This window comes from Mus caroli, unplaced genomic scaffold, assembly GCF_978045245.1.
Source record: "Mus caroli unplaced genomic scaffold, Mus_caroli_1 scaffold_2, whole genome shotgun sequence".
Lineage (NCBI taxonomy): Eukaryota > Metazoa > Chordata > Mammalia > Rodentia > Muridae > Mus > Mus caroli.
Window position 1 is genome coordinate 29,640,595 of NW_028227257.1, and position 144,179 is coordinate 29,784,773.

Consider the following 144,179-nt stretch of genomic DNA (forward strand, 5'->3'; position numbering starts at 1 on the left):
TCTAGCAAAAGCAGGCTGTCAGAGTTATTGGAACTGGAATGGACTCTCAACCAGACTGTTAGCCCTCTGGTGGCCTGGACTGTGGCCCTTGGCCTATGAGTCTCCCTGTGTTGATCCCCTGGGAAGGGAAGGCTCTGCCAAGTTTTAGGAAGCATGCATTAAATTATTCTTCAATGTAGTTTTGTGCATGAGCATCAGTAGGGGCTGGGTTTGCCTTAATGCACAAAGGGAACTGAGAGGTTGCAGAGTCATAACAGAACTCTCTGGTGACCTCCATTTCTAGACAGAGCATTAGAGTGTGGGGCCTCTCTTTGGAAGAAAGAGATCAGAAACTCTAGGGTGAGTAACCTTACAACTTAGGAATAGTGTAGATTTAAGTTTGTCAAGTTGTGAAATCTGTGTTTTTATTTAATTTCTATACATATATGATCATGCATAGTTAGGTAACATTGGTCAAGATTATATTTTCCCTGTCTGATTTTTTTCTAAGTCTTCTGTTTGGAACTTAAGTGTATTTCTGTGCTTTTGTCCTTGCCTTGTCCTCTTCATCTTTTTCTTTTCTTGCAAAATCATACAAATTCATGATTGAAGTACATTTGTGAATAATTATAGATACCATATTGTAGCAATGTGTGTTCTACATCCTCATAATAGTATTGAGAATTCTGAGTGTTTACATTTGGCTTAGCAAATACATTTTCTGTATAATATTGTTAGGAATTTTCTTCAGATTGTATTCAGTTTATGATACAAATTCAACATATGCACAGTCTTAATATTGATGTGTCACATTTCTATGATTAAATTTTTTAAAGAAGCTTTTGTTTATTTTTTTAGTATATGCATTACAGGAAACAAAACACAGGGAAGCAAGAACAAAGTCACCCAGTCACAAGCAGCTCAGCTCAATGTGTCATCCTAGATCCTGCAAGCCTATGGTTAATTTATTTCATGCATTCATTCATTTAATTACTTAGTTAATCTTTGAAAGATGTAGTATATTGGATAAAAAATACTATGTGATTGAGCAAATCACTCAGTACATATTCTTCTTAGGACTGACCTGAGTTCAGATCTTACCATCCAAGTTGGGAGGGTCATGAACACTCACTACTCAAGATCCAGGGGATCTACAACCCTCTTCTCTGATGACTTATCAATATATAAACATGGGAGATGTTTATATATCTCTGTGTGGTATATCTCACACAGATATACCAGTTATCCTTAGAGAAATGCTCTTCTTTACCATAGAGCATGAGATACTTTTTGAGCTCCTAAGTGTGTTCTAGAACATTGAAACATCAGAATGCTTCAAGCCAATCTCTCCAGTTTTGTTGGAACAGCCATCCTTTTCTAACTCATCAAAGGAGAGAACTGAGACGCAGGCAGAGTGCAAAGGGGAAGTGCTGGCCCAGTGATTTCTTGGACTTTGATTATATTCTTGTATTTCTTACTTAAGGGTCCATGATATATTTGTAAGTATTACATTGGATATTGTTTGTTTTAGTGGTGCCAATCTGGTTGAATAACTTTATTAATTATAACCTCATTATTTTTTTCTGAAAAATAATGTATTTGTTATGAGTTCATGTTGAAAAGTGAAAGCATGGGCTGGCGAGATGGCTCAGCAGGTAAGAGCACTTACTGCTCTTCTGAAGGTCCTGAGTTCAAATCCCAGTAACCACATGGTGGCTCACAACCACCCATAATGAGATCTGAAGTCAGTTACAGTGTACCTATGTATAATAATAAATAAAAGCTTTATAAAAAAGTGAAAGTATGGTGCTAGCATCACTGTGTGTGATGGGTATGTTTATGCATGTGAATGAATACATCCATGAGGAAAAGGCTAATGACAAGAATTTACACTAGAGCTACTGTGACATGCAGGTTTAAGCGGTCTGATATAGGTGTTGGGAACTGAACTCTGTCCTCTAAAGGGCAATGTTTGCATTTACTCAATGAGCCATGTATCCAACCCCATCAACTCATTACTTTTGTCTTCCAAAACTACCTGCCCATGGTGTTGCTATACAAGGTAGGTTGAGTCCCCTCACTGATATGAGATTGATGATTGATATCATCAACCAAGAAAATCCCACATAGATTAGTCTAAAGCCCAATCTTATGAATGCATATTCTCAATTGAGGTTTTCTTCTCACAATTGCCTCTAGCTCATATCAAGCAGAGAAATATTATTTACCATGAGCCATCAGACACACATACACACACACACACACTTAAGTAAGGTAGTGTAAACTGGCATTTCATTTTTAATGCCTTATGTCAATCAAATGCCACTAAATATATGTTAAAATTTGTTCTTATGCTTGCATTAGAAATGAATTATTTTATTTAATTATTCATAATAAAAGACAATGATCAAGATGTATTCTCCCAGGAATGCAAAAATTGATAGATGAAGCTGTATGATTGTCAAAACTACTTAGAATACATTTCTTTTCTACAGATAAAATTACTGAGGACACAGTAACCACCTTATGTAGCATCCAAAGTGCATGTAAGTTTGCTGTGTATATAATAAATTGGCTGCCACAATATATCTTCTCCAAACTAACTGTATAAAGAAATGGACATTGAAATAAATCTCTGTAATATCTACTGAAACAAAAGAGAAATGCCATCTTGCAAGTTATAAATTCTGTACTGAGCTCATATATGAGAACCGAGGGAACACTAGCAGCAAAGCCCAGGCTCTGAACAACATGAACAAACTGCTTTTAAAGGGGAACCAATGGCTCTTCAGTTCTCTTTGGTAGGCAAGCCAGTGCCCAGTCCCACTCTAGTACCACTGTGCCTATAAGAATTTGATTCAGCAGATAGCAAGGTCTTCCTGCCTTGAAATTAAAAACCTGTAATATCTGACAAAAAATATCAACTTAAACCTCATATCTCAGGATGGGAGCCATTCTGAGCAGCAACACATTGTATGAACCATCTCCAAAGATACTTTTAAATAGGGAAAAGGTTTTATATACTTACACTTCTGCCTTAGAAACCATGTTTATAGATGATATGCTTTAAATTGCTTATCAAATAAGGTATTCAAGCTGCTCTTCCATTCATTTTTATACAAGGACATATATTGCTAGCAATCAAACTTGGTATTGGTTTTAAAAACACTAAATTTTTTACACCGTTAAAAGCTAGTTTTGACTTCTAAACCTTATGGTTGTGCTCTCTGTCTTCACTCTTTAAAAAGGTATTTTATTGAGAAAAGCACCTGGGAAGCAAGGGCGCAGGGTCGGCTGACACTCGCCAGCTACCCACAACACCCACCACAGGATCTTAAGACTTCTGGTGAGTGGAACACAGCTTCTGCTCCAATCAAATTGCGCGCGGGACCTGAGACTGCACTAGTTAGGGAGTAGGGCCACAGGCCTCATCCGGCCGGATCAGCACCTGGGTAGCTAGAGCACAGGGTCGGCTGACACCCGCCAGCTACCCACGACCCCCGCCACAGGATTTTGAGACTGCTGGTGAGTGGAACACAGCTTCTGCTCCAGTCCAGTCACGCGGGACCTGAGACTGCTCTGGTTGGGGAGAGAGAAATCCGGCCTACATAGGGCCACAAGCCTCTTCCGGTCAGAAAAGCACCTGGGTAGCGAGGGCGCAGGGTCGGCTGACACTCGCCAGCTACTCACAACACCCGCCACAGGATCTTAAGACTTCTGGTGAGTGGAACACAGCTTCTGCTCCAAACCAATTGCACGCGGGACCTGAGACTGCATTAGTTAGGGAAGCAGAAACTGGCCAGAGTAGGGCCACAGGCCTCATCCTGCCGGATCAGCACCTGGGTAGCTAGAGCGCAGGGTCGGCTGACACCTGCCAGCTACCCACGACCCCCGCCACAGGATTTTGAGACTTCTGGTGAGTGGAACACAGCTTCTGCTCCAATCTTTAAACAGTGACAACGACAACAACTAACCCCAGAGATTACCAGATGGCGAAAGGTAAACGTAATAATCTTACTAACAGAAACCAAGACCACTCACCATCATCAGAACCCAGCACTCCCACTTCGCCCAGTCCAGGGCACCCCAACACACCGGAAAAGATAGACACGGATCTAAAAGCATATCTCCTGATGATGGTAGAGGACTTCAAGAAGGACTTTAATAACACACTTAAAGAAATACAAAGGAACACTGGTAAACAGGTAGAAGACAATAAAGAGGAAGCACAAAAATTTTTTAAAGAATTGCAGGAGAACACTGCTAAAGAGTTACAAATCCTTAACGAAAAACAGGATAACCTAATCAAACAGGTAGAAGTCCTTAATGAAAAACAGGAAAACACATCCAAACAGATGATGGAAATGAACAAAACCATACTGGACCTAAAAAGGGAAGTAGACTCAATAAAGAAAACCCAAAATGAGGCAACACTGGAGATAGAAACCCTAGGAAAGAAATCTGGAACCATAGATACCAGCATCAGCAACAGAATACAAGAGATGGAAGAGAGAATCTCAGGTGCAGAAGATTCCATAGAGAACATCGGCACAACAATCAAGGAAAATGTAAAATGCAAAAAGATCCTAACTCAAAACATCCAAGAAATACAGGACACAATGAGAAGACCAAACCTACGGATAATAGGAGTGGATGAGAATGAAGATTTTCAACTCAAAGGACCAGCAAACATCTTCAACAAAATTATAGAAGAAAACTTCCCAAATCTAAAGAAAGAGATGCCCATGAACATACAAGAAGCCTATAGAACTCCAAATAGACTGGACCAGAAAAGAAATACCTCCCGACACATAATAATCAGAACAATAAATGCTCTAAATAAAGATAGAATACTAAAAGCAGTAAGAGAAAAAGGCCAAGTAACATATAAAGGCAAGCCTATCAGAATTACACCAGATTTTTCACCAGAGACTATGAAAGCCAGAAGATCCTGGACGGATCTTATACAGACACTAAAAGAACACAAATTCCAGCCCAGGCTACTATACCCAGCCAAACTCTCAATTAACATAGATGGAGAAACCAAAGTATTCCACGACAAAACCAAATTCACACATTATCTCTCCACGAATCCAGCCCTTCAAAGGATAATAACAGAAAAAACCCAATACAAGGACAGGAACCACGCCCTAGAAACAACAAGAAGGTAATCCCTCAACAAACCTAAAAGAAGACAGCCACAAGAACAAAATGCCAACTTTAACAACAATAATAACAGGAAACAACAATTACTTTTCCTTAATATCTCTTAATATCAATGGACTCAACTCCCCGATAAAAAGACATAGACTAACAAACTGGCTACACAAACAAGACCCAACATTTTGCTGCTTACAGGAAACTCATCTCAGAGAAAAGGATAGACACTACCTCAGAATGAAAGGCTGGAAAACAATTTTCCAAGCAAATGGCAGGAAGAAACAAGCTGGAGTAGCCATTCTAATATCTGATAAGATTGACTTCCAACCCAAAGTCATTAAAAAAGACAGGGAGGGACACTTCATACTCATCAAAGGTAAAATCCTCCAAGAGGAACTATCAATCCTGAATATCTATGCTCCAAATACAAAGGCAGCCACATTCATTAAAGAAACTTTAGTAAATCTCAAAGCACACATTGCACCTCATACAATAATAGTGGGAGACTTCAACACACCACTTTCACCAATGGACAGATCATGGAAACAGAAACTAAACAGGGACACAGAGAAACTAAGAGAAATTATGAATCAAATGGATCTGGCAGATATCTACAGAACATTCTATCCTAAAACAAAAGGATATACCTTCTTCTCAGCACCTCATGGTACCTTCTCCAAAATTGACCACATAATTGGTCACAAAACAGGCCTCAACAGATACAAAAATATTGAAATTGTCCCATGCATCCTATCAGATCACCATGGACTAAGGCTGATCTTCAATAACAAAATAAATAATAGAAAGCCAACCTTCACGTGGAAGCTGAACAACACTCTTCTCAATGATACCTTGGTCAAGGAAGGAATAAAGAAAGAAATTAAGGACTTTTTAGAGTTCAATGAAAATGAAGCCACAACATACCCAAACTTATGGGACGCAATGAAAGCATTTCTAAGAGGAAAACTCATAGCTCTGAGTGCCTCCAAAAGGAAACTAGAGAGAGCACACATTAGCAGCTTGACAACATACCTAAAAGCACTAGAACAAAAGGAAGCAAATTCACCCAAGAGGAGTAGACGGCAGGAAATAATCAAACTCAGGGGCGAAATCAACCAAGTGGAAACAAGAAAAACTATTCAAAGAATCAACCAATCAAGGAGCTGGTTCTTTGAGAAAATCAACAAAATAGATAAACCCTTAGCCAGACTCACTAGAGGGCACAGGGAAAGCATCCTAATTAACAAAATCAGAAATGAAAAAGGAGACATCTCTTCCGGTCAGAAAAGCACCGGGACAGCTGGGGCACAGGGTCGACTGACACTGGCCAGCTACCCACAACACCCGCCACAGGATCTTAAGACTTCTGGTGAGTGGAGCACAGCTTCTGCTCTAATCCAATTGCGAGGGACCTGAGACTGCATTAGTTAGGGAAGCAGAAACCGGCCTGAGTAGGGCCACAGGCCTCATCCGGCCAGATCAGCGCCGGGGTAGCGGGAGCACAGGGTTGCCTGACACCCGCCAGCTACCCACGACCCCCGCCTCAGGATTTTGGGACTGCTGGTGAGTGGAACACAGCTTCTGCTCCAGTCCAATCACGCGGGACCTGAGACTGCTCTGGTTGGGGAGAGAGAAATCCGGCCTACATAGGGCCACAACCCTCTTCCGGTCAGAAAAGCACCAGGACAGCTGGGGCGCAGGGTCGACTGACACTCGACAGCTACCCACAACACCCGCCACAGGATCTTAAGACTTCTGGTGAGTGGAGCACAGCTTCTGCTCCAATCCAATTGCGCGGGACCTGAGACTGCATTAGTTAGGGAAGCAGAAACCGGCCTGAGTAGGGCCACAGGCCTCATCCAGCCAGATCAGCGCCGGGGTAGCTGGAGCACAGGGTTGCCTGACACCCGCCAGCTACCCACGACCCCCGCCGCAGGATTTTGGGACTGCTGGTGAGTGGAACACAGCTTCTGCTCCAATCTTTAAACAGTGACAACGATAACAACTAACCCCAGAGATTACCAGATGGCGAAAGGTAAACGTAATAATCTTACTAACAGAAACCAAGACCACTCACCATCATCAGAACCCAGCACCCCCACTTCGCCCAGTCCAGGGCACCCCAACACACCGGAAAAGATAGACACGGATTTAAAAGCATATCTCCTGATGATGATAGAGGACTTCAAGAAGGACTTTAATAACACACTTAAAGAAATGCAGGGGAACACTGCTAAACAGGCAGAAGACAATAAAGAGGAAGCACAAAAATCCCTTAAAGAATTGCAGGAGAACACTGCTAAAGAGTTACAAATCCTTAAAGAAAAACAGGATAACATAATCAAACAGGTAGAAGTCCTTACAGAAAAACAGGAAAACACATCCAAACAGATGATGGAAATGAACAAAACCATACTAGACCTAAAAAGGGAAGTAGACACAATAAAGAAAACCCAAAATGAGGCAACACTGGAGATAGAAACCCTAGGAAAGAAATCTGGAACCATAGATACCAGCATCAGCAACAGAATACAAGAGATGGAAGAGAGAATCTCAGGTGCAGAAGATTCCATAGAGAACATCGGCACAACAATCAAGGAAAATGTAAAATGCAAAAAGATCCTAACTCAAAACATCCAAGAAATACAGGACACAATGAGAAGACCAAACCTACGGATAATAGGAGTGGATGAGAATGAAGATTTTCAACTCAAAGGACCAGCAAACATCTTCAACAAAATTATAGAAGAAAACTTCCCAAATCTAAAGAAAGAGATGCCCATGAACATACAAGAAGCCTACAGAACTCCAAATAGACTGGACCAGAAAAGAAATACCTCCTGACACATTATAATCAGAACAACAAATGCTCTAAATAAAGATAGAATACTAAAAGCAGTAAGAGAAAAAGGCCAAGTAACATATAAAGGCAAGCCTATCAGAATTACACCAGATTTTTCACCAGAGACTATGAAAGCCAGAAGATCCTGGACGGATCTTATACAGACACTAAAAGAACACAAATTCCAGCCCAGGCTACTATACCCAGCCAAACTCTCAATTAACATAGATGGAGAAACCAAAGTATTCCACGACAAAACCAAATTCACACATTATCTCTCCACGAATCCAGCCCTTCAAAGGATAATAACAGAAAAAACCCAATACAAGGACAGGAACCACGCCCTAGAAACAACAAGAAGGTAATCCCTCAACAAACCTAAAAGAAGACAGCCACAAGAACAAAATGCCAACTTTAACAACAATAATAACAGGAAACAACAATTACTTTTCCTTAATATCTCTTAATATCAATGGACTCAACTCCCCGATAAAAAGACATAGACTAACAAACTGGCTACACAAACAAGACCCAACATTTTGCTGCTTACAGGAAACTCATCTCAGAGAAAAGGATAGACACTACCTCAGAATGAAAGGCTGGAAAACAATTTTCCAAGCAAATGGCAGGAAGAAACAAGCTGGAGTAGCCATTCTAATATCTGATAAGATTGACTTCCAACCCAAAGTCATTAAAAAAGACAGGGAGGGACACTTCATACTCATCAAAGGTAAAATCCTCCAAGAGGAACTATCAATCCTGAATATCTATGCTCCAAATACAAAGGCAGCCACATTCATTAAAGAAACTTTAGTAAATCTCAAAGCACACATTGCACCTCATACAATAATAGTGGGAGACTTCAACACACCACTTTCACCAATGGACAGATCATGGAAACAGAAACTAAACAGGGACACAGAGAAACTAAGAGAAATTATGAATCAAATGGATCTGGCAGATATCTACAGAACATTCTATCCTAAAACAAAAGGATATACCTTCTTCTCAGCACCTCATGGTACCTTCTCCAAAATTGACCACATAATTGGTCACAAAACAGGCCTCAACAGATACAAAAATATTGAAATTGTCCCATGCATCCTATCAGATCACCATGGACTAAGGCTGATCTTCAATAACAAAATAAATAATAGAAAGCCAACCTTCACGTGGAAACTGAACAACACTCTTCTCAATGATACCTTGGTCAAGGAAGGAATAAAGAAAGAAATTAAGGACTTTTTAGAGTTCAATGAAAATGAAGCCACAACATACCCAAACTTATGGGACGCAATGAAAGCATTTCTAAGAGGAAAACTCATAGCTCTGAGTGCCTCCAAAAGGAAACTAGAGAGAGCACACATTAGCAGCTTGACAACATACCTAAAAGCACTAGAACAAAAGGAAGCAAATTCACCCAAGAGGAGTAGACGGCAGGAAATAATCAAACTCAGGGGCGAAATCAACCAAGTGGAAACAAGAAAAACTATTCAAAGAATCAACCAATCAAGGAGCTGGTTCTTTGAGAAAATCAACAAAATAGATAAACCCTTAGCCAGACTCACTAGAGGGCACAGGGAAAGCATCCTAATTAACAAAATCAGAAATGAAAAAGGAGACATCTCTTCCGGTCAGAAAAGCACCGGGACAGCTGGGGCACAGGGTCGACTGACACTGGCCAGCTACCCACAACACCCGCCACAGGATCTTAAGACTTCTGGTGAGTGGAGCACAGCTTCTGCTCTAATCCAATTGCGAGGGACCTGAGACTGCATTAGTTAGGGAAGCAGAAACCGGCCTGAGTAGGGCCACAGGCCTCATCCGGCCAGATCAGCGCCGGGGTAGCGGGAGCACAGGGTTGCCTGACACCCGCCAGCTACCCACGACCCCCGCCTCAGGATTTTGGGACTGCTGGTGAGTGGAACACAGCTTCTGCTCCAGTCCAATCACGCGGGACCTGAGACTGCTCTGGTTGGGGAGAGAGAAATCCGGCCTACATAGGGCCACAACCCTCTTCCGGTCAGAAAAGCACCAGGACAGCTGGGGCGCAGGGTCGACTGACACTCGACAGCTACCCACAACACCCGCCACAGGATCTTAAGACTTCTGGTGAGTGGAGCACAGCTTCTGCTCCAATCCAATTGCGCGGGACCTGAGACTGCATTAGTTAGGGAAGCAGAAACCGGCCTGAGTAGGGCCACAGGCCTCATCCAGCCAGATCAGCGCCGGGGTAGCTGGAGCACAGGGTTGCCTGACACCCGCCAGCTACCCACGACCCCCGCCGCAGGATTTTGGGACTGCTGGTGAGTGGAACACAGCTTCTGCTCCAATCTTTAAACAGTGACAACGATAACAACTAACCCCAGAGATTACCAGATGGCGAAAGGTAAACGTAATAATCTTACTAACAGAAACCAAGACCACTCACCATCATCAGAACCCAGCACCCCCACTTCGCCCAGTCCAGGGCACCCCAACACACCGGAAAAGCTAGACACGGATTTAAAAGCATATCTCCTGATGATGATAGAGGACTTCAAGAAGGACTTTAATAACACACTTAAAGAAATGCAGGGGAACACTGCTAAACAGGCAGAAGACAATAAAGAGGAAGCACAAAAATCCCTTAAAGAATTGCAGGAGAACACTGCTAAAGAGTTACAAATCCTTAAAGAAAAACAGGATAACATAATCAAACAGGTAGAAGTCCTTACAGAAAAACAGGAAAACACATCCAAACAGATGATGGAAATGAACAAAACCATACTAGACCTAAAAAGGGAAGTAGACACAATAAAGAAAACCCAAAATGAGGCAACACTGGAGATAGAAACCCTAGGAAAGAAATCTGGAACCATAGATACCAGCATCAGCAACAGAATACAAGAGATGGAAGAGAGAATCTCAGGTGCAGAAGATTCCATAGAGAACATCGGCACAACAATCAAGGAAAATGTAAAATGCAAAAAGATCCTAACTCAAAACATCCAAGAAATACAGGACACAATGAGAAGACCAAACCTACGGATAATAGGAGTGGATGAGAATGAAGATTTTCAACTCAAAGGACCAGCAAACATCTTCAACAAAATTATAGAAGAAAACTTCCCAAATCTAAAGAAAGAGATGCCCATGAATATACAAGAAGCCTACAGAACTCCAAATAGACTGGACCAGAAAAGAAATACCTCCTGACACATTATAATCAGAACAACAAATGCTCTAAATAAAGATAGAATACTAAAAGCAGTAAGAGAAAAAGGCCAAGTAACATATAAAGGCAAGCCTATCAGAATTACACCAGATTTTTCACCAGAGACTATGAAAGCCAGAAGATCCTGGACGGATCTTATACAGACACTAAAAGAACACAAATTCCAGCCCAGGCTACTATACCCAGCCAAACTCTCAATTAACATAGATGGAGAAACCAAAGTATTCCACGACAAAACCAAATTCACACATTATCTCTCCACGAATCCAGCCCTTCAAAGGATAATAACAGAAAAAACCCAATACAAGGACAGGAACCACGCCCTAGAAACAACAAGAAGGTAATCCCTCAACAAACCTAAAAGAAGACAGCCACAAGAACAAAATGCCAACTTTAACAACAATAATAACAGGAAACAACAATTACTTTTCCTTAATATCTCTTAATATCAATGGACTCAACTCCCCGATAAAAAGACATAGACTAACAAACTGGCTACACAAACAAGACCCAACATTTTGCTGCTTACAGGAAACTCATCTCAGAGAAAAGGATAGACACTACCTCAGAATGAAAGGCTGGAAAACAATTTTCCAAGCAAATGGCAGGAAGAAACAAGCTGGAGTAGCCATTCTAATATCTGATAAGATTGACTTCCAACCCAAAGTCATTAAAAAAGACAGGGAGGGACACTTCATACTCATCAAAGGTAAAATCCTCCAAGAGGAACTATCAATCCTGAATATCTATGCTCCAAATACAAAGGCAGCCACATTCATTAAAGAAACTTTAGTAAATCTCAAAGCACACATTGCACCTCATACAATAATAGTGGGAGACTTCAACACACCACTTTCACCAATGGACAGATCATGGAAACAGAAACTAAACAGGGACACAGTGAAACTAACAGAAATTATGAAACAAATGGATCTGGCAGATATCTACAGAACATTCTATCCTAAAACAAAAGGATATACCTTCTTCTCAGCACCTCATGGTACCTTCTCCAAAATTGACCACATAATTGGTCACAAAGCAGGCCTCAACAGATACAAAAATATTGAAATTGTTCCATGCATCCTATCAGATCACCATGGACTAAGGCTGATCTTCAATAACAAAATAAATAATAGAAAGCCAACCTTCACGTGGAAACTGAACAACACTCTTCTCAATGATACCTTGGTCAAGGAAGGAATAAAGAAAGAAATTAAGGACTTTTTAGAGTTCAATGAAAATGAAGCCACAACATACCCAAACTTATGGGACGCAATGAAAGCATTTCTAAGAGGAAAACTCATAGCTCTGAGTGCCTCCAAAAGGAAACTAGAGAGAGCACACATTAGCAGCTTGACAACATACCTAAAAGCACTAGAACAAAAGGAAGCAAATTCACCCAAGAGGAGTAGACGGCAGGAAATAATCAAACTCAGGGGTGAAATCAACCAAGTGGAAACAAGAAAAACTATTCAAAGAATCAACCAATCAAGGAGCTGGTTCTTTGAGAAAATCAACAAGATAGATAAACCCTTAGCCAGACTCACTAGAGGGCACAGGGAAAGCATCCTAATTAACAAAATCAGAAATGAAAAAGGAGACATAACAACAGATCCTGAAGACATCCAAAACACCATCAGATCCTTCTACCAAAGGCTATACTCAACAAAACTGGAGAACCTGGATGAAATGGAGAAGTTCCTAGACAGATACCAGGTACCAAAGTTGAATCAAGATCAGGTTAATGATCTAAACAGCCCTATATCCCCCAAAGAAATAGAAGCAGTCATTAATAGTCTCCCAACTAAAAAAAGCCCAGGACCAGATGGGTTTAGTGCAGAGTTCTATCAGACCTTCAAAGAAGATCTAATCCCAGTTCTTCACAAACTATTCCACAAAATAGAAACAGAAGGTACTCTACCCAACTCATTCTATGAAGCCACAATTACTCTGATACCTAAACCACAAAAAGACCCAACAAAGATAGAAAACTTCAGACCAATATCCCTTATGAATATTGATGCAAAAATCCTCAATAAAGTTCTTGCTAACCGAATCCAAGAACACATCAAAACAATCATCCATCCTGACCAAGTAGGTTTCATCCCAGGGATGCAGGGATGGTTCAATATACAGAAATCCATCAACGTAATCCATTATATAAACAAACTCAAAGACAAAAACCACATGGTCATCTCGTTAGATGCGGAAAAAGCATTTGACAAGATCCAACACCCATTCATGATAAAAGTCTTGGAAAGATCAGGAATTCAAGGCCCATACCTAAACATGATAAAAGCAATCTACAGCAAACCAGTAGCCAACATCAAAGTAAATGGTGAGAAGCTTGAAGCAATCCCTCTAAAATCAGGGACTAGACAAGGCTGCCCACTTTCTCCATACCTATTCAACATTGTACTTGAAGTCCTAGCCAGAGCAATTCGACAACAAAAGGAGATCAAAGGGATACAAATTGGAAAAGATGAAGTCAAAATATCACTCTTTGCAGATGATATGATAGTATATATAAGTGACCCTAAAAATTCCACCAGAGAACTCCTAAGCCTGATAAACAGCTTCGGTGAAGTAGCTGGATATAAAATTAACTCAAACAAATCAATGGCCTTTCTCTACACAAAGAATAAACAGGCTGAGAAAGAAATTAGGGAAACAACACCCTTCTCAATAGTCACAAATAATATTAAATATCTTGGCGTGACTCTAACTAAGGAAGTGAAAGATCTGTATAATAAGAACTTCAAGTCTCTGAAGAAAGAAATTATAGAAGATCTCAGAAGATGGAAAGATCTCCCATGCTCATGGATTGGCAGGATCAACATTGTAAAAATGGCTATCTTGCCAAAAGCAATCTACAGATTCAATGCAATCCCCATCAAAATTCCAAATCAATTCTTCAACGAATTAGAAAGTGCAATCTGCAAATTCATCTGGAATAACAAAAAACCTAGGATAGCAAAAACTCTTCTCAAGGATAAAAGAACCTCTGGTGGAATCACCATGCCGGACCTAAAGCTCTACTACAGAGCAATTGTGATAAAAACTGCATGGTACTGGTATAGTGACAGACAAATAGACCAATGGAATAGAATTGAAGACCCAGAAATGAACCCACACACCTACGGTCACTTGATCTTCGACAAGGGAGCTAAAAACATCCAGTGGAAGAAAGACAGCATTTTCAACAAATGGTGCTGGCACAACTGGTTGTTAACATGTAGAAGAATGCGAATCGATCCATTCCTATCTCCTTGTACTAAGGTCAAGTCTAAGTGGATCAAGGAACTTCACATAAAACCAGAGACACTGAAACTTATAGAGGAGAAAGTGGGGAAAAGCCTTGAAGATATGGGCACAGGGGAAAAATTCCTGAATAGAACAGTAATGGCTTGTGCTGTAAGATCGAGAATTGACAAGTGGGACCTCATGAAACTACAAAGCTTCTGCAAGGCTAAAGACACCATCAATAAGACAAAAAAAACACCAACAGATTGGGAAAGGATCTTCACCTATCCTAAATCAGATAAGGGACTAATATCCAATATATATAAAGAACTCAAGAAGGTGGACTCCAGAAAGTCAAATAACCCCATTAAAAAATGGGGCTCAGAACTGAACAAAGAATTCTCACCTGAGGAATACCGAATGGCAGAGAAGCACCTGAAAAAATGTTCAACATCCTTAATCATCAGGGAAATGCAAATCAAAACAACCCTGAGATTCCACCTCACACCAGTCAGAATGGCTAAGATCAAAAATTCAGGTGACAGCAGATGCTGGCGAGGATGTGGAGAAAGAGGAACACTCCTCCATTGTTGGTGGGATTGCAAGCTTGTACAACCACTCTGGAAATCAGTCTGGTGGTTCCTCAGAAAATTGGACATAGTACTACCGGAGGATCCAGCAATACCTCTCCTGGGCATATATCCAGAAGATGTCCCAACTGGTAAAAAGGACACATGCTCCACTATGTTCATAGCAGCCCTATTTATAATAGCCAGAAGCTGGAAAGAACCCAGATGTCCCTCAACAGAGGAATGGATACAGAAATTATGGTACATTTACACAATGGAGTACTACTCAGCTATTAAAAAGAATGAATTTATGAAATTCCTAGCCAAATGGATGGACCTGGAGGGCATCATCTTGAGTGAAGTAACACAATCACAAAAGAACTCACACAATATGTATTCACTGATAAGTGGATATTAGCCCAAAACTTACGATACCCAAGATATAAGATACAATTTGCTAAACGCATGAAACTCAAGAAGAATGAAGACCAAAGTGTGGACACTGTGCACCTTCTTAGAATTGGGAACAAAATACCCAGGGAAGGAGTTACAGAGACAAAGTTCGTAGCTGTGATGAAAGGATGGACCATTTAGAGACTGCCGTATCCAGGGATCCATCCCATAATCAGCTTCTAAACGCTGACACCATTGCATACACTAGCAAGATTTTGCTGAAAGGACCCAAATATAGCTGTCTCTTGTGAGACGATGCCGGGGCCTAGCAAACACAGGAGTGGATGTTCACAGTCAGCTATTGGATGTATCACAGGGCTCCCAATGGAGAAGCTAGAGAAAGTACCCAAGGAGCTAAAGGGATCTGCAACCCTATTGTTGGAACAACATGATGTACTAACCAGAACCCCGGAGCTCTTGTGTCTAGCTGCATATGTATCGAAAGATGACCTAGTCGGCCATCAATGGAAAGAGAGGCCCATTGGACTTGCAAACTTTATATGCCCCAATATAGGGGAATGCCAGGGCCAAAAGAGTGGGAATGGGTGGGTAGGGAAGTGGGGGGCGCTATGGGAGACTTTTGGGATAGCATTGGATATGTAATTGAGGAAAATATGTAATAAAAATATTAAAAATTAAAAAAAAGGTATTTTATTTTGATAGTGCAACAACACACAATTAAGAGATTTGAAATTTATTTGAAGAAAAACTTTTGAGATTTACAGAAAATTAAACATATTTTAGAAGCAGCTTTCAAAACTGCTTAAACTTATAAGACTATGACACATCTTAATATTTGTCAAATATTTGATTATAATGTCTTTATTAGTATATGATCCTGATAAATAGGTAAATAAGGAGCACAACTAACCACAACAGAATGAAGAATTCATATCTTATGATGTAATAATGTGACCTGAGGCAGTCAGAAAAAGAGCATAGTATAGTTTCTCAACCTATACATTGTAACACTTTGTAGGTCAAAAGACATTTTTACTATGATTGCCTGCAAATTGGATGTTCATTTTATAATTGGGGTCACCAAGACATTAAAAAATGGTGCTATCACTGGCTTAATAATATGTCTCTTTTTATTTAAAATCTATTCAGGTTAACAGAGAGTGATGTAAACATAAATGTCCACGATTGCCTCATAACTGTCATCCCCATGCCTCTGCTTCCTTCCTCAAATCCTACCTGTGTTTACTCAGCATCTGATGGAAGCTGATACAGAGCAGATACAGAGACACAAAGTCAACCATTAGACAGACTTGGGAGAGCCTTGTAGACAGTTGAGATAAAGATTGAAGAGCCAGAATGTTCAAGTACTCCACAAGAAGACCTACAGAGTCAAGTAACCTGGGCCCTTGGGGGCTCTCAGAGACTGAACCACCATGTAAAGAGCATGCATAGGCTGGACCTTGACCCTGGCACATATAACCACATGTTCAACTTGGTCTTCATGTGGTTTCCCTAACAAATGGAGCAGCAGCTGTGTCTGACTCTGTAGCCTGGCTTTGGATCCCTCTCTGTTATCTGGGGAGACTAATCTAGTCTCAGTTGGCAAGGATGTGTCTCATCCTGATGCAAATTGATGTGCCAGAGTGGGTTGGTACCCATGGGGGCCCATCAAAGTGGAAAGTGGGAAGGGTATATAAGGGGGTATCAGAAAGAGAGGAGGTTTGTAGGCCTATGATCACTTTGTAAGGTGAATAAACAGACAGACAGACAGACAGACAGACAGACACTTTAAATTCAGCATGTGGAGTTTTTAAAATATAAGCAAATGTACATAGATTTAAATTTGTGCCTGTGAAGAAAATAAGTTCATTGCAATCAATTCCTAAAAATAAAGTCTCTGAATAAATAAATGTATTTCTGATGTGGAAACTACAACTTGAACTTTGCCAGTTTTCACCTTGTCACAAGTTTGAGATAGAAAGCAGGCATTTACAACTTAGAATACTTTTGCGAGAGCTTTTAAAACAATCAAAAGGGAATGAATGATTTATTGTATATATAGGGAAAGGAGATAAAATATTGACTAGGTTTATCTATACCAAACTTCATTGTTAATTTAGACACAATAATTATGTTTTTTAACTTTGAATGAACCAGTTGAACTAGTGACAGAAAATGAATGTTTAGCAAGCTAGATAAGTTCTTTTAATGGAAACACATGCACAAAGCTCTATTGTAAACTCCCCCCCCCCCCCAGGCCCCACTCTCTCCAACCCCAGTTGCTCCAACCCTGCTCACTCCAGCCCAAAAGATTGATTGATTGATATATAAGTACACTGTAGCTGTTTTCAGACACACCAGGAGAGGGCAACAGATCTCATTACAGATGGTTGTGAGCCACCATATAGTTGCTGGGATTTGAATTCAGGACCTCTGGAAAAGCAGTCAGTGCTCTTAAACTTTACCTGGAGTAAACTTCTTTTTCATTTATCTGTGAACTTTTAGTGAATGCCTGTTTTAAAAAGTATGCTTGGAAAAGTCACGTGGTCTATTCTCCTAAAAAAAGGTACAAAAATCTAGAAACAATGACATTACACAAGGGCAGGAGAGAGCAGAACACAGCAAGAAAATTAGAAACTAAGGCATAACAAAGTAAAGAGAGCACAAGAGAGAGAAGAGAGACAAAGAAACTTCAGAGACAGCAGAAAGAAAATTGAGGCTTCTTATTATCGTGAGACAGAACATGATTTTTTTTCTTAATAGCAAGGCAGGTTTAGTCTTACTAAAGAGGACACAGCTGTTTCTTACAGACATGGGTTTAATTCATTTAGCAATAAAACTATAAAGGTTTTTTCTTTAATTATGCAATAAAGGTTGAAGCTTATTTTACATCTAAGATGAATGAGTTCTTTCTACACTGGTGCTTGGGCTTTTGTTCCATATGTGTAAGTATGCAAGAATAGGTGTGTCTGTGTGAGTACATAAGCTGATTACACAGATTGTTAGGACCAACAAATAAGTATGTGATAATGAGTGAGTACGCATGAATGCATCTATGCTTATGCATATTTACTTGTGTAAAAGATTTTCCTTCTGCAGAGTGATTCTCTTCTTCTGCTTCAATAAAAATTATTGCTCCAGACCTCCTTCCACCTGGGAAGTGAGAGGCAAGGCTTTAGGTCAAGAGAAAAAGGAGTCCTAGCAATTAATCTATTACTTACTCCCTTGCTGTGAATCAACAGATATTAATTGCTCAAGTCAGCATTTTTAACATCAGACTAAGAAAGAAATTTTATAGATTTTTTTTTGAGAAGCCAACATCTTCAGCATTCAGCATAGTTAAAAAGTTTAAAGCCCAGAGATCATCAGGTTTCTGAACTACATCCAACTCTGTGTCACACTCTAACCCATTCCAGGCTGGGTAGGCTCCTGGAAGTTTTGTTTTACTGTAAACTGTTAAGCATAATTAAGAAAAGCCTGTTAAAAATTTAGTCACTTTATAAATGATCAAATTCTTTAATATGTTTAGAACTAAATTGTAGTCATGGTAAATATAATATAGTCAATTTTAGGAATAGGCCTTATGTAGCATTCTGTTTCATAAACAAATATCTAAAAACAGGCAAGGATTATTTAACTCAGATGTGGTTTGTAGATTCTTGCCTTCAAACCTATTAGATATGCACTGAATATGGCATTTAAGATGCTTAAACTTACTATGACAGATAAAGATCCTCAGATCTTTAGTAATGACTTCCAAAATATCCAAGAAGATAATAGACACAGCAACAAAGGACTCCAGTTTATTGTATTAATGCTAACCATGGGGAAAGACTGCCCCAATACCTCACTCACTCCTCCGGCATGGCCTAAACCATGGACATCCAAATGCAAGAGAGTGGACTGCCCCATTTTGCCTAGACAATTTGATGTCAGTCCTTCCCATGCTTCAGACCCTCTCACTGAAACACAGGGAGAGTGCACATGGAAAAAACTTACCCAGTGATTTCTTGGATTTTTTTTCTTTGAAAAATGATGGACCTTCACCAATTTTTGTATTCAGAAAGTTTACAATATTATGAGTTCCTTGAGTTTTTTGGTTTGAAGGATTTTCTATGGAGAAACAGTTTTGCATTTCTTTTCTTTGTCTTAGAGAATCACTTATTCTCATTCCTTGGCATATCTATGCTTTTCAGGTGTTGCTATCATCATTGTTTTGTTTTTTTATTTAAATGATTGATATTATCAATACTTTGCTTTTGTTTTTTTAAGAAATTGTATAGTCATATATTACTGTTCCTGTGACCTACTAAACTTCAGATGTCAGTCAACATGATATATCCTAGAGTTAATTGAAGGATCATTAAGTATTACCATGCCCAGATAAAGAAAGATGAGTGGTAGGTCTATGAGAGATTGTGTTGATTGATGATTCTTGTGGGAAGGCTCATCCACTGAGGTGGCAATATCCTTAAGCAAGGGGGCTTGGGTTGCATAAGCAAGCAAGCTGAGCATGAGATCGTGAACACACAAGAGCAATATGTCAATAAACCATGTTTCCTCATGGGTATTGCCTTGAATTTTTAGTTTGAGTTTCTAACCTAAGTTCTCATAGTGTTTGATTGTCATCTGGCAGTATCAGGCAAATAAACACATTTATTACCTGAGTTGCTTTTAGTTAGCATTTTTTTCAGCAACAGAGAAGGTAGTTATAAGAAAAAAATAGGACTGCAAAAGTGAGTTCGTGGTTGCAAAGAACCTGGGAGTATTGACTTTGGAAGAATGTGGATATCAAGACTTTACATGACCAAAGGCATAGAAAGCTGTCCACAGAGCTTAATGAGACAGTTTTGGAGGACCTGGAAAATCAGAATATTGAGGGTAATTCAGAGAGTGGATGTCAAGGAAATCACATTATCATTTCAATAGATTAATGGAAAGCATTTGACAACATCCAACATGGCTTAGTGATAAATGTCCTTGTCAATGTACAGATAAAGGAAATATTCAAGGTAATAGGAGTGTACAGGAGAAATACTGCCAACACCATCCTTAACAGAAGCAATCAAGATGAAGGAAGACATGTATCACAGGTGTCCATTATATCCAGTAATTTATAATGCAGTTTGCTCTAAATATCAACTGGAGGAATGAGGCAAGAGAAGGATATTAAAGGAATGCAAATATGGAAATAAGAAGTTTGAAAATAGCAATGGAAATTCCAAAAGTTCCATAGGAAATTTCTAGAGATAATAAGCTAATTCAGGCATGAGGTTGGATACAGAATTATCCTGAACAAATATATAGCTTTTCTATACAACAAATGTACAAAAGATGATAAACACAATACTACTTGTAATACCATCAAAGAAAATTAATACTTAAACCTAAACAAGGAAGTGAAGGGCATCTACAATGACAAAACATCAGATACTCACAAATTGGTGGGTTTAGTAATACGAAAAAGATCATTTTACATAAAAGTATTTATTGGAACCTTAACTATTATTTCACATCATTCAGAAATAGAAAGTTACATCCTAAAACTTACATGGAATAACCAAAGACCCCGGATAGGCAAACAATCCTGAAACAAATGAACAGTTCTGGAGAAATTAATGTTCTGTATTTCAACATATATTACAGACCAATAGTAGAAAAAAAAACCTGTACTGGCACAAAAACAGACATGAAAAACAGTGGAAGTAGAACACCCAAACATGAGTACATGTAACCTCAGCTATTTAACACCTGATCAAGATGTTAAAAATACATGGGCAATGATGGCGCACACTTTTAATCCCAGCACTTGGGAGGCAGAGGCAGGAGGATTTCTGAGTTCCAGGCCAGCCTGATCTACAAAGTGAGTTCCAGGACAGCCAGGGCTACACAGAGAAACCCTGTTTCTAAAAAACAAAACAGAAAAACAAAAAACCCCACACACCTACAAAAATACTTCTTAGAAGATGATATCATATATATTAAATTCCTTGTGTGTGTATAGAAAATATCATTTTCATCTATCTAATATATATACATATATATTAGAATATTCAGCAATCTACTGTGTATCTCATAATACAGCTTGATGTGCTATGGGTATGTATATACATTGGATGCTGCTTCTCCTTGTTCCAATTACTTATCCACTTAGCACTACATCTGGAAGAATTCACCCTTAGGGAATTACCTAGACATAATGTAATAATGTAATAATATAATGTAATAACATAAGTGCAAAGTGATTAATTTCAAAATAACTGGGATGGAGAGATAGCTTAGTGGATAAGAGCATTGACTGCTCTTCCACAGGTCCTGAGTTCAAATCCCAGCAACCACATGGTGGCTCACAACCATCCATAATGAGATATGATGCCCTCTTCTGGTGTGTCAGAAGACAGCTTCAGTGTTCTTATGTATAATAATAAGTAAATCTTTGGGCTGGAGCAAGCAGGGACTGAGCATGCGGGGTTGACCGGAGCCAGCAGAGGTCCTAAAATTCAATTCTCAAAAACCACATGAAGGCTCACAACCATTTGTACAGCTACAGTGTACTCACATACAGAAAATAAATAAGTAAATCTTTTAAAAATAAAATAACCATAATGATGGTGTGTGTGTGTGTGTGTGTGTGTGTGTGTGTGTGTGTGTGTGTAGTGTGATTATGGGTTTGCAGTCCATGACAGATATGTGGGAAGTAGAAGAAAACTTTGTGGTTATACTTTTGGCCTCATTATATGGTGGTCAAGGTCAGGTTGACAGCAATCCACACCATAGTCATTTATTTTCCCAATGAAGCATCTCATGTGCAATCACATAAGATTAATAAGAACATTAATTCAGTAAAATATTATCTTCTACTCACATAGTCATCTTGCCAAGCATATTGTCATATAAGGAAAGAAGGATCACAGGAAAATTTAATAAAAAATATTATTTGCAAATGAAAATAATATACTGCCACCCCTCCACACACAAATATACACTTTTTTTGGACGTTTGAGACAGGGTTTCTCTATTCATCCCTGGCTGTCCTGCATCTCTCTTTGAGACCTGACTGATCTCAAACTCACAAAGGTCCACCTACCTCTGCCCCCTGAGTGCCTGGATTGAAAACATGTACCACTGTGACCTGCTCCCATCCATTTCTGTTGTTGTTATTTTTGGATTGTCTTAGTTTATTCTGAGGACTAAACACTTGTTCATAACTCTTTCTCAGATTTAAAAAAAATGATGCCAGAGAATTATCTCACTAGTCAAAGTTGATTGTTGCTAAGCCTGATGACCCTAGTTCAATCTCTAGGAGACCCATATTACTACATTTTTCTATTATTTCTACATTCTACACCTGGACTGTGGCACACGCGCATGTGCATGCACACACACACACACACACACACACACACACACACACACACACATGATTTTTAAATGAAAACGGGCCAATGAGGTCACTTGCTGAAAAACTTCCCCACCTGGGTTTGGTCTCTAGAACTCATATAGAGGAATTAATAATTGACACTTGCAAGTTGCCCTCCGAGTGAGAAATGCACACTCTGGCACAAGACTATACACATAGAACCTTTTAAAAAGTTAAAATTAACAAAGCAAAGAAAATAATCAAAACATTAAGAACATATGAAATGACTTATCAATTGAAATACATTGTAGAATATTGAAAAGAGTTATTGTTAATCAAAACAAAGACTGTTCCCACTTATTTAACATGTACAGCGATCACAGTCTTTATAAATATATTTTACAGTTCATGCATGCAGAAATAGATTAATATTGCTTTGAGATCCTATATAAAGTCTGTAACAGAGATTTCCTTACTTTGATGTAACACACCTACGTAGTATTTCCAATAATATATATTAAATACTCTGATTCATAATAGTCTTTGTTCTGCTAGTATAGACTGAAAAAGTGTTTATTAGAATATTATATGGGAACACAGAGTTTGGATCAATCTGATCTGTACTACAATAAAATAAACACACAGTAGGCTCCATAACATAGCTTCTCAACTTGTGGGTTGTGGACCCTCTTGTGGTCCAAAGGACAATTTCACAGGGGTGCATACCAAATATCCTGATATTTACATTACAATTTATAACAGTAACAATCTTACAGCTATGAAGTAGCAACAAAACAATTTTATAGTGAGAGGCTTCAGAACATGAGAAACTGTATTAAGGGTCAAAGCAATGGAGAAGTTGAAAACTACTGTTCTAAGACTAACTCTATAACACTTTGAATGCGAAATGTCCTCTCAAATTTTATGTGTTAGGTATTAGATCCCAAGCTGATGATGCTACTTTGCAGTTGTAGTACCTTTAAGAAATGGAGCCTCCTTGGAGAAAATGAATTACCGTGGAGTACTTGAAGTTTTATAGATGTTGATAATGTCTATTTTCTATGATTACTGGCCTCAGACTCGATTCTGGAGCTGTCCTCTCAATGCTGCCTTTCCTACCCATAATGTATATTTACCCTGGAGTTATAAGCTAGAAAATAACTTTCACTTCTTACATTACCTGTTGTCAGGTATTTATTTGTTGTCAAGAGGCAGTAACTAAAACAACTGCCTCATATTCCCTTTGGGGACAGAAGTATATTCTTGTATGACTAACTTTTAAATTTAAATGATCAGTTTCCTGGAAGTCTCTCACTATTGCAAATCAGTGCCACATGCTATTTTACACCCAACCATTTAGCCTTATGCTTCCCATGGACCTGTAGTTACAGGTATTGTGAGCTTCCATGTGGGTGCTGAGCACCAGTCCTCAAGCTTCTTGAGTTATTTCTTCAGCCCTTCTTTTCTACACTGTTTTCTGTCTAAGGGAATCTGGATCACTAAGGGATCAGACTCCTATTCATCATTAAGTAGTAGAATCTCCTGAATGTGTGAGAATTGGCCTCAGGAAGGGATGAACTCTCCATCTGTATAACTAATATGGGTTTGATGCTTAACCCTGCAACTATATAGACACAACCAACAAAATTTACTCAGCAGGATCTATTCATATAACTTTGCACAGTGATTCCTAAAATTGTATATAGAAAATTGACAAGGTTGAAGGTTTGAATAGGGAACTTGGAAAGAAATGGATGGGTAATGAGGAAGAAGGAACTTAGAAAAATTATATTTAAATTGAAAATGAATAAAAATAAAATGAAAATTAGAAGGCTTGGTCAGGGGTTATTAAGTTGCCAGTCACAACTGCTTTGGTGGTAGAATAACCCTTTCACAGTGTTATCATATCACATACTCTGCATAGCATATATTTATATAACAATTGATAACAGCAGGAAAATTACACTTATGAAGTAGCAATGAAATGTTTTATGGCTAGTGGTCAGAAAAACATGAGACATTGTATTCAAGGGTTGCAGCATTAGGAAGGTTGAGATTCTCTGGCTTAGAGAATTTCTAAGTATTTAAGGTCATTGGGTGCTGCCCCCGATGATGTAGGTTCTATTGCCAGTATTCATATGTTGGCTAACAAGTGGGTGTAACTACAGTTCTACGTTTATCTGATGTCTTCTTCAGGTACTGAGCACAGACACAAACAGGCAATCACCAAGTACATGAACATTATTAGAAAGAACAATAATGTCAAAGCCTGCAGGAACACAGCAGCCAAGGCTAGCTGAAATGAACTCTTTTTTTTTTGTTTTGTTTTGTCCTGCTTGTAAGCAAGTGTGGCCTTTTTCTGAACCGACATGCTCAGAGGCAGAAACAGCTATATTCTTTGGTTAGAACATCGCAGAGTAGCTGTTCATCTAACTACATCATCCACAGAGCTGATAAGTGATTTTTCCTTAATGTTTTATCTATTTGTGTCCTCTGTCCTTTTTGGTCTTGAGAATTGAGGCATTGATACATGTATCTTTTTAAATAAAACATCATGACTAACAACATTAGCTACTTAGCCATCAACTTTCACAGTATCATTTACTTGGTTTTCAGCTAAGAACATACAGTACAAGATGAACATAACAGAAGTATTTCTTTTATTTTTATTTTATTCATTTATTTATTATATATACAGCATTCTAACTGCATATATGCCTGGAGGACAGAAGAGGGCACCACATCCCATTTCAGATGGTTGTGATCCACCACATGGTTGCTGGGAATTGAACTCAGGACCTCTAGCAGAGCAGCCAGTGCTCTTAACTTCTAAGCCACCTCTTATATATTTTTTCAACAAAAGTATTTCTATGCAATATTTTTATATTTTACATGACTTTCTGCATGACTTTGAGCTGAGAATGTCCACACATATCTCTGTTTTTTTCATTTTGATCATGATCAGAAGTGGACTTGATAATTCAGCATGCTTAGGAATCTTTGGAAATGATCCTATCTCCTATTCTCTCCTAGCTTGCTACAAATAAGAAATGTTTCTCAGCTCTTCTGTATTAGCACAAGTGATGGCTATTCTTCATGGTAACTTAAATATATCTGGAATTAACTAAAGCCCATGCAGGTGGGCACACCTGTAAGGGGTTTATTTTAATAAAATTGTATCAATCTGGTTATTCTGAGGTGGGAAGATCCACCTTTAATTTGGTCTACTCCTGATAGTGGTCTAAATACAAACCATGGAAGAAAGAAGCTCTTGTTCTTTTTCAGTTTACCCAAGCTCGCTCTCTTTAATAAGCTCATTCCTTGAATGGCATTAGAGCAAAGTTCTGAGAATTCCTGCTTATATAGCTGAGACATCCAGCCTTGAGGAATGAACAGCTACTTGGGGCTTGGTTAAGTGAGGGAATGCAACATGGGCAATTTTTAGAGGTCAGGTATGAATGACTCTGAATTGCAAATCTCTGCAGAACTGGAACTAGTCTGTTTCTGGGATGGAAGCTAGGGCAGGTAAGAACTGTGCTGTGTGTCTTTAGCACCATGACTCATCAAGGAAGGTCCTCAATCATGACCTCACAATATACCCATCAGCCTGAAGGGATAGAGAGCTCTTCTAGCCTCCAAGTGGTAGGTTTGCTCCACCATTCATGTAGGAGCATGTGGAACTCTGTAAAACCATTGCCACGATCTGTGAGGAGTGTCTATGCGAGCTCCATTTAGCTCAGAAGACTTGACAAAGTGAGCTACGGTCTGCTTTCTAGAGATATGGAGGAGTAGGGAGGGAACAAGAGGCCAGATACAGTATCCAGCTGCTACCCAAGTAGTCTTTGCAACTCCCTGAGTCAGGACACTGTCCTCTGAATGAGTTTGTTCTACAAACGGAGCTTCCTACAGCATGGGGAGCAGTGCCTGTGGCTAAAGACATATTCCTCATTTGCAACCACTGTGCAATGTGCTTTGAACATAGCTGTGCAAGGCAGTTTGACAAACTCAGGTGAAAATTTTCTGGCATCTTCAAGAGGTACTGCACATACATTCAATGATAAAGTTTAGGATCCAATTGGAGATAATCTTGTTGCTCACAGTCTGGATGATCTCTGGTTAGACTTGGTGTGACTAATACAACAATCAGTTTAGGTGAATCTGCAAGTAGATGCAGAAAACCCGGAAAACTCAGTCAGTAACCCCAATGCTGTAAAGAGTTCAAGTTGTAGAAAAATAAACTACTGTAATAATTTTCTGTACAGTGCATCCTTTATTCCACAGTTTATATTCAAACCAGGCCTGTGTTCAGAAAACTTAGGACACTTCATTCTTAAGGCCAGAAATGAAGAGACACCTGTAACCTCCCTCAGCCTGAAACCTGTTTGCTCATGGGTGGAGCTTGCTGCTCAATCGTTCTGCCATGCCCACAGCTCGAACCTGCCGCTTTGCTGTTCCGAAGCCATTACGCGTTCACCTGCAACCTTACTCCTAGAATATTTGGCGGGAATCGGGCCCCTCCCTCTCCTTCATAACAGAGTGTGGGAATAGAAAAATTGAATCTTGAGCAGAGCCTTGTCTTGGTTCAGTCTTTTTCTCGCCGCCTAGCCCTCTTCTCTTCCAGGTTTCCAAAATGCCTTTCCAGGCTAGAACCCAAACATGTGATCCGCTGGCCGGACACAACAGACACCAAAGAATAAACAGACACAGAGAGGGGGCTTTTACTGAGAGCTACCCATCTATAAATAAGAATGAAACTAACCTGACATGTCTACTAGATCTTCTTCCCCTGCCCTTGAAGAGCATCCTTGGGAGGGTTCTAAGCTCCTATTTTTACTTTCACAGTTAATGTGGTACAATGAATAGGAATGACCACTATAGACTCATATGATTTAATGCTTAGTCCATAAGGAGTGGCATTACTATGAGATGTGGCCTTGTTGGAAGAATCATGTCATTGTGGTGTCAGGCTTTGCAATCTTTTATGCTTAAAATAAGCCTAGTCTTGTAGTCTCCTCCTGCTTGTGGATTAAGTCGTAGAACTCTCAGTCCTTTGTCCAGAACCCTATCTACCTACATGTTGCTATGCTTTTTGAAGTCATGATAATAGACTAAACCTCTGAAGTAGTAAGCCATCCCCAATTATATGTTTTCCTTTGTAAGAGTCCCTTGGTTATTGTGTCTCTTCACAGTAATAAAATCCTAACTAAGAGAGTAGTAGAAGGATCCACTTTCTTTTTTTTTTGTGTGTGTGTTTATTGTTAAAACTTTTTTTTTTCGTATTTTCCTCAATTACATTTCCAATGCTATCCCATACCCCCCCTTCCCTACCCACCCATTCCCATTCTTTTGGCCCTGGCATTCCCCTGTATTGGGGCATATAAAGTTTGCAAGTCCAATGGGCCTCTCTTTCCAGTGATCGCCGACTAGGCCATCTTTCGATACATATGCAGCTAGAGACAAGAGCTCTGGGGTACTGGTTAGTTCATCACGTTGTTCCCCCTATAGGGTTGCAGATCCCTTTAACTCCTTGGGTACTTTCTCTAGCTTCTCCATTGGGAGCCCTGTGATGCATCCAATAGCTGACTGTGATCATCCACTCCTGTGTTTGCTAGGCCCCGGCATAGTCTCACAAGAGACAGCTATATCTGGGTCCTTTCAGCAAAATCTTGCTAGTGTATGCAATGGTGTCAGCATTTGGAAGCTGATTATGGGATGGATCCCTGGATATGGCAGTCTCTAGATGGTCCATCCTTTCATCACAGCTCCAAACATTGTCTCTGTAACTCCTTCCATGGGTGTTTTGTTCCCAATTCTAAGAAGGGGCATAGTGTCCACACTTTGGTCTTCATCTTCTTGAGTTTCATGCGTTTAGCAAATTGTATCTTATATCTTGGGTATCCTAAGTTTTGGGCTAATATCCACTTATCAGTGAATACATATTGTGTGAGTTCCTTTGTGATTGTGTTACCTCACTCAAGATGATGCCCTCCAGGTCCATCCATTTGGCTAGGAATTTCATAAATTCATTCTTTTTAATAGCTGAGTAGGATCCACTTTCATTTTAGCTGCTTTACTGATGGGTACCTGGAAACCTATATCCTCTCCCTATTCACTAGTGATACAGAAGACAGGGTTTGTATGAATCCGCCAATCCTCGATATTTGACTCAGGAATACCTGTGACCTTACTGAATTCCCCTTGACTTTTTTGTCTTTCTAATTTTAGGCTGTCTGCTCAATCACCATCCAGTAAAATTTCTGAAAAGTAGATATTCAAACTCATACTCTAAAGCAATCAGTAACCTTATAATGACTTTTGGTTATGGAGAACTTTGGCTGTCTTGTGGGATAAACTTCCAATATTTCCTTGAAATTTTCCCATAACCCTGTTCTCCCAATTTATAATGTTAATCACTGTTACATTTCTCACACTAGCTAAGAGGCAAGCATGATAACACCCAAGCTAAATTCTGCTTCCTAGAGACGGATGTCTTTAAGTCGGGCAGATTGAATTAGAAAAGGATTAGTATACTTTACCATTTGGTACCTTAGCTTAAGTACCTATAAGTCAGAAAATATAGGATGCAGAAAGAACAAAACATATAATATGCCGGGCAGTGGTGGCACATGTCTTTAATCCCAGCACTTGGGAGGCAGAGGCAGGTGAATTTCTGAGTTTGAGGCCAGCCTGGTTTACAGAGTGAGTTCCAGGAGAGCCAGGGCTACACAGAGAAACCCTGTCTCGAAAAACCAACCAACCAACCAACCAAACAAACAACCAACCAACCAAACAAACAAACAACAAACAAACAAAAACCATATAATATACTGGAGATAAAAATAATACTAGAATGTTCTTTTTCTGTAGAATATTTATGTCACAACAGTTAGAAAATGAAAACAAAAACATTAGTTTTCACTGATTCTCCATCATATCACATGAACACTTACTCAACTATGTCCATAGAAAATTTACTCATACTAGCCAGAAACTAGAAATAACCTAGATGTCCCTCAACTGAAGAACAGGATGTAGAAAATGTAGCATATTTACACAATGGAGTTTTTACTCACATTAATTTTTAATGACATTAAAAAATTTGAAGTCAAAAGCATGGAACTAGGAAAAAAATTATCCTGAGTGAGATCACCCAGACACAACAAGACAAACATGATTTTTACTCGCTTTTGAGTGAATATTAGCTGTTAACTAAAAAGTAATCATTCTAAAATCAATACACTCAAAGAAGCTAAGGGCAAGAGTGTCTATAAGGAGTCGGGGTAGTGTTGCATGAATTTCCCAGATATGCAGAAATAGAGTAGATTTTGAAGTAAGACTGGGGGAAGGTGGGAATGGGAACACTTAAGGGAAGGAGGGACAGACGGCAAGAGTACAGGGAAAGATAAATGGAATTAGTGGTCATTTGAGGGTCAATGTGGAAAGCTAGTGCAGTAGACATTTCATCGAGCATAAGGTGACTCTACTGAGGAGTCCAGCAATGGAGGGTATGGAATCTGAATCAGCCATCTTCTGTAACCAGGCAAGCTTTCCTATGGTGAAAATGGGACACTAACCCAGCCACAAAATCTTTAATCTACAATCTGAAATTCCAGAAAGATTTTCTGTAATGTGGTGGCACAGAGCTTGTTGAAGTAGACAACAAATAGGTTTTGCCTAGTGCTACTGTAACTTATGCTGTGTTAGGTTCATATCCCGGGGAAGCCTGCTTTTTTCTGAAAAGGAATAGAAAAGCATTGGATCTTTGAGAGAGTGGAGGGTAGGAATGGGAGGAGTGGAGAGAGAGTATGTTGTGTAGGAATATATTTTATAAAAGAAGAATGTTTTTTTTTTTTTTAAGGAAGAGGGTTAACAGTGTGTATACACTTGTTCCATGGTGTGTATGTAGCAGGACAACTTACAGGTGTCTATTTGTGATGGTTATTATATGCTTAGTCCAGGGAGTGGCACTATTTGGAGTGTGGCTCTGTTGGAGTAGGTGTGGCCTTGTTAGAGTAGATGTGTCACTGTGGGTGTGGGCTTTAAGACCCTCATTCTAGTTGCCTGGAAGCCAATATTCCAATGAAGCTTTCTGATGAAGATGTAGAACTCTCAGTTCCTCATATACTATGCCTGCCTAGATTCTGCAATGTTCCTGCCTTGATGATAATGGACTGAAACTTGGAACCTGTAAACTAGCCCTAATTAAATGTTGTCCTTATAAGAGTTGCCAGAAGCTCAGAATACCCAAGATACAACTTGCAGAACACATGAAACTCAAGAAGAAGGAAGACCAAAGTATGGATACTTTGATCTTTATTAGAAGGGTGAACAAAATACCCATGAAAGGAGTTACCGAACAAAGGTCCAGGAGACTGAAGGAATTACCATCCAGAGACTGCCCCACCTGGGGATCCATCTCATAATCAACCACCAAACCCAGACACTATTGCAGATGCCAACAAGAGCTTGCTGACAGGAGCCTGATATAGCTGTCTCCTGAGAGGCTCTGCCAGTACCTGGATAATACAGAAGTGAATGCTCACAGCTATCCATTGGGTGGAGCACAGGGTCCCTAATGAAGGAACTAGAGAAAGTACCCATGGAGCTGAAGGGGTTTGCAGGCCCCTAGGAGGGACAACAATATGAACTAATCAGTACCCGCAGAGCTCCCTGGGACTAAACCACCAATCAAAGAAAACACGCTGAGAGACTCATGGCTCTAGCTGCATATATAGCAGAGGATGGCCTAGTTGGTCATCAATGGGAGGAGAGACCCTTGGTCCTATGAAGGTTCTATGCCACAGTATGCCAAGAAGCAGGACTGGGTAAGTTGGGGAGCAGAGGGAGGGCGAGGGGATAGGGGCTTTTCAGAGGGGAAACTAGGAAAGGGGATAACATTTGAAATGTAAATAAAGAAAACATCTAATAAAAAACATTAAAAAATAAAGAGTTGCCTTGGTCATAGTTTCTGTTTATAGCAGTAAAACCCTAACTAAGACACTACTATATACTTCCTTTATGTGATTTTTTTCATTTTTCTTTTAAATTTAATTTTATTTTTAATTCACTTTTTACACTCCATATTACATCCCCTGCCCCCCCCCCATCCACCTGACTGCTCCACATCCCATACGTCCTTCCCTATGTGATCTTTAGAGCATAACTTTAATCCCAAAATTTGGGAAACAGAAGGATTTCTGAATTCAAGGCCGCTTGATATTTAGACATATTTTTTTTTAAGACAACATGGGCTATCCAGAAAAGCCTTGTCTTGAAAACAAAACAAAATGAAACAAAACAAAAGAACAAAACAAAGCAAAAATAAATAAATAATAAATAAATAAATGCAAGGAAGCATAAGGTGGGGAAACTGGCTTAGCAGTGAAATTCAATTTGTTCTACTGTATCTTAGTTTATTTAGGGGTAGTCTGTAATGGTGCTGAAGGCATGTCAGCATGACAAGGAAACAATCTGATCAGTTTCAACCACAAAAAAGTAAACACAAATGGCCGTGAATGTGGTAAGGCTATAGACACTGAAATCCCATCTCCAGTGAAATCCCATCCCCCACTAAGACTCCTCCTAGTAGACCTTCTGTAAGCATTTCTAAGAAAGCAACCAATATGACGCATGCATTTAAATATATCATTACATCTGGGAGATTTTTTTTTTTTTTAGTCAACTACATTCTGACCCACCATACTATAACTTATGATCAATGGTTTCAGTCTAACCTCAAAGATCCCCATATTTTGTAATAGCAGCAATAGTGTTCAAATGGCCAAAGTCTCTACTGACATTAAAAACAGTCTGTTGTCTGTGATACCTTATAAAATCAAGAAACAAATTAAATTGCACAGGATATATTCCTATAAATGTAACTTCTATTCTTCTGTAATAATAGTCTCAGAGGCTTACTGCCTTAGTCTGGTAATCTAGGCTTAGTCCTGGAAACTTCTACCCTGTGTACAGTCTAATCTAGGCCTATAATGATTTCAACCTCTGAGACTTTCCTAATAAAATCGCCCCTCCTTTCCTCTTTCTTACCTCTTGATGACTGCTTCAACTTGGCTCTTCAGATTCAAACTCCTCTCCAAGCTGAGTGATTCAATCTGGTTTCTCTTATCTTCTCCTGAATTACTCTGGATATAGGATCAACTTAAAACAAATCAGTATCCTTCCTCTACATAAAGAATAAATAGGCTGAGAAAGAAACAAAGAAACAACATACCTCACAGTAGTCACCAATAATATAAAATATCTTGGTGTAACTCTAGCTAAGCAGCTGAAAATCTGTATGATAAGGACTTCAAGTCTTTCAACAAAGAAATCAAAAAAGACCTCAGAAAATGAAAAGATCTCCCATGCTCATGGATTGATGGGATTAACATAGTAAAAATAGCCATCCTACCAAAAGTAATCTATAGATTCAATTCAATCCCCATCAAAATTCCAACACAATTCTTCATAGACATGGAAAGAGCAATTCTCAACTTCATATTGAAAAACAAAAAACCGGGATAGCCAAATCAATTCTCAACAATAAAAGAACTTCTGGGGGAATCACCGTCTGTGACCTCAAGCTGTACTACAGGGCAATAGTAATAAAAACTGCATGGTCAATCAATGGAAGAGAATTGAAGACCCAGAAAAAAAACCCCACACACTTATGGACACTTGATCTTTGACAAAGAAGCCAAAAACACACAGTGGAAAGAAGAAAGCATCTTCAACAAATGGTGTTGGTCTAACTGGCATTCTGCATTCAGAATAATGCAAATTGATCCATCCATATTTATCTCCTTACTCCAAGTCCAAGTGGATCAAGGACCTCAACATAAAATCAGATACATAGAATCTAATAGAAGAGAAAGTGGGAAATAGCCTCAAATTCATTGGCACAGTAGAAAATTTCCTGAACAGAACAAATGGCTAAGGATCTAAGGTCAACAATTGACAAATGTGACCTTATGAAACTAAAAAGTTTCTGTAAGGCAAAGGACACTGTTAATTAGGAGAAAATGAGAACTTACAGATTCAAGAAAGATTAGTTGGATTAGTGAAGACTAATCCAACATCTGATAGAGGACTAATACACAAAATATACAAATAACTCAAGAAGTTAACCTCCAAAAAACCCAAATAACCCAGTTAAAATATGGGGTACAGAGCTAAACAGGGAATTCACAACAGAGTTATCTCAAATGTCCAAGAAGCACTGAAAGAAACATTCAAAGTCTTTAGTCATCAGGGAAATGCAAATCAAAACGACCATGAGATTGCACCTTACACCAATCAGAATGGCTAAGATCAAAAACTCAAGTGAAGAAACATGCTGGTGAGGATGTGGAGAAAGAGAAACACCCAACCATTGCTGGTGGGATTGCAAACAGGTACAACCACCCTGGATATTGATCTGGTGGTTCCTCAGAAAATTGGAAATAGTTCTACCTAAAGAACAATTTATACTACTTCCAGTAATATACTCAAAAGTTGCTCTAGCTTACCACAAGGACATGTGCTCCACTACATTTATAGCAGCCTTGTTTGCAATAGGCAGAAGCTGAAAACAACCCAGATGTCCCTCAACTGAAGAATGGATACAGAAAATGTGGTTCATTTACACAATAGAATACTATTCAGTTATTAAAAGTGAAGACATCATAAATTTTACAGCCAAATGGCTGTAACTAGAAAATATCATCCTGAGTGAGGTAACATAGACCCAAAATGACATCATATGTACTCAATGATAAGTGGATATTAGCTGAAAAGTTCAGAATACCTGTGATGCAAGTCACAGACTGTATGAAGCTTAACAAGAATGAAGGCACAAGTGTAGATATTTCAAACCCATTTAGAAGCTGGAATAAAATAATCATGGGAGGCAGAGAGAGGGAGGGGTCTGGGTAGGAGAGGGAAGGGGCAAGGAGGGAGGGAAAAAGGTGGACAGGATCATGTAAGGGGGAGACAGGAGAGATGCCCAAAGGTCCAGGAGAATGAATTGAAATATAATGCAGTGGGAGGTAGGGTGTGTGTGTGTGGGAAACCTCTAGAAAGTCCCAGAGATCTGGGGTGTGAAAGGCTACCAGGATTCAAGGGGATGTCATTAGCATAAATGCCCTACAGTGGGGAGATGGAACCTGAAGAGACTACCTCCAGTAGATAGACATTGTCCCGAGTTGAGGGATGGGGCCACCCACCCATCTTCATAAGTTTTAACCTAGAATTGTTTCTGTCTAAAGAAAATGAACAGAGATTGGAGAAAAGGCCACCCAGTGACCAGGCCACCTTTGATCCACCCCATGCCTGCAGACCAAACCCAGAACCTATAACTGATGCCATATTGTGCTTGCAGACAGGAGCCTGGCATGGCTGTCCTCTGAGAGTCTCTACAAGAAACTGACTTGAGTCAAATGCAGATACTTACAGATCACCATTGGAATGAGGTTGGGGAACCATGTGGAAGAGTTAGGGAAAGGACTGAAGGAGCTGAGGGGGATTGCAACCCCACAGGAAGAATGACAGTGTCAACTAGCCTGGACTCCTCAGAACTCCTAGAGACTGAGCCAAAAACCAAAGAGAGCAGGGCTGCTCAGGGGCCCAGGGCACATGTGTAGCAAAGGACTGTTTTGTCTGGCCTCAGTGTGAGAGGATGTGCTTAATCCTGTGGAAACTTGATGCCCCAGGGAAGAGAGGTGTTGGTGGGGGTGAGTTTGGGGTGGGTGGTTGTGAAGGCACACTCTCTGAGGGGGTGGGGGAAGGAGGATGGGGTCAAGAATTCAGGGAAAGGGGACAAATAAGGGAAGAACTTTTGGAATGTAAATAAATAAAATAATTTAATAAAAAGGAAAAGGAAAGAAAAGAAAAGAAAAGAAAAGAAAAAATAGTGAATACAATTTTGATTGGTTTCCTTAATTTAAGACAGGTTTTCATCTAGTACCCCAGCTGTCTTGATTCACTAAGTACACTATAATGAGTAACACACATTGACTCTTTAAGTAGTAGTATATATTTAATCCTGTGTCTTTGGAGCATCATTCCTAGCATGATAGTCTACTACAGAAGAGGGGGCTTCCAAGTGAATTGATATTGGTCTGGTTAGAAGTAAAGGAGAATGTTCTTAGCAGGGTGAGTTCTTCTTGGCAGTCTTGGCTGGTCAATCTTGGGATCATTCCTACTATAGAAGGCGAGTTTCAACACGTGAGGTAAACTGAGAATGGGCATAGAGACAGCAATTAATCACTCAGTCAACATTTCTCTGAGGGAAAAACATATTAATTCTCTGGTGCCAACAAAATGCTCTCTGGGGCCAGCTAAAACGGATTGATCACCATGGAACTGGAGTCACACATGGATGTGTGTCCTGTGGATACTGGGCCTCAAATCTGGGACCTCTAAAAGAGCAGCCAGTACTCTTAACCACCGAGACCCTTCTCCAGCCCCTTGACATCCTATTTGAATGTGCTGATAGCAACTATTTTTTTTAAATCTTCCTTGAACCACTTAGAAAGAAGAATAATGACTTCTAGTACAAATTAACACACATATTCTAATAAAGTTGGAAAATGAGAACCTCTTTTCTTGGCTGTAGCTCTTCCTTCCTGCTTGCTCCTTTTCATTAAAACACTCTTCATAAGACAAAACAAGAGAACAAGGTCTCTGCTGAGATTTTTTTTAAAAGACTTCTTTTGTCAATACAATTAATATAAATCTCTTTACCTTAGTCTCAGGTAGACTCTTTAGACAAGGGCATAAAGCACCCATCTTCTTCACCAAAAACAGTCTCTAGGCCAGATACTGAAGTTCTTCTTCACTGAAACGTCTTGGGCCAGGTCTGCACAGTTCAAGTCACTCTCAGCAGCAGAGTCTTCCAAATACCTCCTAGGACAGCCCAGGAAGCCTCATAGAAACATCCCTCTGCTTGCAGCTACTCTGTGTCCCCCCAGCACACTCCCACCCAGCTACATAACAGAGGTAAGCACGATTTCTGAATTCTTTTACATTGTTAAAATAAATAAATAAAATGTACCTGCTGTCTCCTAAGTATCAAGGAGCTGGGGTTACGGGCTGATGATTCATAGGATAATCAAAAGGGATCCTGGAATAAATAACCAAATTCATACATAATAATAATAATAATAATAATAATAATAATAATAATAATAAACCTGGGCTTTTGATCTGCATATGATGAGCTAGCAGGAAGTGATTGCAGTATTTTTTAAATGTTTTTGTTTTGTTTTGTTTTTCTGTAATGAGAGCTGAGCTATCTGGATATCTCTGGAAAGGAAACACAGCTCTTCAAGAATTTTTTTCTAACATTCTAATGTCTGAGGTTAGAAAGCCCAAGAATTGCTTAGAGAGGCGACACAGCTCTGTTAAAACGTTTTCCTAGCAGTTATCCAGAGAAGGCTATGTGAAGAGTGAACACAACAGATTTTTTTTCCCTTTCTGATTTTGATAACCCAAGAGTTACTTTTAGAATTTTTCTAACAATATTTTTTGAATTGGTTGGAAAAGCCACGAATTTTTTAGATCGGTTTTTCTGACTTTGGTCAGAAAACTGAGGAGCTATTCAGAGAGCGTTTAGAATTTTTACCAGCAGAGAGAGCTGTCTCAACCACAGAGGTTTTAGAATAGAAAGTAAAATCTGTCTAGAGCAGAGCAGAGCAGAGCACACAGACACAGAGAAAGCAGTCTGGGAAGGTATCTCATCTGGAATGCTATCTCAGCGGAACATAAGTCAGCAGCTTGGACCCATGATTTGAGTTCAAGTTGCTTGTTTCCCTGTTGCTCTCGAACACCCCTTCTCTTAGGAATCCAGACCTAGGTGAGGTTGGTCCTCTGCATTAGTGTTCTCTGTTCTTTCTATACATTGATACATTTTTGTATCTATATATTTTGATACATTTATTGGTTAGATCACAGATAATGATTAACAGGCAGCATTGGCTCCTTAGCCATCTACTTTTACAGCGTCATTTACTTGATGGTTAGCTAAGATTTTGTAATAGAAGATGGATATTCTAGAGGCATTTCTGTCCATCACTTTTATCATTTACATGTTTCTGCATGACTTTGAGCTATATGCCCTTAAAAATCTCTGCTTTTACCTTGTGATCAAGTTCAGAAGAGGATTTAACATAGCATGCATAGGGGTAGGCAAACCTATATGTGAACTTATCAACATTCCCTAAGTAAAGTCTCAATGATTCCAAAAGGAAGAAGTGGAAGTGCCTACTGAGTGTTGTGACTGGAGCTTTGGAAAGCTCCAAATTTGCAATGTGGCCCACAGTGGAGAGAAGCAGGTAACTTAGCAACAGCAAATTGGAGTTGTGGGTCTTCCCCTGACCAGCGTGGGGGGAAAAGACCGGCAAGCAATTGGAAGACAGACACAGGTTGTACTGAAATGCAAATTTCTACAGACCCGGAAAAGGACTGGCCTCTGCTGGCAACCTGTGCCTGGAATTATTCCGCTGTGTCCCTTCAGCACACTCTAATCCTATGGGTGGTGTGTATGTCACTCCAGATTCACTAGCCAATCAGGACATCCAGCCGGATCTGCCACTCAAAAGTGAAGGCGGCCTCTTCCGGGTGCGATCTTGCAAGTTCCTCTTTTAAGGCTGGCAGTCGTGAATGTTTCTGCTTGATGTGTTCTGTGTACCGCTCCTGGGTGCGGGGACCTCAGGCAAGCCCAGAAGTTCCGACATGGTAAGTGCCAGGCGGTCTCCCACAAAGGGGAGGAGCAGGCGGCTGAGCCAAGGGGGCTGGAGTGCTGGGTCGTCCCTGGGCTCAGTAGTAAACAGCAGCCTGACAGAAGCTGTGACTTGTGAGGTTCCCTGTGGTCCTTTTCTCTCTGTGGACCGGGTGGTGGGATCTGAATCATCTCACTAGGGTGGCTGCATCTACACAAAGCATTTGGGGAAAGGGCTTCTGTGTAGAAATACCCTTGGCAGGATGCCAAACTCGGAGAGCCCTAGTTTCTATAGTTTCTTCAGTAAGTTCTGCCCTTAGCATTTGGGCATTTTAGAGGTAGGTATAAGACCCATTTCGAGTTAATTTTGTGGATCCTGTAAAAGGCATCTCGTGTGTCGGATAGCACTAAAATATTAAAGCTGTGATGTAGAAGAGTAAAATTGATGTAAAGGATGTACTAATGCTTGTAGTGACGGCAAGTCGAATGTAGGTGAGGGAGGACTGCCCCTAAAACTCCACACAGGTATGTGCTATGCTAAAAAGGCCAATTGGAGAATAGGATGCTAGAATACATGTGGTAGTTTACCAGGATTGTCCAGACATTTGTCCACAAACCATAGGGTAGGAGACAACTCTGGTTTACAATCATGAACTAGCCCCATCCTGACTTCAAAGAGCAGGCCTCTAACAAGTGGCTCCAAGGGGCAATATAGGGCCACAACCAACTTTAAGGCCTGGTGTGCCATAAAGGTCTGGTTTTCTTCTTGAGAAAAGCATCGTTTTGCCACATGGGCAAGACTACATCTGGTGACAACTCTTTGAAAAGGAAAAACACTGTTTTGGTGAGGACTGGCCTGGTCAAGCAAGGCATAGAACAGCTCCTTCTCAGTCTCCAGAGCCAGTAACAGCCTGGGGCTTAGGCTTAGGGGCTTCCCCTAAGGCCCTGGTGTACTGAGAATAAAATAGAGCTCCTTCTCTAAAGCAAGGGCGGTGCTTGGGAGAGCGGGTGGTGGTCTGGGGCCAGGGCCTTCAGGGATGGCTTGCTTCAGATCCTGAGATCCCAACTCTTCCTACCACGTGCGGCTATGGTTATCAGTCCCGAGGCCAGTGTGGGCTTGGTCAGGAATGTTTTTGAGAGGTTCTCTCTTCCTGTTTTTCCAGCTTTCTTTTATTAGATCCTTCCTGTGGTTTTCTCACTGTATAGTAGTTTGTGCTGACTTCATAGAAGTCTCCTATCTTGTTCCATTTTCCCCTGTAAGAAGTATACAGGATGCTGTTCTTCAGAAGCTTGTGTCACATAAGACAGCCTATTTAAGACACCCCCATTACAGCTTTGATACTTCCTTCCATTTTATTTTATTCATTTATTTATTTATTTTTCCAGGCAGGGTTTCTCTGTGTAGCCCTGGCTGTCTTGGAACTCACTCTGTAGACCAGGCTGGCCTTGAACTCAGAAATCTGTCTGCCTCTGCCTCTGCCTCCCAAGGACTGAGATTAAAGGCGTTTGCCACCACTGCTTTCTTCTACTTTTCCAACCTTCTCATCTCCCGGCACCTCAAACTCAGGACCCCATCACCAAAGAGTGGCCTGCTGTTTCAGTGCACTGGTATACTTAAACACAATTCTGGTTATATCTTTTCTGTGTAAATCTCCCATCTGTGGGACTTGCAGTCTCCAGTTCATATTTAAATTGTTTAAAATATCACCTGGGGCCTGAACCTAAGAGAGACTTACATGAAACAGCATATGTGGAATGTAAAATCTGTTCTTGGCTGTCTCTTCTCTAAGCATTAGCCAGAGCTGAATGCATGCTGTCATTAAAGAGATTTTTCTTAATTAATCTTGTAATCACTTACAGAGCAATTTCTCCTGGGGAAGGTGTAAAAATTCTAGGAGAGCTGCATCTTCTTTGACTCAGGCACCATTGATCCCAGTCTCATGCTCCCCAGGCAATGACCTTGCTTTCCTATGGATTTTCATCTCCTGTAGCTTACCCTTCCCTTCTGCTGTGTAGTTAAGACTTGCTATGAACACCTGATCCTGCCTCTGCTGCCCTGTGCCTGGAAGACTGTCCTGCTGCTCCTTTCAGGCTGGGCTCCAACTGGTCAATGAGAAGAGATATAGACCAGTGAATGGGTGTCCTCCAACCTCCCTGGATTTGGGTGAGGGGATTACATATAGAGAGAGATCTGTGTAAACATTGAGTTCTCTGATCAACTTTGAAGCTGGTGTAATCACAGCAGAGAAAAGGAGGGGAAGAAGGAAGGTGAGGGCCTTTCTGCTTTGACAGTAGTTGACAATAGCAGTGAGTAGTCAGGTAGTCAGTTTTAGACAATCAGTAAAAGTCCCAACTGGGCATCTAGGAGGCTCCCAGAGCAGGGCAATCACGAATCTGGATGAGGAACTGACCTTATTTCTAGAAACCAAACTTCTGTATTTAAACTAGTTCAAGTAACACAAGATGTAGACAAACTGACGTGGCTGTGCCTAACAGGAATGTTATTTTTCCCTGGCTTAAAATACACAATGTGAGTGAAAGATATGAGTAATACTTGATGGGCTCTAGGACATATGTTTAGTCCTTGAAGAATACTGGACCATAAACCATGTTTTAACTTTTAAAAATAACCTTTGAGAGTACAATTAAATCATCCTTCTCCTTTCTCCCCACTGTTAAGTCTGAAACCCTGGGACAAATGGCTGAAGATCCTATTTAACAAATCAAAGCAAACCTGCCTGTCAGGTTCTCTCAGCAGACCTCAGTCCCTACCTGATCCTGACATGGTTTGCAAACCTAGGCCTGTAGCCTGGGGGTTAGGCTGCCCTTCTTCCAGCTGCCATTCCTCCTGTAATCCAACCATGTTGGTTGCCTGCTCTTGTCAGATGTAAATCTACCACTTACCATCCTGATCTCTTGGCCTGGCTCTTGCTTCTCCCCTCCTTCCTCTTTCCACATTTGTCCCCTCTGGACTCTCCCAGATGTTCCTGGTTCTGCCTATGCTAAGCAGTCATGTCCTTTCTTTTTTATTTATTTGGTTTTTTATTCACTTCCCATCAACTGCTTCTTGCTTTAAAATTGATGATCATGTTTTAATTGTTGTTACTGTTTGAATTTACTGAAGTTTGGCTGCAGGACTACCCAACTATGAGTAGAGATGGCTGCACTGGACATTATGTGTGTCATGAACTATGCAAACAAAGAACTCTAGTGTCTTGGAAGAGGAAAATAAGTGCTTTGGGCGTCTAGAAAAACATCTATTAAATATGGTCTTCCCAGATTAGGACTCTGTCTGCACCTAGGATGGAAGGGTCATTTGCTCTCTGATCCCCAGAAGAGGAGGCCCAGCTGGGTTTTCTAAGCTAATGAGGGACCCTGGCAGGCTTAGCAATCAGGATCACCAGTGGATTGCAGATTCTTTACAGGAGTCTCCTCAGATACATCTGCAGCAAGCTGTGAGGAAGACCATAAGCCATGCCATGGTTATTGTGGTGGCCACTGTCCCCAAGCCAGGAGAACATGCCTGCTGAGCTCTCAGAGTTTGATCTGCTGTGACTGAGATGAACTGTGAGTCAGACTGTGGTTCTATTGGTCAATGTGGTGATCTGAGCCTAAGCCCTTGTCCTATTCCCCTTCCTAAGTGTGGATTTCCTGGGAGGGGGAGGCTTAAGAGCACTGGCAGTGTAAAGCTGTCCAGTGTGTTGACAAAGGCAGTTGTTTGCTGTGCATACAGTAGGGAGACAGACTGGGAAACGAGGTCTGGTTTCCAAAAGTACTGACCCTTGCATTCCACACTCAGTGTTCTGTGACAAATTTTATAAGAAGTTTAGAAATTGATAGAAAGGAGGTGATAGGGATGATCCTTCAGCAATATTTGTTTAGAATCCTGTTACCTTTCCACTACAGCCAGCCACAATGGCATGATTCAGAGAAATTCAATTCCAGGGTACAAAAGGAATTTCTAAGTTGCAGAATTTCTTAGGTGTGCATGGTGATGGGTAGGTGAATTAGACAGATTGCACATGTTGTGACAGAATCCATGTGATAAGAAGCAGACATTAAGATGGTCTTCAACATTGTTTTGTGTGTAGGCTTCAGTGGGGCTGGGTCTGCATGAAACCACAAGGTGTCATGAGGCGCTGCAGAGTCATAGCCCACCTTTCTGATAACCCCATTTACAGAGACAGCTCCAGAGCATGGGGCGAAAATATAGCAGCTTAGGGAACTATTTGAGTAGTTTTTATAAGAACATGATGTCCGTGTTTGTTTCATTTGTACACCCATACAATCACAGGTAACATTGATCAAGTTCACATTTTTCCTGGTGTATTTTTTTACGCTTATGTTTTTGGCTTTTTCTCTCCATCCTCGAAGTTTGTCACAAATATTATACATAATTTGGATTATTGCTTCTTTGTTGTAAGGACAGAAGTCACAGTATCCTAGTGTGCGTATTATTTCTTTATATTCCTATTGAGAATTCCGAGTTTTCTCATGACATACAGCTTTGGAATCAATGGTCCTGTTAATATAATTTTAGGAATTTTTTTTCTCTCTCTTTTTTTTAATTACTATTGTTTTTATTTATTAACAGTCCAGTCATTGCCCCTGTCTCCTGGCCCCACCTCCCACAATTCCTCATCTCATTCCTCCTCTCTCCTGTCTTTGAGAGGATTCTTCCCCCACCCCCACCCCTGCCACCCCCCCCCCCCAGACCTCAAGTCTCTAGAGGATTAGGCCCTTCTTCTCCCACTGAGACCAGACCAGGCAGTCTTCAGGGTTCAGGGGCCTCAGACCAGCTCATGCTGCCTGGTTGGTGGTTCGGTGTCTGGGAGCTCCCAGGGGTCTAGGTTAGTTGAGACTGCTGGTCTTCCTATGGGGTTGCCCTCCTCCTCAGCTTGTTTCAGCCTTCTTCTAATTCAACAATAGGGGTCCAATGGTTGGGTTGTATCTGCATCTGTCTCAGTCAGCTGCTGGTTGGGCCTCTCAGAGGACTAGGCTCCTGTCTCTCTAAGCCCACCATAGCGTCATTAATAGTGTCAGGCCTTAGTGACTTTCCAGGAGATGGATCCCAAGTTGAACCAGTAACTGGACTGTCTTTTCCTCAGTCTCTTCTCCATTTTTGTCCCTGCAGTTCTTTTAGAGAGTAACAATTCTGGGTCAGAAATTTTGACTGTTGGTTGGCAACCCCATCCCTCCACTTGAAACCCTGTCTATCTACTGGAGGTGGACTTTTCCCACTGTTGGGCATTTCATCTAATGTCACTCTTCTTGAGTCCTGAGAGTCTCTAGCCTCCGAGGTCTCTGGTACTTTCTAGATGGTCCCCCACCTCTCACCTCTCAAGGCTGCATATTTCCATTCATTTTACTGGTCCTTTGGTCTTCTTTCCTGTCACCTCCTACCCCCATACCTTATCCTGTTCCCCTTTTCTCCTCCCTGTACCCTTTCCCACCCAGATCCACCCCACCTCCGTGATTATTTTTGCCCCTTCTAAGTGAGATTGAAGCATCCTCACTTGAACTTTTCTGCTTGTAAAATTTCTTTTTTTTTTAAGATTTATTCATTACTATATCTAAGTACACTATAGCTGTCTTCCGATTCACCAGAAGAGGGTGTCAGATCTCCTTGCAGATGTTTGTGAGCCACCATGTGGTTGCTGGGATTTGAACTCAGGACCTTCGGAAGAGCAGACAGTACTATTAAGTTCTGTAGCTTATATCCTAGGTATTTTGTACTTTTTGGCTAATATCCACTCATTAGTGAATACATAACATGCATGTCCTTTTAGGTCTGGGATACCTCACTCATGGTGATATTTCCTTTCTTTCTTTCTTTCTTTCTTTCTTTCTTTTTTTTTTTTTTTTTTTTTTTTTTTTTTTTTTTTTGAGACAGGGTTTCTCTGTGTAGCCCTGGGTGTCCTGGAACTCACTCTGTAGACCAGGCTGGCCTTGAACTCAGAAATCCGCCTGCCTCTGCCTCCTCCCAAGTGCTGGGATTAAAGGTGTGTGCCACCACCGCCCAGCTGTGGTGATATTTTCTAATTCCATTCATTTGCCTGCAAAACTCATAAGGTCCTCATTCTTAATAGATGAGTAGCATTCCCTAGTGTAAATGAACTATGTTTTCTGTATCCATTCTTTGGGTGAGGGACATCTTGGGTGTTTCCAGCTTCTGGCTATTATAAATAAGACTGCTATGAACATGATGGAGCACATCTCCTTGTGGTATGGTAGAACATCTTTTGGGTATGTATCCAAGAATGGGTTTTCAGGTATATCGATTTCCAATTTTCTGAGGAACCTCCCGATTGAGTTCCAGAGTGGTTGTACCAGTTTGCAATTCCACCAGCAATGGAGGAGTGTTCCTTTCTCCATATCCGTGACAGCATGTGCTGTCACCAGAGGTTTTAATCTTAGCCATCCTGAATGATGTAAGGTAATCTCAGGGTTATTTTGATTTACATTTCCCTGATGACTAAAGACTTTGAACATTTCTTTTAGTGCTTCTTGACCATTTGAGATTCCTTTGTTGTGAAGTCTCTGTTTAGCTGTGTACCCCATTTTTAAATTGGGTTGCTTGGTTATTTAGAAGTTAGTTTTTTGAGTTTTTTATATATTTTGGATATTAGCCTTCTATTAGATGTGGGGTTAGTGAAGTTTTTTTTTTTTTTTTTCCCAATCTGTGTGTTGGTGATTTGTCCTATTGACACTGTCTTTTGCCTTAAAGAATCTTTTCACAATTGCTCTGTAGTACAGCTTGAGGTCAGGCATGATGATTCCACCAGAGGTTCTTTTATTGTTGAGAATAGTTTTTGCTATCCTAGGTTTTTTGTTATTCCAGATGAATTTGCAAATTGCCCTTTCTAACTCTGTGAAGAATTGAGTTGGGATTTTGATGGGGATTGCATTGAATCTGTAGATTGCTTTTGGCAAGATAGCCATTTTTACTATATTAATCCTGCCAATCCATGAGAATGGGAGATCTTTCCATCTTCTGAGATCTTCGATTTCTTTCTTCAGAGACTTGAAGTTCTTATCTTATCAGATCTTTCACTTCCTTAGAGTCACACCAAGGTATTTTATATTGTTTGTGACTATTGTGAAGGGTGTTATTTCCCTAATTTCTTTTTTGGCCTGTTTATCCTTTGTGTAGTGAAAGGCTACTGATTTGTTTGAGTCAATTTTATATCCAGCTACAGCACTGCATGGTCCTGGTACAGTGACAGACAGGTCAATCAATGGAATAGAATTGAAGACCCAGAAATGGACCCACACACCTATGGTCACTTGCTCTTTGACAAGGGAGCTAAAGCCATCCAGTGGAAAAAAGACAACATTTTCAACAAATGGTGCTGGCAGAACTGGCGGTTATCATGTAGAAGAATTCAAATTGATCCATTCCTATCTCCTTGTACAAAGCTCAAGTCTAAGTGGGTCAAAGAACTTCACATAAAACCTGAGACCCTGAAACTTATAGAGGAGAAAGTGGGGAAAAGCCTCAAAGATATGGGCATAGGGGAAAAATTCCTGAACAGAACAGCAATGGCTTGTGCTGTAAAATTAAGAGTCGACAAATGGGACCTCATAAAATTGCAAAGCTTCTTCTGTAAGGCAAAAGACATTGTCAGTAAGACAAAATGGCAACTATCTGACTGAGAAAAGATCTTTGAAAATTGCTTTTTCCTAAATCTGTAAAGAATTGAGCTGGAATTTAATGGGGATTGCATTGAATCTGTAGATTGCTTTCAGCAAGACGGCCATTTTTACTATATTAATCCCGTCAACCATGAGCATGGGAGATCTTTCCATACTCTGAGATCTTCTTTGATTTCTTTCTTCATAGTCTTGAAGTTCTTGTCATACAGATGTTTCACTTGCTTCATTAGAGACGCACTAAGGTATTTTATATTATTTGTAACTATTGTGAATGGTGTCATTTCCCTAATTTCTTTCGCAGCTTGTTTATCCTTTGAGTAGAGGAAGGCTACTAATTTGCTTGAGTTAATTTTATATCTATTGAGTTAATTTTATAACACTTTACTGAAGTTGTTTATCAGGTTTTGGTGTTCTCTGATGGAATTTTTGAAGTCACTTAAGTATACTGTCATATTATCTGTAAATAGTGATATTTTCTTCCTTTCCAATTTGTATCTGTTTGACCTCCTTTTGTTGTCCGATTGCTCTGGCTAGGACTTTGAGTACTATATTGAATAGGCCGGGAGAAACTAGGCAGCCTTGTGTAGTCCCTGATTTTAGTGAGATTGCTTCAAGTTTCTCTCCATTTAGTTTGATGTTGGCTACTGGTTTCCAGTATATTGCTTTTATTATGTTTAGGTATGGGCCTTGAATTCCTGATCTTTTCAAGACTTTCTATGAAGGGGTGTTGAATTTTGTCAAGTGCTGTCTCAGTATCTAACGAGTTGATCATATGTTTTTTGTTTTGAGTTTATGTGCATAGTGGATTGTGAGACCGTGAAAGGCAGCTTGCTTTGGTTGAGCAAGGCTTTCTCCAGAGACCCAGTAGAAAACTCTACAAGGGATGGAAAGTGAGCCACATTCCCAGAGACAGGTGCCTGACACCACAGAGCCCCCAACTCCCTAATTCTGTGACTATCGGTCATGCAGACAAAGCCCCAAGCTCCTGGCATTCTAGCTAGAGTCTACCCTCACAGTTACCTGACAGTAGCCATTTATGCTCCTCCCCACAGCTACCCTGCAACTACAAAATAGCTCAGTCCACTATAAAAGTGACTGCTTGGCCCCTTCCCTCTCTCTTTAGCTCTCACCTTTCTTACTCTCATCTCTAGCTCCCTTTTCCCCCCTCCCTTACCCTTTCTCTCCACATGGTCATTGCAGGCCTCTCTTTCCTTCTCTATTTCTCTGTGCCTTTCTACAATAAAGCTCTAAAACCATAGACCATCTCTGTTCATCAACGCCCGCTATGCTTGAATGATGGAATAGGCTTTCCCCTAAAGAGCTGTGTCTAACCTCCCACTGGAAGGCCTTTCTGCACTCCAGCCATAGACAGAACCAAGGACTCTTGCCCACGTGGAAACCACACAGTGCCCCTTTTCTTTCTGCCCTCTCCTCTCTTCCTGCCCTCTCCTCTCTTCAGCTCTCGGGATGACTGAGCTGCCCCATGGGCCTCCACTTTGTTCTCAGCTCTTCTACGATGTCCAGCAGCATCTGGGATGCTCGAGACTAAGAACCTGTTATCTCTGGCCTCCATGAGGCCCAGAGACCTTGGACTGCCCCTTGTCCACCCCAGGCGGGCTATGGTCCATGGCTTCCCACAGCCAACCACCCACTGGGCTGAGTGGAGAGCGTGCAGCCCACCAAGAGCACTGGAACTCTGACAGGGTATCCCCAGGGATTCCAGTTACTTCCAGTGTTGGGGCGGATGTTCTGGCCACCACGGCCTTATGATCCTGGGAATTTTAGAGTATCTGGGAATCCAGGTTCTTCTGGGTGTTGTGGGATTGAGTGAAGAGATAGTGCCCAAGGTCTGCTCAGGGCACCGGCTCAGACCAGAAGGGGTGCTACTTATTTTTATCTTTGGAATACAATGTTTTCCCATGTAGTTTTTCTTTTGCCTGTATTTTCTATCTACAGTTTCTGTCTTAAGGTCTGAAATGATGGACTGTGATTGGACAGATACATCAAGAAAATCCATTTGTTATTCATGTAGCTAGTTAGAACAAAAAAATGGTACAAAAAAAAAAAAAGATTTTGATTCTGGACAGAACCTGGGAATATTTTCTTTTGGAGGAATGTGGAAGACGTAAGGACTGAGATGGCAAACAGCATAGAAATCTGTACATAGATCTTCATCTGTTGTTGTTGTAGGACCTGGCAGATGACACTGTTTAGACTAATACAGGCAGAGGAAGTTGAGGTCATAAGGTTTGGGGGGAATAGATGTCATGAAAATTTTAGCCAAAGGCCATGTGTGATATTTTGGCTCCAAATGATTCTATTCTGCACATGCCCCAAGGAACTGAGTAGGGCAAAATTCAAAGATAAGGAGCTGATTCTTAGTTGGCATGTTGAATTTGTTAGATGGTTATTATCTTGATTCATTCAGGATTATAGGGAAGAAAAACAGCAAGTGATGTAGAAAGAAATGCAAAGTCTGCGGGTTTTAGAGAAAAATTGCACTAGGTAGTTTCAGATGGCCATCAGTGCTGAAATAGAGGCAGGAATTTTCAGGAACATTATCACTATTAAAAAGAAAGCCCTTACCATTTTCGACAAATGGTGCTGGTTCAACTGGAGGTCAGCATGTAGAAGAATGCAAATTGATTCATTTTTATCTCCTTGTACAAAGCTCAAGTTGAGGTGGATCAAGGACCTCCACATAAAACCAGACACACTGAAACTAATAGAAGAAAAAGTGGGGAAGAGCCTCGAACAAATGGTCACAGGTGAATATTTCCTGAACAGAACATCAACGGCTTATGCTCTAAAACCAAGATTTGACAAATGGGACCTCATGAAATGGCAAAGCTTCTGTAATGCAAAGGACACTGTCAATAAGACAAAATGGCAACCAACAGATTGGTAAATGATCTTTACCAACCCTACTTCTGATAGAGGGCTAATATCCAACATATACAAGAACTCAAGAAGTTAGACTCCAGAGAACCAAAGAACTCTATTAAAAAATGGGGTACAGAGCTAAATAAAGAATTTACAACCAAGGAATATCAAATGGCTGAGAAGCACCTAAAGAAATGCTTAACACCCTTAGTCATTAGGGAAACACAAATCAAAACAACCTGAGATTCCACCTCATACCAGTCAGAATGGCTAAGATCAAAAACTCAGGTGACAGCAGATGCTAGCTAGGATATGGTGAAAGATGAACACTCCTCCATTGCTGATGGGATTTCAAGCTGGTACAACCACTCTGGAAATCAATCTGGTGGTTTTTTTTTAGAAAATTGGACATAGTACTACCTGAGGACCCAGCTATACAACTTCTGGGCAGATACCCAGAAGATGCTCCAACATAAAACAAGGATAGCAAAAACTAATCTAAACAATAAAAATAACTTCTTGAGGAATCAACATCCCTGACCGCAAGCTTTACTACAGAGCAATATAGATAAAAACTGAATGGTATTGGTACAGAGACAGGCAGGAAGATCAATGGAATAGAATTGAAGACCCATAAATGAATCCACATACCTACGGTCACTTGATCTTTGACAAAGGTGGTAAAACCATCCAGTGGAAAAAAGACAGCATTTGCAACAAATGGTGCTAGTTCAACTGAAGGTCAGCATGTAGAAGAATGCAAATTGTATCTTGTTGTACAAAGCTCAAGTCCAAGTGGATCAAGGACCTCCACATAAAACCAGACACACTGAAACTAATGGAAGAGAAAGTAGGAAAGAGCCTTGAATACATGGGCACAGGGGAAAGTTCTTGAACAGAACACCAATGGCTTATGCTCTATGATCAAGAATTGACAAATGAGACCTCATAAAATTGCAAAGCTTCTGTAAGGCAAGGGACACTTTCAATAGGACAAAACGGCAATCAACAGACTGGGAGAAGATCTTTACCAATCTTACTTCTGATAGAGGGCTAATATCCAATATATATAAAGAACTTAGTAAATTAGACTCCAGAAAACAAGATAACCCTATCAAAAAATGGTGTACAGAGCTAAACAAAGAACTCTCAACTGAGGAATGGTCGAGAAGCACCTAAAGAAATGTTCAACATCCTTAATCATCAGGGAAATGCAAATCAAAACAACCCTGAGATTCCACCTCACTCTAGTCAGAATGGCTAAGATCAAAAACTCAGGTGACAGCAGATGCTGACAAGGAAGTGGAGAAAGAGGAACATTCCTCCACTGTTGGTGAGATTGCAAGCTGGTACAACCACTCTGGAAATCACTCTGGCAGTTCTTCAGAAAATTGGACATGGTACTACCTGAGGACCTAGCTATACCACTCCTGGGCAGATACCCAAAAGATGTTCCAACATATAACAAGGACACATGCTCCTCTATGTTCATAGCAGCCTTATTTATAATAGCCAGAAGCTGAAATGAACCCAGATGTCCCTCACCAGAGGAATGGATACAGAAAATGTGGTACATTTACAAAATGGAGTACTACTCAGCTATTAAAAATGATGAATTCATGAAGTTCTTAGGCAAATGGATGGAACTAGAAAATATCCTGAGTGAGGTAACCAAATCACAAAAGAACACACATGGTATGCACTCACTAATAAGTGGATATTAGCCCAGAAGTTTGGAATAACCAGACAAGTTTAGAGCCTGACAAATACAGAGGTGGATGTTCTCAGCCTACCATTGAACTGATCATGGGGTCCCAGTAGAGGAGATAAAGAAAGAAATGAAGGAGCTGAAGGTGTTTCCAACCTCATAGGAGGAACAATATCAACCATCTCCTAGAGCTCCCAGGGACTAGTCCACCAACTAAAGAGTATACATGGCTCCAGCAGTATATGTAGCAGAGGATGGCCTTGTTGCACACCAATGGGAGGGTGGCCTTTGGTCCTGTGAAGGCTTAATGTCCCAGTGTAGGGGAATGCCAGGATGGGGATGCAGGAATGGGTGGGTGGGAGGGGTGATGGGATAGGGGGTTTTTGGAAGTGAAACCAGGAAAGAGCATAACATTTGAAATGTAAATAAAGAAAATATGTAATAAAAAATAATTAAAAAAAAGAAAGCCCTCGCTCTGGATTGGATACCTAAGAAGGTATCCTAACACTCCCTGCTAACCCTTCAATTAACAGAAGGAGTAGGCAAAGTGATTCCTAGTCCAATAAAGGAACTTCATATAAAACCTGCTAAAACTATGGTCCACCTTTGGCAGGGTCCATCCCAATTTAGGAGCCAAACTTCCCAGGCTCACCCATATTGTGCTGGTCCTGGAATCAAGAGGGTGCAAAATATACAGTCATGGATTCTCCAATCCTCATTTCTATACAGCACTATTCCACCCATCTTTGTTTGGTAGAGTCTGAACCCCAGTGAGTATATTATGAGAGTACATTGCATGAAGCTGTGAGGATGAAGCCTGAGTTGCATTTTGAGACCACAAGATGTTGATAAGCTATGAGGAATCTCCCATGGAGAAGTGCATATAGGGAGTGGATGTACTGAAACTGAGAGATGTATGAGAGGTTGCAGAGCCATCTAAGCCCTTTGAAACAGAAGCCCCATGTGTCTGAGACAGACCTATAGAATTTGGTGTTTGCCCTGTTGGGTTTCTTGCCTTGGTCCAACTGACACATTCCTCTCTATTGGAATGGCAAAGGATATTCTGTGCCAATGCATGTTGAAAAGATATAACGTGTTTTCTGATTTTACAAGATGTGGCAATCGAGATATTACCTTGAGTGTCAAGAGTGTTTGGACATGCTGGGCGGTGGTGGCGCAAACCTTTATTCTCAACACTTGGGAGGCAGAGGCAGGCGAATTTCTGAGTTTGAGGACAGCCTGGTCTACAGAGCAAGTTCCAGGACAGCCAGAGCAACACAGAGAACCCTGCCTCAACAAACAAACAAACAAACAAACAAACAAACAAACAAACAAACAAACAAAAACAGAGTGTTTGGACATTTCAACAGTATAGAGGCTGTTGCAGACCATTAGGATCATTGAGTTTAGACTAAATATATTTTCGTGATAAGATGACCATGATCCTAGAGTCACAATGTACTTGATAGAATCAGAAAAAGCTCATAGATATGATGATGTCTGTGAACACTTGTTTCTCCTTTGTGAAGAACATATGGAAGTTTTTGTAGGTAGGGCCTTTGTAGATAAGCTATTGGGTATGATTTGTGTGTCTATACACTCAGCCCATTTCCTGTTTTGTGTCTGGTGTGTTGTGACTGAAACTGATCAGTCAGCTTCCTTTAGTGCTGTCATGTACTCACCATTAATGACTGTCCATAAGTCACATAAGATACAGTAGAAACAACTGCTATTGATGCTAAGCCATTTTGCAAGCCTCGTATTTTTATATTTTTAATTTGGTTGTTTTTGTTTTTTATTTTGGAGACAAGAGTATCTCTGTGTGGTTCTGGCTGTCCTGAAGTAGGTATGTAGACCAGGCAGGTCTTGAATATAGTGATCCATATGACTCTGACTTCAGAGTCGTGGGATTAGATGTGGGCCAAAATGCCTGGCTTGTTTTGTTTTTATATTATTAGCTGATGGGCTTAGAATATAGGTTTTTGTACATGCAAGCATATGCTGTTTTGTTGAGGTTCATCTACTCTTGAATTTTGAAATTGAGCAGAGAGTATATTATTTTTCTCAGGATTCATGGCATTCATACTACCTGGGCCTTCTGAGTCATTGGATTATTGGAGTGTAACTTTATTACTACCTGTTGTGTTTGTTTTGAATTTCCTGAATGAATGAGTATTTTGCCTATATACATGAGTGTGTGTGTGTGTGTGTGTATGTGTGTGTGTGTATCATGTGTGCCTGATTCTAAAGAGCTCCTGAACGTGTTATAATGGATAGTTTTGAGCCTCCCTGTAAATACTGTCAATTAACCCTAATACGATTAATGGCATAACCAGCCATCGATCTGGTGAGCCATCTGTCCTACCCTATGTTGTTTTTTCTGATCAATGTTTATATTGCTAATATTTTCATCTGTCCATTTGTAACTGTTTAAACATGCATTAATTTGTAGTAAGATCTTATTAATGTTATAGTTTAAACTGTGGCACGTGAGGTTTCTAGGAGATGAACACAGAACTGGAGTGAATGTATAGTTCTTTGTAGGGACTTCAGTAAATACCGCCGAGTTCTTTCTTTTTCTTTTTTGTTTGTGTGATTGATTGATTTTTGCAGGGGAGTTGGGGTATTAATATGTACTTCTTACTGTCCTTGAACTCGTTTCATGTTCCATGCATGAGGCTGGCATCCAACTCTATGAGATACACCTGGATCTGTCTGCCTCCTGAGTGCTGGCAGTAAAGGCATGAGTAATACACCCAGCGTGCTTATCATTTTTTAGTTAGTAATTGTTCATACAGTTTACCTGATGTATGCTCAGCACTGTTGAACTGTTTACTTGTGTGTCTTTATGACTGTTAGTTGCCGTTTCTCTTGTAAGACTTTATCCTTTTCAAGGGTACAGAAATGACAGAGGTGAAGCTCATTCATTGTTCAGTTTCTTTCTAAAATACCTTGACTACATTAGAGTGTCTGTGTCAGGAATCAAGTATTTCATTCTGGTGTAAGCACCAGAATGACATAAATATATTGTCAATGAAGTGTACATTTACAGTGTTTTCAGTGTCATGCTTTCTCATGTACACATGTATGGGATCTTCTAGGATGTAGTGACCTATGATGATGTGCATGTGAACTTCACGTGGGAAGAGTGGGCTTTGCTGGATCCTTCTCAGAAGACTCTATACAAAGAAGTGATGCTGGAGACCTACAGGAATCTCGCTGCTATAGGTAAGACACTGAATTTCCTTTCACTTTTTAAAATCTGGGGTGAGTGTATCTTTGTTATTTTTTGTCATTTTAGTTGAGAATGAGGAAGGATGAGGTGAATAAATCAGTCATGGTTCTAAGGGTCTCTGAAGATAGTAACTTACGTTTTGCCTAGTTTCCAATAATATAACATATATTCTTTGGTACTATATTTCAGGCTACTATTGGAAAGACCATAATATTTCTGAAGGACATTTTCAAAATTCTAGAAGAAATGGAAGGTAATTTTCATGTGCAAGCTGATAAGAAATGCCTCTGAAGAATGTTTTTAGTATGTCCTGCAAGTTTTAAAGAAAACCAACAGGGTAAAATCAGCACTGCTTTAAGTTCTAGATGATTATTAAATTGTCACAAAATCATGTACTGTGCCAGGTATAATTTCATTTGTGTTTGCCAGGCATTTCTCTAAGTACAAAGAGAAGGAAATAATACCTTAACAGAGCTCATCATTTGAATCATAGCCCAGTAGAGTTAGTTATGCTATACAACTGTCCAAACCTTCTAATAAGCAAAGAGTCCATAGTAAAGCTGGTGCAACTGTTGTAATAACATTGCTAAGTTTAGTGAGATGGGTAGTTTAGAAAGTCAAGAATGCTATTGTGGAGAAACTTTAATCCCTGTACCACATCTGTATGAGGAATAAAGGTCAAACTGTGTGAATTCAATGTGGAACCCTTTAAAAAATTATAATATATATATATATATATATATATGTGTGTATGTGTGTGTGTGTGTATGTGTATATATATATATATATATATATATACACTTCGTTGTCTTCAGACACACCAGAAGAGGGTATCATATCAGATTGCAAATGGTTGTGAGCCACCATGTAGTTGCTGGAAATTGAACTCAGGACCTTTAGAAGAACAGTCAGTGCTCTTAACCACTGAGCCATCTCTCCAACTTCCCTATGTGAAACCCTTTTACTTGTTAATCTTCTTTTAATAGGGATGTCATATGTCACAATGGATACAAGCCATGTGAACATAAGGAATGTTGAAAGAAGCACCAAACCTCTCCCTGTGCCAGCACAATTAGAAGATATAAAGTTCTCCCCGCTTTGAGTAGCCTTTCTAAATGTGCTACAAGTTTACAAATAATTGGTTTTCTAACTTTACTGGTGATATCTACAAACTTGTACTGCAGAAAATTGCTGAGTACTAGTGCTATTGAATTCTTCTGTTTGTCTTGGTTCATTTTGCAAATGTAGTGTGACTCACACTATAGAAAAACTTAATGAATGCAATCAGTGTGATAGAACTTTGAGTTCTTTCAGTTCTTTCTTTGCATACAACATGGGTTGTATGCAAAACAACCCATAATGAAGGAGAACCCCAGTGTCAATAGAGTGAGAATACATTACAACTGGCTTCCTCTTTATAATTAGACCAAATTGTAAAAGTAACTCGTACAAATAAAAATATTCATCAGTGCATTGAATGTGGAAATGTTTTCATATATGTCAATTCTCTTTGCAGGCATGAAAGAAGTGATACTGAAGATAAACTTTCTGAATTTATTCAATATGATAAAGACTTTGCATATCAGAGCCATCCTCAAAGGCATGAAGGAATTTATTCTGGAGAGAAACCCTATGAAGGTGTTCAATATTTTGAAGACTTTGCACATCACAGTAGTCTCCAAATACATAAAAGAACACATATTGTAGAAAAACCCTATGAGTGTAACCAATGTGGCAAAGCCTTTGCATACCACAGTTATCTTCAAAGGCATGAAAGAAGTCATACAGGAGAGAAACCTTATGAATGTAATCAATGCGGTAAAGCCTTTGGACGCCACAGTCATCTTCAGAGACATGAAAGAATTCATACAGGAGAAAAAAGCTATGACTGTAATCAATGTGGTAAAACATTTGTACATCACAGTCATCTTCAAATACATAAAAGAACGCACATTGGAGAGAAACCCTTTGAATGTAACCAATGTGGTAAAGCCTTTGCACGAAACAGTCATCTCTTAATACATAAAAGAATACATACTGGAGAGAAACCCTATGAATGTAAGCAATGTGGTAAAGCTTTTGCATATCAAAGTGGTCTCCTATATCATAAAAGAAGATATTCTGTAGAGAAACTCTATGAGTGTAACCAATGTGGTAAAGCCTTTGCGTGTCACAATAGTCTCCAAGTACATAAAAGAACACATACTGGAGAGAAACCCTATAAATGTAATCAGTGTGGAAAAGCCTTTGGACGCTACAGTTCTCTTCAAAGGCATGAAAGAATTCATACAGGAGAGAAACCTTATGAATGTAATCAATGTGGTAAAGCCTTTGGACGTCACAGTTCTCTCCAAAGGCATGAAAGAATTCATACAGGACAAAAACCTGATGAATGTAGTCAATGTTGTAAAGACTGTGGATCTTACAATAGTCTCCAGATACATAAAAGACCACATACTGGAGAGAAATACTTTGAGTGTAACCAATGTGGTAAAGGCTTTTCACAAAACTGTTATCTTGAAATACATAAAAGAGCACATACTGTAGAGAAACACTATTAGTGTAACAATGTGGTAAAGCCTTTGCATATCATGGCCATCTTTGAATACGTAAAGTACCATATACTGCAGAGAAACCCTATGAATGTAATCAATATGGTAAAGCCTTTGCATGTCAGACATGTTCAAAGGCATGAAAGAAACCATACTGTAGAGAAATCCTGTGAGTGTATTTAATATGGTGAAGCCTTTGCACATTTCTATAGTCTTCATCATCATGAAAAAAAACATCCATACTGGATAGAAACCCTATGAATGTATTTAATGTGCTAAAGCCTTTTCACATTTCATAAGTCTTCATCATTGTGAAATAATTCATACCAGAGAGAAATGAATATATTTAATATGGAGAAGTCTTTGTGTATTTTAATAGTCTTCATTCTCGGGAAACTATTCATACTGGAGAGAAATTCTGTTGAGTGGAAGCCTTTGTGTTATGGGGTCCATTGAGATCCAACAAAACTCAAACTCAGGTAATGCAAGTGACAAGAACTTACTGTACTCAAGCTGCTACTGATAGCTCAGGGCTACAGAACACACTTGGAAACTGAACTGTGACATGCTGCCGAACCACTTCCCGACCCAGAGCAAGAATGGTATAGAGCTTTTAAGTTCCCAAACCAGAAATATCTGTGCCAAGTTATAGCTCTATTTTTTTTTTTTCACCAGGATTTAGGGATCAGGGCTTTCCTTATCTAGTTGATCTATGTTTACTGATACAGTCTAACTAATCATATCCATTTATTGTTTTGTGATTAGGAACAGGCATTATGTTTTGAAGAACAAAAGATAAATAACAGAAGCCATTGTTAGAGACAGTCAATATGATTTCGTGAACAAAGATGGACAATAGAAGCTGGCCTGCTATTGGGAAGGTCCCAGCTACTGCAGGACCAGGGAACTTGAATTAGGTTTACCATATGATTAAATGGAAGCTGATTAAAAAAAAAAAATGGTGTACTTAGGACAAGTTTCTTTTACTTGTTTCCAACAGTTGCATATCACAGGCATTTTTGAATACTTGAATAACAACATTGTAGTGAAACTTCAAATTGTTATCAATGTGATAAAGCTGTTTTACAACACAGTTAACATTAGAGAACACCTACTGGAGAGAAATTCTATGAAGATGCAATGTAGTAAATCCTTTGTGTGTAGCAGTAGTCTTAAAAATCATGAGAAAAAGTCATGCTGCAAAGGACTCCATAAATGTACTCAGGATGGTAACATTTTGCTCTTGATGGTATCTTTATACAAGAGTAAACCTTTAGAGCAGAATTAATCTTTAAAGCCTTTGCGTAAAGCCTTTGCAGTAGTCTTTAAGGACCTTAAAGAACTGATACTGAAAAGAATCTGTGACTAAAGGATTTGATGAGATCTGTAGCCAGCACCCTTGCATTCAGTGTCAGGTGCAACATGGCCATGAATATGACTGCACAGCAGTTTCAGCTGTGGGAGCACCTTCAATCCGAATCACGTACCTCTGGCTTTCTAGTATACAGATGCCATTGCTCTTGTCTGCTTGTCTGCCATTGCATTTTTCTATACCATATTTGTCCTCAAATACAAGTCTGGTAAAAATTTCTGGGAAAAGAATTGACTAGAGAAGGAAATGGCTCTGATATCTATTAGGAACAAACTGTTCTAGCCCTGGCTATTCAAGCAGTCAGTTCAGGCATAATGCCCCAAGGGGTTCTATGGAGATTGACAGACTTAATTGTTCTATGAGACATTTTTGCCAAGTCATAAGGATGATGTTGTACCATGGAATATTTGAAGCAGGAAATGTTTTTGAGAAACTTGAAGTTTTAATAGTTAAATGAAGACCCCCCCCCCCCCCCAGGAAAAGGAACATGGGGCTTGGGTCACTAAGAGCAGGGATGGCTATAGAAAACACAATGAACAAGATAGAGGAAGAAATAGCTGGGTCTACTGGTTAAGGAAGCAATGGTGAGAGCCCCCATGAGAGGAGATCTCTGATAATAGGTTTCATTTAGAAATATTATTGGGGAAAATTGGAAGATATATAGTACAAAATATAAAAGGATGGGTATAAGTGTTTAGATCCCACAAGTATTGAACAATACCAGGTTACTATTGAACAAGACTAACTCAGTTACCGTCCCGCCAGAACTGCTTCTATTACATATAGTCAGCTGCTCTTTGTTTTTAAATTAACTTGCTTATTTATTTTAGCTGTTACCATCAATCACTGCAATTTAGCATACAAAATCAGGTCTAAGAAATTTCTGTCAGCTCACAGAAATTGGATTAGGCCATTGGATTAGTGAACTGACCTTCCTGGAAAGATTGGAACATATTAATTTGACCCTCTGGCATCGCCTACCTAAACGGAACTAGGGTATACATTCTAAGAGAATTTGAGCTTCTGAAGGAGCTCTTCAAGAAGCTGTAAAAGAAGTTAATATTGCATGTGGAAAATAATTTGAAAAACACTGTAGAAATAGATATTTGGAGGAGTTCAGTAAATTGGAGGAAGAGATTCTGCAGTTAGACAAGCTAAAAGCACTAACATTATCCTGACCTGTTTAGCACCTTTCTGATTTCATTCTAATTCTGTAACTACAAGTTTATGCCCAGATGGCCTGTGATGTGGAGGTTTTTCTGAGAGTTAAAAGTTAATGTATAACTTGCTTTTGCAGACACTGAACTGTAAATTTATGTGTGCTTTGTGCTTTCTGGTAACATAGTGACCTGAGGTTTTGAAGGAAAAATAATGGGTTTGACGAAAATAACGAAAAGGCTTTTGCTTATGTATTATTGTATAATAAGGAAGTGTGTAACCAATAAAAGACTGAGGTGAACTCAGAGAGAGAACCTGCAAGCTGTGTCCGAGAGCAGCTTCAGAACAGCAATGAGTGGCCTGTCAGTGTGCACCTGCATCTTTGCCTGAGACTCTTCATTTTGTGCTGATCCAATCCATCCTGTCTCAAGACCCTTGAAACAACTGAGGCCGTTCCTGGGAAATTCGGTTACACAAGATTGTTCCTGAGGGGAAAAATATGACAAAGGTCAGCAATCTTTTCAAACAGTATGATATCCCTATTGATTTTGTTTGTACTTGCATACTCATATGGGCAAAAGCCCTATGAATTAAAAAAATAACACAATCATTTTAGGTTTCAATATTCTTATACTCAGAATTAATTACTCCTTGTCCATAACCTTTCTTTTCATGATGTACACCTAAAACCTGTTAATAAACCCCTAGAACACAAGATCAAGGATCTCAGGCTCAACCTAGAATGGGTGTTTTAATTGACCACTGACTTGTCTCAAGCCTGTTTTTTCTTGCTATTACAGATATGTGCTTGTAATGTGTAAATGCTCACTGAACTCCATGAAGAGGAAAGAGTACACTCTATTCTTGACTCTACCTTTAAACTTTCTATCAACTACTCTAACTGTCCAAAATTATTTCAATCAATCTAACTCCCCAAAACTAAATCAAATTAGGAATTTCATAAAATGATTAATTCTAAACAGCATTATCTCATGAAAGTTTGTCTTCATTTTGATCTGTGAGAAACTTGAGCAACAGAATGGGCTATCATCCAGAAAGTAATGGCACCAGTATAAGCACTGAGGATCTCCTGGTGTCCACTCCCACCAAGCCAGATAAATAGGGAATATGGCAGTGACAAGCATGACAAGGCATATCAATAGCGAGAAGTAATTCTGGGACAAAACTCCTAGGGTCATACCTTTCCAGGGTACACCCACTACAGGAACTCCAGTTACTTGCCAAATCTTAAAAGCACTCAAATGTCATTCAGGTAACAAAACCTTTTCCAGAGGATGGGCAGGACAAGGCAATGCCCTGAACCACTATCCCCTAACAAATAGTGGGATTACAAAGGAGACCTGGTTGAAGCACTCATAGTCTGTTCTAAGCAAGTAACAGGTGATCCTAGAAGTTCACAACTAAGAAGACACTATAGTTGAACATAAGCATGGTCTAACACATCCTGTAAAGGTCCCATCCATTTGTATCAGTACCAATTACTTCACAGATCAAGGTGGGCATAAAACATGGACAGAGCTGCTAACTTAATTGGCTTCCTGTAATAACCAGTCATCCCCTCTGAACAGTTATGTTTTTATATCCTGGAGCTCTTCCATGGAGCCTCCTACATTTCTCTATCCATGAACAACTAACTCAGTGTATCTGACTTAATGTTATTAGACCTACTCAGGACCAAAGGGACACCTGGCTGTGCTCTTGAGTGCTGCACCTGCTAGCTTCACATGTCTAGGGGACGGGGTGGTGGTGTTTGGTTAGCACTGTAGCTGTTGCTATAGGTGTAGCTTCCCCATTCAACAAACTTCACTCATTGAGAGTTTATAGCTGGGCAAACCATTTCCATGCCTATCATGAATCTTTCCTAGAAGGAAATACATCCTGCTTAGTCTTGGGGAATATTCACCTTCCTACCCCTGGCTTGATTATCCTCACTTGAATTATTCTATCACAAATGCTTGAATCTCACTTAGAAAGGGGAATAAAAATGTCTTAGGAGGCAGATGGAGGGAGGGGATTCAGTGGCAGTGGGGATGAGGAGGGGAATGGGAGGCATCAGGATCAGGGTGGGGAGAAGCAAGAGAGAAGGCCAGAAGGCCTGGAGAATGAATGGAAATTTGCAGCTGGTGGAAGGGGAGGGGATTGCAGTCATCACTAGAACCTGCCAGAGACGGGGGATTGGAGAGGCTCCCAGGAATCAAAGCAGGGGAAATCAACTGAGATACATAGCAGTAGGAATATAGAACCTGAAGAAGCCACCTCCTGTAACCAGGCAGGACCACCAGTGGAAGAATAAGAACACCAACCCATCTACAAAACACTTGACCCAAAATGAGTCCCATCTAAAGAAATGCAGGAACAGACATGGAGCAGAGACTGAAGGAATGGCCAAACAATAACTAGCCAATGCCTGATACTGAAAGCTCCAAAAACCTTATTAATAAAGATTTTCTTTTTTAACTATTTTTTATTAGATATTTTCTTCATTTACATTTCAAATGCTATCCCAAAACTCCCTTATACCCTCCCCTTGCCCTGCTCCCAAACCCACCCACTCCTGCTTCCAGGCCCTGGCATTCCCCTGCACTGGAGCATACAATCTTTTCAAGATCAAGGGCCTCTCCTCCCAATGATGGCCGACTAGGTGCTCTAGTCTGAGAACCCTAGGAAATGGCAGTCAGGACATTGATCTCTCAGGTATATTTGGTCACCTGAGTAATCCAAACTGCTGTCAAAGTATGGAAGCTTTCAACCTTCTTCCTCAGCTGCATTTCTGTGGTGGACTACATTTGCTTCAGTGTTGGTCGGTTATCTCACTTTCTTCATGTGCTCCTCTTCAGTTTTAAATCCACAATAAATATCAGGTAGGACGGAGGACTCTCATTCACTGGTCTCTTTTCCTTCTTGCATCCTTCTCACTCAGTCAAGGCACAGCTTAGAAAAACACTTAGCTATATTGGCTTTGAAAAAGAGTAGGTCTTTATCTGATAGAGGAAAAAAAAAGATACTGAGTGACTTTGCTCCTGTACACAAGGTTAGCTGCTGAGATCTATAACTGATAACAAGTAATGGTCCTGTCTCACACCTCTGAGCTGACATATTAAGGTCAACCATGGTCGTGGCCTCTTCCCTGGTGGTTCGGACTGCGGAGAACAGGGACATGAAGACGAAGGCCACCGTGCCGTTGCTCCAACCTGGGCCTATCAGGAAGCTCCCTAGGAAGAAAGCCAAGAAGAAGTTCAGGAAGAGCAAAGCTCTGTCAGGAAGTGGGGCTCCGGGAAGCCGCCCGGTGGCTGTGGCAGCCCGACCGCCTAAGGCCCCAGAGAACTTTTCTCAAAATTGGAAGGCGCTGCAAGAGCTGCTGAAACAAAAGTCACAGGCCGCAGAAAAACCTCTTGTCTCTCAGATGGATGACAAAATGCACCCCCAAATAATCCAGCAGAACAGAAAAAAGGCCTCAGATAAATCAAAGGGAGACAAGCAGAGGACAGAAAAGCCAAGACTGCTAGGGGTTCTTTTACATCTGCACCTACGGACAGGAAGATGCTAGTACCTCCCACAGATACCTCTGCAACAGAGCAGAAGGAAGGAGCCAAGAAGAGGACATATAGTGACATCTCTTCTCATCAAGGGGATCTCAAGCCTAAGTGGAAAGCTACAGAGGCAGCTGTTATCTTGAATCAGCCCACACCCACTGAGGAAGACATCTGGTTTGATGATGTGGATTCAGATGATATTGAGGCTGCCATAGGCCCAGAGGCAGCCATGCTGGTATGGAAGAGGCTGGGGCAGAAGAAGAGGACCATCTCTCTGGTGGCCTGACAAAAGCCTTGGCGCTGGATTGTGAGATGGTAGGCGTGTGTCCCAAAGGGGAAGAGAGCATAGCAGCCTGTGTGTCCATCGTGAACCAGTATGGGAAGTGTGTTTATGACAAGTACGTCAAGCCAACTGAGCCAGTGTCTGACTACAGGACAGTCGTCAGTGGGATCCGGCCTGAGAACCTGAAACAGGGAGAAGAGTTTGAAGTTGTGAAGAAGGAAGTGGCAGAAATGTTGAAGTGCAGAATCCTGGTGGGGCATGCGCTACACAATGATTTAAAGGTTTTGTTCCTTGACCATCCAAAAAAAAAAAATCAGGGACACTCAAAAATTCAAACCTTGGGCAATTAACATCTGTTCCTTAGAAGTGCGAGATGAGGTAAATGGATGAATTGCTAGGGCTACTTTTTCTCTTGCCCAGAAGCCTCACCATGCACTTGCTAGGTGGGAGAGATGTTTGGAACAATAAACTTTTTTTTTTTTTTTTTTTTGAGACAGGATTTCTCTGTATAGCCCTGGCTGGCTCACTTTGTAGACCAGGCTGGCCTCGAACTCAGAAATCTGCCTGCCTCTGCCTCCCAAGTGGTGGCAGAATGCCAATAGTTTTCCCATGGTTTCTGCATTTTGTGCAGCTTAGACTTTGTGTGGGTCCTCCAACAACTTGAGTGGGGGCTGTTCTTTAAAGCTGTTGCCTGTCTGTGAATCCAGTTCCCCTAACAAGAACTCCTTGTTTGGCCTCTGTGGATGTGGAGTGTCGAGACCCACAGACTTGATGTGCTGGGGTGGAGAGATCTAAGGGGGGATGTGGGTTCCACCCTTTCAGATTAGAAGTGTCAGGGACAATGTGTTGAGGAACTATATCAGTAGAGTTTCTATGGGGGACAGTGATAGGAATGAAAAGTGGATAAGTAACAAAAAACAAACAAACAAACAAACAAACAAAAAAAAAAAAAACAAGGCTTTTTACATACAACCAGACAGATTTACACATGACCTCTCAGAGACTGTAGCAGCATGCACAGGTCAGGGCCACATGTTTCCCAGAACTGAGCTATGTGGACTCAGGCCTCTATCTGTAACCCAGAAACTACCTCCAACTGATAACAATTTATACAGGGAAGAAAATTAGTTCTCTCCTAATGACCCTCAATGGGTCTACAGAATGCACTTAAGGGTTGACTCCATGTGTAATAGTAGACAACCATGCAAAATGAAATCAGTGGTACTTTGGGATTGCTGTTTGCTTGCTTGCTTGCTTGCTTAATGAAGCTTGGGTTCAGTTTTTTTTTTTTGTTTTTGTTTTGTTTTTGTTTTAACTAATGGGACTTTTGCTTATATATCCTTTTTGAATTTGTTTTTGTGTGGAACATTTTGCATGCAAATGTGTGTGTCTCTCCATCTATATGCGTTTCTTAGGCTTTCTCTTTAACTCATTTTTTTTTGTCTGTTTGTTTTGTCCTATTTTGATGTTTTTATTTTGTCTTAAGATTTTTATAATTATATTATTTACTTTTTAGATGGCTGCTTGTTTTCTGATGATCTATAGATAGGGTGTGGACTTGGATGAGTGGGAAAGCTGGGAGGATCTGGGAAGAGTTGCAGGATGTATAATCAGAATATAATATATAAAATAATCTATTTTTAAATTGCATATTCGTACTAATTTGATCTCAACACTGTACTTTATCTAGGATTACAAATTCACTGGTGGCCAGTATCTCAACTATATGAAGAAGATTTTCAAGGCCAAAGGAAAAGGAATTTTAGAAAGGACATTACTCTAGGATTTGAGGTGAGATATTCAGGAAAGGAAGTAAGCTAAGCTGTCGGCCAGGAGCAATTGCAAAGATGTGATGTAATGTTTTGAGCAGTCCTGCCCTAGCGTCTAGATGCCTTCAGTTTACACTGACTCCCAAAGTTGTCCTTTAACCTACACATACAAAATCCATGCTGGATATGTCCCACCACACACAAATAATGTGATTGTAAATTATAAACACACAAGTAAATGAATGACAATATGTTATATTGCCAAAAGAAAAGAAAACAAAATGAAATGAAGATTACTGCGGGACACAGGCCAATCTGTTCACTGGTCAGCGGCAGAGGCTTTTATCTGTCACCAGGTGGCATGATTTCTCCCTTGGTGCATCTCTGCAAGCTAGCTTCATTGTGAAAATAGACCCTCTTTGTCTCTGCTCTCTGTATACATTTGGACACGGTATGGAGAAATGGCTCAGGGCTTGAGAACATTGGCTATTCTTACAGAAGGCCTGGGGTCAATCCCCAGCACACACATACAGATCACAACCATGTATAATGTCAGCTCTAATGAATACATTTCCCAGTTCTAACATTGCAAGCATCAAGTAGTCGAGGCAGTACACAGGTAAACATGCAAACAACACATACACATGAAACAAAAATAACATTTCAAAAAGAACTGTGGGGTTCGTTCTGTGCAGTTACTGTGGAGTTGCTGAGCTCCGTAGGGTGGTCCCTGTCTACACTGCTTTGGCCAGAATCTTAACTTCATAATAAATTCAGGAGATATTAGAAATTTCTTCAGTTCCCTTTTCTTGTGTTTTGGTCTTAGAAACATACCTTCTAAGTTTTCTAAAAGCCCGTGTCTAGGGCATTTTCTTTCTTTCTTTCTTTCTTTCTTTCTTTCTTTCTTTCTTTCTTTCTTTCTTTCTTTCTTTCTTTCTTTCTTCTTTCTTTCTTTCTTTCTTTCTTTCTTTCTTTCTTTCTTTCTTTCTTTTTCTTTCTTTCTTGTGGGCAGTGTGTGGGGGGGGACCCAACACATTTTTTCAAAAACAGTTATTTCAGTTAAGTTAAAATCCTATAATCAGGACAGCCACAATTCCAGTCACTCCCATGGGAAGTATAGATATGTCAACAGACACATCTGGATGCTGAACAAGCCATTAACTCCATAAAACTAAAATGAAACAGTCGCTCAGAGTGAACAGTATTTCCAAGCACTTCACAATCATAATAGCAGAAAAGCCTGCAGCTTTCCCATTTGAAGGGTCACATTTTCTACTAGGCTTCCTTCACTTACAAGGGCCAACTGGCACAGCTGGGGAGAGGGTCAGGAGGAAATCAACTCTGTCGATCCAGAAAACTGCAGCTGTTATTACAAATGGCCCTGACAGTCCATTAGAAGTGGCTGTGTGAGACTGTGTCCCAACCTGTGTCCCTGGAGTGACCATTATGTAGAACCTCCCCAGTCCCCTACCCTGGCATCATCAGAGCCACACAGCTTGAGTAGGGCAGCAGAACCAAAGGGGGTAGGTGGTACTTGGTCACTTTCTCAAGGCAGTTTGTCTGCAAGCCAGGAGGAGGGGCAGGGGTGGTGGCCTCAGGTGAGAAGTACACACTCAGCACTCCACCCCTTCTGGGAAGTGGCAGGAGAGAGCCTCCTTAGGGGACTCCTGCTTTTGCAAAACAGTGTGCTCTCAAGGCAATTAGGTTCCTCTCTGTGCTGGAGCCCCACTACAGGGTGCACACCCAGGAAACGGTGACCTTGAATCCAAAAGGGGTGGGTCTCCTTGAAAAACACACTTTAGGAAGGCAGGAGGGGGGTCACTCCTTGCTTTACCATATCCTTCCATTACCCACCACAGCTCACTGCTGCCTCCCACCCTGCACTCTTGGGGTGCAGCTTTCTCTCAGCATTCTAGTAACAGAAACCAGTTGGAAGAAAAAGGTGACAGACCAAACAAACAAACAAACAAACAAACAAAAAACAAAAAAACCTAAAAAACCAAACAAACCAAAAAACCAAAAAACCAAAACCAAAAACAAAAAACCTGTTACTTCTATTCAGCCCCAAGAGGGTCCTCTCCTGGTACCGCATGTTTTACATTGAAACCAGCACCACAAACGATGAGATGGTCTTCTTTTAACTGTTGTTAAATGTTCAAGTGTGGCATTTTGGGGGACGCTCCCGGACATTAAGTCCACTCTTGTTTCCCACAACCTGAGAATGGATCAGGAACCAGCCCTGAAACAATACAGCAAGTAACAGGGATCATCTTCCTTTGTGCCATAGCAGGCTGAGCTGATTCTGACAGCATGCACCATGGCCACCTGGTCCCCTCTTGGTCCCCTCTTGGCCAGGAGAGTCTGTGCAGAATTGCAGCAACCAGGTTGAATTACACCAAAAAAGAAGTCCTGCTGACAGCCTGCGGTGCGCTCTATAGAATCTGCTTTTAACAAACCTAAGTCCCGGGTTTCAAACATTTCGGGGCTATCAATTACAGTTACCCATGAAAATATCTGCGACATTTCGGCTGTCTTCCTTAGCTTATTTTCCCGTTTCCAAATAATGCAGGAGTCCTCCACCAGCTGGTGACTGGGTGAATCCCTGGGTGAAGCCCTTGGTCCCAGGCTACAGGCTGGTACTGTGGCCGCCTTGGTTGTTAGCTGCCAGGGACAAGAAGGTCAACCCCAGTTCTGAGCTGCGCGTTCCCCTTGCAAGCGCAAGAGACGCTGCAGGTTGTGCGAGGGCTCCCGGGCGAGGGCAGCTCATGCACAGGGGCTGATAGGGGCCCGAGAAATGGGTGTGCGGGAAGCTTTGTGTGTAGCAGTAGCCCTCGCGAATGAAGTCTGCGCACCGCCTCCTTGATGAGGTTTCCTGAGAGCACCAGCTGCTGCAGGAGCCAGTGCAGGTCTTGGACTGAGATCCAGGTCGCTGTTGCAGGCTGCGGGACGCGGCTGCGTTCAGGAGCCAACACCGCCGGCACAGGCCCGACAGTGGCCGCGGGGTGCTTAGTTTGCCATTCACCGTGGGTGCCTCAAGGTCCGTCTGCAGTGCTGGACCGGGAAAATCTCCGCCACGCAGTAGGGCGCCGCCCGGCCCCGCCCGCGCTTCCCCAGCTTGCAGGGCGACGCCCCCCGGGGCGCAGGGTCCATGGCCTCCGCTGATCCCTCAGGTCGCAGCAGCAGCCTTGCTGGAGTCCCTGTCTTGTCCACCCCTGGCAGCGCCCTCAGGACCCGCGGGGGCGCGGGCGGGGTACCCGGGCGGCACAGGGCGAGGCCGGGCCATGGTGCCCTGCTTCCAGCTGCAGTATCTCAGGTATTTTCTTTCATTGTTTTCTTTTTTTTTTTTTTTTTTTTGTGGTTAATTCAAGGTGCCCCTTCATAGAAAAGATTGACATGGAGCTGGATATAAAGTTCAAACTGGCCCCAAGCTTTTTTCTCTCTGTCAGTGACACACAAAAAAAGCCAGATTAGAGCAGAGTAAAAGTAGATAAAGGCGTTTCAGTCTTTTGTGTGAGACTTATCTTTTGGAGACACAACACAAAAGACTATTCGCCCCAGGTAGGGAGCACAGGACAAAACAAAGTACAGAAAGCAACAAATTCCACTTTGGTGAACAATAATAAGTTTTATTGGGGATACTTACAAAACTATGGGGGAAAGGTTCCCTATAGAAATAGAAATTATTAAAGACAGAGGTATCACCAAAGCTCACCAAAGCACAGGTGAGATCTCACAAGAGCTGGGAAGTGGCAGCACACGGCACAACATACAGACACCATAACAAGTTGGAGAGTGTTCTTTGAGGTAGCCCAGTTGGTTGGAGCATGTGCTCTGAAGGAAGTCAGTTGATCTGTACCTCTTCTAGTCAGTTCAGCTGCTTTCTGGGTCTGCAAAACAGCTGGTTTTGTCTGAGAGTCTTCTTTGAAGCTGTGCCTCACTGAGGAAACTCAGCAGCCATTATTGCTTAGTCTTGAGACTGGTGCCCCAGTGAATCTGGTCAGTTTCAGGGAATTTCTGAAGCTACCCAGAGTTGTTTGCTTTCTGGCTAAGGAGCTTCCTTCCCTATAGGGTTTAAGGGTTCAAGCCCCCAGGAGACTGCTAAATAGCACTCCACCCCTACCCTTCAGCTCTTACATTCTTTCCGCCACCTCTTCCTCAATGGTCCCTGAGCCTTGGAAGGGGTGGCATACATATCCACTATGGCTAAGAATTAACCCACTGTGTCACAGCAACAGTCACTTGATCTCAAGACCTTCACTGGTGGCTGAGTTGATACTGACAACTTGGGCAATCTATGGCATTAAAAACACACTTGTTTAGAAGGCAATATGACAGGAGCATCTAATCCATCTAATAAAAGAATAGAAGCTGTTCCCCACTGTGACTGAAAGACTCCAAAACTCCCAAAGGGAGGCACTTACTCAAGCCTCGGGTCAGCCGCGCACCCAAGAAGACACTGAGACCGAACTTAAGATATATAGAGAGTAAGATTTAATACTACAGCAATGACAAGAAAGAACATAAAAAGCACATATACCAGATATCTGGGGTCGAAACTCGCAGAGGAGATTCGGCAATTAGCCCAAACTTTTCACAAGCTTTTATAGGAAATAGCCAGGTAAAAAGTACAAGTTTTACGTCACCAAGGTGTTCTGCCAAGGGGCTTTACATAACCAAGGGGTCGTGTCCTATATTTTGGCAATGTACTCGATCTATTGGAACATTCTGGGACAGTACCAGGAGGCCCCTATCTCAAAAATGTTCTTGGCATAGTCTTCAGTTGGGAGGGGTAGGACTAGGTTTTTTCTAGGAGACCCCTTATCTAAAAAATGTTCCTGGAGCAGTTTCCAATTGGGAGGGGGTACCTTGGGGTAAAAAGTTCAGGAGTGCTCCGGGAACTATCTCTGGATGGGAGGGGTAAGAGAACTCTGAGCTGAAGAGTTCATGGAGAGTTCAGGTGTCCAGTAATTAACTCTTTCATTCCCCCCTTCTTTTAGGGACAAGCTCTAATCTTAGAGCTGGGTACCGGCTTCCTGAAAGACCCGATATTGTTGCCTTAATATCATAACCTGCACTGCATTTATTCTTTCTCTGACAAAAGCCACTAACTTATTAAGAATGCAGGGGCCGAGAGTGAGCAAAAGCATAAGTGTAATTAAGGGTCCTGCTATGGAGGAGAGGAGAGTGGTAAGCCAAGGGGACTTATTAAACCAGCTTTCGAACCATCCTTGTTGGCTTTCTCTCTCTCTCTTACGCATATCTAGGCGTTCTCTAAGTCTGGCCATAGAGTCTTTGATTACTCCTGAATGATCAACATAAAAACAACATTCTTCTTTTAGGGCAGCACAAAGTCCTCCTTCTTTAAGGAACAATAAGTCTAATCCCCTCCTATTTTGCAGCACTACTTCAGACAGGGAAGTTAAAGATTCTTCTAATTTAGTTATAGACTGTTCTATAGTTCTAATATCAATGTCCATAGCTGTACGTAATTCTTCATAGTATTGGGGGGTCTGAATTAAGGCAGCGGTCCCTGTACCTACTCCTGCTGCTACTCCCAATCCCAAAAGTACTGCCAGGGTTAAGGTAATGGGCTCTCTTCTCCAACGGACCCGATGATCAAACTTATCTAAAAAGGAGCTATCATCATGATACAGGAGTCTAGGAATAAGCTGAACTAAAATGCAGAAGTCTTTGGAACTATTAAAAACAGATAGAGATACACAAGGAGTGAGACCGGTATTGCAAGCCCATACTGTGTCTATGGGAGGCACCAGATACTGACCACTTTTGCTAGGCTGGATGTTCTGGGTCTGATTACAAAGGTGCCGTTTATCCTGAGGTGCCTGGCCTAAACAGAGTCCACTTCCTGAAACTGCTTCCAGAGTCAGCTTTCTGTTTTCTCCCCAAAGGCATTGAGAATGATCTGAAGTAGTATTATAAGTCCTGATCTGAGCAATTCCTTCATAATAAGGGGGCCTAGAGTCATAGCATAACCAACATGATTGAGTCATATTAGAATTAGTCCTATTCAACGCCAAAAAAGCTCCTTGAACTAGACTGACCAGACGGCTTTTTGTATCTAGGGGCGGTGGGGAAACTAAGGTCGATAGGGAAGGTCTCACTGTTAGCCTGATTGTAAAAATGAACCCAGGGTCTCTCGGTGGACTGGATACACGCCAACCCCACTTATTTCCTTTAAGCCAACTTAAACGATTTTGTTTTCCTTTTTCAGTGAATTTTATAAGTAGGGGGTTGCAGTATTTACCTTTGCATGGTCCTGGGGGGCTGTTTTCAGTAGCACACCCATAAGCTCCTATGGCGGCCTCATTTGGATGGAGGTTGCCATAGTTTGGATATTTATGGGGATCTCTTTCTCCTTGATATGGCTTATCATAACCACTACCTCGTTTTACCGTGATTAGATCCCAGTCAGAGGAAGGCTTCCAGTAGGCATCCCCTGTCGTTTCACATGTCCATTTGCCACAGAAGTAATCTGATGCCCCCCCACATTTTTGTTGAAGCTCTTTGTTTTGACCCTGACCAGGGCAAACATAAAACTGTGCAGCTCTAAGATTAGCCCGGTAGAACTGCCCTGAACACCCATACATGTTCCCTATTCCACCTGAAACACACCGCTGTTCAGGGGGTGGGTTACTAAGATCAGTATGGTCAGGGAGGTCCCAATTGGGAGATCCTGCTACTAACTTACAAATGTCAGGTGTGAGATCAGGCCACCAAGTCCAAGGGGGATGTGCTGCAGTGATTGCCCATACAATGTTTCCCTCCCCATTAAGCACTTCCCATGACTGTTGAATCGGGGCAAGAGGGTTGTCGTTCCCTAGGCTTAGGGTGGCCCCCACGACACAAACGAAGTTTAAGAGGATTGTCAGTAGTTGCCACCGTCCAGTTGTCTTCATGGTTGCCTCTACCCTGGCTAGGAGCCTTTTTGACGTGGGAGGCGTGGAGTTGTTAACAGTATCAGATATGGTCCTTTCCACCGAGGCTCAAGAGTGCCGGTACGATGTCATCTGACAAGGACCGAACTGCTGTAGTCCCAGGTGCATGAGCTTCTTTGATCTGGTCCCAGATCTGTGTTCTGACAACCTCCAAGGCCTTTAAATGGGTAAACAGAGCAGAGGGTGAGAAAGAGTCAACACAGGGATCCAATATCCTGCTAGACTCAGTCAAAGAAGTAAAACGTCCAGGTGTGTTTCGAACTCTGAGAAGCACAAAGGGAAGGAGGGTCACCCAGTCTTTACCGCCAGTCTCAATAACTAATTTAGTTAGGGTCTGGGCATGACGCAGGTGCACGTAGATCAGATCTCTGGCTGGAACTGGTGAGATGTCCTTGGGGTATCCAGCTCGTTCACTGTAACCAGTTGTGACCAGACTTTTTTCTGTATCACCTGCAAGCCCTTTTAACTTAGCATACAGAGCATTATTAACAACATAGGTTTAAACACATCATTTGAGACTATGATGGGCATAGGAGTTTCATAAAAGATCTTAAACAGAGTAAAACTGAATCAAGAGATAGGACATAGGGAAGGAACACCAAGTCCATGCCAGTCTCCACGATTAATTTTGTCAAGGTCTGTCTTAGAGTTTTAAACTAATTTTTATCTATCCTGAGCTCTGAGGTCTATGCACACAATGTAATTTTTATTTGACCTCTAAATGCTTGGCCACACCCTGACTTACCTGGGCAACTATTGCTTTTTGGCACTCTGAACCTTGGAAAAAATTTTCTTTAATAGTCTTCTTGATGACTATGTGAGCAGTCTCATTTATCTATATTGAGAACGTCTTTTTCTGCAGATGTCAACGGCTTTCTTTGTCTGCATATTGTTCCATACAGTGGCAAAAGCATACCCGCTGTCAGTGACATTTATAAAGCTTGTATCAAAACCACAAGTTTAGCTTTTTGGGCTGAAGTCTCTTTAGGGAGGCTGCTGGCCTATATCACCTGCTTTTTGTCCACTGCTGCACTGCTGTCCCCGCCTTCCGCTTACCTTTAACCATGAGGCTACTGCCATCCGTGTAGGGTAAAAGGCTTAGTCAGATCTGGCAAAGCCAGAGCGGGGGCTGCAAGCAAGGCTGCCTTTATGCTGTCAAAGGCTTTTTGGTGTTCTTCAGTCCAGGTGAATGGGACTTTTTCTTTAGTCCAGAATCTGCAAAAGCCCACCGTTCCCAGAAACTCACGTGGCGCGGGGTGGTGGGGGTTGGGATCAGCATCACAGCCTTTTCCTTGGCTTCGGTGAGCCACCGCTTTCCGTCGTCGGCACCTCGGTACGACATAGCTGAGCTTTCTTAGCCGATACCCGATATCCCAACTCACCCAGTTCATTCAGGAGCTTTTAGGAGGGCCAGAATTTTTTCTTTGTCTTTGATGTCTCTGCCTTCAGCCAACCGCAGGGCTTGGGTTAGCGCCAGGAGTTCAGCCTTCTGAGCCAAAGTTCCTTCGATGAGTGATGAGTAGGTCTTATTCTGTCAACAAAAAGCTCTAATAATGTGTCCATCAGCCAGGGAAACAATTGAATCATGTGTCTCTGACCAGAAGCCACTATATGCAGACAAGCAGGCCATCCCTCAGTCACCAGGTCTAATTTTTCAAGTGCCACTGGTCTTTTAGGGTCCCAATTTCTGAGTAAGAACCTCTTTAGCAATACTTTTGTTCTCAGTCACATCTAGGAGTCCCAAAGTTGGGGACAACATTAGGGCAGTCTCAATAGCATCTAAGGCCATCCAAGGTTGTTATTTCTTATGCGAAGGGCTGTTTATCTTTTTAATTCAGCAAAACCTGGAATCCACAGTCTGCAAAGGCCTGCAGTGTCCAGGAACCTTTTAAACTTGCTTTGCATTGGTTAGTGGAGGAATATGAAAACACAGTCTCTTTTAAGGACTCAGCTTCTGTGTTAGCACCCCTTCTGTTATTTCTTTATTTTTAGCCACGAACAGGTGAAGGGTTTTGTCTTGAGGGGGGGGGGGGCTCCTCTTCTTTTTGTTAGGACAGTCTCTCACCCAGTGTTCTTCTTTTTCAACAGCAAACACTCTGATCTTTAGCCAAAAGCTTTCTTTTTTTGTTGCCAGGTACTAAGTTTTCTAGTCTCCCTGACTTTTGTGACCAGCAATTCATTTCTCTTATCTTTTTTGAAAATTTTCTAACTCCTTATTTCTTACAGATCATCTCTAAGTGCTAGTATTATTAGCAAGTGTCACTGTGCTAAGTTCTAATCTTTGTCATTTATCTCTCTTTGCTCCTGTTTCTTAACTGCAATGGATCTAATTATTACATCTATATTCTGTCACTTAACTTTTTCATAGTTTACCTCTTTTTACTGTTAGGTCAGATTGTCGGGGCACTAGTCCCACAGAGACGAGACCCTCAACAGAGCCTGGCAGTCAGGTGCTCCTTACCTTGTATGTCTCCCTCACTGGAGCTTAAAACAGATTCACTGCCAGCAACTCAGGGCAGTGCCTGAGAAGAGAAAACACATGGGGCAGAGAAGGGAGTGCAGTTTTCACATCAGACCACTGATATTTCAAAATGAACACAATTTTTTCTGTTTACAAGAGACAGGATACAGGGGGCAGGAGAATGAACCTTTCTCCCACCCAAGAGGCAGGCAAAGGCTGAAAACAAATCCTTTGACGTGAAGAGCCCAGCGCCGAGTCTCCGCTGCGCGCCGGAATGCAGCGTAAACTCTTGGGAGTGGCAAACAAACACTGGCAGGGAGGGGGAACTTAACCACTTGTTACTCTCTGTACTGTCCTCCCGCATGGCCCGGAGGCGGCGGCGGGCCTGGCGGAGCGCAGACAGCAGCCTCTTCCTGCGAAACGGCCCCGCCGCCGGTCGGGGCGGCAGCGGCTGCGGTGGGGGCAGCTCGGGCGGCGGACACGAGGGAGGGAGTGTGGGCGGGCACCTGTGCGCAGACTCCGGGAGGAGCCAATGAGGGGCAATTTAACCACTTATTTTCCGGGATGGCTTGAGCCCCTGGAGGCGGCAGCGTCCGCCACTCCACACACAGGTATCCACGGAGCTCTCTTGGCCGGAGGCAACGGCGGCCTCCCGAGCTTTGGAAACGCAAGGCGCCTGCGCGGCAGGGCGGGGGAACTTCTCTGTGCACCCCACGGCGGGCGCGCAGACACAAGGGAGTGCGGGCAGATTCCAGGGGGAAGCCAAAGGAGGGACGGCGGCTGTAGTCGGCCCCTCCCCAGCTGTGGCAGGCTTCACGGCCACTCCGGGACCGGCAGGCGGCCGCACTCACCACCAGCATAACTGCGCCGCCAAAGCCGGCTCTGCATCTAGATTCTCTTTTGAACAACCTGGGGCTCCCCAGCCGAGTGCGGACCGTGCGCTGCCCCTGTCGGCCGGTGGCAGCCGATCTCGCCCCACGATGGCCCCGCAGCCAGGCTGGCCGGCGCTGCCTGCTCGCTGCGAGCCGCTGGCACTGCCTCGCCGAGAGCGCGGTGGGCAAGACCGGCCTGATGGTTCTTTTTTCTCTTTTTTTCCTTTTTAAAACCATTGCTGACAAATTCTGTCCTGACGTCAGTCCAAGTCTACAGTCGACAAAGGGTTAACACACACACACACACACACACAGTCTTGTCATGTGGCCACAAACAAGCACACTCGTCCACGCCTGGACTTACACAACCAGCCAAACACTTTCTGACGGGGTCGGATTCCACATCGACTCTTTTTCCTGATAGGGGTGGGATTCCACATCCACTCCCGCTCTGGCAGAGAGTACACTCTCTCTCTCCTTCACTCTGCCAGGCAACAGCCAGGTCTTTTTGACTGTTCTGTACCCTGGGCACTCCTTCCAGGGTCTCCCTTGGAACATCTTTTTGGGGTGCGGACCGTGAGGCCATAGACAGTCGTCCTCTCACAGCCACTGCCAGAATAAACCCACAATCTCAGAATACACAAATGCAGCAGTTCCACACCTACACACCCAGCAGATTGTCCCATTTCTAGAATAATAGCAGACACGAGAGCAGACACGAGACTTAGACAAAAGAAAAAACCAAAGCACGAGGTGGGACTCGAACCCACGATCTTGCAACCAGAAGCACGAGGTGGGACTCGAACCCACGATCTCGCACCCTGAAGCACGAGGTGGGACTCGAACCCACGATCTCGCAACCTGAAGCACGAGGTGGGACTCGAACCCACGATCTCGCACCCTGAAGCACGAGGTGGGACTCGAACCCACCCGGTCTCCAGAGGGGTCCACTAAGCGTCCTTAGTCCTCCCCTTGTCCTCCTGGGACGTCTCCCAGGGCGCACAGACGGTGGACACCTCCTGGACACGTCTGTCTTTTGTCCACACCCTACGCTCCTACCCGGAGCGCGGTCTCACTGTGCACATTGCACACTGAGCGTCTGCAAAACCGAAACAGCGATCGCTCATACAGAATGGCCTTCCTGGCCTTTCAGAAATTAACAGAACACAGACACCAGACCAAAGCAGAACAGTAAATCTTACTTCTGAGCGGGTCCAGGACTTCTGGGTAAACGCGCTGATTCCCGGCCAATGCACCAAATGAAAGACTCCAAAACTCCCAAAGGGAGGCACTTACTCAAGCCTCGGGTCAGCCGCGCACCCAAGAAGACACTGAGACCGAACTTAAGATATATAGAGAGTAAGATTTAATACTACAGCAATGACAAGAAAGAACATAAAAAGCACATATACCAGATATCTGGGGTCGAAACTCGCAGAGGAGATTCGGCAATTAGCCCAAACTTTTCACAAGCTTTTATAGGAAATAGCCAGGTAAAAAGTACAAGTTTTACGTCACCAAGGTGTTCTGCCAAGGGGCTTTACATAACCAAGGGGTCGTGTCCTATATTTTGGCAATGTACTCGATCTATTGGAACATTCTGGGACAGTACCAGGAGGCCCCTATCTCAAAAATGTTCTTGGCATAGTCTTCAGTTGGGAGGGGTAGGACTAGGTTTTTTCTAGGAGACCCCTTATCTAAAAAATGTTCCTGGAGCAGTTTCCAATTGGGAGGGGGTACCTTGGGGTAAAAAGTTCAGGAGTGCTCCGGGAACTATCTCTGGATGGGAGGGGTAAGAGAACTCTGAGCTGAAGAGTTCATGGAGAGTTCAGGTGTCCAGTAATTAACTCTTTCATGACCTCTGACCACCACATCCACGGGTTGTTGTCCAAATTTAACGTATCAGATATGAACCCCCTCTTATGGAAGGAGTCTTAATTTCAATTAGAAGGCATTTGGACTTACCCATGATAACCTAGCTGCTACAGTATGTGAAGAACCGTCTGTCTGGCATGTCACTAATTTAACTAGCAGGGTTCGTTGGTAAGCAGAAATGTTGGTGACAGATCTCTACCAGAAACCTGCATGGCATCCTCTGGCATTATGACTGCCTGCCAGCAGGGTGGGAGTTTCCAGGTCAGCCCCAGCTGCACTTCACTATATCTTTTGTTTGTTTGTTTGTTTTTTGTTTTTTTGGTGTTTTTTTTTTTTTTTTTTGAGACAGGGTTTCTCTGTATAGCCCTGGCCTCGAACTCAGAAATCCACCTGCCTCTGCCTCCCAAGTGCTGAGATTAAAGGCGTGCGCTGTCTTGGAACTCACTCTGTAGACCAGGCTGGCCTTGAACTCAGAAATCTGCCTGCCTCTGCCTCCCAAGTGCTGGGATTAAAGGCGTGCACCACCGCTGCCTGGCTGAAGTAATCTTGAGAACTCACACAAATATGACCATGTAATGGATGAATATTTGATAATGAAGAAGAAATCGTGGTTTAATTTTGACCACATAAGTATGTCTTTTTATACTTGTGTTGGAGAGCTGAGATTGGAGCTTCATGCTTACCTTGAAGGTACTTTACTCATTGATTCATATCCTTATCTATGTATTGAACATTGGGCTTTCTTTATTTATTAAGAAAATTCTATTTTAATTAGTTTCTTATCGTCTATTTATCCATCCTTGTGTCTGACATCATACCAGCTTCTTGGAGTGTGTGTGGATGTCATCCTTCCCTCCCTACTTCAAGGAGCAGCCCGAGGATCACAGGATCACAGGATTAAGCCTTGGGGAAAATTCATGGTGATTGCATCTGGTCATGGGTTTCCTTTCTGAGGATGCAGGTTTTGGTTTTCTTATTAGAGGTATTTTGGTTTTTGTTTATCTGCTTAAGTGTTTTCTGTTAGTTTGGTTTCATTTCAGAAAGTCCAGTGTGCCTAGAAATTCATTAAGATTAAGGAGCAGCACACTTGAGACCTGGCAGAGATTCTGTTTTTAGCTATGACTAAACCAAATGACCTTAGGAGACTTCTAAAACACATAGCTTCAAAAGAAGGAGGTGGGGAGTGGGGCAAGGAAAGGATAAAAAAAATACCCTCATTTGAGAAAGAGCTAATGTACCTATTGTAAGGTTGAGGGCCACTGGGCCAGGGAATGGCCTAAGAGGAAAAAGGCTGTCCAAACAAATCATGTTCTTAGAAGATGAAGATTGTGGTAATAGGGTTTGGATCCCCTTCTTTAACCCAGAGTAAGTAACCCTAAAAACAAAAGGGAAACTCACCAGCATTTTTATTGATAATTAATAAAGTTCAACATTCTGTCTTGCTAAAACCTGAAGTCTCTTTATCAGTTTATAAATGACTTCCCAGTGGCAAGAGAAATAAAACAAAAATCCTGGACCTCTTAGAGACCCTGAGAAATTCAGACTATTGAGCCTCCACTAAGGCCTTACTCTGCCAACTACAGGTGATCTCCCTAGACCCAGGAGATGCATACTCAGACTCGGGCCCTGGCATTAGCCAACGGTCAGTATGCCACCAATTGCCAGAAGCTTCCTCCCACTCCCATTTACATATCAGTGCATCAAGGACCTTGTGGTTTAAGATGATGGATGCCAGAATGACTCATTACCAGCCTCTCAAAAGCCCCCAGGATAACTTTTCAGCTGCTCTGTTGCCTGACTCTGACCTCAATCTATAGGCCTCTGCATGACTGCTGAGACATTTTGGCCCACATCCAAGAGACCCAAATACCCCCTTGATGGATGCAGAGGTAGTGTGGTTCACCTATGGCACCAGCCTCATTCAGGATGGACAAAGGTATGCTCAGACAGTGGTGGTCTCAAATACCGAGATCATATGGGAGGAGCCAGTCCTGGCAGGAATGTCAGCCCAGAAAGTCAAACTGGCAGCTCTGACCAAGGAGTTAGTGCTGAGAAAAGACAAGAGACATAGATAGCTAGTATGTTTTTGCCATCACTCATATCCATGAGGCTATTTATAGGGAGAGAAGCCTTCTGACAGCAGAAGGACTAACTCCATTCCAGAGGGCAACAATACATCCCATTGGGTGACCATAGAAATTGTGCCCCTCATGTCCTTGATTGCCCTACAGCAAGGGAGATCCCACACTCTCTGACTACACAGAAGATGTGATCTGTGCCAATAACCTGCTCCTGTTTGAGTGTCATGAGATGACAGAGGACAGCCGACTACAAACTAATTGTACCAGAGAAAATGAGTTTATGCATACTAAAAACTGGTCAATCGTTCTTCACACATGGCAGCCTGGAGAATGCAGGACTTAGTCTACCAGTCCCACATCAGAATTAGAGATGATAATTTGAAAAAAGCTGAAATTATTAAAAAGTATAAGCACTGTCAATTGACCAATGCAGTTGCCATTAGGAATCCCAGAACTCAATACTGGAGCACTAAGCCAGGAGTCTATTAGGAAACTAACTTCACATAGGTAAAACCAGAAAAATTCAGATACACATATTTGCAGGTATTTATAAATACCTTTTCAGGATGGACTGAGAGTTTCCTACATAAACTTGAAACTGTGCATATGATAAAAAAAAAAACAAAACTAAAAAATTCTTGCAAGGTATGGTTTTCTAAGTTTATAGGGTTGACAATAGACCTACATTTGTGTCCCAGGTAAGTTAGAGATTAGCTAATATTCCGGGGATTAATTGGAATCTTCTTAAAGGCTTCAGAGTTCAGGGAAGGTGGAGAAGATAAATAAAACCCTAAAAAGAGACATTAACTAAATTAACCTTGGAGACTGAATGTTACTGGTTGACTCTTTTCCCCTTCATCCTATATAGAGTACATAACTCCCCATACCAGATAGAACTCATCCCTCTTAAAGTTATGTTTGACTCACCTATTGACAGAAGTTATTACAGAAACAGACAATCTAATTATTATATGAATTTGAGATGTTCAATTTGTACACATTTGGTTTAAACTTTGAGCTTTCCATAAAACAGGTTGACCTTCAGAGATCCACGAACTCTATCCTAGAGATTAGGCCCCAATCAAGAGACAATGCCAGGGATCACTAGAGCCTTACTGAAAGGGTCCTTGTGCTACAGAGTTACAGTGTGGATGCACTGTATGATCATTTGCAGTTGAAGAACACCCTGGCCAGCAGGAGGAGAATTCAGGCTCAGAACTCCCTTCTGTGTCCCACTGATGGGTCCTACCCATGCTACAGGGACACCACAAAGACATAGCCCTGTTACTTTTTTCATAAAGCTTCAGGAAGTCCCATGATTGGGTTTTCTAGTCATAAATGAATGGGGCGATGAGAAGCCCTATCTTTTAAATTCAGACTCCGTTTTAGAGAAACTTACTTAAGTGTGAACTCAGGTAAACTCCCAGCAAAACCTGACTTTAGCTCCAGTCTCTAGGCTAACAACAAGATTTGCATCTCCAGGTTACACCCCCCAAAAGACCAGTGTCTCTTAGGTTATTTCCCTAACAAAACAGCACCTGCAGGTTATAAGCCCTCCCTTTGCCTAATGATCACAGTTGCAGAGGAAAGCAGAAATTAAGTTTATGATATGACTCCCAGCACCAGCCAATTATGTTAAAGGCCAAGGTAGCTCTCCAACTAGATGTCTGCAAACTCACCCCCTGCTTTCTGCTTACTATAAAGCCTTACTCCAATGGGTATTTGGGTTCCTGTCTCTACTCAAAACCTTCCTGAGTGTCAGTGGTGAGCTGAGGGGCCAGAGAATAAAGTCCCTGCTGTGAGTTGCATCAAATCGGCTCCTGTCTGTTTTATTTGGGGCGGGAGGGGGTGTGTGATTACTAACAATTCCCTGGCACTACAGTTCCTTTAGGCATCACTGATGGTTAATGTCAGGATTTACAAATATAATCATTCCTAGAACCGATTTATTCCAGAAAGGTATCAATTATCTACATCTTTATTTCATAACTGATCACTTCTACCAACAGAAGCAAATTGTGAAAATGTCAATGGGGCTCAAGGCCAGTTCCTTTGAAGAAAACATCTCGCAAAAAATTCTGTCATGAGCTCCTTGTTTCAGGGATCTTTAGCATTCCAATTTAGGATTGAGACCTTGGTGGCCATCCAAATCCTGAGAGGAGGAAAGTGTACAGGCTCCATGATTAGCTCTGATACTGAGCTCTTCAAATCATTGCATCATTCTCACATAATAGTAAGTATAATAATAATAATTTAATAATAATAAATAATTGCTGCCTGCCATGGAGACCTGGATGAAATCTTACCTGGTTATGGAACATGAAGCAAAGTTAACCCTTCTGAAGAGTGAAACCTAAATGTGGGTATCTGGAGAAGGAGGGGGAGGCTGCCCATACTCTAAGTAGGGAAATGACAATGGCTATCTAACCTTCACATATCCAACATATTTCCAAGCTGCGTTATTAAGCATGAAAACATCTCAGTAGCTTAGAACGGGCACATGAAACTCAGTGACTTAGGTGTGGGGAAAAGACTCACCTCTGGGTAAAAAATCAAGAGATTTTATGGAACCTCTGAATACTGTTCACCTGGGGTGTTTAAGAACACAGGGGCTTCCCTCTGACAGCCCAGGACTTGTTTTGATCCTCCACTTTTTAGAACTGGACACCTTGCATTTCATAAAGGCAGAAAATTCCAAGATAAAAAGCCAGATTTTAATGGAAGCAACTTGTATGCCAGATCACCTCTACAAAGACATAAAATGCCTACTGAATCAGTAACTGAAGATGAAATCATATAAAGTCATATAATCTAAGTACTTATGATACAGCCACAGCTTAGAGACGATGAAGACAAAAGGATTTCCTCAGAAGAAATCCAAAGAGAACCCTGACCCCAACCAAGCATTAGAAAGTGTTTTAGTGGCTTACTAAACCCAGGACCTCAGAGATGCTTTATAGCAACAAAAATATGACCCTATACTAGCAAACAATTAATTGAAAAGTAGAAGTTCACCTGGCAGTGGAAATGTGACTACAAGAAAGGGCAGAGTTGTCCTCTGTGGGGAAACAGTGTCTTTTCCTTCAAGCTGTTTTTTTTACCTACTCTACCAGAGCTGCCTTGAGATGAGAGGAAATGGTTTGAGGAAACATTGTGCCTTCTAATTTTCCTTCCCTTTTATATATATATGGCAAAAGCTTTCCATAGGATGGACATTATCCTCACCTGAGGTATGGGAGATCCTGAAAGAACAGTAGCAACAGCTCCAAAAATTCACTGATACTGAACATGTATTCAGAGTGTTCATCTTCACAAACACCAAATATGAAAAAAATCCCCGAGATGTGAGCACCCATGGCTCGGAACCTAGACACAAGCACATTTCCCTTTGTACAAGGAGCACTTCCTTCTTTAGGGACGTGGCCAAGAGTAAGAGCACAAGCATAAAAACCTCCAAGGTTAGCAGCCCATTCACCAAGAAACACACCCTCTGGAGCATTTCCAGGGCTAGAATCAAGGACTGTATTAGAGCAAATATTGTGTCCCTCAAATGCTGTGTAGCACACATATGGAAACTTGGAGTGGTTCTCTATAATAACTGGGTACCTTCCATTCAGAGTGACAGAGAATTCAAAGAATAAATGTTAGATTTCACTCTGAAATCTATTTCCCACACATCACCTATCATCACATCACCAAATAGAGATTGATGATGTACTTAATCAATTCATGACGGTGGATGTCAAAATAGCACCATAATAATGGAAGTCCCCGGCACACCTGTGGATGCACCAAGCTGAACACAATGAAAAAGGATCCTCAGAGGAAATCCAGAGGGAACCAGATCCAAATCTGAATTATAAATCATTTACATGGAGTGAGTTTGAGATACAGGGTATGAAATATACTGTGAAACAATAAAAATACATGGTAATATATTTAATGATAAATAAAAATTGCACCTGCCATTGAAAATTTGAACACAATAGAGGAAGGGAGGGAACAAAAACCCCTGTAAAACCTCTCAAACTTCCTGTGCTTGTAAAGAGGGGAACCAGTGTTCCTGCACTTACCATAGTATCCAGGGACACTCTGAGCAGTTAGGAGACCAGAAAAGGGCCTGTGTGTGCCTCTTCCCCTGTCTAAACGGAAGAGGAGCTTCTCAGAAAACATTTGGCCCCATCATGGACATATGACTCATCTCAAAAATAGGACTTGCAGAGAGACTGAGTGGAGCATAAGCTTAGAGGAATTTTTATCAATAAGCAGATAGTCACAAACTTCAAACTTTGCTATTTCTACTGACAGCACAAAGAACCCAAGCACAAGCATGGTCTTCTCTATGTATTGAGGCACATTTCTTTTTTTTTAAAAAAAAATTTTATTATGTATTTTCCTCGTTTACATTTCCAATGCTATCCCAAAAGTCCCCCAAACCCACACCCCCACTCCCCTACCCACCCACTCCCCCTTTTTGGCCCTGGCGTTCCCCTGTACTGGGGCATATAAAGTTTGCAAGTCCAATGGGCCTCTCTTTCCAGTGATGGCCGACTAGGCCATCTTTTGATACATATGCAGCTAGAGTCAAGAGCTCTGGGGTACTGGTTAGTTCATATTGTTATTCCACCTATAGGGTTGCAGATCCCTTTAGCTCCTTGGGTACTTTCTCTAGCTCCTCCATTGGGGGCCCTGTGATCCATCCAATAGCTGACTATGAGCACATCCACTTCTGTGTTTGCTAGGCCCCGGCATAGTCTCACAAGAGACAGCTATATCTAGGTCCTTTCAGCAAAATCTTGCTAGTGTGTGCAATCATGCCAGCGTTTGGAAGCTGATTATGGGATGGATCCCTGGATGTTGCAATCACTAGATGGTCCATCCTTTCATCACAGCTCCAAATTTTGTCTCTGTAACTCCTTCCATGGGTGTTTTGTTCTCATTTCTAAGAATGGGCAATGTGTCCACACTTTGGTCTTTGTTCTTCTTGAGTTTCATGCGTTTAGCAAATTGTATCTTATATCCTAAGTTATAAGTATCCTAAGTTTCTGGGCAAATATCCACTTATCAGTGAGTACATATTGTGTGAGTTCCTTTGTGATTAGGTTACCTCACTCAGGATGATGCCCTCCAGGTCCATCCATTTGTCTAGGCTGAGAGTCCAGAGTACAAGCATAGAATCCACAGAAGACAGCAGCCCATCCTGAAGAGAAAGAGGTGCTCAGGAGCACCAGTAGCTCCAGTGCAAAGGTGTGAATCAGGCAGAATACTTTACCCCACTGGTACTCAGTATCATACAATCTGAAGGACTTCTCAATGATATCTGCAGCCTTGGAGTGGTCCTCTACTTTTCAGTACGAGGTTTCTTAATTAAGGGAGACAGTTCAAATAAGAACATAGAATTTATTCTTTGTATGGTGACCTGATTATCTCTTCTAAGAGTTTGAAGAATCATGTGTTCAAATACTAAAAGTGGGTACAAGAGAGGCCAACAATCATCACTGCATGGCACACCTGTGGATTCTCCCTGATGTAGACTCTTCAAAGGCCTCTTCACAAGAAATCCAGAGGGACCCTACCCAAAGGTAGCATTGGAAATGTTTTAATGGGGTAGGTAATGCAGGATTCAAACATATTGTAAAATGCAAAAGCCACAACCATGTAATGGCAACTTAACATAATTCTGACAATGAAATCCTCTTGATAGAGAAAATTTGAGCACAACAAAGGGCAGAGTGGTACAATGTCATATTCACAACCTCACCACTTTCATCTACTTCTAAGGAGGAGAACCAGATCTCCTTCCCTTCAACCTTCCTGTTGCCCACTCTACCTGAGCTGCCTTGGCATGGGAGAAAAAGGCTGTATGAGGCACAGAGTTCTTCCATCCTGTTTTCTCTGAACAAATCAAAGGGCAGATTCTATGCTTAAACTTCTATCCCAGATCACCTCTCCTCAGGTCTTACATATATAACCATTTAATGACAGTGGATGCCAAAGTGATGCCCAAAGTCAATCAAGTAACACATGTGGCTGAGCCTTAATTAGAGACATCAAGAATTTTGTCAGACGAATTCCCCAGGAAACATCATTATCCTTTATTGAAAATGTTTTGAAGGTGTTATAGAATACAGGCTATCAAAACATGCTTTAAAGTAACAAATTTACAACCATAACTGTCAACATACTCATGAGTAACAAGTCCATATGGCAGTGCAAATTTGGCTCCTGGATTGGGCAGGTACAATGTACTATACAGGGAACTCCCAATATTTCTAGGTCTCTAAAGAGGGGAACCAGAACCACTGTCCTTCCCATCTTATATTTTGAATAGGAGCTTCCAATATAAAACACCCCCCCCCCAGCAGCAGTGTGGACATAGTCTAAACCTCAGGAGCCTAACTTGCAGGGAGACTGAGACCATCATGGATTCCAAGGATTTATTGTCACCATGCACATCTTCACAAACTTCAAGTAGGAACAAACCCAAGATGCTATCACTGATAGAACCTAGAACCAAGAAACAAGCTGATCCTTGAATGCATGGTATCTTTTCCAGTAAGCAAGGATTTTTCCTGATCAGCATGGAAGCCTGATCAGCCCAACCTCCTGGGAATCAGACTCAGGAGCATCTGTGATGGCAGTGCCAGGGTATGTCTTACAGTGAGTTTTGGGCCCTGGGGCTTTAGTAGCACATAGCATGAAAGGCTTTCCATTGACATGCAGAGCCTTGAAAGGTCCTCTAGGTATCAGTGATGAGGCACATTCCATTCAGAATGTCAGAAAATCCAAATATCAAGTGGCAGAATTTATCCTGTATCTTGTCTCCTTGATCACCTTTCCACAAAGATAAAAATTCTATTTAATCAATTCCTGAATTTGTATGACACAAAGAGGCCCACAGACATTCAGGTCTTGGCATACCTAGGGCTAGGCCATGAAGAAGACACATCACCAATGTCCTTGCCAGGAATATCAGGGGAATGAAAGCCCAACATCTCATTAAAAATATTTTTGATGAAATACCAAAAACAGAAATTAATGAAATGGCAACATACTTGATCATCAATGAAAAAGTCAACCAGCACCAGTGAAAATTAGACCATATTATAGGGCAAAGTGGAAAAAATAACTTCTGAACTGACTCCCAAATTGCCCCAATATGAAACCTATGTCACAGCATGGACACATGTTTCATTTCAGGAACACAACTTGCAGAAAGACAGACTGTAATGGATTACAAAGATTGATTATCAACAAGCACATCTTCCCAAAATTCAAAGGTGAACAAATCCAAGCTGTGAACCCGAAAAATTCCCAGAACCTAGACACAAACACATTATCCTAAAATATTTGGACTGTATTTTTGCAACAAAGATTTCCAGGGTTGAAAGCATAAGTATCATAGGCAATAATCCATCTTCCAGAGAATCAGACCCTCAGCAGTTCCTATGTCCACAGGGTCATGGAGAATGCCTCAGAATGAATAGTGTACTGCAGAGGGGTTCAGTGGCAGAAAGCACGAAAGGCTTTCCAGTGACATCCTGATCCTTTGTGTGTACCTGCATTTTAATTACTAAACTATTCCCATTCAAAGTGATGGAGCATTCAACAATTAAATGGCTACTTTTGTCCAGAAATGTATTTATCCCCCATCACCTCTGTCAAAAGCTGAGAGTTCTATCTAACTAGTGAGATATGGGAATTAGATGCCACAAAGAGGTCAAACATAGAAATAATGGCACACCAATGGCTGTGCCATAATGAAGAGACATCAATCAGGGGTTCAGAAAAAGTCTCAAGAGAATGAGACAACTCTTTCAGAAATATTGTTTTAATGGGGTACCGAATTCTGGAGATTATTCAATCTTGAGAACACACAAAGATAGGATCATGTAATAAATAAATATTTGATAATAAAAAAACCCATTGTGGCTAAATTTTAACCTCAATGGTCTACCTGATAGGCAGTGTGCACAACCATCACATCCGGCTTTTATACTTGTGCTGGAGAGCTGAAGCCATGGATTGAGGATTGGACGTTCCCATCTATATTCTTTAAGACATTTCTGTTATAATTTTGCTGCCTATTTTGTCTTTGTCCATCTTTGAAGTTGTCATAATAATGGCTTCTTGGGGGACGTGTAGGTGCCATCATTCCTTTGTATTATAAGGAGCAGCCTGAGCAGCAGATATCAGCATTGGGGAGAATTCATGGTGATTGCATCCAGTCTTGGGTTTCCTTTCTGAAGATACAGGTTTTGAATTTACTATTCAGGGTATTCTGGCTTGTACTTATCTGTGTAAGCATTTTCTATTATCTTGTTTCAATTTCAGTAGGTCCAATGTGCCTAGAAATGTGTTTAGATTTCTCAAACTTAGAGGACTCTCATTTATAAAATCTTTGCCCATGGATTTCCTGGATTCAAGTGACACTGATGCAATATCATAGTTTCAGTGAAATCAATGTCTATCCTAGTTGAGGGACACCTTTGCTAACAGTGTCAAGTTTTTGTGCTGTGAGTCTTTGACCTGACTTTTCATTTTTATTTCCCTTTCTTGATTTTCTGTTACAATTCTTATTCATTCTTACCACCCATCTTGTTTGTCTTTGATTTGTCCTTATATTCCTATGCTCTTTAGTTGTACTGTGATCGGTTCTTCAGGTATGTCTGATTTTTAATGTTAGTTTTTATACCTATAAACATTCCAAGAAGTGACCTATTCTGGGTAGATATCGACTTCCTAACATCACTATTTGCTGTTGCTACTGATTATGTCTTTGAACAAAAGCAAATTATGATGTTGACAAGGGAACTTCAGGCCAGTTCCTCTAAAAAGAACATTAACAAATTGTTACTATCTCTTGGGTTCATTGTATTTCCAACCTATCACTATCTACCTGGTGACCATCAAAATTCTGAGACATGACAATTGTGAAGGCGCCTGATTAGCTCTCAGTCTGGGCTCCTGAAAGCGTTGCATCCTCACACCACACAACTGCCGCAGGCTGTGGAAATGAGAATAAAATACTACCTGGTTATGAAACGTGGAACACAGGGAACCTTGCTGAAACTGGAAGCTACAGGAGCTATCTAGAGGAGGAGGAGGAAAAGGACCATCCTCTCTTTAGAGAACTTACCTTTGCATAGTTACAATATTGCCCAGTGATATCCTAGGCATGAAAACATCTCAGTAGATTATAAAGGATTCATTACACTCAGTGATTTGGTTTTAGGGGAAAAAAAAGACTCCCCTCTGGAAGTAAAAGGGTCACAAACATTATGGTATCAATGGATACCATTCTCCCAAGGTGTTCTGGCACACAGAGTATGAAGGGCTTCCCTTGACATGCTGGACCCTGTATTGATACTATGCTATTTAGTAATAGGACATCTCGCATGTCAGAGAGAGAATTAAAAAATAAAAAGTCCAGAGTTACTGAATGCAAACTTCTATGCCTGATCACCTCTCCCAAGAGCTTAAAAAATCTACTAAATCAATAACTGAAGATAAAATCACACACAGTCTTGTGATTCTGGCAGTTATGGTACTCCCACGGCTGTCCCATGAAGAAGACACCACAAGGAAAAAATTCAAAGGGAACCCAGACACCTACCTAAAATTAGAAAAAAATTTGATGGGTTCCTGAATAAAAGAAATCAGACATGCTTTAAAGCAACCAAAGTCCAACCATGTTATAGAAAATAATTCACTATGAAGGATTTCACCAGGCAGTGTCAATATGACCACAGTAGACAGTACAATTGTACAGTGACCTCGACACAATGTCCCAATTTCCCACAACATCTGAGGAGGGTGCTTGTGCCCCTCCCCTTCATAGTTTCACTCCATCCACTTTTGTCACACTACCAGGAGATGAAAGGAAAAGACAGAAGGTCAGAGTATGCCTTCCAATGTATCTTCCCTGAAGGAGAACTTCACAAACCAAAGCTCCTCCACAGCATGCACATTATCCTCACCTCAGGGATAGGAATTCCTGAGAGACTGAGAAGATCATCAGCTTCAAGAATTCACTGTTGTTAACCATGCTTTCAGAGTTTTCCTCTTCACAGTCTTCAACTATGCAAAAACCCAGTATGTGACCACTCACAGCTCTCAGAACTTAGCTAAAAAGCACAGCCTCCTTCACAGAAGTATTGGTTTCTTTTCCAGCGAAGATGCCCACAGGACAAACACAAGCATAAACCCCTCAGAAGTGAGAAGCCCATCCTCCAATGGAGCAATTCCTAGGTTAGAACCAGGGTTTGTATTAAACTGAATCTTGTTTCCCAGAATACTGAGAATAGAACACACTGGAGCTCTATGAATATCACATTCATAGAGACTGAACATAATGACTAAACTGTAGATACCTTCATGAAACTTATACTCAACATCATCGATCCCCAGAGTTTGAAGATCTACATAATCTATACATGACAGAGCAACAGGTTCACAATACTGGAAGTTCTGGCACACCTGTAACTACATCAAGCTAAAGAAATATGATGAGGGTACATGGAGGAAATCTGGAAGGAATGAGACTCAAACCTGGAATTATGTTTTAAATGGAGTATGAAACACAGAGTCTTGAATATGCTTTAAAGCAACAATAATACATGGTACCACATTTAATCATATATAAGGGTTTAATTTGCCAATGAATACTTGAACACAATAGAAGCAGAGAACAAAGACCTAAGTAGGACCTCAAAAACTCCCTCTACTTCTAAAGAGGAGAACCAGTGTTTCTACACTTTCTACTGCTCCTACTCTGTTGATTCTAAAGAGGATATTTCCAGACAGAGCTTGCCCCTGTAACTTAAGCCTTGTCTCAAAACAGGACTCACAGAGAGTCTAGGAGGATTATTACCTCTGAGGAATTATTAACAAGAAGCACATATTTACCAACTTCAAAATATGCTGTGACCACTGACAGCAGAAAGAACCTTGCCCCAAACACAGGCTTCTGTATGCATTGAGGCAGTTTTCTAGTGAAGCTGTCCAGAGAAAGAGCATAATCACAGAATCCAGAGACAGCAACCAATCCTCCAGAGAAATAGATGCTCAGGAGCACCTGTGATGGCTGTGCAAGGATGTGAGTCAGGGGAAATAGTGTGGTGCTCAGATGGTCAGGAGTATAATCTGAAGAGCTTCCCACTGATACCTTGGGTCATACAGTGCTCCTCAGCTTTTTAGTGATGAGCAATTTACAATAAGAGACAGAAAATCCAGATAACAGCTCTTATCCATTAAGAAAATTTATTGCTTTTTTAAAAAAATACTCCCCCAATAAACTTTCCGACGAACTTGAAGATTCACTTAATCAAATACTAACAGTGAGGTCACAAAAGAGCAACAATCATCACATCACAACACAACACAACACACCTTTAGATGCCCCATTATGTAAAATCATCAAAGATTTGTTTTTTCAGAAAAAAAAAATAGGGACCTTGTCCAAAGGTAGCATTAGAATTTTTCTTAATGGGGTAGGAAATACAAAAATATTTAAGGCCTTTTAGAGCAACAATGCCATGTAATGACAACCTATTTAATCTTGAAAGTGAAGTTCTCATTGGTAGCACAAATTTGACCACAGTCAAGTTCAGGGCAGTACAATGAAACATTCAAAGACTCTCCAATCTCCTCTGCTTCTAAACAGCAGAACTAGATCACATGTACAGGTTGAGCCTTTGAGTGGCCCCCTAAGTTTTAGTGAGCAGTCACACCCCAGTCACAAAGATAGAATATAAGGTTCCAACATTCAGACTTTTTCCTGAACCATGTGTCCTGGATCGTTTCCCCCAAAACTTACACAAATTTAATCAAATACTGATATCTGGATGCCACAAAGTGTCCCCAGTCATGGGGTTTTTGGACACCTTTGCCTGTGCTTTGATGTACATTCATCAAAGATTTCCTCAGTCAAAATCCTAAGGGAACCAGATCTCAATCTAGCATTCAAAATGTTTTTGATGGGATAAAGAAAAAAGTAATTCAAAGATACTTAAACCAAAAAAATACAACTATGCAATGACAACATAATTAATTATAAATAAGAAGTCTACATGGCAGTGCAAAGGTAATTAAAATAGAGGGCAGGGTTGTATGATAACCCCTGCACAACCTCCCAACATTCCTCTGCATTAAAAGGAGGAACCAGTGCCCCTCCCTTCACACCTTCACTTTGACCAGCTACCTGATCTGTCTGGAGAGAAAAGACTGAAGAAAATGTAGTGTGCCTCCTATCCTTTATTTCTGCTTCTGTTTGGTGGTGAGCAACTTTAAGAACTCAATTGCAGGGTCTTCTTCACCATCACTTGTGACAGAGTCCTGTGATGGATCAGTTGCATCAAGTTTCTTCCCAGTACATTTTGTTTCAGTGCAAACCCACTGTTTCTCATCTTCGCTATTAGCTTGGAGGGGTTCATTAACAGAACTGAACCACCAGTAGGAACTGAACTTGCGTTGATCCCAGAAAGACAAAACAAAGGGCACTCTTGATCTGTGTTCACATGGCCCCACTTGTGACATTCAATACACCTTACATTTCAAACCTGAATACCAGGCTGATCTCTGATGTTCATGTTATCTTTGGATGCCTTTCTGCCATTCGAACTTGTACTCTGTCTCTCCTTCTGTTTCTTCTTCCTCTTTGTTTTCTCTTTTAACTCCTGGTGGGGCCTCATACATGAAATTCAGGCCATTCTTCACATGCTCTTCTCCCATAAGCAATCTATTATGATATGACCCTTGTTCTTTAAGGTAACTGTTGCATTAATTCTTCTTGTTTCTTTTTATCATATGATATTTTCTGTTCTGCCATCTATACCTTCTTGATGTTGGATTTGGTTGCAGGATGAAAGTCCTTTTTACATGTGAAATTGGAGAATGACTTCCCCATCTTAGAGTCTGAGATGGAGAAGTTAACTGCTAGGTCTGCTAGGAACGTAAACTGAATACTGTATTCTTAACATAAATATTTACTAAGACACACATATAGGGGTTGGTGATAATGTATTAGGAAGATTCATTGATAAGCCCCAGGTAGAAAACCCATCCCATACTTACTCCTAATAGGAGTCCTGAAATATTTGAACTAGAAGTAGAAAGCAGAGAGTGGTATTCTGAGAGTTCTGAAGTATGGAGGAAAACATTAGTGAAGGAAAGAGTGAAACACTCAGGAGGAATCAGACAGAGGGCCAAACCCAGCACAGGCAGAGCCTAAGTCTTGCATATTTCTAATAGGAGACCCTTCCATGTGTCTGTGTCAAGTGTTGTTGGAGGTGCTGTGGTTCCTGGAGCTGATAGCACAGAGTGGAGAGCAACTCACTGAGGATGCACAGAGTGACAGGAGAGGAGAGAGGGGCTGAGAATTATTGGTGGGAAACCAATAATTGGTTAATGAGGTCCCCACTTAGGACTGTGGGGTTTTTCTCTGGGTAGGTCATGGTGATTTGTCAGATTTCCACCCAGTAGAAAGACCAAGAAACACTCAAGTAGATCTAGCTGAACACAAAGTTTTCTACCTCCTACAAACATACATTTAATACAATTATTTTGTATATTTTCCACAGGTACCACAAAGGTTTGTTCACCTTGCAATTATAATGTTCTTGCTCCTGATACTGTTCCTGGAGCTGTTTCGGTTACTGCTATATTGTTGTTTCCAGTGTACTGTGAATGACAAGAAATTGTCATTGCACATATATGAACTTTCCAAAGCCCCGTGCTAGAGATACTGAAAAATCATCAACAACAATAAGTAGATGGGTCAAAGCCTGAGACCAGCCTCATAAACAACACCAGGGACAGGGCTAACTCTTTGAACAAGACACCTTGTGTGGAAGAGAGGCACTCAGGTGTTGCTCCCTGGCTCAGGCCAATGGAATCTGGTGGCCAGTTACAAGGAATGGACATTAGAACACTTTGTTTCTTACTGAAAACCCATATTTTCAGGTATCTTTGAATCAAGAGGCTTCTTTATACTCACCCCCTCACCTAGATTAAGGCCAGATTGAGATACTCACAAGTGCATGAACTAAGTGGAACATGATAAATAAAAATGGCAACTGATTTCTGGAGTATCCAACCCTTGGCTCTGACACCTTGCTGTAGAAGAATAGTATCTCTGGCAGCTTGCAGACCCTCTGTCCTGGCAGGAGCCAAGTGAGTGTGGAGAGCTGCTCAAGTCCTCTCTATCTATCACCTCACTTGCTGTGTACGTGGGCACTGAGAGTCCACTGGATTTATTATAACCCTAGACCTGAGAAGAGACACCACGTCCTTACTAAGATGACACAAAAAGGCTACCAAATGAAAGGGCCAAACATACATGAAACTGATGGTGACTATGTGTACTATTAATATGGTTGTCCTCTATAGCAGTGAATTTAATCAATAAATGCAGAACTGAACCATGAGGCAAAGGAACGTGGATGGAGCTCTGTGAATTGAGGCAAGCCTGGTCTATTGAGCAAGCTCCAGACTAACCAAAGATGAAGATGGCTACATGACAAAACATTATAATTATAGCTGCAAAACATTATAGAACTGTTTTTTTTTATTAAAATTAACCCTGAATGCAAGCACCACATAAAAAGTGCTGCAATTCTGCCAGAGTCACTATAATCTGAACAGGAAGATTGTAGATAAAGGGCACGGAGAAATAAAGCATTGTGATCTAAAGATAAAAATGTTTACATTTGCAATCAGCCCATACAAAATTATTTTGTTCTTAATCATAGTAACTAAATAAATGTATTCACACTGCAACCCTAGTGCCATTAATAATGAAAATGAAATACTTGTATATTTTCAAGGATCTCAATTTAAAATACAAAGTAACCTTAAGTTCTTCTTGCCTCTGTGCTTTGTTTCCCTAGTTTATTCACACCTATCTGTCACTCATCTAGAGGTAGTAGAACGTAGGAAAATGGAGCCCAAGTTAAGGTATATTAAACTCTTATGCTAAAGCCATCTTCATTCAAAACCTCAGATTATATATGTGTAATATATATATATATCATATATGTATATACATATATATTCTTGAGTTCAATATATAATTCTCCTGGATTCTAGCTGTATACAATCACAAGCACTAGCTACAAGTGGCCAAATTATCTTTTTCCAAAGAGGCATAGAAAGGATCATTTAAACACATGATTGAATGAAAACTGCAAAAAGTAATGAGCAATCTGAAGCAAACTCACTCCTTTTCAAAACACCAGGGAAGAAGGAAAACACATTCCATGGACAACTTTGTATTTTGAGAAAACTATGGTCAAAAGGCTCTTGTCTGGATTTTTTTGAGAATATTCTCACAAGCGCTCAGAAGTCTTCTCACAGGACTCCATTCCTGGACCATATCTGATACCTGTCAAAATGATAGAAGTGTTTACAGAGATAGAAAAAGAATTAATGGACTCTTCATTTACACAGAGTACAATACATACCATTTAGCTCATTATGTGGTCCTGACACAGTAAAATAAAATAAAATATGAAATTTAATAAGTGTTTCATTTATTAACATTAAAAATGACCTGGGACACTGTAACTGTTTCATTGATACGATGTGCATCACAATAAAGTTGAGGTATGCACAGAGAGTTATTATGCTCAAGACTGTGCCCTATAGAAGTACTGCACAGAATGTCACACAAAGGGTAGGCAAAAAAAAAAAAAAAATCCCTCTTCAATAGTAAGGTTACTATTATTTATAGCAATCTGAAGGACCTATACTTGGCTGTGCTGGCCCTGTGTTTGCATAGACCTTCAGGCTGATTCCTCCTGAGTGGTCCATTGATCCCTTCACCAACACGTTTCTAGTATCCTTGCCCAGCATCTGGCCACTATCCTCTGCTGTCTCTATGGAAACCAAGCTTTGGAAGACTCCTCATAGGTGGGAGGACAGGATGGGATTTTCTCTATGGCATGATAGATACAAAGTCATCAACCCCCTCAAGATGCATACTGAGAATATTTTAAGGGAAGAAGAATGTAAAGAGTGTATGCTTTCCCATCACACCGCCACCTACTTGTTTTAGCCTGTGTCTCTGAAGCACTCTTCATTGGCTGCCTGATTTCGTTATTGGTCACTGGGATGCAGCAACATAAGCTTCTTACGGGGTTGACAATTCTTTTCTTCGGGCCCTTCCAGCCCCACCTTCTCAGTGGGACTCTGGGCACACCCTGGGACTGCCTTCTGAGTTGCTCCTGATGGTCTGTTTCCCCGTAGGATGAGCTGCTGTCTTGTAAGCATTCGGTGCCTGTCTTCTCTCCCTGGAGCCCCTCGCTGGGGAAGGGGCTTCTGGTTGTGGACTCCCAGGAGGACGAGCTGCTACTTGTGTCTGACGACCCAGAGCTCTCATTGGCCACATGTATATTTTCAAAGGTTGAGATCTGTGATGCTGTGAAGAGTGAGTCTGTGGTTCCTGAATCCGATGTTGTGGCTGTAGACGTTGTCTTTGATCCTGATGAAGTTGTGGCATTGATGCTGCCCTCCTCGCTGCATGTGCCCTTTTCAGCCCCAGGCATGAGCTCCTGCTGTGGGGAGGTGTTTTTCAGAAAGCCACTCTTCTTACTCTTAAGAGAAGAAAGGGTGGGAGGTACACGATGCCTCCTCTTACGGCTTTTCCTCCTATCTCCACGCTGCTCAGAGAGAGTGGTCAAAGTGAAGCTAGGGTCACTGGTTACCCTCCTTAAAGGCCAAGGAAGGTTGGGATCTTTTGTAGGGTCCAGTGTACCACCCTGCCCTCCATCGTGATAAAAAGCAATGTTGGTCTCTGGCTGTCTAGGTATTTCCTCTGTTTGTGTCAATATGTCTTGATCATGGCGCAGCCATGGGTGTGCCACTACTTCTCTGATGGATGGCCTCATTGTGGGGTCTATTGTCATTAATCTAATCATTAGGTCTCGAAGCTCTGGGGACAGGAGATATGGAATCTTCCAGCTCTGGGATAGAATCATGTACTTTATGTTGGAGTGCGTTGTCCCTTGGAAGGGAAGGTGGCCGATAACTAAATAGTATAAAACTATTCCAAGGCTCCATATGTCACTTGGAAGGCCATCATATGGTGTGTCATTGAACACTTCAGGAGCACAATATTTTGCTGTGCCACAAAATCCTTTGAATTTTCCCCCAGAGGCCAGTCTTTTGCTTATGCCAAAATCAGTGAGTTTTACATGGCCATCCCAATCCAATAGGATGTTCTCAGCCTTGATGTCTCGGTGGGCAATATTCTGACTGTGGATATAGTTGACAGCCAAAGAGAGTTCTGAAAATATGGTACATGCCTCTTCCTCATCTAGAGGCCCATGCTTTTTGATATATTTCAGCAGGGATCCCCGGGATGCATATTCCATCACCAGGTAGGTTTCGTGCCTGGTTTGAAAAACTTGTAGAAGTTGTATTATATGACGGTGTTGTAGAGACTTCATGAGTTCAATTTCAGAAATAATGAGGAAGTCTGAGATTTTGCCCCTTTTCAATATCTTGATGGCTACCAGGGTATGGGTCATAAGGTGGAGAGCCAATTTGACTCGTGCAAAGGACCCTTTACCTAGGGTACCCAAGATGTAGTAATGCTGTGCCAGGGTGTCCCCTTCACGGAAACTGGTCTTGAGCTCCCTCGACATTGTGGCACTTCCCCTTTCTTGGTCAGAGTCACCAGGAGCTATAGCAAGTAAAGATGGCAAAAATTTAGAATTACTTCTAAGAAAGCTTACTGCTAGAGATTCTGAGATTAAAAGTTAGAGATACCTCCAAAGAAAAGTCTGGCTATGCCTCAAGGCCGCAGAGAAACCAGAACAAAGCATAGACAAACACAGTGGATGGAAAGAATGAAGAAGGCTCAGAGCTGAAAGAAAGCAAGGGCAATGGAAGACAACAGTTTAGCCAGGAGAACAAGGATCCCCATTTTGAAGGATAACACATTGACAAGCTTACCCAAGACATCCGTTATGAAGGGAAAGCAGTGAGTTAAAGTCCACACTTGAACATCAAGATAGCTTTACCCAGAAATGCATGGGATGGAACCTGCCCAGAAGAAAAACACAGTATATACACAGGATGGGGACAAAACATTGCACTGCACCATGAATAAGAATGAAAATTTATCAGTTTTTCTGGAAATGGATGTACTTTGAGATCTCTGTATTGTTACACAGAATAACATAGCCCAACAGAGACAAACGCCACCATTTTTTTTTCTCATATGCAGGATCTTGGTGGTTTAAGGTTGGACTAAGGGATAGGAGAGCTTTGAGGGGACTGGAGCATAAGAGGCAGAATGAAATAGTAACAGAAAGAGACAAAGTCAAAAGAGAAATCAGGAAGAGAAATATAGATGTTGGCCAGTCATGGACTCCACTCAGGTTTCTTCCCATATTTCACCTCAGTCCTCCGGAGGCAAGGCAGTCAAATATCTGAGTTTAGGCTACTCTGGTCTACAGAGAAATTTCCAGGTTGGCCAATGCTATGCAAAGAAACCCAGTCTCCAAAGATCAAGAAAAGCAAACTTAATTAAAGAAGGAAAGAGAAAGAAGGGAAGAAGAAAGGAAAGAAGGAAGGATGGAAGGAATGAGAAAGGAAAGAATGAAGGAAGGAAAAAGGAAAGAAGGAAGGAGGGAGGGAGGGAGGGAAAGAAGGAAGGAAGGAAGGAAGGAAGGAAGGAAGGAAGGAAGGAAGGAAGGAAGGAAAGAAAATGGATGGATATTACTCCACAAAGAAAAATGAAAAACCTAAACAAACAAAAATCAAGAAGTCAAAGCTATAATCAAAGCCCCCAAATGAATAAAGTCACATAAACAGAAAACCAAACCTCTGAGCTCACGGAAAGGAAACAGCAGGAAAGAACTCACTCTGTGGAAGTGTAGCAGATGTTCCATGTCAAAATCCAAACAATCATGAAGGTACGAATCGAACCACCAACCACCAAGTCCTGCAGTTCACTACCAACGAGCTCTCTGCACAGGACACAAAACATCCCAGACAGTGCATTATATGATCAGCTGTCAGTCATTCCTCACAATGGCTCTCCGTGACATCAGAGCATTAGAGACAACTCAGAGCTGGCACAACCCACAGTGGCTTTTCTTACTTCTTAGTCCAAAGGGGCTCTGTCTGTTACTGTTCATTTCACTGAGAGCAACACCCTGACAAGAGGCACCTGAAGGGAGGGAAAGCTTTATTTAGACTCATGGTATGGGGTGGGGGTTGGGGTTCCCCCACTGGGGTTTTAATCTCCTATCGAAAGGAATGTTTTAGATTCGGGTGGAGACAAAAGGAAACATATTTGGAAGGACAACTAGATGTTTCCAGAAGGGGAAAGAGCAAGAAATATGCTCGCGCTCTCTCTCTCTCCCCTCCCCTCCCCTTCCCCCCCTTCTGTGTAGGTTTGTATGTTTGAGTGTATGTTTCCAACCAGATATGTAAAAGTACAGCAAACTTTTGAGATTTGGGGGCACAGAAACATCCAGGAGAGGAGGGGCACTCTGTTCCAAGAACAAGCAGTTATACTGAATTTCTTCATGGGCAGAGATTTCTAAGGGTGGACACTTCCAAGGTGAGGATTGGTGGAATTTCATGTCCTGATCTTACAGAGGTCAGAGATTGGTGGTTTTTCTGTTCAGGAATTGGTGGATTTTCTTGATCAGTTATTAGTCTTTTTTTGTTTGTTTGTTTTTTGGTGTTTTTGTTTGTTTGTTTCACACTGTTTTTTCTACATATGGTCCATTGGTCAGGACGGGGAGTCATTTCAGGACACAGGTTGCTTTGGCTTAGGATCTATGCCACAGTCATGGAGCTCTTCAGGAAGTGTGGAGAGGACATTTTGCCCCCATGGCAGACCTTGTGTTGGTACTTCCTGTTGATGGCAGGCAGAGTCTGAAGAGGAAGTGCCATTGCCATGGCATTTTCTGCTGAGGTATTTCACAGTAGTCACAGGCTGAGGTAGAAAAGGTTGTCCAGTGGCCTTGGCAGCTTCTGCAGCTTTACCTCAAGTTGTAACCTCACAGGATGAAGGCAGGGGCTGATAACAACTGCACACCTCTCAGGGACTTCAATCTGAGCACAGTGTAATAAAGCCAAAACTGACAACAGTTAAATCCCTAAGAAAAGTACAAAGTCCTGGAAATAAAAGGAGAACATGACTGAATAATTATTGTGTCAATGAAGAAAATAAAGATTTTCAAAATGTGAACTAACGAAATTCCAACATAATAGAACCAGTGGGACATGGTGAAAGTTGTTCTATAAGGGAAATAGATACCTGTGAGTGCTAATATTAAAAAAAAAATCAGAAAAACAATTGCTTTAATTTAATGATCAATCTCAAAAATTTGAAAAAAAATAAGAAAAAAATCAAACTTAGCTTTTCAAAATCATAAAAAATAAATAAAAGAGAAAAAAGAGTATAACACAAAAGATCAACAAACTTTGGAACTGGTTCTTTCTTCCACAGACTACCCATGTTGGGTATGGGGGTCCCTGAGATGAGGGTCCTTGAAGGCTAGGTGGGTAAGGATTCGGCAGTGACAAACAGAAACACAGAGGCAGTTTGAATCTGAGTGTATTTTGTGACTCTCAAGCAAGGGCTTTTATACATAAAAAAAAAAAAAAACATTAAAACTCTCAGAAAATGTGTTCAGCGAAGCAATCATGAATACCATTATTATCATTTGGCACAGTAAAGCACAAAAATCATCCAAGCATTTCAAGTCTGAAAAGATGTGTTCAGTGAATCACAAATAGAACAGGTAACATCATTATTATTTGGCACAATAGAAATCATCCAAGTATTACAACTCTGAAAGGATGTATATAGTGGGTCAGTCATCCAGGGCTAGTGATATGTTTCCAAGAGCAGGTTAACAAATCTTTATGGTAAATTATTATTTAACATCTAGTGCTTGTTTTTAAATAATCTTCAATGCATAAATTTAAACTATTTTAATTCTTTTAATTTAAGGCTTTCTTTACCATATACCAAAGCCTACCTCTGATGACACATGTGCAGCCATATGAAATTTTATTGTTGAGAAAATTTTTATTCATCATAATGCTATTATGTAATGTTTTAAGTGATTTGTGAATAAAGTGCCAGTTTCCCTGGTGATAAGGTCATGGTTAGTAACCCCATCTCCAGGAATGGTTTCTTACCCATTATTCTTGCTTTAGATCTTGGCCTAGGCTACCAGGAACCTGTCATCAATAAGAAAAGGAAAAACTGAAAACAAAACAGATAAATTGTAATGAGAACTATGGCTCAATATTTTGTTCTAGGCAAGAGTTTCACAACTGGTTCCAGGAGGCCTCTTTCTTTGGAAATTTTTACCTCAGTCTGTGGAACTTGTCACACAGATTCTACTGGAGTTGATGTGGCATCTTTCATAATATATATAGGAATAATGGAGCCTTGACCCAACTACCCTATTAAAAAATGAGGGCCTAAATTAAAGGAATAAATGTGAACAGAGAAATGTTACAATAGCTACCAAAAAAATCAGAACTTTTAAGAGAATCCTTTTAAAACATGTACTCCATTAATCTTGAAATTTAAGAAAGGATGCATAATTATACCACCATAATTATATGAATAAGACAACAACCGAGACAGCCCCATAACATGTGAGATAGAGACAAATGATCCAGAAAGAGAAAGGAGGTGCAAGAGGAGGAAGAGGAAGAAGGAGGAGGAGGAGGAAAGAAAAAAGAAAGGAAAGAAATTAAGAAAGAAGAGAAGATACAATACTAAAAATGCTCAGTAACATACTTGCAAACATAATACAGACATGTATCACAAAGATGGTCCATCGCATTGGGTTGAACCACCTGAATGTAAGGATGGTTAAATACATGCAAGTTTGTAATATAATAAGCCATATTAGTAAACTTAATTATTCAAATCAGATCTCATTTAAGTAGATGCAAAATAAGCATTTGATAAATCCATTATGCCCTCATGATAAAAGTCTTAGGAGAATGGAGAACCACAGGGACCATACTTCAGCCTAGTAAAAAGATATATATGAGAAACCAACAGCCAACATTGTCTGAAATGGAGAAAAGATTGAATTAATTCCTATGAAGTTAGTAATGAGCCAGGGATGTCCAGTACTCACAATCATTGTCAATACAACTTGCTATCTTCACTGTTCTCAAAGGTGAAGGCAATAAGCAACAGAAGGAAATGAAAGGCATAAAATCAGGAAAGAAGATATCCAATTATCCCTATTTACAGTGGACATGGTGCTAGACATTAGAGATCCCCAGATTTTGACCAGAGAACTTCTAGAAATGACAAATTTAGCAATGTGGCAGCATACATATTCAATATGCACAAATCAATAGCTTTTCTATACATCAACACCAAACAAGAGAGAAAGAGAGAGAGAGAGAGAGAGAGAGAGAGAGAGAGAGAGAGAGAGAGAGAGAGAGAGAGAGAGAGAGAGAGATCATGTGCACACTCCACTTTACCACAGACTCAAAGAAAATGAAATGCATGGGAATGAACAACAAGGAAGTGATGGGAATCTACAATGGAAGCTTTAAACCTCTGAAGGAAGAGATAAAGACATTGTAATGATCCTGGATTGGTCAAATGATGATTATACCAAATGAATGAATATTATACCAAAACTTTTTATAGATTCAATTCAATCTCAATCAAAATCCTCATGTCATCCTTCATGGAAATAGAAAAAACTGAACCTAACCTTCATATGGAAACTCAAAAGGTCCCAGAGTGCCAATACAATCAGAAGGAAAGAGGGAAATGTTGCAGAGAATACCAATTCAGATCTTAAGATGTATTACAGAGCCATAATAGTAGGATCAATATGGTCCTAATGTATAAAAGAGCAAATAAATAAAATGAAAGATGCACACATGACTGCATGCTGTGTGTTAATTCCACCAGAAAACACAAATGTTTTTTAATTTAATTTTTTATTTACTATTTCATTTTACTTACTCATTTTGCATACCACTTACTGCTCCCTTACTGGCCACTCCCTCACATCTCCCTTCTCCATCTCCCTTTCCTTTCTGAGCCCATGGGGACCACTTCTGGTTATACTCCCACCCTGGCACATCAAGTCTTTGTGAGGCTAAGTGCATCCTCTCCTACCAAGTCTGAGAAAGGCAGCACAGAGAGACAAACATATCCCACATATAGGCAACAGCTTTTAAGGTAGCACCTGCTCTAGTTGTTTGGGACCCACATGAAGACCAAACTGCATATTTGTTATATATGTATGGGGAGGCCTAGGTCTACCCCTGTCTGTTCTTTAGTTGGTGGTTCATTCTCTGAGAGCCCCAAGGGTCCAGATTGGTAGATTCGGTTGGTCTTCCTGTAGAGTTCCCATCCCCTTAGGGCCCACAATACTTCTTCCTATTCTTCCATAAGAGTCCTCGAGCTCCATCCACATTTTGGCTGTGGGTGTCTGAATCTGTCTGAGTCAGCTGATGGGTGGAATCTCTCAGAGGACAGCAAAGCTAGATTGGTGTCTGCAAGCATAACAGTGTATCATTAATAGTATCAGGGATTGGTGCTTGCCCATGGGATGACACTCAAGTGGGGCCAGGTATTAGCTGGCCATTTCCTCACTCTCTGCTCCATTCCCTATGTCTGCATTTCTTATAGATAGGATAAATTTTTGGTTGATAATTTCAGGGTGGGTTGGTGTCCCTATGGCTCCTCTGGTCTTCCTGCTTTGCTACAGGAGGTGGCCTCTTCAGGTTCCATATCCCTAATGCTTTGAGTCACAGCTAAGGACATCCCCATTGATTCTTGGGGGGCTTCCCTTATCCCAGGTCTCTGGCTCTTCCTGGAGATATCAGAAGCAGATTTCCATTTATTCTAATGGTCATTTGGACATGCCTCTTGTCCCTCCCCACACCTGACCCTGAATGGAACATTCCTCTCCCTATTTTTCTCCCACGTAGTTCCCATTTTCCTCCCTCCATCTGCCTATTATCAGTATTTTATTCCTCCTTCTAAGTGAAATTCAAGCATCTTTGCTTGTACCTTCCTTCACATTTAGCTTCTTTGGGTTTGTGGAATGTAGCATGGGTATCATGTTACAGATTGGTAGATTCCTCTATTGGTAATACCTGTTGTTTATTGCTATTATTCACTTATAAGTGATATATACCATGCAAACATGTAAAACATTTCTTTGTACATCTTTCACTTGAGGGTTATCTAGGTTTTTTCCAGTTTTCTGGCTATTATATATAAAGCTGTTATGAAGAGAATTGACCAAGTGTCTTGTGGGATGGGGAGCATCTTTTGTGTCTATGCCCAGGAGTGGCATAGCTGGGTCTTGAGGTAGAACTATTCCAAGTTTTCTGAGAAACTGCCAAATTGATTTACAAAGTGCTTGTACAAGTTTGTGATCCCACCAGGAATGGAGGAGTGTTCCCCTTGTTCCACATCCTCACCAGCATGTTCTACCACTTGAGTTTTTGATCTTAGCTATTTTTAGCAGTGTAAGAGCTGTTGAAATTAGCATTTTCCTGATGACTAAGGACTTCGAACATTTCTTTAAGTGCACCTCAGCCATTTGAGAGTCCTATGTTCAGAAATCTTTGTTTAGTTTTGTGCCCCATTTTAAAATTGGGTTAATTTGGGTTGTTGCCATTTAACTTCTTGAGCTCTACATCTCTGTCAAATATATGGTTGGTGAATGTCCTTTCTCAACCTGTAGGCTATTGTTTTGTCCTGCTTACAGTGGTTCCTTTGCCTTACAGAAGCTTTGCGGTTTCAGGAGGTCCCATTAATCAATTGTTGATCTTAGAACCCGAGGCATTGGTGTTCTGTTCAGGAAGTTTTCTTCTGTCAGAATGAGTTTCAGGCTATTCTCCACTTTCTGTTCTATTAGGTCTTATGAAGATGATAGAGGCCTTTACTGAGGAAATGAATAATCCCTTAAAGAAATACACGAAAACAGAACAAAACAGGTAGTGATCTTTAAAGAGGAAACAAACCCCTTACAGTTATACCAGAAAGTATAATCAATCAGGTAAAGGAGAAAAATGAAACTACAAGACCTTAAAAGTGGAAATAGAAGCAATAAAGAGAATACACTGAGGGAATTCCAGAGACAGAAACCCTAGGGAAGAAAACAGGAACAAAAGATGCCAGCATCACCAACAGAATACAGGAGATGAAAGAGGGAATCTCAGGTGCAGAAGATACCATGTAAGAAACTGATACATAGTCAAAAAAAGATCTCATATACTTCTTTTAGTATCCTTAACACCAAGGATGTTGTTGCCTCCATGAATTTTAACCTCGTATTTACCAAAGGAACACCTGGGGAAAATGGAGTTTGAGCGCTCACCACAATAAGGGCTCACATCCTGGGTGTATCATTAATAGCCAATACTGGCTGGTTTGTTGGATGACCCAGTACTGGCACAAAAACAGACATGTAGACCAAGCAACAAAATCTAAGACCCAAAAAAGAGCAAATATAATTCGATCCTTTTAATATTTGATAAAGTGCCACTCTCTCTAAATGTTTACTGAAGAGTATCTCTGCTCAGCACTGTGTGCACATTACACTTACACATAAGAAGGTGCAATATTACACTAAGGGGCTTGGAATTCTAACAGTGGGTTTACCTTTGCACTCAATTCTGAGCTACTGAGTTAGCAACAGAACAATTTTATAAGGGTAAAGCAACTCACAGGTCTCTGAGGCTCTCTAAGATGGCAGAGAATACTCTTCCAAAACCCTCAGAACTCTTACTTGGTTTCTGAGCCAGAAAACAAACCAACTGTTCTTGAAAGCATTCTATCATATACTGGCAATACAGAAGTGACAACTATTCATCTTTTGATGTGAACAAGCACAGGGACTTCTGAAGAGAAATGATTTATGTGTATTCTTTTGCGATTGGGTTACCTCACTTAGGACCATATCCTCCAGATCCATCCATTTGCATAAGAATTTCATAAATTCATTGTTTTTAATAGCTGCATAGTACTCTATTGTGTAAATGTATCACATTTTCTGTATCCATTCCTCTGCTGAGGGACATATGGGTTATTCCAGCTTCTGGCTATTATAAATAAGGCTGCTATGAACATAGTGGAGCATGTGTCCTTATTAAAAGTTGGAGCATCATCTGGGTATATACCTAGGAGTGGTATTGCTGGATCTTCTGGTGGTACTATGTCCAATTTTCTGAGGAACTGCCAAACTGATTTCCAGAGTGGTTGTACCAGCTTGCAATCCCATCAGCAATGGAGGAGTGTTCCTCTTTCTCCACATACTCGCCAGCATCTGCTGTCACCTGAGTTTTTGATCTTAGCCATTTTGACTGGTGTGAGGTATTCCACAGGTATCCTCAGGGTTGTTTTGAATTGCATTTCCCTGATGATTAGGGATGTTGAACTTGTTTTTAGGTGCTTCACAGCCATTCGGTATTCCTCAGTTGAAAATTCTTTGTTTAGCTCTCTGCCTCATTTTTTAATAGGGTTATTTGGTTTTCTGGAGTCCAACTTCTTGTGTTTTTTATGTGTATTGGATATTAGCCCCCTATCGGATGTAGGATTGGTGAAGATCTTTTCCCAACCTGTTGGTTGCCTTTATGTCTTATTGATAGTGTCCTTTGCCTTACAAAAGCGTTGGAATTTTTTGAGATCCCATTTGTCAATTCTTTATCTTACTGCAAAAGTCATTGGTGTTCTGTTCAGGAATTATCCCCCGTGCCTACCATATCTTGAGGCTCTTCCCCACTTTCTCTTCTATATAGTTTCAGTGTCTCTGGTTTTATGTGGAGTTCCCTGACCCACTTAGGCTTGAGCTTTGTACAAGGAGATAAGAATGGATCAATTCTCATTCTTCTACATGCTAACCCCCAGTTGTGCCAGCACCATTTCTTAAAATGCTGTCTTCTTTCCACTGGATGTTTATATTTCCTTTCTCAAAGATTAAGTGACCATACCTGTGTGGGTTCATTTTTGGGTCTTTAATCCTATTCTTTTGATCAATTTGTCTGTTGCCGTTCCAGTACCATGCAGTTGTTTTCACAATTGTTCTGTAGTACAGCTTGAGGTCAGGCATGGTGATTCCACCAGAGGTTCTTTTATTGTTGAGAATAGTTTTTGCTATTCTAGGTTTTATGTTATTCCAGGTGAATTTGCAAATTGCTCTTTCTAACCCTGTGAAGGTTTGAGATGGAATTTTGATGGGGATTGCATTGAATCTGTAGATTGATTTTGGCATGATAGCCATTTTTACTATAGTAATCCTGCCAATACATGAGCAAGGGAGATCTTTCCATCTTCTGGGAACTTTTTTGATTTCCTCTTCAGAGACTTGAAGTTCTTATCATATGGATCTTTCACTTTCTTAGTTAAGAGTTACATCAAGGTATTTTATATTATTTGTGATTATTGTAAAAGGTGTTGTTTTCCTAATTTCTTTCTCAGCCTGTTTATCCTTTGTGTAGAGAAAGGCCATTGATTTGTTTGAGTTAATTTTATATCCAGCTACTTTGCTGAAGTTGTTTATCAGTTTTAGGAGTTCTCTGGTGGAATTTTTGGGGTCACTTATATATACTATCATATCATCTGCATATAGTGATAGTTTGACTTCTTCCTTTCTAATTTGTATTCCTTTGATCTCCTCTTCTTCTCTAATTGCTCTGGCTAGGATTTCAAGTACTATATTGAATAGTGAGGGAGAAAGTGGTCTGCCTTGTCTAGTCCCTCATTTTAGTGGGATTGCTTCAAGTTTCTCTCTATTTTGTTTGATGTTGGCTGCTGGTTTGCTGTATATTGCTTTTTTAATGTTTAGCTATGGACCTTGAATTCCTTATCATTCCAAGACTTTTATCATGAATGGGTGTTAGATTTTGTCAAATGCTTTCTCAGCATCTAATGAGAAGATCATGTGGGGTTTTGTTTTTGTTTTTATTTTTGTTTTTGTCTTTGAGTGTGTTATAAAGTGGATTACACTGATGGATTTCCATATATTGAAACATTCCTGCATCCCTGATATGAAGCCTACTTGATCATGATGGATGATCATTTTGATGCATTCTTGGATTCAGTTGGCAAGAATTTTATTGAGTATTTTTGCATGGATATTCATAAGGGAAATTGGTCTGAAGTTCTCTTTCTTTGTTGGTTCTTTGTGTGGTTTAGGTTTCAGAGTAATTATGGCTTCATAGAATGAATTGGGTAGAGTGCCTTCTGTTTCTATTTTTGTGGCATTGTTTGAACAATATTGCAATTAGGTTCTCTTTGAAGGTCCAATAGAACTCTGCACTAAACTCATCTTGTCCTTGGCTTTTTTTGGTTAGGATACTATTAATTACTCTTTCTATTTCTGTAGGGGATATGGGGCTGTTTAGATTGTTAATCTGATCCTGATTTAACTCTGGTATCTGGTGTCTATCTAGAAAATTGCCCATTTTATCCAGGTCTTCCAGTTTTGTTGAGTATAGGCTTTTGTAGTAGGATCTGATGATTTTTTTGGATTTCCTCGGGTTCTGTTGTTATGTCTCCCATTTCATTTCTGATTTTGTTAATTAGGATACTGTCCCTGTGCCCTCTAGTTACTCTGGCTAAGAGTTTATCTATCTTGTTGATTTTCTCAAAGAACCAGCTCCTGGTTTGGTTGATTCTTTGTATAGTTCTTTTTGTTTAATCTTGGTTGATTTCAGCCCTGAGTTTGATTATTTCCTGCAGTCTACTCTTCTTGGGTGAATTTGCTTCCTTTTGTTCTAGAGCTTTTAGGTGTGCTGTGAAGCTGTTAGTGTGTGCTCTCTCTAGTTTCTTTTTGGAGGCACTCAGAGCTATGAGTTTCCCTCTTAGAAATGCTTTCATTGTGTCCCATAAGTTTGGTTATGTTGTGGCTTCATTTTCATTAAACTCTAAAAAGTCTTTCTTTCTTTCTTTCCTTCTTTCTTCCTTGACTAAATTATCATTCAGTAGAGTGTTGATTAGTTTCAATGTGTATGTGGACTTTTTATTATTTATGTTGTTATTGAAGATCAGCTTTAGTCTGTGGTGATCTGGCAGGATGCATGGGATTATTTCAATATTTTTGTATCTGTTGAGATCTATTTGGTGACCGGTTATATGGTCAGTTTTGGAGAAGGTACCTTGAGGTGCTGTGAAGAAGTTATATCCTTTTGTTTTAGGATAAAATGTTCTATAGCTATCTGTTAAATACATTTGTTCCATAACTACTGTCAGTTTCACTGTGTCTATGTTTAGTTTCTGTGTCCAGGATCTGTATATTGATGAGTGTGGGGTGCTGAAGTTTCCCACTATTATTGTGTGTGGTGCAATGTGTGCTTTGAGCTTTACTAAAGTTGTTTTTTAATGAATGTGGATGCTCTTGCATTTGGAGCATAGGTGTTCAGAATTGAGAGTTCATCTTGGTAGATTTTACCTTTGATGAGTATGAGATGTCCCTCCTTATCTTTTTAGATAACTTTAGGTTTGAAAGTCGATTTTATTAGATATTAGAATGGCTATTCCAGCTTGTTTCTTGGGACCATTTGCTTGGAAAAATGTTTTCCAGCCTTTTACTCTGAGGTAGAGTCTGTCTTTGTCACTGAGGTGGGTTTCTGTATGCAGAAAAATGTTGGGTCCTGTTTACATAACCAGTTTGTTAGTCTATGTCTTTTTATTGGGGAATTGAGCCCATTGATATTAATAGTTATTAAGGAAAAGTCATTGTTTTTTCCGTTTATTTTTGTTGTTAAAGTTGGAATTCTGTTCATGTGGCTATCTTCTTTTAGGTTTGTTGAAAGATTACTTTCTTGCTTTTTCTAGAGCATAGCTTTCCTCCTTGTGTTGGAGTTTTCCCTTTATTATCCTTTGAAGGGCTTGATTTGTGGAAAGATATTGTGTAAATTTGGTTTTGTCATGGAATATCTTGGTTTCTCCATCTATGGTAATTGAGAGTTTTGCTGGATATAGTAGTCTGAGCTGGCATTTGTGTTCTCTTAGGGTCTGTATGACATCTGCCCAGGATCTTCTGGCTTTTATAGTGTCTGGGGAGAAGTCAGATGTAATTCTGATAGGTCTGCCTTTATATGTTACTTGACCTTTTTCCCTTACTGAGTTTAATATTCTTTCTTTGTTTTGTGCATTTGGTGTTTTGATTATTATGTGACAGGAGACATTTCTTTTCTGGTCCAAACTATTTGGAGTTCTATACTCTTCATGTATGTTTATAGGCATCTCTTTCTTTAAGTTTTCTTCTATAATGTTGTTGAAGATATTTACTGACCCTTTAAGTTGGAAATCTTTCGTCTTGTCTATATCTATTATCCTTATGTTTGGTCTTCTCATTGTGTCCTGGATTTCCTCGATGTTTTGGGTTAGGATCCTTTCCACTTCTCATGTTCTTTGATTGTTGTGTTAGTGTTTTCTATGGTATCTTCTGCATCTGAGATTCTCTCTTCTATTTTTTGTATTCTGTTGGTAATGCTTGCATCTATGGTTCCTGACTTTCTTCTTAGGTTTTCTATCTCTAGAGTTGTCTCCCATTGTGATTTCTCTTTTGTTTCTACTTCCATTTTTAGATCCTGAATGGTTTTGTTCAACTCTTTCACCTGTTTGCATATATTTTCTTGTAATTCTTTAAGTGATTTTTTTGTTTCCTTTTTAAGGGCTTCTACCTGTTTACCTGTGTTTGCCTGTATTTCTTTGAGTTATTTATGTCTTTCTTATAGTCTTCCATCATCATCATGAGAAGTGATTTTAGATCCATATCTTGCTTTTCTGGTGTGATGGTGAATCTAGGACTTGATATGGTGGGAGAGTTGGGTTCTGATAATGCCAAGTAACCTTGGTTTCTGTTGCTTCTCTTCTTAGGCTTGCCTCCCGCCATCAGATTATCTCAAGTGCTCCCTGCCCTTTATATATCTGATTGGACCCTGTCCTTCCTGTAATCCCAGTTGAGTCAGAACTTCTCAGAGTCCAGATTTCTTTGTGATCCTGTGATTCTGGGATACTGTGATGCTGAGATTCTGGGTATGTCAGAGTTCTTGGAATCAAGCTTCCTCTGAGACCCTGAGATCCTGGTGTGACCAAGCTCCTGGGATGCTGGGATGCTGGGATGCTGGGATGCTGGGATGCTGGGATGCTGGGATGCTGGGATGCTGGGATGCTGGGATGCTGGGATGCTGGGATGCTGGGATGCTGGGATGCTGGGATGCTGGGATGCTGGGATGAAGGGATGCTGGGATGAAGGGATGCTGGGATGCTGGGATGCTGGGATGCTGGGATGCTGGGATGCTGGGATGCTGGGATGCTGGGATGCTGGGATGCTGGGATGCTGGGATGAAGGGATCCTGGCATCCTGGCATCCTGTAATACCGGGATCCTAAGATCCTGGGCATGTTAAAGTGCCTGGAAGTGGTACCTCCTCTGGGGACCATTGGGTTGTCCACTGAGCTTGAAACCAAGGTATACAGAGCTGATTGTTAGGAACCTGAGCCACTGGTCAGGTGGGGTTCCTGTGTCTCAGCTCCTGCTGGCTCCAGGGACTCCCAGTTTTGTTGGAACAAATGTGTTTAACTCACCAGTGATCCTAAGATCCTGGGTGTGCCAGGGCACTGGGGGTGTGGAGAGACCTCTGGAGACCATGGTACTGTCTGCCGAGTTTGTGCTCAAGGTGCAAACCAGTAGCCAACATCAACATAAATGGAGAGAAAATTGAAGTAATCTCACTAAAATCAGGGACCAGACAAGGCTACCTACTTTCTCCTATCTATTCAATATAGTACTCAAAATCCTAGTCAGAGCAATTAGATAACAAAGGGAGATAAAGAGATACCAATTGGAAAGGAAGAAGTCAAGATATCACTATTTGCAGATAATATAATAGTATACTTAAGTGACCCCAACAATTCCACCAGAGAACTCTCAAACCTGAAAACTTCAGCAAAGTGGCTGGATATAAAATTAACTTAAACAAATCAGTAGCCTTCCTCTACTCAAAGAATAAATGAGCTGAGAAAGAAATTATGGAAACAACACCCTTCAAAACAGTCACAAGTAATACAAAATACCTTAGTGTAATGGTAACCAAGCAAATGAAAGATCTGTATGACAAGACCTTCTAGTCTCTGAGGAAATAAATGGAAGAAGATCTTAGAAGATATAAAGACCTCCCATGCTCCTGGATCACCAGGATCAACATAGTAAAAATAGCCATTTTATGAAAGCAATCTCCAGATTCAATGTGATCCCCATCAAAATTACAACTCAATTCTTCACAGAGATAGAAAGAGCAATTCTCTAATTCATTTGGAATAACAAAAAACTTAGGATAGGGAAAACTATTGTCAACAACAAAAGAACTTCTTGGGGAATCACCATCCCTGACCTCAAGCTGTACTACAGAGCAATTGTGATAAAAAAAAAAATGCAAGGTATTGGTATAGAGACAGGCAGGAAGATCAATGGAATAGAATTGAAGACCCAGAAATGATCCCACACACCTATGTTCACTTGATCTTTGACAAAGAATCCAAAACCATCCAGTGGTAAAAAGATAGCACATTTAACAAATGGTGCTGGCTCAAGTGGTGACTGGCAAGTAGAAGAATGCAAATTGAACTGCTTGCATCTCTTTGTACAGACCTAAAACCCAAGTGGATCAAGGATCTCCACATAAAACCAGATACACTGAATCTAATAGAAGAGAAAGTGGGAAAGATCCTTGAACATATCAGCACAGGGGAAAATTTCCTAAACAGAAAACCAATGGCTCAGGTTCTAAGATCAACTACAAAAATGGGATCCCATAAAATTGAAAAGTTTCTGTATGGCAAAAGGTAGTGTCAACAGGTCAAAAATGGCAACCTACAGATTGAGAAAAGATCTTTACCAGCCCTACATCCAATAGAGGGATAATATCCAAAATATACAAATAATTCAAGAAGTTGCATTCCAGAGAATCAAATAATCCTATTAACAACTGGGGTGCTGAGCTAAACAAACAAACAAAAAATCAACTGAGGAATATCAAATGGCTGAGAGGCACCTAAAGAAATGTTCAACATCCTTAGTTATCAGGGAAATGCAAATCAAAACAACCCTGAGATTCCACCTTACACCAGTCAGAATGGCTAAGATCAAAAACTCAGGTGACAGCAGATGTTGGTGAGGATGTGGAGAAAGAGGAACACTCCTTCATTGTTGGTGGGATTGCAAGCTGGTACAACCACTCTGGAAATCAGTTTAGACATAATACTACCTGAGGACCCAGCTATACTACTCCAAAACATGCTCTAACATATAAAAGGGACACATGTTCCATTAAATTCATAGCAGCCTTATTTTTATTAGCCAGCATTGAGAAAACACCCAGATGTCCCTCAACAGAAGGAGTGATACAAAAAATGTGGTACATCTACACAATGAATATTACTTAGCTATTTAAAACAATGACTTTATGATATTTGCAGGAAAATGGATGGAACTAGAAAATATCCTGAGTGAGGTAACCCAGTCACAAAAGAACACACATGGAATGAACTCATTGATAAGTGGATATTAAGAAAAAAATATTGGGATAGCCACAATACAATTCACAGACCATATGAAGCTCAAGAAGAAGGAAGACCAAAGTGTGGATGCTTCAGTTCTACTTAGAAGGGTGAACAAAAATAAGAAGGGGATATAGAACAAAGGAAGGACATGGGAGGGAGAGAGAAGGAGGGAAAAGGAGGAAAGATCATTTGCTGGAGGAGACTCGGTTGGGGGAGAAGTACAGAGGGTCAGGAAATTGAAAGGAGATGTGTAGCAGTGGAATACAGGGAGCTGGGGATAGTTATTAGAAAATCCTAGATGCCACAAAAGCGATAAGCTCCCAGGACCCAGTGTAGATGATATTAGCTGAAATACCCAACAAAGTGGAGAGGTAACCTGTAGAGACCATATTCAGAGGTTAAGCATGACCCTGGTTGAGGGATGGGGCCACCCACCCATCTCCAAAATATTAACCCAGAATTGCTCCTGTCTAAAAGAAATGCAGGGACAGAGTTGAGCAGCTACTAAAAGAAAGGCCACCTAGAGATTGTCCCTCATAGGGATCCATTCTATTTGCAGAAACCAAACCCAGACACTATTGCTGATGCAAAGAAGTGCTTGCTGACAGGAGCCTGGTATGTCTGTCCCCTGAGAGGCTCTGCCAGCACCTGACCAACACAGATGCAGATGCTGGCAGCCAATGACTGGACTAAGTATGGGAAATCCAATGGAGGAGTTAGAGGAAAGGTTGAAAGAGCTGAAGAGGTTCATAACCTCATAGGAAGAACAATATCAATCAACCACACACACACATCCAGAGCTCCAAGGGACTAAACCAGCAATCAAAGTGTACATATGGAAGGACTCATGGATCCAGCTGCATATGTAGCAGAGGACTGGCCATCAATGAGAGGAGAGACCTTTGCCTCTGTGAAGCCTAGATGTCACAGCATGCTAGGGTGTTGAGGTGGGAGTGGGGGGTGTCTCCCTCATAGAAGCAGGGGGGAAGGCACATGAGATAGAGGGTTTGTGGAAGGGTAATCTCAAAGGAGGATAATCTTTGATATGTAAATAAATAAAATAACCAATAAAAATAATTAAAAGGAAAGAAAGAAAGAAAGAGAGAGAGAGAGAGAGAAAGGAAGGAAGGAAGGAAGGAAGGAAGGAAGGAAGGAAGGAAGGAAGGAAGGAAGGAAGGAAGGAAGGAAGGAAGGAAGGAAAAAGGATGGTTTTGGGAGTTTTATGAGTATTGCATTGAGTTTTATGAGTATTGCATTGAATCTGTAGATTCCTCTTGTCAATATAACAAGAACTTCAAGTCTCTGAAGAAAAAAATTGAGGGAGATATCAAAAGATGAAAAGATCTCCCGGGATCATGGATCTGTAGATTTAGCATACTAAAAATGACCATCTCGCAAAAGGAAGCATCAGATTAAATCTAGTGACCTGTATCCTTGCATGAGAATAGTGTTTGCAGTTTTAAAAGGAAATGAAACTTTTTTTATTTTATTAATTTATATTCCAATATTGGAACCCTTGTGGCTCTCACCTCCATGAGTTACTCACCCCATTCTCCCTTTACTTTGCTTCTGAGAGGATGCCCTCCACCCACCCACCCACCCACATATTCACCCACTCCCACGTCACCCTGCTAGCATCACTCTTCCCATGGGCATCAAGTTTCTATGGGACTAAGAGCATGCTTCCCCACTAGGTCAGACAAGGCAGGTGGGGGTCACCAACCAGCCTATATGCTCTTTGGTTGGCAGCTTTTGTGAGCTGAGAGTTCCATGTTAGTTGATTCTATTGTTCTTCCTATGGTGCTGCGTTGCACTTCAGCTCTTCTATTCCTTTCCATAACTCTTCCATAGGGGTCCCTGACCTCAGTCCAATGTTTGGCTATAACTATCTGCATCTGTTTCAGTCACCTGGTGGTAGCCACTCTCACAGGACAGTCATGCTAGGCTCATGACTGCAAGCACAACGAGGCATCTGTAATAGTGTTAGGATTTGGTACCTACACATGGGATAGATCTCAAGTTGGGCCGGTCTCTGTCAGATCTTCCTACAATGCATTCATTAAACGTCTCCAAACAAAAAACAAAACAAAACAAAAACAAAAACAAAACAAAACAAAAACAAAACAGGACCAGATGGTTTTAGTGTAGAATGCTACCAGACTTTCAAAGAAGAGCTAATAGCAATATTCCTCAAACTATTCCATACAATACACATAGAAAGATCATTATCTAAATCATTCTATGAAGCCACAGTTACTCTGATACCTAAACCACACAAAGATCCATCAAAGAAAGAGAACTTCAGACCAATTTCACTTATTAACATCAATGCAAAAACACTCAATAAAACCCACAAACTGAATTTAAAAACACATCAAAAACAGCATTCACCAATATGAACTAGACTTCATTCCATGGATGCCAGGGTGGTGCAATATACAAAAATCCATCAATGTAGTCCATTATCTAAACAAACTCAAAGAAAAAAAACCACATAATGATCTCATTAGATTTAGAACTCAGTGACATTTTGGGAGGGTTTCGTTTTTGTTTTTTGTTGTTGTTGTTGTTGTTGTTTTGCTTGCTTGCTTGTCTCTCACATTTTTTTTAACAAGACTATTGCTATGTACGTCTTTTGGTTTTGTAGTTCTGTGGGGTTTTTTGCGCATGTGCATGTGTGTGTCTCTGTGTCTATGTGTTTCTTGGACTTTTTCTTTGGCTTTAGTTTTGCCCATCTATTTGTTTTTTCTTATTGTCATTTGTTTTCATTTTATCTTATTTTTTGTTACTATCATTTTATTTCTTTTTAAGATGCCTGATCCTTTTTTTGATGAGAGAGAGAGATGGGGTGGATTCGGGTAAGTGGGAGTGTGTAGAGGCTCTGGGAAGAGTTGTATGATGTAGAACCATAATCAGAAAATAATGTATAAATACATACATATATATATATATATTCAGTTTTTGTTTAAACCACATATTCATACTAATTTGATCTTGGCTCTCTTCTTTATCTAGGAATACAAATCCTGTTGGCCAATATCTCAAATGTTTGAGGAATGATTTTCATAGGCAAAGGACAGAGGATTTTTTGAAAAGTCATTATTATGTGCAAGAGTAAGATTCAACTATGTGCTGCCTACAAGACATTCTTCTAGGTGTCTGTAGTAGACTTTTAGTCTCACACTCACATATACCATCTATAAAGCTGTAATTATTTCTGTGTAAAAGATAGGGAGATGACCAGATATTAGAGTTTGAGTTCCTAAATACTATTTGCACATCTGCCTTACAGTCAGGACAGAACTGCTAGAGAATGCCAACTTTTGACTGAGCACAGAATGTAGAACTTACTGTTTTAAGGTTTCTGTCTGCCACCTGCCTGACAATAGAAGTCATTTCACACAAGCTCTCTTTCTGACTCTCCCAAATTTAACTTTCAATGGCCTCCTGCTGAGTGGAAACTGTGATGCTAATATAAACTTGGATGAATAGGTTACTCTGTGTATTGCATATATATATATATATGTGGTGACTGGTAGACAAGATATGGGAGAAGTCACTGTGTATGAAAAGGTCAGTTCACTGCTGTGGCCATTTGCTCTGAGATGTGAGTATTCTCTGGGTCTTCCTGATTCAGTCCTTGTGATTTATGGGAGCACTACGGGCAGGCTATGGTTCTTTCCTAACTTGAGGAACGTCCTGGCTGGTCAGTCTCCTCTTTGGCCTTTGACTTATGAATCTGTCCATCCTAACTAATGATGATGCACACTGCCTTGGTGAGCACCACACATCTTTTCCTATAACTTTTTCAGATGTTCTGTGTCTCACCCTCAGGTGGTTCCTTACAAATCTGTATTTTTTGGTACTTAGACAAATGTTGAAGGTGGCCTCTGCAGAATCGCAGGTGCTGGGGTATGGAGAAATGGCTCAGGAATTAAGAACATTGGCTGTTTTTGCAGAAGACCAGGAGTCAATACCCAGCACATGCATACAGTACAGATCATAACCATCTATGTCAGGTCCAATGGATGCACTGTGCTTTTCTATCCTTGAAAGCACCAGGTACTCAAGGTAGCACATGTGTAAACAATACACACACACACACACACACACACACACACACACACACACACCCCAAAACTAAATCTTAAAGAATAAAACAAACCTGTAGGGTTCATTCTGTGCAGTTACTGTCTTCTATTGAGCTCTGTAGTGTGATCCCTGTCTACCCTGCTTTGACCAGTCTCTCAATGTTATCATTCAGTTCTGAGAACACTGTAAACTGCTTCAGTGCCTTTTTCTTGTGTAGTAGCCTTGGAAACATATATTTCCTAAAGTCCTGTGTCTAGAGAATTTTCTTTTATTTTCTTTCTTTTTCTTTTTTTTCCTTCTTATTTTTTCTTTTTCTTCTCTTTCTTTCTTTCTTTCTTTCTTTCTTTCTTTCTTTCTTTCTTTCTTTCTTTCTTTCTTTCTTTCTTTCTTTCTTCTCTTTCTTTTCTTTCTCTCTTTCTCTCTCTTTCTTTCTTTCTTTCTTTCTTTCTTTCTTTCTCTCTCTCTCTCTCTCTCTCTCTCTTTCTTTCTCTTTCTTTCTTTCTTTCTTTCTTTCTTTCTTTCTTTCTTTCTTTCTTTCTTTCTTTCTTTCTTTCTTTCCTTCCTTCCTTCCTTCCTTCCTTCCTTCCTTCCTTCCTTCCTTCCTTCCTTCCTTCCTTCCTTCCTTCTTTCTTTCTTTCTTTCTTTCTTTCTTTCTTTCTTTCTTTCTTTCTTTCTTTCTTTTTTTAAGACAGGGTTTCTCTGTGCAGCCCTGGCTGTCCTGGAACTCACTTTGTAGACCAGGCTGTCCTCGAACTCAGAAATCTGCCTGCCTCTGCCTCCCGAGTGCTGGGATTAAAGGTGTATGCCACCATGCCTGGATTTCCTTTCCTTTCCTTTCCTTTCCTTTCCTTTCCTTTCCTTTCCTTTCCTTTCCTTTCCTTTCCTTTCCTTTCCTTTCCTTTCCTTCCTCTCCTCTCCTCTCCTCTCCTCTCCTCTCCTCTCCTCTCCTCTCCTCTCCTCTCCTCTCCTCTCCTCTCCTCTCCTCTCCTCTCCTCTCCTCTCCTCTCCTCTCCTCTCCTCTCCTCTTCTTTTCTTTTCTTTTCTTTTTTCTTTTGTGTGTGTGTGATTGACACAGGGTGCCCCTACATAGGAAAAACTGACATGGGACTTGGTACAAAGTACAGACTGGGATTGAACTTATGTTCTTTCTGCCTCTTCTTCATAATTCCTGGAATTACAAATGTGTGACTCCAGGCTTAGTCCTTTAAAATCCACTATATTAGGTGCATTGCCTTTCCATGAGGTCGGATGGGAATGGAATTTAAGTCTGCTGTGTGAGGAGACAGATCTTTTGGAGACACAACACAGATTTCTATTCACACCAGATAGGGAGACTATGACAGAACAAAGTGCAGAGAGCAGCAGAGTTGAACTTGGTAAACTATACGTTTCATTGGGGTTACTTAGAGAATTATGGGTGAGAGCTTAATTACAGAAGCAGAAATGACTCGAAGACAGAGGCATCAGCAAAGTCCACCCAACACAAGTGACATCTCACAAAAGCTGGGAAATGGAAGCATACCTTACAGGCTACAGACTCCTCCACAAAGTGGAGAGTTTGGGGGGGTAGCTCAGTTGGTTGGAGCATGTCCTTTTCAAGTGACTCGATTGGTCTGTACATCTTCTAGGCACTTTGGCTGCTTTCTGCTTCTTCTTGGCAGTTAGTCTGGTCTGAAAGTCTCCTTTGCAGCTGGCTTTGTCTGAGAATCTTCATTGCAGCTCTGCTTCCCTAAAGAAACTCTCAGCAGCCACTATTGTTTACTCTTGAGAGGGTGCCCTAGTGAATATGGTCAGTTCCGGGGACTTCCTAGAGCTACTTTGAACTGTGTAACTTCTGGATAAGGAGCTTCCCTGTAGGATGTAAGGTATTGGTCTCCTAGAACACTCCACCCTTATCCTGCAGCTCTTACATTCTTTCTACCACCTCTTCTGTAATGGTCCCTGAGGCCTTGCAAGGGGTGACTTCCATATCTGTTGTATCTAAGAATTAGGGATGACTTATGTATCTTACATGTGTTAAGTCTAAAAATTAGGCCACAGTACCACAACAACAGTCACTTGATCACAAGAGCTTCAATTGTGCTCATGAGTTGATGCTGACATTTTCTATGATCTATGACATAAAACCAAGTTGTTTATAAGGAAATTTGACAGGCACACATAATACCGTTTAATAAAACAATAGAAGTCTAGGGGTCTGCAACCCTATAGGTGGAACAACAATATGAACTAACCAGTACCCCCAGAGCTTGTGTCTCTAGCTACATATGTAGCAGAAGCTGGTCTATTCGGCCATCAATGGGAAGAGAGGCCCCTTGGTATTGCAAACTTTATATGCCCCAGTACAGGGGAACGCCAGGGCCAAGAAATGGGAGTGGGTGGGTAGGAGAGTGGGGGTGGGGTGGGGGAGGGTATGGGGGACTTTTGGGATAGCATTTTAAATGTAAATGAAGAACATACCTAATAAAAATATTAAAAAACAATAGAAGTTGCTTCCCCATTGTGACCACCCCATCTAGAGGTTTTTGTTCAAGACAGATATGAACTCCCTCCTGTGGAGTGGGCCTTAAATCCAATCAGAAAGCTATTAGTCTTACCCATAACAGCCTCACTACTACTGAATGAGGGGAACATTCCTCTCATTTCTGTCTGGAATTTCAGTGTGTTAGCAATCAGGGTCCATAGGTAAGCAGGAATGTGGGTGACAGTTCTTTACCAGCAACCTTCATGGTATCCTCTGACACTATGATACAGTCCAGCAAGATGGGAGCTTCTAGTTCTGTTGCAGCTTAATTGAAGCATGTCCTATATGGTGAAGGTCAGGCCAAAGCACCATCTTCAGCAAGCACAGTCTTACTTTCTAGTTCTGGCATACAACCAGCAAGTATAGCAATAGAATTTATGGTTTGTGGGGGCTCTAGGGTTTCCATAGCCATCAACTCTCAGGTAGGCAGCCCATCCATGCAGTGGGATTTTCATTTAGTTACCATGAGCCTTCTGGGAGTATCATTGTTCACACAAGTAGGCTCCCTTTTGTACCTTTTCCTTTCAACTATCCCCCCTGGTAGGATTCTAAAGTAGGCAGAAGTACCATTGTACCTGGGCATCTCTCTAATGGCTTGTCAAATCTGCAAAACACTTGAAGCTGAGCATTGTGTTATCCATGTAACAAAACTTTTATCAGAGACTGAACAGTACAAGGCAATGTCCTAAAGCACCACCCCATAACAAATGGTGGGATTACAAAGATGATACAATTGAAGCACTCAAAAAGTCTGTTTCATCTGTTCTATGCAAGTGTCAGGTGATCCTAGACGTTCACAATTAAGAAGATACTAAAGTTGAAAATAAGCAATATCAAACACAGCATGGAATGAATTCATCTGCTTGTATCAATATCAATTCCCCCACAGTTCAAGGTGGGTACAGAACATGGAGAAAATCTGCTAACTTAATTAGCTTAGACAATTCTCAGTCGTTTTCTTTGAGTTGTTATGTTCTCGTATCTTGGAGCTCCTCCATGGTGTCTTCATACATTTCTCCATCCATGACCAACTCGCTGGATCTGAGTTAATGTGAATAGACCTACGTGGGACCAAAGGGACACATGGCCTTGCTCTTGCCTGAAGCAACTGCTAGATCCCTAGGTCTGAAGAGTGCAGGGTTGTCACTGTAGCTGTTGCTATAGCTTGAGCTTCACCATTCAACAAATTTGATTGAGAGTCTATAGCATGAACTTTTTCTAAAAAGAAATATACTTAGTCTTCAGGAATATTCACCTACCTACCCCTAGCTTGATCATCTTCACCTGAATTCTTTTATCACAGATGCCATCTGCCAACCATTCCTCATGCTTTAAAGCCTTCCAGAAGCCCTTTAGCACAAAATTTGGATTTTCAGCAATGTTTTTCTTAGGAACTCTGGCTAACATAAAGCATTCCAGGTTTATCTCTAAGTAACTCAGACAGACCTCTTCCTCTGCTTTACCATGCTCTTAGTTCCTCGTTGGTGGTGGTGGGGGACGGGGGGGGGGAGCTTTCTCACTTTACAGATACTGTTTCCTTGATGGTCACTCTGATCTGCAAAAGCCCTTTCTACTATATAAAGTTCTTACCCCCACCAAACTGTTCATCACGGTTCTTAAAGTTCTTTACTGATCTGGATATTTGCTGGATCAAACTTTTGCTTAGCTTCTCACATGAATGTTCTTTTATCTGTCCTCGTGAACTGGGGTTCAAATATAGTGTCTCTTATTCTGAATTCCTCAGTTTCTCCTGTTCCTGCTTCGTTCGTCTTCCAGCCCCTGCCATTTACGGGGCCTTCAGATGGAGTTAGCCATGTGTTACTATTGGCTGTGATATGCCAATCTATTAGGCATTTACTTCCCTCAGACGGTCTCGGGTCATGCATTCTGACCCTTAATGAAGGATGGGAAGTTGCATTTCTCAGTTTTCCTCCTTTCACAGCTGTCAGACTGATTCCATTTGATTTCTTTCTTGTCCCAAAGCCTCATGAGCTAGATTGCACGAGGCTCTTTTATTGCTAGTTTAAAAGCTTTCCCTACCACTCGAGTATCGGGGTGCCTTGCCAGAGGAGTCTCCGGACACCCGCAAGGACCCACACAGGACTCCCCACGGGATCCTAAGACCTCTGGTGAGTGGAACACAGCGTCTGCTCCAATCCAATTGTGCAGAACCTGAGACTGCATTAACTGGGGAAGCAGGCAACCCGGCCTCTGCTGGGGCACAAGTCCCTTCCGGTCCACTTAAGTATCGGGGTGCCTTGCCAGAGGAGTCTCCGAACACCTGCAAGGACCCGCACAGGATTCCCCACAGGATCCTAAGACTTCTGGTGATTGGAACACAACTTCTGCCAGGAGGCAGGTTCGAACACCAGATATCTGGGCACCTTCCCTGCAAGAATAGAGCTTGCCTGCAGAGAATACTCTGACCACTGAAACTAAGGAGAGAGCCAGCCTCCCAGGTCTGCTGATAGAGGCTAACAGAGTCTCCTGAGGAACAAGCTCTACTCAGAGACAACTATAAGAGCTAGCTTCAGAGATTACCAGATGGCGAAAGGCAAACGTAAGAATCCTACTAACAGAAATCAAGACCACTCACCATCATCAGAACGCAGCACTCCCACCCCACCTAGTCCTGGGCACCCCAACACAGCCGAAAATCTAGACCCAGATTTAAAAGAATATCTCATGATGATGGTAGAGGACATCAAGAAGGACTTTCATAACTCACTTAAAGAAATACAGGAGAGCACTGCTAAAAATACAGGAAAACACAACCAAACTGGTAGAAGTCCTTAAAGAAAAACAGGAAAACACAACCAAACTGGTAGAAGTCCTTAAAGAAAAACAGGAAAACACATCCAAACAGGTAATGGAAATGAACAAAACCATACTAGACCTAAAAAGGGAAGTAGACACAATAAAGAAAACCCAAAGTGAGGCAACGCTGGAGATAGAAACCCTAGGAAAGAAATCTGGAACCTTAGATGCAAGCAACAGAATATAAGAGATGGAAGAAAGAATCTCAGGTGCAGAAGATTCCATAGAGAACATCGGCACAACAATCAAAGAAAATACAAAATGCAAAAGGATCCTAACTCAAAACATCCAGGAAATACAGGACACAATGAGAAGACCAAACCTACGGATAATAGGAGTTGATGAGAATGAAGATTTTCAACTTCAAGGGCCAGCAAATATCTTCAACAAAATAATAGAAGAAAACTTCCCAATCCTAAAGAAAGAGATGCCCATGATCATACAAGAAGCCTACAGAACTCCAAATAGACTGGACCAGAAAAGAAATTCCTCCCGACACATAATAATCAGAACAACAAATGCACTAAATAAAGATAGAATATTAAAAGCAGTAAGGGAGAAAGGTCAAGTAACATATAAAGGCAGGCCTATCAGAATTACACCAGACTTTTCACCAGAGACTATGAAAGCCAGAAGAGCCTGTACAGATGTTCTACAGACACTAAGAGAACAAAAATGCCAGCTCAGGTTACTATACCCGGCCAAACTCTCAATTGCCATAGATGGAGAAACCAAAGTATTCCACGACAAAACCAAATTCACACATTATCTTTCCACGAATCCAGCCCTTCAACGGATAATAACAGAAAAAAAAAAACAATATAAGGACAGAAATCATGCCCTAGAAAAAGCAAGAAAGTAATCCTTCAACAAACCTAAAATAAGACTGCCACAAGAACAGAATGCCAACTCTAACAACAAAAATAAAAGGAAGTAACAATTACTTTTCCTTAATATCTCTTAATATCAATGGACTCAATTTCCCAATAAAAAGACATAGACTAACAGACTGGCTACACAAACAGGACCCAACATTCTGCTGCTTACAGGAAACCCATCTCAGGGAAAAAGACAGACACTACCTCAGAGTGAAAGGCTGGAAAACAATTTTCCAAGCAAATGGTCTGAAGAAACAAGCTGGAGTAGCCATTCTGATATCGAATAAAATCGACTTCCAACCCAAAGTTATCAAAAAAGACAAGGAGGGACACTTCATACTCATCAAAGGTAAAATCCTCCAAGAGGAACTCTCAATTCTGAATATCTATGCCCCAAATGCAAGGGCAGCCGCATTCATTAAAGACATGTTAGTAAAGCTCAAAGCACACATTGCACCTCACACAATAATAGTGGGCGACTTCAACACACAACTTTCAACAATGGATAGATCCTGGAAACAGAAACTAAACAGGGACAAAGTGAAACTAACAGAAGTTATGAAACAAATGGACTTAACAGATATCTACAGAACATTTTATCCTAAAACAGAAGGATATACTTTCTTCTCAGCACCTCAGGGGACCTTCTCCAAAATTGACCATGTAATTGGTCACAAAACAGGCCTCAACAGATACAAAAATATTGAAATTGTCCCCTGCATCCTATCGGACCACCATGGACTGAGGCTGATCTTCAATAACAACATAAATAATAGAAAGCCAACATTCAGGTGGAAACTGAATAACACTCTTCTCAATGATACCTCGGTCAAGGATGGAATAAAGAAAGAAATTAAAGACTTTTAACAGTTTAATGAAAATGAAGCCACAACTTAACCAAACCTATGGGACACAATGAAAGCATTTCTAAGAGGGAAACTCATAGCTATGAGTGCCTCCAAAAAGAAACTAGAGAGAGCACACACTAGCAGCTTGACAACACATCTAAAAGCTCTAGAAAAAAAGGAAGAAAATTCACCCAAGAGGAGTAGACAGCAGGAAATAATCAAACTCAGGGGTGAAATCAACCAAGTGGAAACAAGAAGAACTATTCAAAGAATTAACCAAACGAGGAGTTGGTTCTTTGAGAAAATCAACAAGATAGATAAACCCTTAGCTAGACTCACTAGAGGGCACAGGGACAACATCCTAATTAACAAAATCAGAAATGAAAAGTGAGACATAACAACAGATCCTGAAGAAATCCAAAACACCATCAGATCCTTCTACAAAACGCTATACTCAACAAAACTTGAAAACCTGGAGGAAATGGACAAATTTCTGGACAGATACCAGGTACCAAAATTAAATCAGGATCAAGTTAACAAGCTAAACAGTCCCATATCCCCTAAAGAAATAGAAGCAGTCATTAATAGTCTCCCAGCCAAAAAACGTCCAGGGCCAGATGGGCTTAGTGCAGAGTTCTACCAGACCTTCAAAGAAGATCTAATTCCAGTTCTGCACAAACTATTCCACAAAATAGAAGTAGAAGGAACTCTACCCAACTCATTCTGTGAAGCCACAATTACTCTGATACCTAAACCACAGAAAGATCCAACAAAGATAGAGAACTTCAGACCAATTTCCCTTACGAATATTGATGCAAAAATACTCAATAAAATTCTCGCTAACCGAATCCAAGAACACATTAAAGCAATCATCCATCCTGACCAAGTAGGTTTTATTCCAGGGATGCAGGGATGGTTTAATATATGGAAATCCATCAACGTAATCCATTATATAAACAAACTCAAAGACAAAAACCACATGATCATCTAGTTAGATGCAGAAAAAGCATTCGACAAGATCCAACACCAATTCATGATAAAAGTCTTGGAAAGGTCAGGAATTCAAGGCCCATACCTAAACATGATAAAAGTAATCTACAGCAAACCAGTAGCCAACATCAAAATAAATGGTGAGAAGCTTGAAGCAATCCCACTAAAATCAGGGATTAGACAAGGCTGTCCACTCTCCCCGTACCTATTCAACATTGTACTTGAAGTCCTAGCCAGACCAATTCGACAACAAAAGGAGATCAAGGGGATACAAATTGGAAAAAATGAAGTCAAAATATCACTTTTTGCAGATGATATGATTGTATATATAAGTGACCCTAAAAATTCCACCAGAGAACTCCTTAACCTGATAAACAGCTTCGGTGAAGTAGCTGGATATAAAATTAACTCAAACAAGTCAGTGGCCCTTCTCTACACAAAGAATAAACAGGCTGAGAAAGAAATTAGGGAAACAACACCCTTCTCAATAGTCACAAATATAAAATATCTTGGCGTGACTCTAACTAAGGAAGTGAAAGATCTCTATGATAAGAATTTCAAGTCTCTGAAACAAGCAATTAAAGAAGATCTCAGAAGATGGAAAGATCTCCCATGCTCATGGATTGGCAGGATCAATATAGTAAAAATGGCTATCTTGCCAAATGCAATCTACAGATTCAATGCAATCCCCATCAAAATTCCAACTCAATTCGTCAACGAATTAGAAAGAGCAATCTGTAAATTCATTTGGAATAACAAAAAACCTAGGATAGAAAAAACTATGCTCAACAATAAAAGAACCTCTGGTGGAATCCCATGACTGACCTAAAGCTGTACTACAGAGCAATTGTGATAAAAACTGCATGGTACTGGTATAGCAACAGACAAGTAGACCAATGCAACAGAATTGAAACCCTGAGATGAACCCACACACCTACTTGATCTTTGACAAGGGAGCTAAAACCATCCAGTGGAAAAAAGACAGCGTTTTCAACTAATGGTACTGGCACAACTGGCAGTTATCATGTAGAAGAGTGCAAATTGATCCATTCCTCTCTCCTTGTACTAAGGTCAAATCTAAGTGGATTAAGGAACTCCACATAAAACCAGAGACACTGAAACTTATAGAAGAGAAAGTAGGGAAAAGCCTCAAAGATATGGGTACAGGGGAAAAATTCCTGAATAGAACAGCAATGGCTTGTGCTGTATGATCGAGAATCGATAAATGGGACCTCATAAACTTCTGCAAGGCAAAAGACACCGTCAATAAGACAAAAAGACCAGCAACAGATTGGGAAAGGATCTTTACCTATCCTAAATCAGATAGGGGACTAATATCCAATATATATAAAGAACTCAAGAAGGTGGACTCCAGAAAATCAAATAACCCCATTAAAAAATGGGGCTCAGAACTGAACAAAGAATTCTCACCTGAGGAATACTGAATGGCAGAGAAGCACTTAAAAAAATGTTCAACATCCTTAATCATCAGGGAAATGCAAATCAAAACAACCCTGAGATTCCACCTCACACCGTTCAGAATAGCTAAGATCAAAAATTCAGGTGACAGCAGATGCTGGTGAGGATGTGGAGAAAGAGCAACACTCCTCCATTGTTGGTGGGATTGCAAGCTTGTACAACCACTCTGGAAATCAGTCTGGCGGTTCCTCAGAAAACTGGACATAGTACTACCGGAGGATCCAGCAATACCTCTCCTGGGCATATATCCAGAAGATGTCCCAACCGGTAAGAAGGACACATGCTCTACTATGTTCATAACAGCCTTATTTATAACAGCCAGAAGCTGGAAAGAACCCAGATGCCCCTCAACAGAGGAATGGATACAGAAAATGTGGTACATTTACACAATGGAGTACTACTACTCAGTTATTAAAAAGAATGAATTTATGGAATTCCTAGGCAAATGGATGGACCTGGAGGGCATCATCCTGAGTGACATAACACAATGACAAAGGAACTCACACAATATGTACTCACTGATAAGTGGATATTAGCCCAAAAACTTAGGATACCCAAGATATAAGATACAATTTGCTAAACGCATAAAACTCAAGAAGAAAGAAGACCAAAGTGTGGACTCTGTGCCCCTTCTTAGAATGGGGAACAAAACGCCCATGGAAGGAATTACAGAGGCAAAGATTGGAGCTGTGACGAAAGGATGGACCATCTAAAGACTGCCATATCCAGGGATTCATCCCATAATCAGCTTCCAAAGGCTGACACCATTGCATACACTAGCCAGATTTTGCTGAAAGGACCCAGATATAGCTGTCTCTTGTGAGACTATGCCGGGGCCTAGCAAACACAGAAGTGGATGCTCACAGACAGCTATTGGATGGATCACAGGGCCCCCAATGGAGGAGCTAGAGAAAGTACCCAAGGAGCTAAAGGGATCTGCAACCCTATAGGTGAACAACATTATGAACTAACCAGTACTCCGGAGCTCTTGACTCTAGCTGCATATGTATCAAAAGATGGCCTAGTCGGCCATCACTGGAAAGAGAGGCCCATTGGACTTGCAAACTTTATATGCCCCAGTACAGGGGAACGCCAGGGCCAAAAAGTGGAGGGGGGGGGAGAGTACGGGGTACTTTTGGGATAGCATTGGAAATGTAAATGAGGAGAATACCTAATAAAAAAATAAAGTATAAGATACACTTTAAAAAAATCTATCTCTTATGAGGCCACTCAAAGGGACTGAGGCAGCTGAACCAAAAATAGAAGTAAGTGTCTTGGTAGAAAATTGCATACCCTGTACTCTGATGGAACTTGGGGCTCCTATGACTGTGGATCACCCCTGGCTTCTGAGTGGTGAGGCCTTCATTTAGTTCCTCAGAGACTTTTCATGGCAACTCACTCTCAAGTCCATTTGGTCGGATCATAGGAACTTTTAGGAATAGGAGAGATGACATTTTTTGGCCTGGTTCTCACACACACACACACACACACACACACACACACACACACACAGAGAGAGAGAGAGAGAGAGAGAGAGAGAGAGAGAGAGAGAGAGAGAGAGAGAGAGAGAGAGAGAGAGAGAGAGAGAGAGCCAGGGTCGACAGAGTATGTGCATCTGCACTGATGTTCACATTTTGCCCCAGGATCAGAACTCCCACCCCACCCAACCCACCCTAGGCTTGCTATGATTCCGCATTATTTAACTCCCCCCCAAGTTTTAAAACTGGTTGGTAACTGGATCTTGACACCCTCTGATCTAATATTATTGTTGGGTAATATGTGAGTGCTTTGCTGTAGACACAGAAAGGAGAGTGACTACAGAAGGCCAAGTGGGCTCACAAGTCTCTGCAGCCAGACTGTGGTACTGTGGCCCAGACTTTTAACATAAAAATATTATTTCAAAAAATTAACTTAAAGTCTACATGCAGATGTAGGGATGAAGGAATGAAGGGACTCTTTCACCCTACTGTGCTAGTCAGCTTTCTGTCATTTTCAACAAAATACCTGAGATAGTCAACTCTGAAAGGTTTATTTTGGCTTGCAACTCAGGCATTTCTGGTCTGTGATTGGTTGACTCTTTGCTATGAGCTTGTGGTGAGAGGGAATATCATGGTAGGATCGAAAGAATCCCTCACATCATCAAAACCCATGGATTAAAGAGAGGGTGTGGGTATGGAACCAAGATCCCAATTGATAACCTAAAGATTTCTCACTGTGCCCTACTTCTTAGAAGTCCCACCACTTCTGAATCGCACCTCCCAAATAACTAGGCCTATAGAAGATGGACATTCAGGATGCAAACTTTAGTACCTGAGTTAAAAGGACAGAAGTCAGATGAACTCAATAAATTTTATGGCAGTTGAAAAAGTTATAGGTTAATGGTGTGAAGAAATTCCAGGAGATTTCCTAGTCTAGCACAGGATTTTCTTCTTGCTTTCTCCAATATAGAAATATTAGTGATAGACAATAACCCTGTTATCTCTAGTAGGCCCTGTCTTAGTTATAAAGAAATGTCACACTCAATCATCTTTCTAGCATCTGAACATTTCCAAAATTCTCAAATTCAAAACAGTCAGCTACACCGTGGAGCCATGTTATGAGGCAATGTTCACTGAAATCCTCCATGGCCAAGGTCACGTGGCAGCAAGCAGAGCAGTAATATAGAGAAATCCTGAGCAAGAATCATGATTCTCAATCCTCTGGAGGTGAGTATCATTTACCCTGTCACGTTCCTGAAACCACTGCCTCTGAGAGCCTTTCTCTGTCCTCTGCTGCTGGAGAATCAAGGGTTCACAGAATCGAAGGTTCACAGACATACAAAACTCACAGACATACAAAACTCATTGACTCCAAATCTTCAATGTAGAATCCAGGAACCTGCTCCTATCAATTCCTCCTCTTCAGGGGTACAGATAACATGGAGCAATGTGGTAACTATGCAGATGACAGTGATAATCAGTGGCGAACAATGAGAGTTAAAGGGACATTCCCAGACACCAAATTCTCAGCACAAAGCAACCTCCTCAATCCTGTAACCCTTACAATCTATAAGGCTTTTCTTTGCCAACCCTTGGGAGCAGGAGGACTTTGTAGCTGTAGCAACGAGGATTGTGCTCCATGACTTTGAACTTTTATTGGTGCTTAGTTGCTTTAGTGATCTCTATCTGTTGCAAAGAGAACTTTCCCTGGTGAGGGGATGACTCCACTTATCTGTGAGTAAGAGGACAGATGTTCATAGATTGTTGCTACAGGTTATGCTGAGTTAGTAAATTAAGGGGTTAGATTCTCCCTCATTAATCAATTCAACTAACATTGAGTAGTTTACTGGGTTTCCCATACTAGGAAAGGTCTTCCTCTTGTTGAGGGGTCTTAATTCCAATTAGAGAGTTGTGAATTACAGCCAATGTATGTGCACTACTACTTCACTGTGATGATTACAATGCTGTGTTGGTGGCTGTCATGCTTCATAGATGTCATAAAAGGGTAGGGACTGTTGTTTTTCTCCCTACTTTGGAAGTTTGCTTGCAAATTCTGATACCCTGGAAGCTAGAACTCAGACACTATTTGCCCAAGAATTAAGGCCAAAGTTGACAACGAGGAATTCATGAAACTAAGAAGCTTCTGCAGAGCTGAAGAAACAATCAACAGAATGAACAGGAAGTCCACCAAATGGAAGAGAAGCGCTCCTAGCTATGCATCTAACATATATGTACCTCAACAAGCCAAAGTGAAGAAAAATAAAGGACCGTTCAAAAATGGGCCTTGGAATAGAGCGTTCTCTAAAAACACTTTAGAAGGAATATCTTTATAAGGAATTGTCTGGAATGAACTACAGTCTAGAAATGGAGGGCACACCTCTGACCCAGATCTTGAAGCGAGAAGCCACAGACTTTTGGTCTAGATCTTGAGACAAGATGCAACAAGTTCAGGGGCAATACAAATCCTTAATCCGAATCCTTAGACACAGTCTTAATCTGAACCCTATCTCCTGCTGGGGGCCTACATGAGAATAGCAGAAGGAAGATTTGTTCGTTCTTCCTCTGCTTGCACTTATTTGACAGCACATCTGTTGGAGCCCACTTTTTCAGGATTGCACTTTATACAGAAGACCAGCTAAAACATCCAGCCTTGTGGGACTGAGCAACGACTAGATTTTTAGACTTTCCATTCATAGCTGGTCATTGTTGTGTTAGTCAGACTGCACACTCTCTCTCTCTCTCTCTCTCTCTCTCTCTCTCTCTCTCTCTCTCTCTCTCTCTCAAACACACACACACACACACACACACACACACACACACACACACACACATACACAGAGAGAGAGAGAGAGAGAGAGAGAGAGAGAGAGAGAGAGAGAGAGAGAGAGAGAGAGAGAGAGATCTGCTCTCTGCTCCCTCTTTGTGGGGAATTAGTCTTTGCTCAAATCTCCACAGTATCATATAACACACAACTATCGGCTTTTTCTTCTCTTTCATTTTTCTTAGAAAGAACTCAGGATGTTTGCTCATCTATGTGCTTTCTGATTCTCTTTAAGATCTGAGCGGCCTGCTGTAAATTTCATTTAAAAGTGGCAACAGAGCAATTTTCAGGACAAGCTTGACATCTAGTGGTTGATGTTGTTAAGTTAAAATACAGATCTTTCACCACAGATAGGAAGAAACAGGTTATTTGAAGCTAAAAGTGAGTGACCATGCCGGTGAATGTAGATTCAGCCTTCTCCAAAAAGCTAAGGTTCCCCCATTAGTATACAACATTCATGATCACAGAAAAAAATATTTCAGAGTCAATGCAATTACCAGATATAGTAAAGAGACTCTACTATAGATTTTATTTGCTGTCTTACAGCCAGCAGAGCTTAGGGTTGGAGGGAGTTTGTGGCTTCCTCAAACACTGTAAATGTTTGGCCTAAAGGCCACAAAGATGCGTGGGTACATAAAGACTAGACTAATGACTCATGATGGCCAAAGACAGTATTTGCTTCAACAATCAAACTCCACTTCTCAAGAACCATCAAGTTCCAACCAGTCACTCAGTGCTTAAAACCTTCACAACAGACTTGACAGTGCCAGGAAACCTAGCTTCACAACTGAAAAGGAAGCCATATTCAAAACCCAGAGCCACAGCAGGCATGAAAAGGAAGCCATATTCAAAACCCAGAGCCACAGCAGGCATGAAAAGGAAGCCATATTCAAAACCCAGAGCCACAGCAGGCATGAAAAGGAAGCCATATTCAAAACCCAGAGCCACAGCAGGCATGAAAAGGAAGCCATATTCAAAACCAGAGCCACAGCAGGCATGAAAAGGAAGCCATATTCAAAACCCAGAGCCACAGCAGGCATGAAAAGGAAGCCATATTCAAAACCCAGAGCCACAGCAGGCATGAAAAGGAAGCCATATTCAAAACCAGAGCCACAGCAGGCATGAAAAGGAAGCCATATTCAAAACCCAGAGCCACAGCAGGCATGAAAAGGAAGCCATATTCAAAACCCAGAGCCACAGCAGGCATGAAAAGGAAGCCATATTCAAAACCCAGAGCCACAGCAGGCATGAAAAGGAAGCCATATTCAAAACCAGAGCCACAGCAGGCATGAAAAGGAAGCCATATTCAAAACCCAGAGCCACAGCAGGCATGAAAAGGAAGCCATATTCAAAACCAGAGCCACAGCAGGCATGAAAAGGAAGCCATATTCAAAACCCAGAGCCACAGCAGGCATGAAAAGGAAGCCATATTCAAAACCCAGAGCCACAGCAGGCATGAAAAGGAAGCCATATTCAAAACCAGAGCCACAGCAGGCATGAAAAGGAAGCCATATTCAAAACCCAGAGCCACAGCAGGCATGAAAAGGAAGCCATATTCAAAACCCAGAGCCACAGCAGGCATGAAAAGGAAGCCATATTCAAAACCCAGAGCCACAGCAGGCATGAAAAGGAAGCCATATTCAAAACCCAGAGCCACAGCAGGCATGAAAAGGAAGCCATATTCAAAACCAGAGCCACAGCAGGCATGAAAAGGAAGCCATATTCAAAACCCAGAGCCACAGCAGGCATGAAAAGGAAGCCATATTCAAAACCCAGAGCCACAGCAGGCATGAAAAGGAAGCCATATTCAAAACCAGAGCCACAGCAGGCATGAAAAGGAAGCCATATTCAAAACCCAGAGCCACAGCAGGCATGAAAAGGAAGCCATATTCAAAACCCAGAGCCACAGCAGGCATGAAAAGGAAGCCATATTCAAAACCCAGAGCCACAGCAGGCATGAAAAGAAGCCATATTCAAAACCAGAGCCACAGCAGGCATTCAAGTAGAGACAGCAAGATAGGAAAGGAGTTAACATTAATGCAAGAGCACACAGTGACCTAAGCATATCCCAGGGGATTCTGTCTTTCAACATTTTGGCCCTTCCTCTTCATCACAATGCAGAATATCTGACCCTGCTTAGTTTTGTCATTTAAAAAGGCTTCAAACAGTTACATATTATTCTCTAATCTTTTTACTAAAAGTAAATGCAGTGTGTACGCATAGAAAATCTGGGCTTGGCCAGGAGATCATCACAAATGAAAGCGGTCTCAACTGAAACCGTCCTATGAAAATGGGAGGAGTAATTATATCCCCAATGCTTCTAAACGCCCCTGCTAAAGACTGTCACTTTCAGCTTTCTCTAATGAGTACAAGGCCTGCCTAGATATTTCAGTCCTGTCTTATTCTATTTCTTTGCAGTAAGTACCAGCCCCTGCTCTGTGAAGTATTCCTATATCCCTGCACACCCTGGAATTCCTGTCACATGCTCTGAAGCCTCTAGACCTAGTCCCACCACATGGCTTACTTGCTGGACTCCACTGCAGAAGGCTTTCTCCCACCCTCTTCAAGCTCTTGCTGGAAACTGTTTTTCTGTCTGTCCCTCACACTTGAAGAAAGTTATGCCGAAGCTTCTTAAGTTTGTTCCTAAATTCTTTTTGGCAGGAATTTAAAACCCCAAGAAGAGGAGCCCTAACACTCCTAGCAATGCCCTCATAGCGTGAGCCTAAATAAAGCTCTTCCTCCCTCAAAGTGCCTCTTTTTTTTAAAATATTTTTTATTAGGTATTTTCCTCAATTACATTTCCAATGCTATCCCAAAAGTCTCCCATACCCTCCCCCGAACTCCCCTACCCACCCACTCCCACTTCTTGGTCCTGGCGTTCCCCTGTACTGGGGCATATAAAGTTTGCATGTCCAATGGGCCTCTCTTTCCACTGATGGCCGACTAGGCCATCTTTTGATACATATGCAGGTAGAGTCAAGAGCTCCGGAGTACTGGTTAGTTCATAATGTTGTTGCACCTATAGGGTTGCAGAACCCTTTAGCTCCTTGGATACGTTCTCTAGCTCCTCCATTGGGGGCCCTGTGATCCATCCAATAGCTGACTATGAGCACATCCACTTCTGTGTTTGCTAGGCCCTGGCATAGTCTCACAAGAGACAGCTATATCAGGGTCCTTTCAGCAAAATCTTGCTAGTGTATGCAATGGTGTCAGCATTTGGAGGCTGATTATGGGATGGATCCCTGGATATGGCAGTCTTTAGATGGTCCATCCTTTTGTCTCCGCTCCAAACTTTGTCTCTGTAACTCCTTCCATGGGTGTTTTGTTCCCAATTCTAAGAAGGGGCAAAGTGTCCACACTTTGGTCTTCGTTCTTCTTCAGTTTCATGTGTCTCAAAGCGCCTCTTGTCAGGGCATTTGTCTCAGAGAAATGAACAGTAACAGATAAAGAGAATCCCAATGGGACTAAGAAGTGGGAAAAAGCCACTTTGGGTTGTGCCAGCTCTGAGCAGTCACTAATACTCTGATCTCACAGGCAGCCATTGTGTGGAATGACAGACAGCTGTTCATATAATGAACTCTCTGGGGCTCGTTTATGTCCTGTACAGAGAGCTGTTTCGTAGTGATCTGTAAGACTTGGTGGTTGGATTGGATTTGGACTTTGATGGTTGTTTGGACTTCGGTACACTTCCAGATAGTGAATTCTTTCCTGCTGTTTTCTTTGCACAAGCTCAGAGGTCTAGATTTCTGTTTATGTGACTTTATTCATTTGGGGGCTTTGTTTTTCTGTTTTGTCTTCTTGATTAATTCATTTTCCTTCTTGCCCTAACTTCTACCCATCTTTGTTTCTTCCTCGCATGTTTCCTCCCCACTCTCTTTTCCCTTTTCTTTCTCTCTTTCTCTCTCTCTCACTCTCTCTCTTTCCTTCTTTCTAGCTTTCTTTCTAGCTTTCTGTCTTACTTTCCTTCAGTTTCCTTGCTTTTTTGAAACTAACTTTCTCTGTGTGGCACTGGCCATCCTGGAACTTGCTCTGTCCCTGGGTGATGTTTAAACACATATTCAACTAATCGCCCTTCTGTCTGTGCCCTGTAGGAAAGTCCATTTTGGTCTGCAGTCCAGGATATCCCTGGGCCAGTTCACTGCTCTGTGTAGGACTCACAGCCCCTGGAAAACAATCATGCAGTGCTGGTGATTTCCAAGGAAACTGAGAAGAAACAACAGGCTTGAGAGAACCTTCTGTGCACAGTCAGAATGTCAGTCCAAGATGCCTGACTCCAGGTGTACCTATGAGATGATGGGATAGTGGCCCTGCTAGCAGAAGAGAAAAGCAGGAGGACCTGACCTATTGCATGTATCCAAGAGATATGTAGCTGACCAGGTTAGAGGCAGCAACAGAAGACTGAGAAGTAGTGAGGGTACATCTGGAGTCCAGAAGTAAATACAGAGATGGCATCAATAACTCATTTGGACAGTTCTGCTGCAGGACCCCATAGCATCCAACAGGATGCACAGTCACAAATGAGAGAGATCCTGAAGTCCTCACAAATCTACCAGCACTAGTCTCTGTTCATGTTGAATTCACACTTGAGTCATGTTTGGTTTTAGATATCTGCTTGGAAATACACACACACACACACACACACACACACACACACACACAGAGAGAGAGAGAGAGAGAGAGAGAGAGAGAGAGAGACAGAGACAGAGACAGAGACAGAGACAGAAGGAGACAGAGAGATAGAGACATAATACCACTTCATTTAATGCTCCTCATGCACAGTCGATCCTAGTGAGATTTGCTTGAAATGCAGAGAAGTAACGTTACAAGCAAAGTGATTTCATATGTTATATGACTCCCACTTCTGAAAATGCCTAGGTCTCCCTCCAAATCAGTTTTAGCTTGTCTGCACCCTCATCTGAAACATGAGCCATCTGCTCTACTGCTTCATAGGACACATGGGAAGTCAGTATGGGGCTTGCTCCCTGCTGGGTTGCTCCAGGACATCCAGCCATGTTCAAGACAAGGCTGGCCTACTAATTGTCTTATGAGGAGATCCGAAGTGAGGGCTGAGGTCCTTGCCACTCGAGTCCAGAGAAAGTGTGGTAACCAGTATTACAGTGGGCAGGGAAATGTTGATGGGAAACCAGATGCTGAGATCCTCTGCTCTGCAGTGTGGGCTTTCCTCTGGGAGGCTCCTGGTGACTTTCCACATTCCCTCCAACTGAAGAGACCCAGAGACCCTCAAATGGGGTTAAAGAGGAACTGGATTCTCCTATCTTTTGACCCCCAAAACTGTAGTGCAAACTATTTTGTGTATATTGATCAGTTTTACCTCAAAGTTGGCACCTGATATCCACATGTCCTGGCTTCCTCTGCTGCCCATACTACTGTTTTGTTGTTGTTGTTGTTGTTGTTGTTGTTGCTGCTGCTGCTGTTGCTGCTGCTGCTGCTGCTGCTGCTTCACTGTTATATCCATTGCAGGCTAGGAAAGGCCAGGTGCTTCTGGAGCCAATCAGTGAGCATTCCAAAGCCCAGTGCTGTGGAAAACACAGAAAATACCAGGGACATCATTCAAAAGGGAACAAGGCTTGCAGCCAGTCTTACCTGCAGGCACTTGGAGAAGGGCCACCTCTTTGAGCACAGGCACCTATGTAGAAGAGAGTCACACAAGTGATACTTCCTGGCTCAGGCCATCCAGCAGGAGTGGTCATTTAGTGGGGATGATGTACAACTGGACTTTTAAAATTCTTACAAAAAACACAAACCCCTTTTATTCAGATTTCCCTGCTGATTGACAAGGAGGTAAGGGCAAAGCAAGACTCACATGTGGGTGGACTGAGAAGAATAAGAAATGAAAAACTTGTTCTGATCCCAGAAGCACCTTTCACTTATACTGACTCCCTGTTGTGGGAAAACACTGAGGCAGCTTGAAGAACTTCCTCACTGGAGGCAGTTTCTCTCTATCCAAGCAGGAGCCATGTAATCAGGACAATATTGTAGGTACACAAAAATTTCATAGCCACATAGAGTATGGGCATTCTCTTCCTCCAGATACCTACAGTTAGTGACATGTTTCATCAGGGTTACTGTTGCTGCATGTTCCATAACCAGGTAGGTTTTGTCTTGGTCTCCATGACTTGCAGCATTTATGTGATGTGAGGACGGTGCAGTGATTTCAGGAGCTCCAAAAGGCAGCTAATCAAGTAGTCTGTTCTCTTCCCTTGTTTTCAATATTTTGATGGCCACCAGGGTCTCCATTATAAAACAGAAAGCCTACAATCCCTGAACTGAGGGTGCCCATTAAATAATAAATGCTCCAGGATCTTCTCTTTAAAGACCTGGCCTTGCCTTGAGCTCCCTTGTCAGTATCACACTTTGGCAGAAGAGATCAGAGCAACAGCAAATAAAGATAAGAGGGAACTGATACCTTCCTAGAAGGAATCATCTTTAGGAATGATTATAGGTATAAATCCTAACATTAAAAGTCAGAGATTTTCTTTGGTTGGTGGGTCAGACTCTGAGATCCCCAAGGCTACAGGTTAGTTGACTCTGTTGATCTTCCTGTGGAGTTCCTGTCCCCTTCAGGGCCCTCAATCTTTGCCCCTATTCGTCCTATAAGAGTCTCCAAGCTCCATCCAGTCTTTAGCTGTGGGTGTCTGGATCTGTCTAAGCCAGCTGCTGAGTGGAGCCTCTCAGAGGACAACAGGCTTCTGTCTGCAAACATAAGGGAGGAGTATCATTAACAGTGTTAGAGGTTGGTGCTTCCCATGAGATGGGTCTCGCGTTGGCCATGTTACTTGTTGGCCATTCCCTAAGTATCTGCCTCCTCTTCTGTGCCTATATTACTTGTAGACTGGATAGATTTTGGGTAGGAAATTTTGTGGGTGGGCTGGTATTTTTATTTCAAAGGGGTTCCTGTCTGGCTACAGGTGGTGGTGTGTTTAGGTTCCATATTCCCAATGTCTGGACCACCAACCAAAGAACACACACAGTCTGAACATTGGCCTCCCTGACCACATGCAGCCGATGTACAGCTGGACCCTCAGGTGGATCCTGAATGACTGGCATGGGGACTATCCCCAAAGCTCGTGCTTTTACGTGCAATATGTTCTACTAGCTGGGCTGTCTTGTCTGGACTCCGTGGGAGAAGAAGCATCTAGCTTCAGAAAGACTTGAAGTGCCAAGGTTGGGGTCACACCCAGTCAAGAAGGGGAGTGGAATGACGGGAAGGATTATGGCAGGGGGTAACTGGGAGGAGCAGTGGTCAAGGATTTAAAAATAAGTAAAAATTTTTAAATAAAAATTTAAAAATCCAAGCTGTGAGGTACATTTCTGTGCTGGGAATAGATTTTGTAAGGGGAGCTTCTCATTAAGAAGACGGGATGAGAAAGGTGGAGGACCTGATTCAGCTCCTTAAAGGCAGAGGAAAGTTGAAATTTTGTGCCAGTTTCATTGTAAAAACTAGATAGAATCATATCCTCTATTGTCATCAAATTTGAACTACCTGTGGACTTTTTATTTGTGATTAAATATGTTGCCGAGAGAGAGAGAGAGAGAGAGAGAGAGAGAGAGAGAGAGAGAGAGAGAGAGAGAGAGAGCCTTTACTATTTTCATAGAAAGGGGGTTTACTATTCTCATAGGATGATATCAAGTATCAGGTTGACAGTAAGTCATGATTACAAAACAAGAAGACCGAGCAGCTTGAACTAGTAAAATCTGAAGTTATTATAAAAGAAAGGGGTAAAAGGAAAAGAATTCTTTTCCATACAGAATGCTGAGGCTTATTTTTAAAAGATCAACATTTTCAGAGAGTCTGGAACCTGTAAATAGCTGGGGAGTTCACTGTTTCTTTCTTCACCTAACCTGCTTAGTTTTATCCATAAGGTATTTGCGTGTTTGGATTTTCTATGGAACAATGAACAGCTCCTTCTCCTGCTCAGTGTGCTGTGTCAAGCAGTCATACTGCTTTTGTCTCTCTTTGGCTATCTGCTTGAGTCCAGTCTGATGAGTGACTTCTTTCACTCTCTCCTTCTGCAAGGTCTCTATCCTGGGTGTATTAAAGACCCTGTCAACTAGTTCTGGGGCCGTTTGCAAGTTAGTCGAAACATCAAACTGTTCAACTTCCTTTTCCGTGTCAAAAAAGAACACATGCTATGCTCCAGTATAGGGTAATACCAGGGCCAGGAAGCTGGCGGGGGGTGGGGTGGGTTGAGGAGCAGAGGGAGCAGGAAGGGGATAGGGGATTTTCGGAGGGGAAACTAGGAAAGGGAATAACACTTGAAATGTAAATAAAGAAAATATCGAAGGAGGAGGAGGGGGAAGAAGGGTAGGGGGAGGGGGAGGGGGGAAGGGGAGGGAGGGGGAAGGGGGGAAGGGGAGGGGGAGGGGGAGGGGGAGGAGGTGCTTATTCTGCTGCTTCCCCCTGGAAATCCAGCAGATGGCGCTCTAATTTCAGTCTTTCAATTTTCTTTGCTTCTGCAATCTTTTTCATCTCTATGGACTTGATGTCCTGAGTTCTCATCAGCTGAAGAAAATCTGCCATTTAACTTTTGGGTTCTCCATCAATTCAAATGGAAGTTGTGGAGTAACCAAAATATATAGGACAACTATAAGATTCAGAATTTTAGTGGAAAAACTTCATACTGTGTGTGGAACTGAACACCTCTAGGAAAACTTATTTAGTATAAGAAACACAATATCACAACCACCAGATATGATCTTCTTTAATTTCTTTCTTCAGGGACTTGAAGTTCTTATCATACAGATCTTTCACTTCCTTAGTTAGAGTCACGCCAAGGTATTGTATATTATTTGTGACTATTGAGAAGGGTGTTGTTTCCCTAATTTCTTTCTCAGCCTGTTTATTCTTTGTGTATAGAAAGGCCATTGACTTGTTTGAGTTAATTTTATATCCAGCTACTTCACCGAAGCTGTTTATCAGGTTTAGGACTTCTCTTGTGGAATTTTTAGGGTCACTTACATGTACTATCATATCATCTGCAAAAAGTGATATTTTGACTTCTTCCTTTCCAATTTTGATCCCCTTGATCTCCTTTTGTTGTCTAATTGCTCTGGCTAGGACTTCAAGTACAATGTTGAATAGGTAGGGAGAGAGTGGACAGTCTTGTCTAGTCCCTGATTTTAGTGGGATTTCTTCCAGCTTCTCACCATTTACTTTGATGTTGGCTACTGGTTTGCTGTAGATTGCTTTTATCATGGTTAGGTATGGGCCTTGAATTGCTAATCTTTCCAAGCCTTTTATCACGAATGGGTGTTGGATTTTGTCAAATGCTTTCTCCACATCTAACGAGATGATCATGTGGTTTTTGTCTTTGAGTTTGTTTATATACTGGATTACGTTGATGGATTTCCCTGGGATGAAACCTACTTAGTCAGGATGGATGATTGTTGTGATGTGTTCTTGGATTCGGTTAGTGAGAGCTTTATTGAGAATTTTTGCATCGATATTCATAAGGGAATTTGGTCTGAAGTTCTCTATCTTTGTTGGGTCTTTTTGTGGTTTAGGTATCAGAGTAATTGTGGCTTCATAGAATGAGTTGGGTAGAGTACCTTCTGTTTCTATTTTGTGGAATAGTTTGTGAAGAACTGGGATTAGATTTTCTTTGAAGGTCTGATAGAACTCTGCACTAAACCCATCTGGTCCTGGGCTTTTTTTGGTTGGGAGACTATTAATGACTGCTTCTATTTCTTTAGGGGATATAGGACTGTTTAGATCATTAACCTGATCTTGATTTAACTTGGTACCTGGTATCTGTCTAGAAACTTGTCCATTTCATCCAGGTTCTCCAGTTTTGTTGAGTATAGCCTTTTGTAGAAGGATCTGATGGTGTTTTGGATTTCTTCAGGATCTGTTGTTATGTCTCCCTTTTCATTTTTGATTTTGTTAATTAGGATGCTTTTCCTGTGCCCTCTAGTGAGTCTGGCTAAATGTTTATCTATCTTGTTGATATTCTCAAAGAACCAGCTCCTCAATTGGTTGATTCTTTGAATAGTTCTTCTTGTTTCCACTTGGTTGATTTCGCCCCCTAGTTTGAATATTTCCTGCCTTCTACTCCTCTTGGGTGAATTTGCTTCCTTTTTTCTAGAGCTTTTAGGAGTGTTGTCAAGCTGCTAATGTGTGCTCTCTCTAGTTTCTTTTTGGAGGCACTCAGAGCTATGAGTTTTCCTCTTAGAAATGCTTTCATTGTGTCCCATAAGTTCGGGTATGTTGTGGCTCTATTTTCATTAAACTCCAAAAAGTCTTTAATTTCTTTCTTTATTCCTTCCTTGACCAAGGTATCATTGAGAAGAGTGTTGTTCAGTTTCCTTGTGAATGTTGACTTTCTCTTATTCGTTTTGTTATTGAAGATCAGCCTTAGTCCATGGTGATCTGATAGGGTGCATGGGACAATTTCAATATTTTTGTATATGTTGATGCTTGTTTTGTGACCAATTATGTGGTCAGTTTTGGAGAAGGCACCATGAGGTGCTGAGAAGAAGGTATATCCTTTTGTTTTAGGTTAAAATGTTCTGTAGATATCTTTCAGATCCATTTGTTTCATAACCTCTGTTAGTTTCACTGTGTCCCTGTTTAGTTTCTGTTTCCATGATCTGTCCATTGGTGAAGGTGCTGTGTTGAATTCTCCCACTATTATTGTGTGAGGTGCAATGTGTGCTTTGAGATTTACTAAAGTTTCTTTAATGAATGTGGCTGCCCTTGTATTTGGAGCATAGATATTCAGAATTGATAGTTCCTCTTGGAGGATTTTAACTTGGTTGTGTATGAAGTGCCCTTCCATGTCTTTTTTGATGACTTTGGGTTGGAAGTTGATTTTATTCGATATTAGAATGGCTACTCCAGCTTGTTTCTTCATCCCATTTGCTTGGAAAATTGTTTTCCAGCCTTTCATTCTGAGGTAGTGTCTATCTTTTTCTCTGAGATTAGTTTCCTGTAAGCAGCAAAATGTTGGGTCCTATTTGTGTAGCCAGTCTGTTAGTCTATGTCTTTTTATTGGGGAGTTGAGCTCATTGATATTAAGAGATGTTAAAGAAAAGCAATTGTTGTTCCTATTATTTTTGTTGTTAAAATCGGCATTCTGTTCTTGTGGTTGTCTTCTTTTAGGTTTGTTGAGGGATTACCTTCCTGTTTTTTCTAGGACGTGGTTTCCGTCCTTGTATTGGTTTTTTTTTCTGTTATTATCCTTTGAAGGGCTGGGTTCGTGGAAAGTTAATGGTGAATTTGGTTTTGTCATGGAATACTTTGTTTTCTCCATCTATGGTAATTGAGAGTTTGGCTGGGTATATTAGCCTGGGCTGGAATTTGTGTTCTCTTAGTGTCTGTACAACATCTGTCCAGGCCCTTCTGGCTCTCATAGTCTCTGGTGAAATATCTGGTGTAATTCTGATAGGCTTGCCTTTATATATTACTTGACCTTTTTCCCTTACTGCTTTTAGTATTCTCTCTTTATTTAGTGCATTTGTTGTTTTGATTATTATGTGTCGGGAGGAAATTCTTTTCTGGTCCAGTCTATTTGGAGTTCTGTAGGCTTCTTGTATTTTCATGGGCATCTCTTTCTTTAGGTTTGGGAAGTTTTCTTCTATAATTTTGTTGAAGATATTTGCCAGTCCTTTGAGTTGAAAGTCTTCATTGTCATCTACTCCTATTATCCGTAGACTTGGTCTTCTCATTGTGTCCTGGATTTCCTGGATGATTTGAGTTAGGATCTTTTTGAATTTTGCATTTTCTTTGATTGTTGTGCCGATGTTCTCTATGGAATCTTCTGCACCTGAGATTCTCTCTTCCATCTCTTGTATTCTGTTGCTGATGCTCATATCTATGGTTCCAGATTTCTTTCCTAGTGTTTCTATCTCCAGCGTTGCCTCACTTTGGGTTTTCTTTATTGTGTCTACTTCCCTTTTTAGGTCTAGTATGGTTTTATTCAATTCCATCACCTGTTTGGTTGTGTTTTCCCTGCAATTCTTTAAGGGACTTTTGTGTTTCCTCTTTAATGTCTTCTACCTGTTTAGCAGTGTTCTCCTGTATTTCTTTAAGTGAGTTATTAATGTCCTATGAAAGATTTACCATAATCACATGAAGTTTGATTATCTGAAGTAAAAATGGATGTGAACAAGTCAAACTGTCATCGCAACAGCTATAATAAATCACTACTGCAGATCTGACCATTGACTCAAAATCAGAGCAACTCCCTTTCAAATACTGATATTATATGTGGGAATCAACAGGGAACTTTATAGACAGGATAATCATAAGGATAAAATCGTCATAGTAAGGCTAAGATGTGCTATGAGAGTGCAATATCTGGATTTTACTACTGAGAATTTTTTATTAGATATTTCCTTTATTTACATTTCAGATACTATCCCGAAAGTTCCCTATAACCTCCCCCCCCCCCCGCTACCCTACCCACCCACTCCCACCTCTTGGCCCTGGCATTCCCCTGTACTGGGGCATACAAAGTTTGCAAGACCAAGGGGCCATCTTCTTCCCAATGATGGCCAACTAGGCCATCTTCTGCTACATATGCAGCTAGAGACACGAGCTCTGTGGGGTACTGATTAATTCATATTTTTGTTCCACCTGTAGAGTTGCAGACCACTTTAGCTCCTTGGGTACTTTCTCTAGCTCCTCCATTGGGGGCACTGTGTTCCATCCTATAGATGACTGTGAGCAGCCACTTCTGTATTTGCCAGGCACTGGCATAGCCTCACACGAGACAGCTACATCAGGGTCCTCTCAGCATAATCTTGCTGGCATATGCAATAGTGTCTGGGTTTGGTGGTTGATTATGGGATGGATCCCCGGGTGGGTTAGTCTCTGGATGGTCCATCCTTTCATCTTAGCTCCAAACTTTGTCTCTGTAACTCCTTCCATGAGTGTTTTGTTCCCCATTCTAAGAAGGAACAAAGTATCCAAAATTTAGACTTCCTTGTTCTTGAGTTTCATGTGCTTTCCAAATTGTATCTTGGGTATTCTAAGTTTCTGGGCTAATATCCACTTATCAGTGAGTGCATATCAAGTGACTTCTTTTGTGATTGGGTTACCTCACTAGGCATGATATCCTCCAGATACATCCATTTGCTCAAGAATTTCATAAATTCATTGTTTTTAATAGTTGTGTAGTACTCCATTGTGTAATGTACCACATTTTCTGTATCCATTCCTCTGTTGAGGGACATCTGGGTTCTTTCCAGCTTCTGGAAATAAGGCTGCTATGAACATAGGGGAGCATGTGTCCTTATTACCAGTTGTAACATCTTCTGGGTATATGCCTAGGAGAGGTATTGCTGGATCTTCCATTAGTATTATGTCCAATTTTCTGAGGAACAGCCAGACTGATTTCCAAAGTGGTTGTACAAGCTTGCAATCCTACCAGCAATGGAGGAGTGTTTCTCTTTCTCCACATCCTCGCCAGCATCTGCTGTCACATGAATTTTTGACCTTAGCCATTCTGACTAGAGTGAGGTGGAATCTCAGGGTTGTTTTGATTTGCATTTCCCTGATGATTAAGGATGTTGAACATTTTTTCAGGTGCTTCTTAGCCCTTTGGTATTCCTCAGTTGAGAATTCTTTGTTTAGCTCTGTATCCAATTTTTAATGGGGTTATTTGATTTTCTGGAGGCCACCTTCTTGAGTTCTTTATATATATTGGATATTAGTCCCCTATCAGATTTAGGATTGGTAAAAATCCTTTCCCAATCTGTTGGTGGCCTTTTTGTCTTATTGATAGTGTCTTTTGCCTTACAGAAGCTTTGCAATTTAATGAGGTCCGATTTGTCAATTTTTGATCTTGCA

At 41.2% G+C, this 144,179-nt stretch overlaps 2 protein-coding genes and 4 pseudogenes across 4 annotated transcripts; 2 read left to right on the top strand and 4 right to left on the bottom strand.

The window, feature by feature from the left end:
• The first annotated feature begins 38,375 nt into the window (after positions 1-38,375).
• On the top strand, positions 38,376-58,363 carry LOC110288996 (zinc finger protein 120-like). Of its 3 annotated transcripts, XM_085833501.1 has the most exons (5): positions 38,376-38,498; positions 53,830-53,956; positions 54,153-54,216; positions 55,480-55,601; positions 55,720-56,252. In XM_085833501.1, exons 1-5 carry the CDS (start codon positions 38,424-38,426, stop codon positions 55,980-55,982), a joined length of 651 nt encoding a protein of 216 aa, XP_085689627.1. In that variant the 5' UTR covers positions 38,376-38,423; the 3' UTR covers positions 55,983-56,252. The 3 variants fall into 3 exon arrangements, with proteins under 3 accessions (XP_085689627.1, XP_085689626.1, XP_021010869.1); XM_085833500.1 differs by having other exon boundaries at positions 55,480-58,363; XM_021155210.3 differs by lacking the exon at positions 54,153-54,216 and having other exon boundaries at positions 55,480-55,870.
• A 3,453-nt stretch (positions 58,364-61,816) lies between these two features.
• Positions 61,817-63,272, top strand: LOC110288997 (RNA exonuclease 4 pseudogene; annotated as a pseudogene).
• Positions 63,273-66,656: 3,384 nt separating this feature from the next.
• On the bottom strand, positions 66,657-82,252 carry LOC110307024 (proto-oncogene FRAT1-like; annotated as a pseudogene).
• Positions 82,253-91,151: 8,899 nt separating this feature from the next.
• Positions 91,152-91,803, bottom strand: LOC110308712 (corepressor of RBPJ and splicing regulator pseudogene; annotated as a pseudogene).
• Positions 91,804-94,946: 3,143 nt separating this feature from the next.
• On the bottom strand, positions 94,947-97,850 carry LOC110290068 (sperm motility kinase-like). Its single transcript, XM_085828199.1, is given in 3 exon segments — positions 94,947-94,984; positions 94,987-96,579; positions 97,766-97,850. Coding segments are annotated over 2 exon segments (1,593 nt in total). The 5' UTR covers positions 96,542-96,579; positions 97,766-97,850.
• A 40,320-nt stretch (positions 97,851-138,170) lies between these two features.
• On the bottom strand, positions 138,171-138,908 carry LOC147005785 (putative U3 small nucleolar RNA-associated protein 11 pseudogene; annotated as a pseudogene).
• Between the last annotated feature and the right edge of the window lie 5,271 nt (positions 138,909-144,179).

Excerpts from the sequence above, each read along its gene's own strand:
- LOC110288996 (XM_085833500.1), top strand. The coding sequence starts at position 38,424 with ATGTTTCTGCTTGATGTGTTCTGTGTACCGCTCCTGGGTGCGGGGACC. Across the intron at positions 38,499-53,829 it reads AGCCCAGAAGTTCCGACATG|GATGTAGTGACCTATGATGA; the intron begins GTAAGTGCCAGG and ends GGGATCTTCTAG. Across the intron at positions 53,957-54,152 it reads CAGGAATCTCGCTGCTATAG|GCTACTATTGGAAAGACCAT; the intron begins GTAAGACACTGA and ends ACTATATTTCAG.